General features: G+C 46.9%; 6 protein-coding genes and 1 long non-coding RNA gene across 19 annotated transcripts; 4 read left to right on the plus strand and 3 right to left on the minus strand.

Moving 5' to 3' along the window:
• The first annotated feature begins 11263 nt into the window (after positions 1-11263).
• CDK4 (cyclin dependent kinase 4) lies at positions 11264-15286 on the plus strand. Of its 4 annotated transcripts, none has more exons than XM_060195025.1 (9): positions 11264-11411; positions 11526-11657; positions 11870-12194; positions 12346-12481; positions 12600-12767; positions 12913-13022; positions 14179-14229; positions 14368-14503; positions 14841-15286. In XM_060195025.1, exons 3-9 carry the CDS (start codon positions 11977-11979, stop codon positions 14931-14933), a joined length of 912 nt encoding a protein of 303 aa, XP_060051008.1. In that variant the 5' UTR covers positions 11264-11411; positions 11526-11657; positions 11870-11976; the 3' UTR covers positions 14934-15286. The 4 variants fall into 4 exon arrangements, with proteins under 4 accessions (XP_060051008.1, XP_016040857.1, XP_060051007.1 ...); XM_016185371.2 differs by having other exon boundaries at positions 11891-12194; XM_060195024.1 differs by lacking the exon at positions 11526-11657 and having other exon boundaries at positions 11280-11474.
• A 155-nt stretch (positions 15287-15441) lies between these two features.
• TSPAN31 (tetraspanin 31) lies at positions 15442-18397 on the minus strand. 3 transcript variants are annotated; one of them, XM_060195026.1, is made up of 7 exons: positions 18078-18303; positions 17434-17601; positions 17094-17174; positions 16919-16990; positions 16644-16775; positions 16271-16381; positions 15442-16174 (listed from the first exon to the last, which is right to left on the minus strand). In XM_060195026.1, exons 1-7 carry the CDS (start codon positions 18138-18140, stop codon positions 16100-16102), a joined length of 702 nt encoding a protein of 233 aa, XP_060051009.1. In that variant the 5' UTR covers positions 18141-18303; the 3' UTR covers positions 15442-16099. The 3 variants fall into 3 exon arrangements, with proteins under 3 accessions (XP_060051009.1, XP_007516726.1, XP_060051010.1); XM_007516664.3 differs by lacking the exon at positions 16919-16990 and having other exon boundaries at positions 18078-18397; XM_060195027.1 differs by lacking the exons at positions 16919-16990; positions 17094-17174; positions 17434-17601.
• A 9866-nt stretch (positions 18398-28263) lies between these two features.
• Positions 28264-55030, plus strand: AGAP2 (ArfGAP with GTPase domain, ankyrin repeat and PH domain 2). Of its 4 annotated transcripts, none has more exons than XM_060195028.1 (19): positions 28285-28515; positions 36578-36636; positions 37631-37718; positions 37890-37975; positions 38098-38245; positions 43517-43651; positions 45175-45284; positions 45697-45855; positions 46016-46102; positions 46394-46498; positions 47070-47232; positions 48244-48363; positions 51040-51168; positions 52030-52089; positions 52332-52480; positions 52588-52678; positions 52785-53007; positions 53105-53360; positions 53486-55030. In XM_060195028.1, the coding sequence occupies exons 1-19, from the start codon at positions 28356-28358 to the stop codon at positions 53726-53728; spliced, it is 2571 nt and encodes an 856-aa protein (XP_060051011.1). In that variant the 5' UTR covers positions 28285-28355; the 3' UTR covers positions 53729-55030. The 4 variants fall into 4 exon arrangements, with proteins under 4 accessions (XP_007516732.1, XP_060051011.1, XP_007516729.1 ...); XM_007516667.3 differs by lacking the exon at positions 28285-28515 and adding an exon at positions 33151-34962; XM_007516670.3 differs by lacking the exon at positions 52030-52089 and having other exon boundaries at positions 28264-28515.
• On the minus strand, positions 50756-52968 carry LOC132539482 (uncharacterized). The gene is made up of 2 exons (XR_009550800.1): positions 52865-52968; positions 50756-50857 (listed from the first exon to the last, which is right to left on the minus strand). It is a non-coding gene; the product is annotated as an uncharacterized LOC132539482 (long non-coding RNA).
• Positions 55031-60769: 5739 nt separating the features above from the next.
• On the minus strand, positions 60770-98483 carry OS9 (OS9 endoplasmic reticulum lectin). Of its 5 annotated transcripts, none has more exons than XM_060195030.1 (15): positions 98292-98483; positions 97700-97876; positions 96809-96872; positions 96602-96678; positions 96359-96457; positions 68778-68988; positions 68578-68682; positions 68299-68387; positions 68103-68154; positions 67174-67262; positions 66694-66972; positions 65139-65325; positions 62396-62560; positions 61871-61983; positions 60770-61421 (listed from the first exon to the last, which is right to left on the minus strand). In XM_060195030.1, the coding sequence occupies exons 1-15, from the start codon at positions 98451-98453 to the stop codon at positions 61296-61298; spliced, it is 1995 nt and encodes a 664-aa protein (XP_060051013.1). In that variant the 5' UTR covers positions 98454-98483; the 3' UTR covers positions 60770-61295. The 5 variants fall into 5 exon arrangements, with proteins under 5 accessions (XP_060051013.1, XP_007516733.1, XP_016040861.1 ...); XM_007516671.3 differs by having other exon boundaries at positions 68287-68387; positions 68578-68679; positions 98292-98482; XM_016185375.2 differs by having other exon boundaries at positions 68287-68387; positions 98292-98482.
• A 31550-nt stretch (positions 98484-130033) lies between these two features.
• On the plus strand, positions 130034-137906 carry LOC132539350 (endogenous retrovirus group S71 member 1 Env polyprotein-like). The gene is made up of 2 exons (XM_060193523.1): positions 130034-130133; positions 136009-137906. Exon 2 carries the CDS (start codon positions 136293-136295, stop codon positions 137904-137906), a length of 1614 nt encoding a protein of 537 aa, XP_060049506.1. The 5' UTR covers positions 130034-130133; positions 136009-136292.
• On the plus strand, positions 130575-136249 carry LOC132539349 (uncharacterized). The gene is made up of 6 exons (XM_060193522.1): positions 130575-130586; positions 131042-131109; positions 131265-132729; positions 132772-135387; positions 135916-136160; positions 136210-136249. Exons 1-6 carry the CDS (start codon positions 130575-130577, stop codon positions 136247-136249), a joined length of 4446 nt encoding a protein of 1481 aa, XP_060049505.1.
• Positions 137907-140094: the final 2188 nt, after the last annotated feature.

A 140094-nucleotide genomic window follows, 5' to 3' on the forward strand; every position in this document is an offset into this window, starting at 1 on the left:
GGTCCATGCTCCCAGAGGGATAGAGAATGGGAAAGCTATCAGGGGAGGGGATGGGATATGGAGATTGGGTGGTGGGAATTGTGTGGAGTTGTACCCCTCCTATCCTACGGTTTTGTTAATGTCTCCTTTCTTAAATAAAAAATAAATTTAAAAAAAATCTATGTTAGGAGGGCCTGCGGTAGCGCAGCAGGTTAAGTGCACATGGCACAAGGCTAAAGGACATGTTAAAGGATCCTGGTTCGAGCCCTCGGCTTCTTGCAGGAGGGTTGGTTCAAAAGCAGTGAAGTGGGTCTGCAGGTGTCTATCTTTCTCTTCCCCTCCCTGTCTTCCTCTCCTTCTCGATTTCTCTCTGTCCTATCCAACAACAACAGCAACTGCAACAAGGTCAACAGATTGGGAGAAAATGGCCTCCAGGAGCAGTGGATTTGTAGTGCAGCCACTGAGTCCCAGTCATAACCCTGGAGGCAAAAAATAAAGGAAAGAAAAATCTATGTTAGAACTAAAAAAATTTGTTAAAAACAAACAAACAAACAAGCAAAAACAGCTGGCATAGGGGAAAGCAAGGAAGAACAATGATCCCAAATAAAGAGTTTGAAAATAATGGAGGCTGGACAGTAGCGCAGTGGGTTAAGTGCACATGGTGTGAAGCTCAAGGACTGCTGTAAGGATCTCGGTTCAAGCCCCAGCTCCCCATCTTTGGACAATGAAGCAGGTCTGCAGGTGTCTATCTTTCTCTCCTCCTCTCGATTTCTTCTATCCTATCCGGCAGCAATAACAACAACAAGGGTAACAAAAGGGTAAAAATGGCCTACAGGACCAGTGGATTCGTAGTGCAGGCACCTAGCCCCAGTGATAACCCTGGAGGCAAAACAAAAAAAAAAGATTTGCAAAAGGGCACAAATATATTCTGATGCAATGTGGTTGTTTGGGGGTGGTGGTGGAGATAGTTTCCTTGGACATGTTTATTTCTACATTTACTCATTTCTCTACCAATTATGTAATTAACATCACACATGTAGACAATATTATACAGATACCATAGCATCTTCTTTTGTGTTTATTAGTTAATTTGATGGGACAGAGAGAAATTGAGAGGGAAAGGGGAGAGACATCTACAGCTCTGCTTCACCATTCATTAAGCTTCCCCCCTATAGGTAGGGGCTAGGGCCTTGAACCCATGTCCTTGTGTGTGGCAATCTGTGTGTTCAACTGAGTGCACTACAGCCTAGACCCCATACCATAGCATCTTACTGCTGAGGAAAACCAACAAGCCCAAGTATTTTTTTTTAATTAAAAATTTTTTTGATATATTTATTTATTTTCCCTTTTTGCCGCCCTTGTTGTTTTTTATTGTTGTTGTAGTAGAGTTGTAGTTGATATCATCATTGTTAGATAGGACAGAGAGGAATAGAGAAAGAGGAGGAAGACAGAGATGGGGAGAGAAAGACACCTACAGACCTGCTTCACTGCCTATGAAGCAACCCCCCTGCAGGTGGGGAGCCGGGGGCTCGAACCAGGATCCTTACACTGGTCCTCCTGTTTTGCACCATGTGTGCTTTTTTGTTGTTCTTTTTGCCTCCAGGGTTATTGCTGGAGCTCAGTGCCTGCATTAGGAATCCACTGCCCCTGGAGGCCTTCCCACCCCCCAATTATTTATTTATTTATTTTCTCTTTTGTTGTGCTTGTTTGTTTTTTGTTGTTTTTGTAGTTATTATTGTTGTTATTTTTATATTATTCTTTATACATTTATTTTATTTTATTGATTTCCTTTTGTTGCCCTTGTTTCATTGTTGTAGTTATTGTTGTTGTTGTTGTTATTGATGTTGTTGGATAGGACAGAGAGAAATGGAGAGAGGAGGGGAAGACAGAGAGGAGGAGAAAAAGATAGACACCTGCAGAATTGCTTCACCACTTGTGAAGTGACTCCCCTGCAGGTGGGGAGCCAGGGGCTTGAACCTGAATCCTTACTCCTGTCCTTGCCCTTTGCGCCATGTGCGCTTAACCCGCTGTGCTACCGCCTGACTCCCATTATTGTTGTTATTGATGTCATCATTGTTGGATAGGACAGAGAGAAATGGAGAGGAAGGGAAGACAGAGAGGAGCAGAGAAAGATAGACACTTGCAGACCTGCTGCACTGCTTATGAAGCGACTCCCCTGCAGGTAGGGAGCCGGGGTCTCAAACTGGTCTCCTTATGTCAGTCCTTGGGCTTTGCACCACGTGTGCTTAACCCACTGTGCTACCGCCCAACTCCCTCACCATGTGTGCTTACCCCTCTGCGCTGCAGCTCAACCCTCTAAAGTTTTTTTTAACTTTATTTATTTATTCCCTTTTGTAGCCCTTGTTTTATTGTGGTAGTTATTATTGTTGTTGTTGATGTCGTCTTTGTTAGATAGGACAGAGAGGAATGGAGAGAGGAGGGGAAGAGAGACGGGAAAGAAAGACACCTGCAGACCTGCTTCGCCGCCTGTGAAGCGACTCCCTGGAGGTGGGGAGCCAAGGGCTCAAACTGGGATCCTTTATTTTATTTCATTTTTAAAATTTTTTTATTTATGAGAAAGGAGGAGAGAGAAAGAACCAGAAATCACTCCGACACATGTGCTGCTGGGGATTGAACTCATGCTTGAGAGTCCAAAGCTTTAACACTGTGCCACCTCCAGGAACACTTGAACTGGGATCCTTTTTTTTTTTATTATTATTATTTTATTTAAGAAAGGATTAATTAACAAAACCATAGGGTAGGAGGGGTACAACTCCACACAATTCCCACCGCCCAATCTCCATATCCCACCCCCTCCCCCGATAGCTTTCCCATTCTCTATCCCTCTGGGAGCATGGACCCGGGGTCATTGAGGGTTGCAGATGGTAGAAGGTCTGGCTTCTGTAATTGCTTCCCCGCTGAACATGGGCGTTGACTGGTCGGTCCATACTCCCAGTCTGCCTCTCTCTTTCCCTAGTAGGATGGGTCTCTGGGGAAGCTGAGCTCCAGGACATATTGGTGGGGTCTTCAATCCAGGGAAGTCTGGCCGGCATCCTGATGACACCTGGAACCTGGTGAAAAGAGAGTTAACATACAAAGCCAAACAAATTGTTGAGCAATCATGGACGCAAAGCTTGGAAAAGTGGAGAGGAAGTATTAGGGAGGTACTCACTGCAAACTCTAGTGTACTTCTGCTTTCTTACTTTGGTGCCATACTCCAAACTCAGTCAATTTCTGCTTTGCGTTTCTACTTCTTTTTTTTTTTTTTTACATGCATAACATTCCCCAGATTCCATTTAACAATACATACCCACTATTTCATTCATCATTTTTCATGGACCTGTATTCTCCCCACCCACCCACCCCGGAGTCTTTTACTTTGGTGTAATACTCCAATTCCATTTCAGGTGTTTTCTTTTCTTGTGTTTTCTTTTCTAATCTTGTTTTTCAACTTTGGCCTGAGAGTGAGATCATCCCTTATTCATCCTTCTGTTTCTGACTTATTTCACTCAACATGATTTTTTCAAGGTCCATCCAAGATCGGCTGAAAACGGTGAAGTCACCATTTTTTACACCTGAGTAGTATTCCATTGTGTATATATACCACTCATCTGTTGTTGGACACCTGGGTTGCTTCCAGGTTTTGGCTATTACAAATTGTGCTGCCAAGAACATATGTGTACACAGATCTTTTTGGATGGATGTGTTGGGTTCCTTAGGATATATCCCCAGGAGGGGAATTGCAGGGTCATAGGGTAGGTCCATTTCTAGCCTTCTGAGAGTTCTCCAGACTGTTCTCCACAGAGGTTGGACCAATTGACATTCCCACCAGCAGTGCAGGAGGGTTCCTTTGACCCCACACCCTCTCCAGCATTTGCTGCTGTTACCTTTTCTGATGTGTGACATTCTCACAGGAGTGAAGTGATATCTCATTGTTGTCTTGATTTGCATTTCTCTGACAATCAGAGACTTGGAGCATTTTTTCATGTGTTTCTCAGCCTTTTGGATCTCTTCTGTGGTGAATATTCTGTCCAAGTCCTCCCCCCATTTTTGGATGGGGTTATTTGTTGTCTTGTTGTTGAGTCTGGCAAGCTCTTTATATATGTTGGTTATTAAACTCTTATCTGATGTATGGCATGTAAAGATCTTCTCCCATTCTGTGAGGGGTCTCTTGATTTGGGTAGTGGTTTCTTTTACTGTGAAGAAGCTTTTTAATTTGATGTAGTCCCATAGGTTTATACTTGCCTTAGTCTTCCTTGTAATTGGATTCGTTTCATTGAAAATGTCTTTAAAATTTATGCGGAAAAAAGTTCTTCCAATATTTTCCTCTAAGTATCTGATAGTTTCTGGTCTAACATCCAAGTCCTTGATCCACTTGGAATTTACTTTTGTATTTGGTGAAATACAGTGATTCAGTTTCATTCTTCTGCATGTTTCAACCCATTGTTTCCAACACCATTTGTTGAAGAGACTCTGCTTTCCCCATGTAATAGTCTGGGCCCCTTTGTCAAAGATTAGATGTCCATACGTGTGGGGCCTCATTTCTGGGCTCTCAATTCTATTCCACTGGTCAGTGTGTCTGTTCATGTTCCAGTACCAAGCAGTTTTGATGACAATGGCCCTATAATACAGTTTGAGATCTGGCAGTGTGATGCCTCCGGTTCTGTTCTTTTTTCTCAAGATTGTTTTGGCAATTCTAGGTCTTTTCTGGTTCCAGATAAACATTTGTAGCATTTTTTCTATTCTCCTAAAAAATGTGCTTGGGATCTTGATGGGGATACCATTAAATTTGTAGATGGCTCTGGGTAATATATTCATTTTGATGATATTAATTCTTCCAACCCATGAACATGGAATATCTTTCCACTTCTTTGTGTCTTTTTCAATTTCTTTGAGTAGTGACTCATAATTTTCAGTATACAAGTCTTTCACTTCTTTGGTTAGGTTTATTCCTAGATATTTTATTGTTTTTGTTGCTATAGAAAAAGAAACTGATTTCTGGATTTCAATTTCTTCTAACTTAGTGTTTGCATAGAGGAATGCCACTGACTTTTGAATGTTAATTTTATAGCCTGACACATTACTGTATTGCCTGATGATTTTCAAAAGCTTCTTGCTGGATTCCTTAGGTTTTTCCATGTATACTATCATGTCATCTGCAAATAAGGAGAGTTTGACTTCTTCTTTTCCAATCTGTATGCCTTTAATTCCTTGCTCCTGCCTGATTGCTATGGCAAGAACTTCCAACACTATGTTGAATAGTAATGGTGATAGTGGGCAGCCCTGTCTAGTACCTGATCTGAGGGGAAATGCTTCCAGTTTTTCACCATTGAGTATGATGTTGGCTGTAGGTTTGCTATATATAGACTCCACTATCTTCAGGAATTTTCCATCTATTCCTATTTTTTGTAGTGTTTTGATCATAAAGGGATGTTGTATTTTGTCAAAGGCTTTCTCTGCATCTATTGATATGACCATGTGGTTTTTGGTCTTGCTTTTGTTGATGTGGTGGATCACATTGATTGATTTACGTATATTAAACCAACCTTGCATGCCTGGGATAAACCCCACTTGGTCATGATGAACAATTTTTTTGATATACTTCTGTATCCGGTTGGCTAGAATTTTGTTCAATATTTTCGCATCTATGTTCATCAGAGATATTAGTCTGTAGTTTTCTTTTTTGGTTGTGTCCCTGTCTGCTTTTGGTATCAGGGTGATGTTGGCTTCATAGAAGCTGGCAGGGAGTATTCCAGTGTCTTCAATCTTCTGGAAGACTTTTAAAAGTAGAGGTATTAGTTCTTCTTTGAAAGTTTTGTAGAATTCATTTGTAAAACCATCTGGTCCAGGACTTTTATTTTTGGGAAAATTTTTGATAACTGTTTCAATTTCATTAGCTGTGATGGGCCTGTTCATGTTATCCACTTCCTCTTTACTTAGTTTTGGAAGTTGGTAGGTATCTAGGAAGTCATTCATTTCTTCCAGGTTCTCTAGCTTGGTGGCATATAGTTGTTCATAAAAGCCTCGCATGATATGTTGAATTTCTGCAGTGTCTGTTGTGATATCTCCTCTTTCATTTACTATCCGATTTATTTGGGTCTTCTCCCTTTTTTGTTTTGTGAATCTGGCTAAAGGTTTGTCGATTTTGTTTACTCTTTCAAAGAACCAACATTTACTTTCATTGATCTTTTGTATGGTTTTCCTATTCTAAATGTTATTTATTTCTGACCTAACTTTAGTAATTTCTGTCCTTCTGGTTGCTTTAGGATTCCTTTGTTGTTCTTCTTCTAGGTCTTTAAGATGTGCAAGCAGGCTGTTTATTTGTGCCTTTTCTTGTTTCCTAATGTGTGCTTGTATAGCTATGAACTTCCCTCTTAGGACTGCTTTAGCTGTGTCCCAAATATTTTGATAGCTTGTGTCTTCATTTTCATTGAACCGTCGAAACATTTTGATTTCTTCCTTGATTTCCTCTTTGACCCAGAAGTTGTTAAGAAGTGTACTGTTGAGCTTCCACATTTTGGCACTGTTACTAATCTTTTGTTGATTGTTAAGTGTTAGTTTAATTCCATTGTGGTCTGAGAAGATGCTTGGGATGATTTCAGTGCTCTTGAATAGGCTGATGCTGTCTTTGTGGCCTAACATATGGTCTATCCTTGAGAATGATCCATGTGGATTTGAGTAAAATGTGTATTCCAGTTTCTTGGGATGAATGACTCTGAAAATGTCCAATAGTTCTAGTTTATCTATCTCTTCATTTAGCTCCCTTATGTCTTTACTGATTTTCTGCCTGGATGATCTGTCAAGTTGAGATAGTGGGGTGTTGAAGTCCCCTACTATGATTGTGTTACTGTTAATATATTGCTGTAGCTCTTTCAGTAGAAGTTTGATGTATTTAGATGGCTTCTCATTGGGTGCATAGATATTAATAATTGTTAAGTCCTCTTGATTGACTGATCCTCTGAGCATTAAGTAGTGTGCATTCCTATCTTTTTTAATCTTATCTATTTTAAAGTCTATCATGTCAGATATGAGAATAGCTGTTCCTGCCCTTTTTTGTGGGCCATTGGCTTGAATGATAGTTTTCCATCCTTTCACTTTAAGTCTGTGTTTGTCTTGTTGCGTTAGGTGAGTTTCCTGTAGACAACATATTGTTGGGTTGTGTTTTCTGATCCATCTTCCTACTCTGTGTCTTTTAATAGGTGAATTCAGGCCATTGACATTTATTGATATCAAAGATTGAAGATATTTTAACGCCATTCTTGTAGAGTTTTAGAGTGTTTTGATATATGTCCTATTTGTGGTGGTCTGGTTGTTTATAGGAGACCTTTCAGAACTTCTTTCAGGGCAGGCTTGGTGATGGTTGCTTCCTTCAACTGTTGCTTTTCTGAGAAGGTTTTGATGCTTCCATCTAGTCTGAATGACAATCTAGCAGGATATAGTATTCTTGGGTGAAAGCCTTTCTCATTGAGCACTCAATAGATATCTTGCCATTCTCTTCTGGCCTGTAGTGTTTGTATGGAGAAGTCTGCTGCTAATCTTATGGTTTTCCTTTGTAGGTGACTCTTTGTTTTTCTCTTGCAGCCTTGAGGATCCTTTCTTTATCCTTATTCCTTTCCAATCTAAGTATGACATGTCTTGGTGTCTTTAGGTCTGGGTTAATTCTGTTTGGGACCCTCTGGGCTTCTTGAATCTTTATGTTTTTGGTGTTGTCTAGACTAGAGAAATTTTCAGCTATTATGGCCTGGAGAACGCTTTCTTCCTCCCCTTCTCTTTCTTCCTCTGGTAAGCCAATAATGCGTATATTGTTTCTTTTGAAGTCATCCCATAGGACTCTGTTGTTGTTTTCAGCATCTCTTAATCTCTTTTTGAGATCTCTTACTTCTTTTTTAGTTGTCTCTAATTCATCCTCAATCTTGCTAATTCTGTCTTCAGCCTCATAGATTCTATTCTCTCTGCCCTCTACTGTTTTCTGGAGTTCATCTATTTTGTTGCCCTGCTCTGATACTGTTTTAGCTTGTTCAGATAGTTGCCTTCTTAGCTCAGCGATTTCAGCTTTCAGCTCTCTAATAACCATGAGATTATTAGAATTTTCTTCCATATTCTCATTTGTTGTTCCTGCATTTCTGATTACAATTTTTTCAAATTCTTTACTCACTCCTGTTATTATTTCCTTAGCTAATGTTTGGATGTTGAACTCATTGTTTTGTGCTTCACCCTCTGGAGGACTTTTAGCTGGACTCTTGTCCTGGTTCGAGTCTCCAGTATTTTTTCTTGTTGTTTTTACCATTTTATATAAGTTAACAGTTTTTTCAATCCCTGAGTTGGAGTTCAGTGGTGTAAAAGCCTTTTTTTTTCCCCCTGTAGGCTATCAGAGCCTGAGGGCTTTTAAACTATCAATAGGCTTCTTAGCTTAATCACTGACTCCTGACCAAGAGATAAAGCAGGGTGTGGCAGAGATAATCCAGTGGTTATGCAAAGAGACTTTCACAGCCCCTCAGCTATGCCACCGAGGTATAGGTCTTCTCCTGAGTTTCCCGGTTAGATCTCTGTACCCTGGTGTACCCTGGTGTCCCTCCCTGTTGCTGCTCCAGATTCTGAGGGTAGTAGCAATGGAGACTCAGAGTTGCACTTGGTGAGTCTCTGGGGAGTCCTTTCCTCCCTTCAGCTGTCCCCTTGTTGGTGGAGCAGACTGGAGGTGGTGTCTCCACTGACAAACTGTCGAACTGTTAGCAGTCACTTAATCTCTCCTTAGGCCCCTCTCTCCTCTCTGTCACCAGCCATGCGTGTTTGTACTCACGGGTGATTTACTGGGTTTCTGTGGTCATTCTAGTCCTGTCTTGTTTCAGTCCGGGTGGTCTCCTTTGGTATTCCTAGTTGATCCGGGAGAGGAGAGGAGAGGAGAGAAAGCGATCTGCTGCTCGTAGCTCCGCCTCCGGAAGTCGAATCACCATCTAATTTTTAAAATTCTTTTTTATTTTTACAGATAGAGAGAAACTGAGAGGGGAAAGGGAAAATAGAGAGGGATAGAGACAGAGAGGCACATACAGGCAGCCCTGCTTCACCACTCATGAAGCTTTCACCTGCAGGTGGGGACTAGGGGCTTGAACATGGATCCTTATGCACTGTAATGTGTGCACTTAACTAGGTGCACCACCACCTGGCCCCAAACTGGGATCCTTATGCCAGTCCTTGCGCTTTTGCCACCTGCGCTTAACCCGCTGCGGTACCGCCCAACTCCCTAGGCCAAGTATTTTAATAATATTATTATTATTTTAATATTTATTCCCTTTTGTTGCCCCTGTTTTATTGTTGTAGTTATTATTGTTGTTGTTACTGATATCGTCGTTGTTGGATAGGACAGAGAAATCGAGAGAGGAGGGGAATACAGAGAGGGGGAGACAAAGATAGCAGACCTGTTTTACCACCTGTAAAGCGACTCCTCAGCATGTGGTGAGCCAGGGGCTTGAACCAGGATCCTAATGCCGGTCCTTGCGCTTTGCTTTGGGCCACGTTTGCTTAACCCGCTGCGCTACCACCCGACTACCTACAAGGCCAAGTATTACCGTTTCTGATTCATTAATAATTCCTCTATTAGATGGCCTATGGCCTCTGTTTTGACCATCTCAGAAAGGGATGGAAGTTGGAAAGTCAGTCTAGTCACTCTTCCTGTTGTGTTACTATATTAATATGCCCTCGGGCAGTCATTTAATCTCAATTTTGTCCTTAGATGGATATAGTCTACTTCCTATTTTATTTATTTAAAAAATTATTTTTTTATTAGAGAATGAGAAATTGAGGGGCGGGGGAGTTAAGAGAGAGGGAGAGAGGGAGTCGGGCGGTAGCACAGCGGGTTAAGCGCAGGTGGCGCAAAGCGCAAGGACTGACACAAGGATTCTGGTTCGAGCCCCTGGTTCCCCACCTGCGGGGGAGTCTCTTCACAGGCAGTGAAGCAGGTCTGCAGGTGTCTTTCTGTCTCCTTCTCTGTCTTCTCCTCCTCTCTCCATTACTCTCTGTCCTATTCAGCAACAACGACATCAATAATAACTACAAAAATAAAACAACAAGGGCAACAAAAGGGAATAAATAAATATTTAAAAATAAAATAAAAGAGAGACAGAGAAAAGGGACTTTTAAAAATCTTTTTAAAATATTTATTTTTTTAATATTTATTTATTCCCTTTTGTTCCCCTTGTTTTATTTCTGTAGTTATTATTGTTGTTGTCTCGGACCCTCCTCCTTGAGCACTGTAACATGTGCGCTTAACCAGGTACACCACCAGGCGGCCCCCCTTCCTATTCTGTATGACTGCACTGTTGGCTTCATCTTTACAAATAGCCAATCACTACTTTAAAAAGCTCATGACTTAAGATATACACATCATGGGAATCGGGCAGTAGCACAGGGGGTTAAGCACACGTGGTGCAAAGCGCAAGGACCGGAGGCAGGATCCTGGTTCGAGCCCCTCGCTCCCCACCTGCAGGGTGAAGCAGGTCTGCAGGTGTCTCTCTTTCTCTCCTCCTCTCTGTCTTCCTCTCCTCTCTCAGTTTCTCTCTGTCCTATGCAACAACGACAACAATAACTATAACAAGAAAACAAGGGTAACAAAAGGGAATAAATAAATATTTTTTAAAAAAGATATACACATAACACCGATAGGCTCTGTAAATATTTGTTGAATGAATGAAACAAAGATACAAATAAGAATATGTTTTTTCTGTGGTCCGGCAGGTGGCGCAGTGTTAAAGCTTTGGACTCTCAAGCATGAGGTCCCGAGTTCAATCCCCGGCAGCACATGTGCCACAGTGATGTCTGGTTCTTTCTCTCTTTTCCTGTCTTTCTCATAAATAAATAAAATCTTAAAAAAAAAAGATTATATTTTTTCATGGCCGTGGAGCAGAAAGGCGGCAGCAGCATCTGTCATCCCCCAACGTTCCCCTCCCCCCATGTGTAAAAAGTGAGAAACGTGTTAGGAGACCTGGAAGATACACTTGGCTCAGCCTACAGCCCAGAGTTGGGATCTGGGTGGCCAAGGTTGTCATGGTACCGCTTTGGACTCCACCCTCTCTAGTCTGCCCCGCTCTCTGCCTGATAGTGGCAGCTAGTCACGTGGTCTGCTGCGTAACCACACCTCTGCTCCTTTGAGCAATGTCAAGTAGTCACGTGTGATAGCAACAAATCACGTGGGTGCAATTCTAGCCTTCTCGGCCTCCTTTACACTCGAAGCCACGCCCCGGCGTCCCTCTGCGCATGAGCAATTGTCACGTATCCCCAAGGTCCGGCGCTCGCCCCGCCCCCCCAATTTCCGCGCGCCTCTTTGGCAGCTGGTCACATGGTGAGGGTGGGGGTAAGGGGGCCGCTCTAGGTTGCGGCCTGTGTCTATGATCGAGCCGTGGCGGCCAGCTGCCCGGGACAGAGCTCGAGTGTATGGCTCGGTAGGGACCCGCCGCTAGGCCAGGATAACGGGCCGTCCCCGCAGCACCTGGCAGGGGGGTGAGGTGAGTGCAGCCCCCCCTTCCCAGCAATCGGGATCGTTTCTCGCCCTCCAGGGATTACAAGGCCGACACGTTGTAGAAGGGTCGCTCCTGCGCGGGAATTGAGACTGGGTGTCGTATGGCCCTTTGTGGTCGGAGGGTCGTGTCATTTTGGAGACTTGGGGTGTTGGGTCTTCGATGCTGGGGGTGCGTGTCGTGTGTCATCTCCTTTGTGGGGCACGATGGGTCCCCAAGCAGAAGACGTTTTATTTTATTTTATTTTTATTTTATTCAACCTGGAGTCCCGTTGGCAGGAGGGGTTGGGGTGGACTCATTGTGTAATTTGAGTGGCCGGCCTCGTGGACGATGGGGGTTGGGGACGGGAGGGTGGTGTGGTGTCTTTGTTAAGTCCCTTGCAGGAGTTTCTTTTGTTGCTGCAGGCGCAGATCATCGGAACTCCGGAAGGAAGGAAGGATATTTCCGCCGTCTAAGCCCGTACATTTGCAGGCTCTGCCTTGCTCTGAGAATGGCCACCTCTCGATATGAGCCAGTGGCTGAGATTGGTGTCGGTGCCTATGGGACCGTGTACAAGGCCCGCGATCCCCACAGTGGCCACTTTGTGGCCCTCAAGAGTGTGAGGGTCCCCAACGGAGAAGGCGCTGGAGGGGGCCTCCCCATCAGCACAGTTCGAGAGGTGGCATTACTGAGGCGGCTGGAGGCATTTGAACACCCAAATGTTGTCCGGTGAGAAGGTGGGGGAGTGGGTAGTAAAAGGGGAAAAATAAGCAAAAACATTTAGGTGAGGAATGGTGGTTAGGAAGGAGTGGGGGATTTGAGAAAATAGGAGAGGTTGTGTTGGGTCAGAGGTGACTGAGTGATCATTTGTTCTGGCCAGGCTGATGGACGTCTGTGCCACCTCACGAACAGACCGGGAGACCAAAGTGACCCTGGTATTTGAGCATGTGGACCAAGATCTAAGGACGTATCTGGATAAGGCACCCCCACCTGGCTTGCCAGTGGAAACTATCAAGGTGTGTGTGATGGGCATAAACTGAGAGGTAGTTTGGAACCTTTGTGATAGAACTTATTGGGATTTCAGGAATGATGCCTAGTTTCCAGTGGCTCTGTAATCTCCCCCTTTCAAACCAGGATCTGATGTGCCAGTTCCTAAGAGGTCTAGATTTCCTTCATGCCAACTGCATTGTTCACCGAGACCTGAAGCCGGAGAACATTCTGGTGACAAGCAATGGAACAGTCAAGCTGGCTGACTTTGGCCTGGCCAGAATCTACAGTTACCAGATGGCACTTACACCAGTGGTCAGTAGAATGATGGTAGCCAAAGCGGGTTCTAGTTATGGGTAGAGAGTGATCACCCGTGGCAGTTGAGTTGGTATTTTGTGACTGCAGCCTGGCAGCTGTGTTACCTGATGGTAACAGAACTTTTATCCCCTCTTCCTGCTAGGTTGTTACACTTTGGTATCGTGCTCCAGAGGTTCTTCTGCAGTCTACATATGCAACACCTGTGGACATGTGGAGTGTTGGCTGTATCTTTGCAGAGATGTTTCGTAGAAGGTATGGAACCAAAGTATCCTGAATTATTCTTGAGTTTCCCAAATGTCTTATTCATAAGCCGTCTGTCTGTCTGTTTGTCTGTGTCTCTCTCTCTTTCTACATACCATCCCTGTTCTTTCACTTGAGGACTGCCTTGTCTATAACCAGAAACTGAGTTTTTGTTTTGAAATTAGGGGTTTCCAGTGGGCTGGGTGGTAGCACAGCGGGTTAAGCACACATGGCATGAAGTGCAACTGGCTAAGGATTCTGGTTTGAGCTCCCGGCTCCCCATTTGCACGGGAAGTTGCTTTACAAATGGTGAAGCAGGTCTGTAGGTGTCTTTCTCTCCCCCTCTCTGCCTTCCCATCCTCTCAATTTCTCTCTGTCCCCCCAGCAATAGCCCTGGAGGAAAAATGAAGAAGGGATTTCAGTGGTCTGGGCACAGTATGAAACTATATTCCTGTGGTTGGGGAAATGGCACAATGAATAAAGCATTGAACTCTCAAGCATTAAGTTCTGAGTTCAGTCCCTGGCAGCACATGCACCAGAGTGATAACTGGTTCTCTGTCTCTCTCTTCCTATCTTTCTCATTAAAAAATTAAAAGAGAGAAGAAATTGGGCACTTCAGGCCCCTTACTCCCCCCATACCCTCTGCTTTCATTTTTATCTTTTTTTAAAAAAAAATTATTTTATTTACTTACTAATGAGGAAGATAGGAGGAGAAAGAACCAGACATCACTCTAGTACATGTGCTGCCAGGGATTGAACTCAGGACCTCCTGGCTTGAGAGTCCAATGCTTTATCCACTGCGCCACCTCCTGAACCACCTTTCATTTTTATCTTTTAGTGCTTTAATACTTAACACAAAAGCAGAAGATTTCAGGAATATAGGTTTTTTTTTTTTTAAGATTTTATTTATTAACAAGAAAGATAGGAGAGTAAGCACCTGGCTTCGCTCTGGTACATGTGCTGCTGGGGATTGAACTCTGTACTTAGGCTTGAGAGTTCAATGCTTTATCTGTGCCATCTCCCCGACCACAGGAATGTAATTTCAGGCTCTGCCCAACACTGAAGGTCTATGCACCTTCCACCCCCTTTGGAACAATTCAAGCAGTGATCATTCTGCTGCCCTATCTGTGAAAATGACAGCACTGTTTTATGTCTTTTCTCACCTTAGGCCTCTCTTCTGTGGAAACTCTGAAGCTGACCAGTTAGGCAAAATCTTTGAGTAAGTGGCCATGATGGGGGTTGGGATTTTCCATTCTGAGTACTTCCCTTTCTGCTGAGTTTTGGATGGCAACTGCCTCTGCCCCTGGGGTTGGAGGGTGGCGAACTCTCCTGACCATGGCTTTCCTGTTTCTCATAGTCTGATTGGGCTACCCCCAGAAGAAGACTGGCCCCGAGATGTGTCTCTACCCCGAGGAGCCTTTTCTCCCAGAGGGCCCCGTCCAGTGCAGTCAGTGGTGCCTGAAATGGAGGAATCTGGAGCACAGCTACTCCTGGTACTGGGCTCGGGCTTGGGCACAGCCATGGGGTGAGATTGAGGTGAAAATCAGAACCATAACTTGGTGGATGAAGTACTTTTGATCTAAAAAAAAAAAAAGGGATATTGAGAATAGTCATCTTAAGTATTGTTGAAGTTATTTTCTTTCTTTTTTTGTAAATTATTTATTTACCAGAGCACTGCTCAGCTGTGGCTTATGGGGGTGCAGGGGATTGAACCTGGGACCCTGGAGCCTCAGGCATGAGAATCTCTTTGCATAACCATTATGCTGTCTACCCCCACCCTTGTTGAAGTTATTTTCCACAGGATTTTCTGACCCTGATCTCTCTTCTCAGGAGATGCTGACTTTTAACCCCCACAAGCGGATCTCGGCTTTCCGAGCCCTGCAACACCCTTACCTGCGGACCGGAGAGGATCAGCTAGAGTGAGCAGTGGCGTGGCTGCAACAGGACCAGTAGCAGAGAAGCTGTCACTCTGGTCTGTAGACCAGCTGAGTGGAGAATCTCCCCCACCGAAGACCATCTCTGCTTCTATCTTTGAGGCTGTGGAGATTCCACCGCCACTTTTTTTTACACAGAATATTTTGCTGCCTTAATGACATTCCCTTCCTATTCCCCCTTTTGAGACTTCCCCTTTCCCTCCCTCCCCACTATTTCCTTATACCCAGAGGTGTGTCCTTTGTTTTCACCTTCCCTACCTTGATATTGGGGTCCTTTTTTATACAAGAAAACAAACCATGCTCTTTTTTCATATACACATATATATTATACATATAACTGTTTCTCTGTTTGACTTTGCCACTTGGGGATTTAGAAAAGGCACTTGAGAGATGGAACTGCAGAATCTTAAAGAGATTGCATTAGGTCACAAGGACAACAAAGTCAGTGGAGCCCCTCAATAGGCAAAGAAAGGCACTCAAAGTTTTTTCTTTGAATATGGAGTTAAAATGGCTTTTATTTTAAGTCACTGAACTTGTCCAAATAGGGTTCTGCTTATTACAAGTTCTCTGTAGTCTTCTTCCTGGAGCCACCTCTGATAAACACTTGGAGCCAGACCAAGATGTGTTGAGATGGTCCACGATACAAAAAGGAGAGATAGGGAAACAGCCAGGAGTGAGTGGCTCAGACCCCTCACCTCATCTCCAATCCCAGGACTGTGCCATATCCATTGGGGGCGGAAGGGAGGGAGTAAGTTTTCCTTTTTTCCTTGTGGTATTACTAAAACATGTCAAGGCATAAAGCCTAGTTACTCAATCATATTTTTAAGGTTTAAACCTTTATGTTTTATTTATTATTGGATGGAGACAGAAATTGAGAAGGGAGGGGAAGATAGATACCTGCAGCCTTGCTTCACCACTTGTGGAACTTTCCTCCTGCAGGTGGGGACCAGGGTCTTGAACCTGGGTCCTTGCACATTGTAATGTGAGCGCTTAACCAAGTGCAACACTGCCTAGCTCCCTGTTAACTCAGTCATCTTTAGGGGCGATAGCTAACGGCCTTTACTTTTTCTCAAACGAAAAGGGCTATAGACCCGTAGGTTTTCCCTAAGGGTGAGAGAAAGACAGGGTAGGAGAAAAGTCCTGAGATCTTAAGTCTCATAGAAAGGCACTGGGGTTGGCACGAGGATCCTTCTGGTTCCGGAATCTCATTGCTAGCCAAACACCAAGGATCTGTAGGAGGGAAAAAAAAAAAAGATAAAACACACAGTCTGGATTTCTGGGGCTCACACTTGAAGGTGTAGAGATGAGAAAACTAGCAAATATTACCTCTGTAAAGCTAAAGAAGAGTCCGACACCTCCCAGGATTTTCAGGGCTTCATCTGAATGCTTCAGAAATTTCTCTCCACACAACTGGCACGTTTTCCACTTTCTGCAGCTCTGAAGAGAAACAAGTGTGTGCTGGGATGGGGCAGAGTTGCTAAGTTACTTTATCCCACTGCCTATGGTAGAAAGTCCTGGGTGTGATTTACTACTTTTCGATCAGTATCCTGCAAACATCCGACTTAGCTAGTTCTCTAGTCTCTACCCACCCCATCAGCACACACAAGAGAGCTGCTCTGAAGGTAATCACATTTAAAGTAAAACCTGTGGGTTGGGACATTGTCCTTATCCAGCCCTCCCCAACCCCTCCCTCACTCACTGCAGCACAGAAAGCATAATCTTGTTGATGCAGGGTTGTGAGGTTGAACAAGCCACAACAATCAAAACTTCTTTCCAGTTCATGCTGGGTTTTGTTGCTCATAACCCGCCAAGAAGCATTGATGACATCTGTCTGGAGGATACAAGCAGGGGGAAATCAGTTGATGTTTGCTAATAAACTTAAAAATCCTCCTGATTGACAAGTACACCAACTTCCCTATTTCAGATAAGTAGCACTCTGAAGCAAAGGTATATCACAGACATAGTGGTATTCACCTCAGGGTCTCCTAGATCATCTTCATGGAAACTTAGCCAGACATCCCAGAGGAAGCAACAGTCTGAAAGGAGCTGACCTATGATCTCTGAGACCAGACTGGGTGGAGGAAGTTAGAGGATATTCAAGAGGAAATAAAGAAAAAGGGCAAGAACCTGAGATGGCATATCCCCTTACCTGTGTGTTCTGGTTAATAGCCAGACATGAGCAAGAGATGCCAAACTGGAAAATAAAGACCAAACCGAGGATGATCATGTACTGAGAGGGAGAGTTAGGGAAGGAAAAAAAAAAAAAGAACTAGATTCCTTTGTGTCTTACCTTTAACAACCATCTAAGCTTTTCTATTTATGGAATGTATGTAACCCATATCCCTTAAAAATGAACATCAGCTTTTGTTTCATAGAATATGGTATAGGACAGAGGCATGTCCCCAAGGTTCTTGGGGTCCCAACCTCCTCTTACTAGACAACTCGTCCACCCTAGAACCTCTGGGTCCCCATCACTCAGGTCAGGATACAAAGAACAGCAGTACTTGGTGGTGGTTGACAGCACCCACCAGTCCAACCACTGCGATGAGGAGAAGGAAAACTCCTACGGCAATGACTCCTCCGATGATTCGGATGCTGGACACCAAGCCCAAGCCTGTACCCCAGGCAGCTACTCCAATGAGCAATAAGCCCACCAGCTATGGGAAACAGAACAGGATGCAAACAATTTTGGTTACGTATAGCACAAGCAAAGATCATAAGGGGGGCTTGAGCAACAAAGTGGTTGTATGTAAATGAGGAAGAGTAAAGTGCCAAGAGGAGCAGGAGCATCCTGGGCGGTCCTATCCATCGCCAGAAGAGAATGGCAGGAGTCATGGAGTCCATGAATATGAAAACAGGCTAAAGCTATGGGGGGAGGCGCGCGCGCGCACACACACACACACACACACACAAATTCACATGAGGAAGAAATAGGCCTTCATGCTCACAGCTTTCAATTCATTCATGCCCCCCCCCCCCCATCCTCTGATCACCGGAAGCCTCCCCTCTTCCCAAGGAAGTCCCTGGGAATCTTCCCAGAACCCTCGGTACACCCCCTCGCCACCGGAAGTCCCCTGGAGATTCTCCCCACTCCACGTTCGGCCTGGACAATCCCCCACCTCCAAAACCTCACCATGTAGACCACGTTGAGAGCACACAGCGCATTCTTGGAACAGGCAAAGCCGCCACAAACCATCTCTCCACCTTTGGGGACCCAAGTGGTCCCAAGGACGTTGGGGGAGGGTCTTGGGGACCGTCTTCTTGGGCCCCGACAGCTTCTGTCTCTTTAAATCGAGTCCAGCCAAACCCGGTCCTTTGCGCCTGCACCGACCCACCCCTGCCTCTCTCTAGATTGGCGAAACTCCCGGCTAATCCACGACGTCGACGGCTTCGATGCCAATCAATCTACATTACGTCATTAGCCCGCCTCCCGGGCCCTCCTTTAGGTTCTTTATTGGATGGATTTTTCTAGGGGCAGGGCTTCTGTAGAGTCTCATCCGAGCCATAGCCTTAACTTCAAAACCCCGGGTTGAAATCCTATTTCTCTATGGTCGGTAACTGGATTAGAGAGCTAACGATCAGGAGAAGGCTCTGGACAAATTCTAATGAAGAAAGAGAAATGTGGCTCCTAGAGGAGAGCGAATAGGGCTCCGCCCCTCCAGGGAGCACCCAACCCCGCCCCTTTCCCCTAATCCTGCAGTGACCTCATGATGACAGGATCCTTTGTAGGTATTGCATCACGCCCCAGAACCCTCAGAGAAGCAAAACATTAAGCAATTTAGTTAAGCCACAAAAGGCACAGCAATACCCAGAAAACTCCTGTGTTCTCAAGAATGAACGTCCAGTCATACTTTCTTTTTCTTTTTTTAATATTTATTTATTTATTCCCTTTTTGTTGTCCTTGTTTTATTGTTGTGGTTATTATTGTTGTCATGGTTGGATAGGACAGAGAGAAATGGAGAGAGGACAGGAAGACAGAGGGGGAGAGAAAGACAGACACCTGCAGACCTGCTTCACCGCTTGTGAAGCGACTCCCCTGCAGGTGGGGAGCCGGGGCTCGAACCGGGATCCTTACGCCAGTCCTTGAGCCGGTCTTTGCGCTTTGCGCCACCTGCGCTTAACCCGCTGCGCTACAGCCCGACTCCCTTTTTTTTTTTTTTTTTTTTTAAACCAGAGCACTGATCAGATGTGGTGGTTTATGGTGATATGGGGGACTGAACCTGGGATTTTGGAGCCTCAAGCTTGACGGTCTGTTTGCATAACCATTATATCTACCCCCGCACCTCTTTTTTCTTTTTAAAATAAGTTCAGAGCACTGTTGAGCTCTGGCTTGTGTTAATGCTGGGGACTCAGAACCTGTGACCTTGGAGCCACAGCAAGAACATCTTTTTGTTGAACCATTATGCTATCTTTTCGGACTCCATATCTCCTTTTAAAGGGGTGTGAATACACTAGAAATTCATTGTGGAGGACTTGGATGTTAGGCCAGAAACTATCAGATACTTAGAGGAAAATATTGGAAGAACTTTTTTCCGCATAAATTTTAAAGACATTTTCAATGAAACGAATCCAATTACAAGGAAGACTAAGTCAAGTATAAACCTATGGGACTACATCAAATTAAAAAGCTTCTTCACAGCAAAAGAAACCACTACCCAAACCAAGAGACCCCTCACAGAATGGGAGAAGATCTTTACATGCCATACATCAGATAAGAGTTTAATAACCAACATATATAAAGAGCTTGCCAGACTCAACAACAAGACAACAAATAACCCCATCCAAAAATGGGGGGAGGACTTGGACAGAATATTCACCACAGAAGAGATCCAAAAGGCTGAGAGACACATGAAAAAATGCTCCAAGTCTCTGATTGTCAGAGAAATGCAAATCAAGACAACAATGAGATATCACTTCACTCCTGTGAGAATGTCACACATCAGAAAAGGTAACAGCAGCAAATGCTGGAGAGGGTGTGGGGTCAAAGGAACCCTCCTGCACTGCTGGTGGGAATGTCAATTGGTCCAACCTCTGTGGAGAACAGTCTGGAGAACTCTCAGAAGGCTAGAAACGGACCTACCCTATGATCCTGCAATTCCCCTCCTGGGGATATATCCTAAGGAACCCAACACATCCATCCAAAAAGATCTGTGTACACATATGTTCTTGGCAGCACAATTTGTAATAGCCAAAACCTGGAAGCAACCCAGGTGTCCAACAACAGATGAGTAGCTGAGCAAGTTGTGGTATATATACACAATGGAATACTACTCAGCTGTAAAAAATGGTGACTTCACCGTTTTCAGCCGATCTTGGATGGACCTTGAAAAAATCATGTTGAGTGAAATAAGTCAGAAACAGAAGGATGAATACGGGATGATCTCACTCTCAGGCCAAAGTTGAAAAACAAGATTAGAAAAGAAAACACAAGTCGAACCTGAAATGGAATTGGAGTATTACACCCAAGTAAAAGACTCTGGGGTGGGTGGGTGGGTGGGGAGAATACAGGTCCATGAAAGATGATGAATGACATAGTGGGGGTTGTATTGTTAAATTGGAATCTGGGGAATGTTATGCATGTAAAAAAAAAAAAAGAAGTAGAAACGCAAAGCAGAAATTGACTGAGTTTGGAGTATGCCACCAAAGTAAGAAAGCAGAAGTACACTAGAGTTTGCAGTGAGTACTCTCCCTAACACTTCCTCTCCACTATTCCAAGCTTTGGGTCCATGATTGCTCAACAATTTGTTTGGCTTTGTATGTTAACTCTCTTTTCAGTCATCAGGTTCCAGATGCCACCAGGATGCCGGCCAGACTTCCCTGGATTGAAGACCCCACCAATGTGTCCTGGAGCTCAGCTTTCCCAGAGACCCACCCTACTAGGGAAAGAGAGAGGCAGACTGGGAGTATGGACCGACCAGTCAACGCCCATGTTCAGCGGGGAAGCAATTACAGAAGCCAGACCTTCTACCTTCTGCAACCCTCAATGACCCTGAGTCCATGCTCCCAGAGGGATAGAGAATGGGAAAGCTACTGGGGAGGGGGTGGGATATGGAGATTGGGTGGTGGGAATTGTGTGGAGTTGTACCCCTCCTACCCTATGGTTTTGTTAATTAATCCTTTCTTAAATAAAAAAATTTAAAAAATAAATTAATTAATTAAAAAAAAAAAGAAATTCATTGTGGAAAACAGCAATCCCCAGTCCATGCATTCCCGTATGTGACAAAGCCACAGGTACACTTGGGTGTGCTTGTATCTTCAGAGTGTATGGCTGACCCAGGGCTTACAAAACACGATGAAGAGAGGAGTCTGGAGCATGAGTGAATATGGAATGGAATCCTCTTCACATTTTCACTCTAGGTTGTGCATGATAGTTAATTTATATATTTGCCTCCAGGGTTTTTGCTGGGCCTCGGTGCCAGCACCACAAACCCACTGCTTCTGGAGACTATTTTCCCCCCTTTTTGTTGCCCTTGTTGTTTATTTTTTTGTTGTGGTGGTAGTTATTATTGTTGTTATTGATATTGTTGTTGTTGGACAGAACAGAGAAATGGAGAGGGGAGGGGAAGGCAGAGAGGGGGAGAGAAACATAGACACCTGCAGACCTGCTTCACCGCTTGTGAAGTAACCCCCCTGTAGATGGTGAGCCGAGGGCTGAACCGGGATCCCTACGCTGGTCCTTGCGCTTTCGCTATGTGCGCTTAACCCACTGCACTACCAGGCGATGCCCAATATATATTTATTAAGAGTTTTGACACACTGTCCTTTTCATGGGAATGGGTAAAGGCAAAATTCTTTTCTCTCAAGTGAAAGAAGTTCTAGTAGGGGGAGTCAGGCGGTAGTGCAGCGGGTTAAGCGCACGTGGCACAAAACGGAAGGACCAGCATAAGGATCCCGGTTCGAGCCCCCGGCTCCCCACCTGCAGGGGAGTCCCTTCACAGGCGGTGAAGCAGGTCTGCATGCAGTGTCTATTTCTCTCCCCCTTTCTGTCTTCCCCTCCTCTCTCGATTTCTTTCTGTCCTATTCAACAACAATGACATAAATAACAACAACAATAACTACAACAATAAAACAAGGGCAACAAAAGGAAATAAATAAACATAAAAAAAGGGAAAAAAAGTTCTAGTAGGAATTTCAAAATGAAAATCCTATTTTCTTTTTTAAACTTTTTAATTTTTAAATATTTTTTATTTATTTATTTTCCCTTTTGTTGCCCTTGTTTTTTATTGTTGTTGTAGTTATTGTTGTTGTTGTTGATGTCGTTTTGGATAGGACAGAAAGAAATGGAGAGAGGAGAGGGGACGACAGAGAGGGAAAGAAAGACACCTGCAGACCTGCTTCACCGCCTGTGAAGCAGCCCCCCTGCAAGTGCGGAGCTGGGAGCTCGAACCAGAATCTTTATGTCGGTCCTTGCACTTCGCGCCAGGTGCACTTAACCCACTGTGTTACCACCCGGCTCTCCTTAAACTTTTTTTTTAATTTGCTTTTTCCCCCTTTTGTTGCCCTTGTTGTTTTTTTATTGGTGTTGTAGTTATTGGTGTTGTTATTGATGTTGTCGTTGTTGGATAGGACAAAGAGAAATGGAGAGAGGAGGGGAAGACAGAAATGGAGAGAGAAAGATAGACACCTGCAGACCTGCTTCACTGCCTGTGAAGCGACTCTCCTGCAGGTGGGGAGCCGGGGGCTCGAACCAGAATCCTTATGCTGGTCCCTGCGCTTTGCGCCACGTGCACTTAACCTGCTGTGCTTACCGCCCACCCCCCGAAAATCCTACTTTCTAGCCTACAGCATATTTGTTTGTGTGTACTTGTATTTTTTAATATTTAAACTTTATTTATTTATTATTGGATAGAGAAATTGAGAGGGTGAGATAGAAAGAGGGAGACAGACACCTGCAGCCCTGCTTCACCGCTCATGAAGTTTTCCCCTGCAGGTGGGGACTGGGGGTTTGAACTTGGGTCCTTGCACACATGTGCGCTCAACCAGTTGCGCCACCACCCAGCCCCTGTACTTGGATTTTCTAAAAAAGTTATTAATAAATATTTTATTTGGGGGGGTCGGGCGGTAGCGCAGTTGGCACAAAGCGCAAGGACTGCCGTAAGAATCCCAGTTCGAGCCCCCGCCTCCCCACCTTCAGGTGAGTCACTTCACAGGCGACTTAACAGGTCTGCATGTGTATCTTTCTCTCCCCCACTCTGTCTCCCCTCCTATCTCCATTTCTTGCTGTCCTATCCAGCCACAATGACAGCAATGACAACAACAACAATAATATTAACAATGATAAACAACAAGGGCAACAAAAGGGAAAAATAGCCTCCAGGAACAGTGGACTTGTAGTGCAGGCACTAAGCCCCAGGATAGTCCTGGAGGCAAAAATAAAATAAATAAAATATTTTATTTGGTTATTATTTATTGGGGAGAAATCAAGAGGGAAGAGAGAGAGAGAGAGAGAGAGAGAGAGACCTGCAGCTCTGCTTCTCTGCTCATGTAGCTTTCCCCTTGTGCAAGTGAGGATTGGAGGCTTGAACCCAGATCCTTGTGAATTGTAACATGTGTGCTCAACTAGGTGTGCCACCAACTGGTCCCAGAATTATTTATTTTAAAGATTATTTATTTACTAATGAGAGAGCAAGAGGTATGTGTAGGTAGTGGAGGGAAAACCAAAGCATCACTCTGCCTCATGCTGTGCAAGACTTTGTGCGTTTGGATCCAATGCTTTATCCACTCCGATACCTCACAGGACACTGTCTTGAATTCTGTTTTATTATTATTTATTTTATGTATTTATTTTATTTTATTTTATTTGTCTCTAGGGTTATCACTGGGGCTCGGTGCCTGCACAATGAATCCACTGCTCCTGGGTGCTATTCCCCCCCCTTTTGTTGCCCTTGTTTATTGTTGCTATTATCATTATTGTTGTTAGTAGTATTGTTGTTATTGTTGGAGAGGACAGAGAAAAATGGAGAGAGGAGGGGAAGACAGAGAGGCAGAAAGAAAGATAGACACCTGCAGACCTGCTTCACAGCATGTGAAGTGACCCCCGGTAGGTGGGGGGTAGCTAGAACTGGGATCCTTATGCAGATCCTTGTGCTTGGTGCCACGTTCGCTTAACCCGCTGCACTGCCGCCGACTCCCCTCTCTTTCTTTTCTTTTAGGTTTTCTCTTTTTTATTAAAATTTTTTAATAATTTATTTATTTTCCCTTTTGTTGCCCTTATTTTTTATTGTTGTTGTGGCTGTTATTGTTGTTGTTATTGATGTCATCGTTGTTAGATAGGACAGAGAGAAATGGAGAGAGGAGGGGAAGACAGAGAGGGGGAGAGATAGACACCTGTAGACCTGCTTCACCACCCGTGAAGCGACTCCCCTGCAGGTGGGGAGCCGGGGGCTCCAACCGGGATCCTTACGCCGGTCCTTGGGCTTCATGCTACATGCGCTTAACCCACTGCGCTACTGCCCAACTCCTCTCTTTTCTTTTCTTTTTTTTTTTAAGAGAGAGGAGGAAAGAGAGAGTGGGAGAGAAGCACAGAACAAAAACTCCCTTCAATGGGAGCCGGGCGGTAGTGCAGTGGGTTAAGCGCAAGTGTTGCGAAGAGCAAGGACTGGTGTAACGATCCCGGTTCAAGCCTCTGGATCCCCATCTGCAAGGGGGTCGCTTCACAGACGGTGAAGCAGGTCCTATCTAACAACAACGATGACATCAACAACAATAATAACTACAACAATAAAAAACAACAAGGTCAACAAAAGGGGAAAAAAAAACACCTCCCTTCTCAGGCAGTAGCGCAGCGGGTTAAGCACACTCGACAACAAGCACAAGGACCAGAGTAAGTGTCCCGGTTCTAGCCCCCAACTCCCCACTTGTAGGGGAGTTGGTTTACAGGCAGTGAAGCAGGTTTCTCTCCCCCTCTCTGTCTTCCCCTCCTGTCTTCATTTCTCTCTGTCCTATCTAACAATGACATCAATAAGAACAACAATAATAGCTACAGCAACAATAAAAAACAAAGGCAACAAAAGGGAAAACAAATAAATATAAAAAAAAAACTCCCTTCAATAAAATGGGGGCCAGGCTCAAACTTGGATTTTGCATATGTCAAAGCAGCACACTATCCAAGTTCTCTAACTGCATATATGTTTTTGCCCTTCTTGTGTTACTCTTAGTGTCATTATTATTGTTGTCATTGCTGTTGTTGTTGTTGTTGGATAGGACAGAGAGAAATAGATAGAGGAGGGGAAGACAGAGAGGGGAGAGAGAGACACCTGCAGACCTGCTTCACTGCCCATGAAGCAACCTCCTTGCAGGTGGGGAGCCGGGGGCTTGAACCAGGATCCTTAAGCCAGTCCTTATGCTTCCCGCCATGTATGCTTAACCCGCTGTGCTATCCCCCCACCCTCCATGCATAGTTTTACTACTAGGTGATACTTTATGGTTTCCTATTTCAACACTTACTAGCTGTGTAACTTTTGGCTAGGAATGGCCTCTGTGCTTGTCTCCTCACCTTAAAATGGGGATAAACATACCTAACTGTTGGGTGTATGCCAGCTCCCCCCTTCCCCCCTTTAAAGCCTCTATCTCTAATCCTGCTTAACTAAACACCTCCATGCCTGCAGGACATTCGTTTAATCCCACTTAAAACTGCGGTCTATTTACATAAACCACTGTTAACTAAGCACCGCCCTGCCTCCGTGGCATTGGTTTAATCCCACTGGTTCATGTCTTTTTGCTCCGCCCCCTCTCGGTGTCACCCTGATTTCCACCAGTCTCTTTTCGCTCCACCCTCTCTACCTCACATCCTGTTTCCACCCTACTCAGTGAGTATATATACAGCTGCTCTTCTGTTTTAACACAGTTGGGATTGCCTTCCTGCTCTGAAAGTTCCAGAGTCTATCTCCTGCTACCATGCAGCAGCGTAGGTTGGTTCCAGTTGAGTTCTCTCCAACCCAGAGAGCACTTGCTCGGGAAGACGCATCCTCAGGCTCTCCTGGCACCTAACCTATTGAATTTTCGTGAGAGTTACCTGAGTTAATTAATATATGTAGAATGATCCAGCACATAATAATCACTTGCTGTCAGTTATGATTGTTCTGGATATTTTACATGGTCCAGTGGAAGGTGAGCCCAATCGTAATTCCCTTATCTCAAACTACACAAATACTTAGATAATTATAACACCTTTTCTCTGTAAGTTAATAGCAAGAAGGTAAGCAGAACAGACACTTGGCAAGCTCAGAAAAGGTTTAATCTCTGGAACAAAGTGATTAGATTAAATTACTCACTATTTTCTCCCTTGTCCCTCCCACATCTTCATTCATTCCATCCTTCAGTTCCTTATCTATCCTTCTCTCTTTTAGCTCCTAAATCAAGGTTAGACAATTGTGTTGAGGACAAAGAGAACTGAATGGCAAGCATCTTGGTCATGTAGCACAATGAAAGGTGTATCAGGTGTGGTCTGGGAGGTGGCACAATGGATAAAGCATTGGACTCTCAAGCATGAGGTCTTGAGTTCAGAGTGATAGCTGGTTCTTTCTCTCCTCCTATCTTTCTCATCAACAAATAAATAAAATATTTTTTTAAAAAGTGTATCAGAATCATACTCAGAAGTCTTAGATACATATCTTTTTATTTAATTTATTAATTTTAAATATTTATTTATTTATTAGATAGAGACAGAGAAATAAAGAGGCAAGGATGTTGAAAAGGAGAAAGAGGGGGGTCGGGCGGTGGCGCAGTGGGTTAAGCGCACGTGGTGCAAAGCGCAGGGACCGGTGTAAGGATCCCGGTTCGAGCCCCCAGCTCCCCACCTGCAGGGGAGTCGCTTCACGGGCGGTGAAGCAGGTCTGCAGGTGTCTATCTTTCTCTCCCCTCTCTCTGTCTTCCCCTCCTCTCTCCATTTCTCTCTGTCCTGTCCAACAACAAAGCAACGTCAACAATGGCAATAACTGCAACGAGGCTGCAACAACTAGGGCAACAAAAAGGGGGAAAAATGGCCTCCAGGAGCGGTGGATTCATGGTGCAGGCACCGAGCCCAGCAATAACCCTGGAGGAGAAAAAAAAAAGAAAAGAAAAGAAAAAGAAAAGAAAGGAGAAAGAGGGGCTGGGTGGTGGCACACCTGGTTGGCTGCGTATGTTACACAACAACCTGGATTTGAGAAGGTCCCCAAAATGCAGGTCCCCACTTGCATGGGAAAAGTTTTGCAAGTGGTGAAGCAGTGCTGCAGGTGTCTCTCTGTCTCTCTCCCTATCACCCCCTTCCCTCTCGATTTCTGACTGCCGCTATCCAATAATAAAGGTAATAAAGAAATTTTAAAAAATGGAAAAAGACACCAGTAACACTGCTACATTGCCCATGAAGCTTCAAGCCTCCCCCCTGCAGATAGGGACTGAGGGCTTGTACCGGGGTCCTTGCTTACGGCAATGTATTCATTTAACTGGGCGTGCCATTGTCTGGTGTGTGTGTGTGTGTGTGTGTGTGTGTGTATTTGGTTTTTTTTTTTCACCAGAGAAGTACTCAACCCTGGTTTATGGAGGTTCAGGGTATTGAACCTGGTACTTTGAAGTCTCGGGCATGAAAGCCTTTTTGCATAACCATTATGCTATTGCCCCCACCCAATCCATATCTTTCTCTTCTGTCTTACTGGCTTCTCTGAGATTTAGTTTCCTTTTCTGTAGAAAAGGGATAAGTAGGGGACTGGGCAGTGACACAGCGGGTTAAGTGCACATGGCGAGAAAAGGTAATCCTACCATTTGGGCTCTTTAAGAGGCTAACAGTTGTGAAAGTATGTCGTAAACTATTGTAATAATCAAGTTAATTATCATGACAGTAATTAAACATGGAACATAGTGGTTTTTGTCTGGCAGCAGGTTACTATCCTCCAAAGAAAGGTTATGTTGCAGGATGTAAAAACGCAAGCTCCTTGGGTGTATAGAGTGGATGGTAAGCACAACAATAGACTAGAATGCAGAATTATGAAGGTGGCAGGCCAAGTATAAATTACCATGTTTGAAATGGAACACAAAGCTGTAAGTCACCGAGAGTTTGGAATTGCACTGGGGACCTGACTTGCTGCATTCTCCTAGAACCAACGCCCAACATAATTAGCCTCCTCCCACTGGAGGCCCTGGGATGCTTGTTAAGATCTCTCCATGCACCTGACTGGGCATTCTGTTAGAAGGCAGCTGGCAGAACCCATGGACCAACGCTAGAGGGGGTGGAAGGTGCAGGAGGTAGTGCTGTCTCAGGCTGTGGGTTTGAAACTCACCAGTCAGGAAGTGAGGCCCGACAGACGGAAGGGCGGGTAGGGGCGGGAAGTTCTGGGGCACAGCAGAAGGGGCCTTCTGAGGTTTGTGGGCTGTGGGAGCCATGGACTTCAGCACTGGAGGTGGCCACTAGCCTAACAAGACAGGCCTGGGCAACATGCTTGCCCAGAGGCAGTTGGCTATAGCTGCAGTGAGAGCAGAAGTCAGACGACATGAGGTGGCCAAACAGGCTCTCAGCCGCCTCAGGAAGCTGACAGAAAGGGTGAGTGACCCTGAACTTCAGGACAGCATCCAGGCCTCACTGGACAGCATACGAGGTAAGAGAAAGGTTAGCTCCTAGCCTGTGTTTATCAGGAACTAGAAATGGCATAGAATGGTTTGCATGGCCATGACTCTCTTCCCTACCAACTACTTCCTGGTGTCCAACATGGAGCTGGGATTTAAGGGAAGGATGCATTTAGAAAGGATGGAACAAGACATGTGAGGTGTCACTCCTCCCATTTCCCCAACTCTTACCCTTCTCCTAGGGAATCAAAATGCAAGTCACTGCTGAGATGACCTTCTTGGCAGTGGAGAAGGGAGTGAATATGGGGATGGGGAGAGTCTGGCCTTGACAGGCCCACAGTAGACTGGAACCCTGCCTGGGTAGTCTTGGGCAGGAAGCAGTCTGGGGCAGGAGGTTCTGGGACTGAATGATGTGTCCATTCCCAGGACCCATGAAGGGTCAGTGACCTTTTGTTCTCCAGCTGTAGAGAAAACACACACACACACACACACACACACACACACACACACACACACACACACAAGTATGCCAGGTCAAGCCTCCCAGGCTCCCAGGCACAGACGCTAGCACTCATGCAGCATGCTCTGCTCTGCTGAAGAACAGAGACTCCCAGGGATGTATCTCTGTCCTCTCTCCTCCCCATGCGCCTGTTCCTGTCTTCTACCCCCCCCTTCCGCTCTACCTCCTTAGTGCCATTAGAGCAAGTGATGACAACACAGGGAGGAAGTGCTGCCATGGCAACACCATCCGCCACATCCTCCTGCCCACCCTGGTCTTCAATCTTGTGGCGGGGCCCTGGCAGAACAGAATTCACAGAGCTTCATAGCTAAGGAGCTGGTGGGACTGGAGGTTATCTCCGACCTGCTCTCACTAACCCTTGAGGTGGCAGAGTTAACCAAGTCTGTTACTTGGCTCATGAAAGATGACTGGGCTAAGCACATCCTCTGTCATCCCCCGGTCTCTTCCAACCTCTCCATTCACAGCTACCTACCTGCATGTGTACTTGTGTGTGTGTGTGTGGGGGGGGATAGAGGAAGAGAGAGCCCGAATGAGTACATATGTAGTTTGTAGTTATTTCTGTCAGGGGTCATTCCTGTCATACCTCTTATGGTAAAAGCTATCAGAACGTAACTTGCAAACATTTTTTGGGGGGGTTTCTAGGAGCAGTTTGATTCCCCCCTTTAAAAAATAAATAAATAAATAGAATATTTATTTATCCATTCCCTTTTGGTTGCCCTTGTTGTTTTTACTGTTGTAGTTATTGTTGTTGACATCACTGTTGTTGGATAGGACAGAGAGAAATGGAGAGAGGAGGGGAAGACAGAGAGGGGGAGAGAAAGATAGACACCTGCAGATCTGCTTCACCGCTTGTGAAGGGAGCCCCTGCAGGTGGGGAGCCGGGGCTCGAACTGGGATCCTTATGCCAGTCCTTGTGCTTTGTGCCATGTGCGCTTAACCCGCTGCGCTACCGCCCAACTCCCTGATTCCCCCCCTTTTTTAATATTTATTTTATTTATTTATTCCCTTTGTTGCCCTTGTTGTTTTATTGTTGTAGTTATTATTGTTGTCGTTGTTGGATAGGACAGAGAGAAATGGAGAGAGGAGGGGAAGACAGAGAGGAGGAGAGAAAGATAGACACCTGCAGACCTGCTTCACCGCCTGTGAAGCGATTCCCCTGCAGGTGGGGAGCCGGGGCTCGAACCGGGATCCTTATACCAGTCCTTGTGCTTTGCGCCACCTGCGCTTAACCCGCTGTGCTACAGCCCGACTCCCTTGATTCCCCTTTTTAAAAAATATTTTATTTATATATTTATTATTGGATAGAAATAGAGACAAATTGAGAGGGGAGACGGAAATATAGAGGAGAGAGACAGAGAAACACCTGCAGCCCTGCTTCACCACTCATGAAGTTTTCCCTCTCCAGGTGGGGGTCAGGAGCTTGAACCAGGGTCCTTGTGCACTGTAATGTGTGCACTTAACCAGGTATGCCACTGCCTGGTCCCTCTGATTCCCTTTCTATTGTCTTTCTGAGCAACTATTGATAACTCACCTGTTCTCTTTCCTTCCCCTTTGCTAAGAGCTACAGAGATGACACTTGCCTCCACAGCCTTAGAGGTTAGAAAGGCAGGCCTGGAGGGGAGTCGGGCAGTAGTACATCGGGTTAAGCACAGGTGGTGCAAAGCTCAAGGATGGGCACAAAGATCCTGGTTCAAGCCCCTGGCTCCCCACCTGTATGGGAATCACTTCACAGGTGGTAAAGCAGGTCTATAGGTGTCTGTCTTTCTTTCCCCCTCTCTGTATTCCCCTCCTGTCTCTATTTCTTTCTGTCATATCCAACAACAATGACAATAAGAATAATTACAAAAATAAAACAACAAGGGCAACAAAATGGAATAAATAAATATTAAAAATTTTTTTTTAAAGATTAAAAAAAGAAAGAAAGAAAGAAAGGCAGACCTGGGGACGTGGCCCAGGAGGCCTCCAAGGGAGGGATTCTTTTTTTCTTTAATATTTATTTTATTTATTCATTCCCTTTTGTTGCCCTTGTTTTTCTAAAATTTCTTTATTGGGGAATAAAGAAATTACTTTACATTCAACAGTAAATACAACAGTTTCTACATGCATAACATTTCCCAGTTTTCCATATAACAATACACCCCCCCCCACTAGGTCTTCTATCACCCTTTTTGGGCCCTTGTTGTTTTATTGCTGTAGTTATTGTTGTTGTTATTGGATAGGACAGAGAGAAATGGAGAGAGGAGGAGAAGACAGAGAGGGGGAGAGAAAGATAGACACCTGTAGACCAGCTTTAAGGTCGTGAAGCGACTCAAGGGAGGGATTGTAAGCCCCACCCCTGTAGCAATAAGAAAGGAAAGGAAAGGTTTAGACTAGGTAGAGGAAAGGTAGGTGAAAGGTAGAGGTTGAAAACTCTGATATGCCTGAATTTTTTTTAGACATTTAAAAAAAATTAACTGATTAATTAGATAGAGACAGAGAGTATTTGAGTAGGGGGGATATCGAGAGGGAAAGAGACAGAGAGACACCAGCAGACCTGCTTCAGGTGAGAACCAGGGACTTGAATCTCAGTCCTTGCACATTATCATGTGTGCACTCTTAACCATGTGAGCCACTGCCTGGCCCCCACCTGCACTCTTTTTAAGTACTTTGTTCCACTTCTCTCCTATGTGTTAGGACTCTTGTTACCGTCAAACCTAATGGAAGACTGAGGTCATCGTGGAAAGAAAGCATTAACAGATAGGCATTTCTGGATCCTGACTTGAGGGTGGGAAATGCTGACCTCCACATGAGATCTTGGGGAGCCTGGGGGCAGGTCTCCAAAGAACAAAGGGGCACTCAGCATCCTGACTTCACCCTCCCTCAACCCCTACCAGGCCGAGCATGCTGCTGGCTCCTGCCTCCAAGAGCCAGCCGCCCACGACAGCACTTATTATAGTCTGGCTGCGTCAGGAGGGTGGGATGCCAAATTAGGGGAACGCTGCTCAGACTCCCCAATTTTGGGGGGAGGGGTCTTCAAGGACTTAGAGAGAGGCCTTCTCCAATTCCCATCTCACCCCTGCTAGGTCTCAAGCTCCCCCCTCCCCCTAGTGGCCTCACTCTTTTATCCTTTTCTCTGGACTGGAGGATAATGAGCCTTCAGCTCCAGGGTTCTTAGAGGCCTGGAGGACACAGAGCAGACGTTCTCCATTCACTCTAGATGCTCTTTAACCTTCTAAGAGACCCCCACCTGACAACCTCAGAGACTGAACTAGAACCCCAAAGAGGCTGACTCCCACTGTCTCAACCAAATGAAGTCTTTGTATTGGGGGTGGGGTGGCTAAATATCTAAAATGTGGGTAATCAGAGATGAGATGATAGGGGTGCTTCCACTAATTCAGAACCTCCTGGTGCCCCCGCCCCAGGCGCACTGATTTCTCCTTTCACTCAACCCTGCTTCTCAGGCACTCTTGGAGCTTCAGTTGCTATGGAAACCAGATGCATTTTGGTATGGGGGTACACCACTCTGTACACCACTATTCCACCTAGAGCAAGAACCTTTGACTCATTTTTCTGCCAGAGTTCCTAGGGCCACCAGATTTCACTCCTGACCCCCCCCCCCCTTCAACTCTGCTAAGTTCCACTTTGGTCTCCATCTCAAGGGAACACTTTCCAAGTTCACTTTGGGACAGCCAGGCTCAGGTCGGGGACCCTTCCATATATATATTGCTTTGGGGGTTGAAGTGGGGCAAGAGGCTGGATCCTGGGGAGATGTTCACTTCCCAGTAACTGGGGAGGAGAGGGGTCCTGAGAAAGAGATTTCGGGGCTTCCCACGTCCTCACTTCAATATCCCCCAAACTGGCAGTATCCCCGAATCTGCCTCGTTCTCACCGCGGGCTATGCACCCAGAAACTGAGTTTCACCCTTGTTCTAAGTGCCACCCTCAGCAGTCGCGCTCCCTACCCACGACGAGCTAGGAGAAGGGGCTCAGCTGCTGGAGCAGGTGAATCCAAGCTCCGGGAAATCCAGCCCGGGCTTTGGGAGGGAAATCCAGTCCTGGATTTTGCGCCGCCCTCGCAGACAGCCGAGCTGGTGGAGAGAAGGTGGGGGGGGGGCATAGGGTGGTGGTTGGGGGGGGGGGCCGGGGGGCCGCCTCCGCCTCAATGTGAGGGGAGCGCCCGGACACTGCGCGCATCCGGACCCAGCCGAGCCCCGACGAGCCCCTAGGACCCTTCGCCCCGATCTCACGCCCCTCCCCTCCCCTCCCAGCCCCCAGCCCCGCGGGTTCCCACCCCCTTCGGCTTCCCTCCTTCCTCCCCCGCGGGCGCCCGCATCTCCATCCCCAGCATCCTCCCCGCGCCCCTGCGAATCCTCCGCACGACCAGCCCCTAGAGCTCCCCTCCCTTCTCCAGACCCCTCTCCGACCCCCCCACCAGCGGCTCCCAGCCCCCGAGTCTCCGTCCCCCGCCCCGGCTCTTCTCCCCCAGCCTCCAGTTCCCCTCTCCTGCTCCCCTTCCCTCGCTCTTCCCTCTCTGCCCCCCAGCCGCTGTCCTTCCCGCCGCCCCCGCCCACCTCAGCGCCCCCACCCAGACCGGGGCGCACGGCCCGCCGCGCCTCCGTGGAGCAGCACCAAGGTCCCGGGGTTCCTGCGGGGTGGGGGCGCAGGGCGGGGAGCATGGGGAGGGGGCGCCCCGTGTGATGGGAGGGGGGCGGCGGCGGAGGCGGCGGAGGCGGCGGCGACAGGGGAGCCGGGCCGGGGGCTCAGCGGGGGCCGGGGGCTGGGGGCGGCGAGCAGGGCAGCCCCATGGCCGGGCCCCCCTGAGGCAGTCCGGGGGCGTCCCCTGCGCTCCCCAGCTCGGGGGTCTCGGGGCCCCATGAGCCGGGGCGCGGGCGCGCTTCAGCGCCGGACAACGACCTACCTCATCTCGCTGACCCTCGTCAAGCTCGAGTCGGTGCCGCCGCCGCCGCCCTCCCCGTCGGGGACCAGGGGCGCGGAGCCGGGGGAGCCTGGCAGCCCCCGGGGCGCGGAGGAGCCGGGCAAGAAGCGGCACGAGCGGCTCTTCCACCGGCAGGATGCGTTGTGGATCAGCACGAGCAGCGCGGGCGCGGGGGGCGCGGAGCCCCCCGGCCTGTCCCCCGCGCCGGCCAGCCCGGCCCGCCCGGTGTCCCCCGCGCCCGGCCGCCGCCTGTCCCTCTGGGCCGCGCCTCCAGGACCCCCGCTCTCCGGGGGGCTGAGCCCCGACCCCAAGCCTGGGGGCGCCCACACCTCCCGGCGCCCCCTGCTCAGCAGCCCGAGCTGGGGGGGGCCGGAGCCCGAAGGCCGGGCGGGCGGCGGCGTCCCGGGCTCGTCGTCCCCGCATCCCGGCACCGGCAGCCGTAGGCTCAAGGTGGCGCCGCCCCCGCCGGCGCCCAAACCTTGCAAGACCGTGACCACGAGCGGCGCCAAGGCCGGGGCCAAGGGCGCGGGCAGCCGCCTGTCATGGCCCGAGAGCGAGGGCAAACCGAGGGTGAAGGGGTCAAAGAGCGGCGCCGGGACTGCAGCCGCCGCCGGCGGAGGAGGGGCGGCAGCCGCGACCTCTGGTGGGGTCGGGGCTGGATCCGGAAGCCGAGGGAAGCTGTCCCCTCGGAAAGGCAAGAGCAAGACCTTGGACAACAGTGACTTGCACCCGGGACCGCCTGCCGGCTCTCCTCCGCCGCTAACCATCCCAGTCACCACGGCTCCAGCCGCTGCTGTTACCACCGCCTCCGGGCAGCCCACAGGGCCTCCAATCACTCTGGAACCTCCAGCTCCCGGGCTGAAACGGGGCCGGGAGGGGGGCCGAGCGTCTACTCGAGATCGCAAGATGCTCAAGTTTATCAGCGGCATCTTCACCAAGAGCACAGGGGGGCCTCCTGGCTCCGGGCCCCCACCCGGACCCCAGGGCCTATCTTCTGGCAGCGGGTCCAGGGAGCTGCTGGGCGCAGAGCTCCGTGCTTCCCCTAGTGAGTAGGGCCGCTCGCGGCCCGAGACTAGGAAGGGGAGGGCACCCGGGATGTTCTGGTTGGGGTGGGTGAGTTGAATGAGGGATGGAAGTAGGGGGCTTCTCTGGTGGTGTACCAGGCTCTGCACAAGACTGGGGCAAAGAACTGGAGGTCTTGAAGGGAGCTGAGGAGCTCCGTTGTGCGACAGGAGTGGTGACTTGTTTTTAGATGCACCCAGAAAGCCTCAGAGCTTTCAAGGGAAATCATGGCCTTGCTCAGAGTAAGTGTAGGAAATTGCTCCCTAAGAGGCCCTATACCCCCACCTGAGTCTCTGCTGGACTCTGGGAGCAGGACACTGTGGAGGTGGAGGTGAAGTGCAGGAAGGAGTCTCAGTTGCCCCCTGAGCACCTGGGGCAGGGGGCAGGAGCCAGGAACAGGTCCTGTTGCCGCGGGCTGAGAGCAGCCTAGAGAGGCAGCAGGGATATTTTCCATCACCGAGGGCGGGCTGGCTGCAAGGGAGTGCGTGGGGCTGGGACGTGCTGAGCACTTGACTGAACAGAGGGGGCGGAGAGGCAGCCTCACTCCCCCGCCCCAGCAGCTTTGGAACCCCCAGGGGGCGAACCCGGAGTGACACGGGGGGGGGGAGCGTAACTGCTGCAAAGGCAATTCTTCCCCTTCTCCCTCTCCCCCCCCCCCCCCCGCCACCCCAGACTTGGGCAGGGGCGGGAGAGGTACAGAGACAGCAGTGTTCTTCCGAGGTGGGCCCTGAACGGCTGGGGAGCTTGGTTCGGCTCGCACTCCTGGCGGGGAGGCGGGTCCAGGAGCGGGGGCGGCCCCCGGGGTTTGGCTCTGGAGCGGGTGGGAGCAGATGGCTCCGGATCCCAGAGTTCCCGCCGCAGCTGCGGCGCCCCGGGAACGTCCGGCCAGTGTCAGGAGCGGGGGCTGGACCCGCGGGCGGAAGGAGCATCCTTCCCTCCCCAGCACCCCACCCTCGCCTGTGGCTGCTCTCGCTGCGGGACCGAGCCCTTCCCCAAGGTTCTTATAGAAGGTGCTAGTGTGGGGACGGGCAGGGGTGGAGGCTTGCACAGAAACCTTCAAACTCCTTTCCTTGGCCTTGGGAGAGTCTGGACCACCGGGCTGCCATTGACCTTGAAAAAGGGGAGGACAAACTCTCACCTCTGTTTCTGTCCAGTAAGATGGAGATTAAAGAAGGCCCATTCATTGCCTTCTTGGCCCCAACCTCTCCTCCTGGCATCTGCCCTGAGAACCCATCTTGTTGGGGACCCGCTTCTAATCTCAGCCCAGAGGGGGAAGCCCGCCTCTGTCAGAGCTCTGGTCCCCTGGTCTGGGGCAGGGAACTACGTTTGGGGATGTGCTTTAAGGGAGTTGCCAACTGAAGTATTTTTGTCTTGCTGGCTCTGTTGCTAAGCAACCACTGAGAGGCAGCAACAGCTGTGGGGAGAGCAGTTAGGATGGAAGGACTGGGGACCACTCTCAGACTTAGCTGCTCCACACTGCTCTCCAGCCCAGGTGGAATCCTGGGGGTTAAGGGAAGCTGCAAAAGGAGAAGGACTGGCTGAGGCTTGGAGTCCTCAGGCCTGGAGCACCCTCTCTTACCGTTACTCTTCCTTTACAGAGGCTGTGGTCAATAGCCAGGAATGGACTTTAAGCCGATCTATTCCTGAACTGCGCCTGGTAGGTAACCAGCTCGGTGCCCTTGACCATGTAAAGGTTGACTTCACACCCACTGTGTACCGCACCCTCCCCTCTGCCTCTCATCCTCTCTTCCTGAGAGAATGGAAACTAGTTCCAGTTCTGAGATTCCACCTTCTTACTTAGCACCATCCCGGTTGAGAATGTATCCTCACAAAACTTTTTCTTCTCTGGTCTCTGTTTTTCCTCTTTTCCATATCCTATTCCAGGTTGTTTGTTTATAGCATTTCCCCTTTCTTTTCATGCTTCATTTCCTAGGCCTGAGTAAAACATTCCACATAGTGCCCGGGGCTGTGACATCTCACACACACATACATTGTGCTTTCTAAATAACACACAAACAAAAGCTGGTAGTAGTTGTTGACATTTTTTTAGAAGATAAATCTTTTGCTTTTTAACTTATTTTTATTTGGTAAGACAGAAATTGAGTGAGAGTGGATATATAGAGAGAGACCTGCAGCACTGCTTCACCACTCATCGACTTTCCCCCTGAGGGTGGGGGCCTGGGGCTTGAACCTGGGTCCTTGTGTATGGTAATGGGTGCACTCAACTGGGTTGGCCACCATCCAGCCCCCTGTTGACATTCTTCAGTTTGTGGTCTTTGAGCTTGGGGGAGGGTCATTAAAAATTTGTTTTAATTACCTTTATTAGAGACAGCCAGAAATTGAGAGGAAGGGGGAGGTAGAGAAGAGGAAAGGCAGAGAGGCACCTACAGCCCTGCTTCACCACTCGTGAAGCTTTCCCCCTGCAGGTATGTACTGGGGGCTTGAACCCGGATCCTTGAGCACAGTAACGTGTGCTCAACCAGGTGCGCCACCACCTGCCCCCCCCTTTTTTTTTGCCACACTCATGGCTCAATCCTCCTGCATCTGTCTTCTGACTGTCACTCAGTCTGTAGGACCCTCCTTGGATGATTTAATGTTGTCATTCTCTGCATCCCACTCACTTTCTCTTATATCCCATAATCTCTCCTTAGGGTGTTCTGGGAGATACCAGGAGTGGGAAGTCGTCCCTCATTCACCGATTCCTGACTGGGTCATACCAGGTGCTGGAGAAGACAGAGAGTAAGTTCCCAGAGCCACAGCAAGTTAAGGAAGGGGATGGGGTTTCAAGATCAATGACTAGGTAGGTGTGGAGACCAGAGGAAAGGAGGAAGCCACCGAAACTACAGTTCAGGCCATGTGGGGAAGTTTGGTGACTTCTGACCCACTGTTGCTCCTGACCCTTCTGGATAGGTGAGCAGTACAAGAAAGAGATGTTGGTGGACGGACAGACTCATCTGGTGCTGATCCGAGAGGAAGCTGGAGCACCTGATGCCAAGGTGAGGTGGGAGGGCAAGGAGGGGGTAGGCTGGCTGGGGTACCCCTCCTCCCTATTTGGATGGCATCCTGAAGGGTGGGTGGTCTTGTCTGACCCTCCATCTTCTTTCTCACTTTCCGCAAGTTCTCAGGCTGGGCAGATGCTGTCATCTTGGTCTTCAGCCTAGAGGATGAGAGCAGTTTCCAGGCTGTGAGCCGTCTCCATGGGCAGCTGAGCTCCCTTCGGGGGGAGGGCCGAGGAGGCCTGGCACTGGCACTGGTGGGGACACAAGGTAAGGAGGGGCTGGGGAAACACTGCTTCAGGAGAATCCTTGAGATGGCCATGGGGACATTGCCCAACCAGGGTGACAGATCAGCAAGGCCACTTGGTCACTTGGGCCCTAGTAGCCTTCTAGACTTGCTCTTCAAACATAGCAGTGTTAAAGCAAGCACAGTGGTCCAGGAGGTAGCTCAGTGGATAGAGCATTGGACTTAGTTTTCTTTTTTTATTTTTTGGGGGATTCATGGTTTACAGTGGACAGTAAAATACAGTAGTTTGTACATGTGTAATATTTCTGAGTTTTCCACATATCAATTTAATCTTCACTTGGTCCTCCTCTGTTATCATGTTCCAGGAAACATGACTTACAAGCTTAAGGTCATAAGTACAATCCCCAGCAGCACATGCAAGTACCAGAGTGATGTCTGGTTTTCTTTTGCTTTCTCCTTTTTTTTTTCTTTTCTCCTCCCCCCCCTTTTTTTGAGACTTTATTTGTCAATGAGAAAGATAGGAGGAGAGAGAAAGAACTAGGCATCAGTCTGGAACATGTGCTGCCAAGGATTGGGACCTCATGCTTGAGAGTCTACTGTCCCATCTCCCAGACCATTCTTCCTTTTCTTTATTGGGGGGATTAATGATTTATAGTCAACAGTAAAATACAGTAGTTTGTACACGTGTAACGTTTCTTGGTTTTCCACATAACGATCTAACTCCCTTTAGGTCCTCCTCTGCCATCTTGTTCTAGGATCTATCTCTCTCATGAATAAACAGAGCAAGCACAAATTCCCTGTAGTGTGAGTGGAGGATGAGGACTCTGCAGGGAGGAAGGGACAGTAGGAACGGCAGCCTCCTTTTCTCTCTAGAGATGTCACCTGTCTGGAGTTCTCAGTCATTCCCCAATGCCACCAGCAAGGGCTACTAGGAACATCATGGGTTTTGGTGTGGATGGAGTTTTTCCCACCTTTCCCTTGCTATAGTTGGGTCAGGCTGACACATCTCTTTTAATTTTTTTTTTAAATTTTTTATTTAAGAAAGGATTAGTGAACAAAAGCATAAGGTAGGAGGGGTACAACTCCACACAATTCCCACCACCCAATCCCCATAACCCACCCCCTCCCATGGTAGCTTTCCCATTCTCTATCCCTCTGGGAGCATGGACCCAGGGTCGTTGAGGGTTGCAGAAGGTAGAAGGTCTGGCTTCTGTAATTGCTTCCCCTTAATTTTTTTTTAAAAGTATAAATTCATGATTCGAGGGAGGGATGGAGAAAACCAGAGTGTCACTCTAGAACATCTGATGCCAGGAACTGAACCCAGGACCTCATGCTTATGACTCCAATGCTTTATCCACATCACCACCAACTGGGCTACCCAACACATCTCTGAAGGGAACTTATCTAAAAGCAAAAGAGAAAACACAAAGGAAATGACAGGGAAACAGCCCAAAGCTTTTTAATTCTCTAAGAGATGATTCTGAGGCCTGCAGTCTCTCGAACAGGAGAAGTTTTCTCAGCTCCCACCTGAGTCCAGCTGGCAGGACTGCTTGTGGGTGCCTCTCCCGCAGGTGGTTGCCTTTACCTGTTGCTCCCCTCTTGGTCTCTCACTGTAGAGAGAACAGTCCACCTGTTACAGGGGCATTTCTCCACTCCAGCTGGTTCACACACCAGGTGTTCTTTCACTCAGCTCAGCGTTCAGAGCAGGGTGGTTGGTACTCATGAATCCCACTCATTCCAGATTCTGTTAGAAAACCCCACTCACCTCAGGATTATGCCTCTTTTTTCTTTTCTTTTCTTTTTCTTTTGGAGCTGGAACCTTACACTTGCATGATTTCACGACTCCAAGGCTGAGTACTTACTTTATTTAAATATTTATTTTGATTTAAATTTTTTAAAAAATTCCCCTTTTTGTTGCCCTTGTTGTTTATTGTTGTTGTTGTTTTTGTTGTTGCTGTTGTTGTTGTTGTTGGATAGGACAGAGAGAAACTGAAAGAGGAGGGGAAGACAGAAGGGGAGAGAAAGACAGACACCACAGATAGACCTGCTTCACCGCCTGTGAAGCGAACCCCCTGCAGATGGGGAGCCGGGGGCTTGAACTGGGATCCTTACCAGGTCCTTGCTTAACCCGCTGCGCCACCGCCCAGCTCCCCTTAAATATTTATTTATGAGAGCAAGAGAACTCCAGAGCATCACTCTGGTACATGCAATGTTAGGGATTGATCTCAGGAACGCATGTTTGAGAGTCCAATACCTTATCCACTGCACAGGCTTATCCTCCCAGGCTTTCAGGACTGCTCTTTTCCTTTTAAATATTAAACAAAACATTTGTTCATTTATTTGAGGGAGAGAACCTGAGCAACAGCACATGTGATCAAACTTGGACCAAACTTGGGATCAAACTTGGGGCCTCTGACTTGACAGTCTAATGCTTTACCTACTACACTACCTCCTGGACCATCAGGACTGCTTTTTAATGTTCTTTTATTCATTTTTTTAAACATCTGATAGTGATCGGTATTACACAGGGGATTATAGAGTGGTCTTTTAATTTTTTTCTATTTTATTTATTATTGTATAGATATAGAGAGAAATTGAGAGGGAAGGGGGAGATAGAAAGGGAGAGAGACAGAGACACCTACAGCCCTGCTTCACCACTTTTGAAGCTTCCCCCCTGCAGGTGGGGACCAGGGACTTGAACCTGGGTTCTTGTGCACTGTGGTGTGTGCACTTAACCAGATGCACCACCACCTGCCCCCTGCTTCTATTTTTATTTTTTAGTTTTATTAATTTTTTAAAAATTCTTTCTTTCTTTATTCCCATTGTTGCCCTTGTTGTTATTATTGTTGTTGATGTCGTTGTTGGATAGGACAGAGAGAAATGGAGAGAGGAGGGGAAGACAGAGAGGGGAAGAGAAAGATAGACACCTGCAAACCCACTTCACCGCTTGCAGAGTGACTCCCCTGCAAGTGGGGAGCCGGGGGCTCAAACCAGGATCCTTAAGCCGGTCCTTGCACTTTGCAAGGACCTGTGCTTAACCCACTGCGCTATCGCCCGACTCCTCATTTTTTTTTCCCTCCAGGGTTATTGCTGGGGCTCGGTGCCTGCAGTACAAATTCACTGCTCCTGGAGGCCATTTTTCCCATTTTGTTGCCCTTGTTACCCTTGTTGTTGTCGTCATTATTGTTGTTGTCGTTGTAGGATAGGACAGAGAGAAATGGGGAAAGGAGGGGAAGACAGAGAGTGGGAAAGAAAGACACCTGCAGACCTGCTTCACCACTTGTTGCCTGTGAGGTGACCCTCCTACAGGTGGAAAGTGGGGGGCTCGAACCAGGATCCCTGCACAGATTCCTGCACCTTGTGCCATGTGTGCTTAACCTGCTGTGCTACCACCCGACCCCTTGCTATTTTATTTTATTTTATTTTATTTATAAAAAGGAAACATTGACACAACTATAGGATAAGAGGGGTACAACTCCATACAATTCCCACTACCAGAATTCCCAACCCCGCCCCTGATAGCTTTTCTATTCTGTAACCCTCTGGGAATATGGACCCAAGGTCATTGTAGGATGCAGAAGGTGGAAGGTCTGGCTTCTGTAATTGCTTCCCTGCTGAACATGGGCATTGACAGGTCGATCCATACTCCCAGCCTGTCTCTCTCTTTCCCTAGTAGGGTGGGGCTGTGGGGAAGCAGAGCTCCAGGACACATTGGTGGGGTTGTCTGTCTAGGGAAGTCTGGTGGACATCATGCTAGCATCTGGCACCTGGTGGCTGAAAAGAGAATTAACATACAAAGCCAAACAAATTGTTGACCAATCATGAACCTAAAGGCTGGAATAGTGCAGATGAAGAGTTGGGGGGGTCCTCCATTTTGTAGATAGCTAGTAGGCCTAGTTTAGTTATATTCCAAAGGGCCTGTAGATATACTAGTTTTTTTGTTTGTTTGATTTCTTTCTTTTTTTTCTTCCCTGAGCCTGAAATCTGATATGCAGGTAGATCCAAGTTATTGTCTGGGGAGATGATGTCATGGCTGGGAAAAGAATCAGAAAGCTGCATCAGGGAAGAGAGTAGTTCCCTAATATGGGAAAGGGGTATAAATATTGTTGACTGTAAATCCCATTGATTTGATGTGATCTGGGGCCCATATTCAGCTTAGGAGCCTATGTGACCTCTGCATCCCTGTAGATCTGAGCTCACATTCTGTGGTCATGAGTAGGAACATTCCAAGCTGCCCCAATATCAGGACCCATCTTCCTCAGGTGTAGCATAGAGTAAGTATGTTGTCCATCCTCCCTTTGGAGGATGGAACGTTCTCTACCGTTGTTGATCCAGGTTGTGGGTAAGGTCCTATGGGGAGCCCACAAAGGGGTCTATTGTGTTGTTCCTAATAGATATGACCAGTAACAACGGAGAGAGGGATTTATTTGAGGTCTAGGCCCATCATGTCTGTTTGGGAATCTCAGGACTCCCTGAATAGGGCCTCAGCTGATGGGGTGGCCTGATAGTGACTAAAGAATCATCATTAAAGTATGCCAGTCTCTTGCCCTTATTCAACTTTTTCAGTCCTTGCTTTGCTAAGGTTAGATTTGGAGTGAGTGAGAGAACTGTAATAGGAAGTAGGTGAGGAGGGTATCAGAGTCTAATTAGATACTCTTTCATTAGAAACTGTATACTGACTCACTGCAGACTGTTGTGTGCTTTTGCTTTCAGGTATGTATTTTGCCCTAGTTTATGGATACACGTGGACATATGCTCTGCTCAACTCTGTTTTATGGTGGTACTAGGGGTTGAGTTTGAGAATTCGAAAATTTTTTTTTTTTTTTTTTTGCGTAACCATTATGCTATCTCCCCTGGCCAGGACAGCTTTTTGTGTTCCCACAGGGAGACAGAAAGAGGGACAGACACTACCGCACTGGTGCATCCCCTGGTTCCATGGCACTCCCATACAGTGCTAGTGTTCAAACCTGGGTTGTACAAATGACAAAGCACATCCCCTGCTTTAGGCTATTCTTTGAACACACACACACACACACGCACACACACACACACACACACACACACACACACACACGAGTGCACACATGCCCCTACACTTCACTCAGCTAATCATTCTGCAGCTGGGCAGAGGAGCTGGGCCCAGCAGCCCAGGAAATGCTTATCCACAGAGGACTGTTCTCTCACCTTTGTTGCTCAGTAGGCCCTGCCTAGAACAGGAACACAAGGGAAAGGAAAGCCAATAAAGTAAGGAAAGATTCCTTATTCGATCCTGTGCCTTTCCTGCGCCCCCCCAGACAGGATCAGTGCTTCCTCCCCCCGGGTGGTAGGCGATGCGCGTGCCCGGGCTCTGTGTGCAGATATGAAGCGCTGCAGCTACTATGAGACTTGTGCAACCTATGGGCTCAACGTGGACCGGGTCTTCCAGGAGGGTGAGTGTCAGCCCTGCCTGGCATGTGTGGGGAAGAGGGAGCTCAGGGCCTGGGATTTCCTTTGAGGCCAGGCAGTCAGGCCTCTCTGGGAGTGATGGGAAATGAGCCTCTCTGGAAGGGAGAATTCACCTGGTGGGCCACACACTTTACCATGCACAAGGACCTGGGTTCGAGCTCCTGGCTGCAACAGGAAAGCTCCATAACAAAGGGGAAGTTTCATGAATAGTGGAACAGTACTGTGGTGTCTCCTGCTCTCTTTCACCGTCTACCTGAAAAAATAAATAAACGGCTCACCAGAGGTAGTGGAATTACTTAGGTGGGCAGTTTCCACAAAACCATGATGATATAATAATAACATAAATGAATAAATGAAAAAAAAAACATGGTGAAAAGGAAAAAGGAAAAGAGGAAGGAAAAGAGAAAGGAAGGAAGCAAGCAAGCTACTAAAGGCATCAAGTCTTTCGGGGCTGGGAGAGCTGGCAAGATTGCAGGTTACACAAAGGCCACAGTGGTGAGGAAACTGGGGCCTGTGTTACCTCCTGGGTCTTTCTCTCTTTCTTAAAGTTTTTTAATTTTTTTAATATTTATTTACTTATTTATTCCCTTTTGTTGCCCTTGTTGTTTTATTGTTGTAGTTGTTGTTGATCTCGTTGTTGTTGGATAGGACAGAGAGAAATGGAGAGAGGAGGGGAAGACAAAGAAGGGAAGAGAAAGATAAGACACCTGCAGTCCTGTTTCACCGCTTGTGAAGCGATTCCCCTGCAGGTGGGGAGCCAGGGGCTCGAACCAGGATCCTTACACTGGTCCTTGTGCTTAGTGCCACCTGTGCTTAACCCGCTGTGCTACCGCCTGACTCCCAAGTTTTTTTTTTTTAAAGATTTTATTTATTTATTCATGAAGATAGAAGGAGAGAGAGAGAAAGAAAGAACCAGACATCACTCTGGTACATGTGATACCAGGGCTTGAACTCAGGACCTCATGCTTGAGAATCCAACACTTCATCCACTGAGCCACCTCCCGGACCACATCTTTTTTTCTTAAAGCTTTTACTTTATTTACTTATTTATTTTTCTAATTTTTTTTTTCACCAGAGCACTGCTCAGCTCTAGCTTATGGTGGTGCAGGGGATTGAACCTGGGACTTTGGAGCCTCAGGCATGACAGTCTGTTTAAGTAACCATTATGCTATCTACCCTCTGGCATATTTTAAAAATTTATTTATTGGATAGAGACAGTCAGGAACTGAGAAGGTAGGAGGAGACAGACAGAGGGAGAGGGAGAGGGAGAGAGAGAGAGAGAGAGAGAGAGACTCCTGCAGACCTGCTTCACTACTTGCAAAGCTTTCCCCCTGCAGGTGGGGGCTGGGGACTTGAACCTGGGTCCTTACAAACTGTAACATGTGTGGGCTCAACCAGTTGTGCCACCACCCAGCCCCCCTCCCAGTCCTTCTCAAAGTTGGGTACCTAAGGAAGGTCTGGAGCATCTGCCCTGCTCATTCCCTCTTCCCTCCCCTCCTCTCCTCAGTGGCCCAGAAGGTGGTGACTCTTCGCAAACAGCAACAACTCCTGGCTGCCTGCAAGTCCCTGCCAAGCTCTCCAAGCCACTCAGCTGCTTCCACACCTGTAGCTGGCCAAGTGAGTTGGTGTTTCAGGGCCCTCAGTGTGGCTGGGGCTATGCAAGGTGCTGCTGCTGAGCACAGGACAAGAGTACCCACGTGGTTGGGGGCAGGGCGTAGTAGATAGAAATGGCAGCCAGCCCCATATGTAACAAATGCACTGAGCGTTCAGCAGCCAGGAAATGCCACTTGTAGTGGCCTTGAGCAAGTAACCCAGTCTTCCCAAGGTTGTCAGGAAAATTGTATGGCACGACATCAGGGAAGTCAGTCTTCAAAACCCAAGTCACTATGGCAACGCTGACAGTGTTAGTAAAGAGATGTATCATTAACGATATACAAATACCTAGTGAGATCTGGGGCTTTCTCATAGCTAGCTTGGTGACAAGGTGGGAGCATCTCCACAGGTCCAGTGACTCCTCCATCTTCCCTAGACTAGTAACGGTGGCCACACTAGCGACTACTCCTCTTCCCTCCCGTCTTCACCCAATGTTGGTCACCGGGAGCTCCGAGCGGAGGCAGCAGCTGTAGCTGGACTGAGCACCCCGGGCTCTCTTCACCGAGTAGCCAAGCGCAGGACTAGTCTCTTTGCGGTACTGGACATGCTGACTCCCCACCTTCCATCCCCACTACCTGCCCATCTTTTCTGCTCCTTGTACTCCTGTTTGGTTCTTCTTCATCTGTTTTGCCTGTGCTTTCACCACTGTATTCCTAGAACCCCCCCCCCCCAACTGATGCAAATAACCATTTCAGAATCGTCGGGGCAGTGATTCTGAGAAGCGGAGTTTGGACAGTAGGGGAGAGACGACGGGGAGCGGGCGAGCCATCCCTATCAAGCAGGTGAACAAGCCGGGGCAGGCTGTGGGCAGCTGGTTTACCAGTGGGGCTCGGTGCCTGCACAATGAATCTACTGCTTGTGGGGAAGGTAGAGAGAGAAAGAAAGACGCCTACAGCACAGTTTCACTGCTTGTGAGCTCCCCCCCCCCAATCCCTGCAGATGGGGATAGGAGTGTGAACCTGGGTATCTCACATGGTAACGTGTGCTCGACTGGATGCACTACCTCCCAGTCCCATGTGCGGACAACCAGACTCAACTGGCCTGTCTTCCACATGTCTCTTCCCACACTTCAGAGCTTCTTACTAAAGCGCAGTGGCAACTCCTTGAACAAAGAATGGAAGAAGAAATACGTGACCCTGTCCAGCAATGGCTTCCTCCTCTACCACCCCAGCATCAATGTGAGTGGCAAAGACAGGCTGGGCTGCACTGGCTGCTTTTGGGGGCCCTCCCAGCTCTCCAGTTTGTGCCTTTGACAAATAGCACCATTTCTAGGAAGTCCTAGTCCCGTTCTTTTAAGGTTAAGCAAGCATGTACTGGCACTACTCACCCAGTGCCATGCTGGAGATGGACAGGAACCTGAAATCCAGTGGGGGCTGGGGAAAGAGCATAATGGTTATGCAAAAGACTTTCACATCTGAGGCTTCAAGGTCCCAGGTTCAATCTCCAGTTGGTACCACCATAAGCAAGAGCTGAACAGGGTTCTGGTATCAAAGGAAGGAAGGAAACAAGGAAGAAAAAGAAATCCAGTGGGAAGGCATGGAGGCTAGCCCTGTACCCAGCCTGGCATTCAGGGAGTGCTTTCTGGGGGAGGCAGTGCTGAATAAGGACTGGTGGTTCTATTTCCTGGAGGCTCATCCCAACCCAGTCAACTTCCAGAACTTGCTCGCCAGCCCCTCTAGCCCGAGTTCACTACTTCCCACTCCACCAAGGGGCCAGACCTCCCCATGACTCTAAACCCGTGTTCTTCAGGATTACATCCACAGTACCCACGGCAAAGAAATGGACTTGCTACGAACAACAGTTAAAGTCCCTGGCAAACGACCCCCACGAGCCATCTCTGCTTTTGGCCCCTCAGCCAGCATCAACGGACTGGTCAAGGACATGAGCACTGTCCAGATGGGGGAAGGCCCAGGTGAGTGGGCAGGCGGTAGGGGATCATGACAAAGAGGTAAGAGAGGGGCCAGGAGTGGGGAGAAGGAGAGGGGGTAGTAGAAGGGAACGGGGAAAGAGAGCTGGGATTGGATAAGCAGCAAGGCAAGTCATACAGAGACAGCATAAAAGTAATAGGATGGGGCCGAATGGTGGTGCACCTGGTTGAGCACACAGTTACAATGCACAGGATCTGGGTTCAAGTCCCCAGTTTCCACCTGCAGGGGAGAACTTCACAAATGGTGAAGCAGTGCTGCAGGTGTCTCTGTCTCTGTCTCCCTCTCTGTCTCTCCATACCTTCACGATTTCTGGCTATCTCTATCCAATAAGAAAAGATAATTTAAAAAAAAGGGGGGGGAAAGGAATGAGACCCAGAGACAAGTGGCTCACTGAGGTTTTATCTTCTTTTTTTAAATTTTTTGTATATTTATTTTTCCCTTGTTGCCCTTGTTTTTCATTGTTGTTGTAGTTATTGTTGTTGTTATTGATGTCATCATTGATGGATAGGACAGAGAGAAATGGAGAGAGGAGGGGAAGACAGCGAGGGGGAGAGAAAGATAGACACCTGCAGACCTGCTTCACCGCCTGTGAAGCGACTCCCCTGCAGGTGGGGAGCCGGGGGCTCGAACCGGGATTTTTGCACAGGTAGGTCCTTGCGCTTTGTGCCACATGCGCTTAACCTGCTGCGCTATCACCCGACTCCCTCTTCTTTTTAAAAAAATATTTATTTACTTTTCCTTTTGTTGCCTTTGTTGTTTTATTGTTGTAGTTATTAATGTCATCATTGTTGGATAAGACAGAGAGAAATGGAGAGAGGAGAGGAAGACAGAGAGGGGAGAGAAAGACAGATACCTGCAGACCTGCTTCACCACCTGTGAAGCGACTCCCCTGCAGGTGGGGAGCTGGGGGCTTGAACCGGGATCCTTACACTTTGCACTACATGCGCTTAACCTGCTGCACTACAGCCAAACTCCCTGGTTTTATCTTCTCACAGAAGCCACCACTCCCACCCCGAGTCCCAGCCCTAGCCCCAGCTCCCTGCAGCCACCACCGGATCAGACATCCAAGCACCTGCTGAAGCCAGACCGGAATTTGGCCCGAGCCCTCAGCACAGGTTAGTGAGGACCCACCATTCATTTTCAAATGGTTTCTTTCTCTGTTCTGCTGTCCATTCTGTCTCTGTCTCCTTTTGCTTTGGGACACCAGGTAAGTGCAACATGTGGGTGGACACCAGTCTCTTCTGTGTGCCAGGCACCAAGCTCTGCCACACAGTGGTCACGATGAGTGGCTTCTAAGGCTGAGCTGCCTGAACTTGTATCCTGACCTGTCACTTTGGAGAAGTCCCTTTACACCTCTGTGCTGAGGGCTGTCGTGTGTAAAGTGGATAAAATAATAATTTCCACCTCAAAGGTTGCTTCAGGGCTTAAAACTAGCTGAGAGGGCTGGTGAGATAGCACAATGGTTATGCAAAAGCCTTTCATGCCTGAGGCACCAAAGTTCCTAGGTTTAATCCCCAGCACCACCAGAAGTTCTGGTAAAAAGAAAAGGAAAACAGCAAAACAAAAAGTGGAGAGCACTGGCCAGCACATAGCCAACCATCTATTAATATTTTTGGAGTATACATATTAAAAATAGCAAAAAAAAAAAAAAAAGCTGGGGAGATAGCATGATGATTATGCAGAAAGATGTTAATGCCTGAAACTCTGAGGTCCCATGGTCAGTCCTGGGCACCACCATAAGTCAGAGCTGAGCAGGGCCAGGGCTCTGGTGAATAATAATAATAAAAAGCCAGTCAGCTGGTGAAATAGCTCACTTGGACAGTGAACTGCTCTGCCATGTGCATGACCCATGTTCACACTTGGCCCCCACCACACTGAAGAAAGCATTGGTGTGTGGTCTCTTTCACTCTCTTATTTTATTTATTATTAGCTAGAGGCAGAGAGAACTTGACAGGGAAGGGAGAGAGACGAGAAACACTTTCAGCCCTGCTTTACCAGGGGGACCAAGAGCTTGATCCCAGGTCCTTGCACACAGTAGTGTGTGTGCTTAACCAGGTGCACCACTGCCTGGCCCCTTCACCCTCTTTTTTTTTTTTGCTGGGGCTCAGTGCAGCACCATGAAGCCACTGCTCCTGGAGGCCTTTTTCCCTCCTTTTGTTGCCCTTGTTGTTGTAGCCTTGTGGTCATTATTGTTGTTGATGTCATTCGTTGTTGGACAGGACAGAGAGAAACCTAGAGAGGAGGGGAAGACAAGAGAGGGGAAGAGAAAGACACCTGCAGACCTACTTTACCGCCTGTGAAGCAACTACCCTGCAGCTGGGGAGCTTGGGGCTCGAACCGGGATCCTTATGCTGGTCTTTGCGCTTCACGCCACATGCACTTTAACCCACTGCGCTACTGCCCGACCCCCAACCCTCTTTTTTTTTAAATTTTTTTTTTTATTATTAATTTTATTTTTGAGAGAGATGCGGAGAGAGAGAGAGAAACACCAGAGCACTGCTCAGCTCAGGCTTATGGTGGTGTGGGGGATTGAACCTGGGACTTAGGAGCCTCAGGCATGAGAGTCTGTTTGCATAAATTATGCTGTCTCCCCCACCCCCACCCCTCTTTTTTATTAACATTTATTTATTTATTTATTCCCTTTTGTTGCCCTTGTTTTTATTGTTGTTGTAGTTATTATTGTTGATGTCGTCATTGTTGGATAGGACAGAGAGAAATGGAGAGAAAAGGGGAAGACAGAGGGGGAAAGACAGACACCTGCAGACCTGCTTTACCACCTGTGAAGTGGGGAGCCGGGGGCTCAAACCGGGATCCTTATGCTGGTCCTTGTGCTTGGCACCACGTGCACTTAACCCACTGCTCTACTGCCTGATTCCCTCTCTCTCTCTCTCTCTCTCTATATATATATATATATATATATATATATATATATATATATTAAAATTAAAAATTTTTTTTTTCCTTTTGTTGCCCTTGTTTTATTGTTGTAGCTGTTATTGTTGTTCTTGATGGCATCGTTGTTGGATAGGAAAGAGAGAAATGGAGAGAAAAGGGAAAGACAGAGAGGGAGAGAAAGACATCTGCAGAACTGCTTCACCGCCTGTGAAGCGACTCCCCTGCAGGTGGGGAGCCAGGGGCTCGAACTGGGATCCTGACGCAGGTCCTTGCGCTTTGCGCCACGTGCAGTTAACCTGCTGTGCTACTGCCTGACTCTCTCCCCTTTACTCTCTTATTGTCTGTACTGGGGGAAAAAAAACAATAGCAAGTACAGGGGTGGAGGATGGTTCAATATGTAGGGTGTGAACCTTTCCATGCCCCTGGTCCAGGTTCAAACTGTGGCACCACATGAGAGTGTCATGGCGCTAGGGGGCCTCTGGGACTCTGGTGTTTCTCCTTCTCTGTCTCTGCCTAAGGAGAAAATAATAATCAGTCCAGGAGTGGTGAGATCATAAGTGTGTGAGCTTCCCCCCCCCAAAAAAAAATGAGCGCATAACATTATAACAGCAGTCAGGTCAAGAATATCTTCATTTTGGTGGATAGGAAACCGAGGCTCAGAAGATTAAGTGATTTGCTCAAAATCTCCAGGTCAGTAAGTGGCAGGACCAGGACCTGAGTGCAAGTGAATTTAAGTCACTTACCTGCCTGCCTCCCAGGAATGATCCAGGGACACCTCCTGGAGATAAACAGCTGAGGGCGAGAGGCCTAAAATGCCGAGAGCAGGACATAGCTAATGAGCAAGCAGGGAATGTGTTGAAGGGGTGTCTAAGGCAGTTGTGTCCCCTTTCCCTAAGATTGTACCCCGTCTGGAGACCTGAGCCCCCTGAGTCGGGAACCCCCTCCTTCTCCCATGGTGAAGAAGCAGAGGAGGAAAAAATTGACAACACCTTCTAAGACTGAAGGCTCAGCTGGACAAGCTGAAGGTGAGGCTCTGGGTGGGGAAACAGTTCTTTTTCCACTTTGTACCCTCACCCCCTACTCTAGGCCCCTGGCCTAGCTCCTGCACCAGGAGGAAAAGGCCTGAGCTGAGTACCCATAATTTAGTGAAACAGATCAGTGCCCACTCTTCCTCCCACTCCCCAGCCAATGTCTCTTATCCCAATAGTCTCCAGTCCCCATTAGTCAACAACCACCATCAGTCTGTAGCTCCTGCTTCCTCCCTAATGATCCTACAGTCTAGTTCCTGCCCTCAACCCTTGCATCCTGACATCTCCCCCAGTGACTCAAGTCTCTTGACTGGTCCCCCCCCCCCCCCCCCGAGTCCTCAGCAGCTGTGACCAGCTAGTCCTTCCTGGCTTGCAATGCCTTCCAGTGATAACAAAATCCCCAACAGCCCTTGATCACAGTGGTCTGCATGCCTACTGCCAGTGACCCTCCCCAGGTGCCCATGCCAAGCCCTGAACCTGGGGGCCCCACTTCCAGGTCCATGGCCCTGTTTCTGTCCCTGTGGCTCATGTTCACTGACCATGCCTTCTCCTCCCAGAGACCCAGCTCCTCATTGGTCACAATGAGCGGCTCCTGCTGGCCCTGCTGTCTGCTGGGCGGCACACCCAGGTTCCCCACCCGCCTATTCTCATAGCTCTTGGCTTCTGCTCTACTCTGCTCCGGGGCCACTGACTTTAGTTCTGCTTTCTCTCCCCATCTGTCTGTCCTGCTTTGTCTCTGGCACACTTTGTCACTATCTCTCCCCATCTCTCCATCTGTCTCTCCTTTTCTCCTCCTATCTTGGTCTCTTTCTCTGTTCTGTCCATTCTGTCTCTATCTCCTTCGCTTCGGGAAACCAGCCAAGCGCAAAATGTGGAAACTAAAATCCTTTGGTAGTTTAAGAAATATTTATAAAGCAGGTAACAAGCGGGGAGCCGGGAGGGGCGCTGAGCTGGGGTGCAGAGGGGTGGGGGTGTCCCTGCTTCCCCCTGCATGTGCTCGGGCTTCCTGCTCTCCTGCCCCCTGCTTCCCCACCCCGTCCGTCCACCCCACCCTCCTCCCTGGGCGGTTGGGAGGGCCATGAGGGAGGAAGGAAGGGTTTGTGGAAGGCAGTCTGCTTTGAACTTTGTCCCTCATGACCCCATCCCATCAACCCACCCAGAGGAAAACTTCGAGTTCCTAATTGTGTCCAGTACTGGCCAGACCTGGCACTTTGAGGCGGCCAGTTTTGAGGAGCGGGATGCCTGGGTCCAAGCCATTGAGAGCCAGATCCTAGCCAGTCTGCAGTGCTGTGAGAGCAGCAAGGTCAAGGTAATGGGTCAGGAGGGGGTGAGGTGGGGTAAGGAGAACTGTTTGTCTTAGGAGCCCAGAGGCGGACTGTGGGGGAGAGTCACCACTAACCCCAAGCCTTTCTACAGCTGCGCACAGACAGCCAAAGCGAAGCCGTGGCCATCCAGGCGATCCGGAACGCCAAGGGCAACTCCACCTGCGTGGACTGCGGGGCCCCCAGTGAGCGCTAGGGGGCAGCAGAGGGGCCTGGGCGGCAGGGTGGGTCCCGGGAGCTGGGTGCTCAGATTGCGGGCCCGGGGAACCGACTTTTCTCCTCCATCCCCAGACCCCACGTGGGCCAGCCTGAACCTGGGTGCGCTCATCTGCATCGAGTGTTCCGGCATTCACCGCAACCTGGGCACACACCTGTCCCGCGTTCGCTCGCTCGACTTGGACGACTGGCCGCGGGAGCTGACCCTGGTGCTGACGGCCATTGGCAACGACATGGCCAACCGCGTGTGGGAGAGTGACACGCGAGGCCGCGCCAAGCCCACGCGGGACTCTTCGCGGTGGGTGTGGGGGGACAGGTGCGGGGGAGGGCGAGGCTGCAGTCCCCACCCTGGGGTCGGCGGTGGTGCTCATTGCGGTGGCTCCCGGCCCTCGCAGGGAGGAGCGCGAGTCGTGGATCCGTGCCAAGTACGAGCAGCTGCTGTTCCTGGCCCCGCTGGGCGCCGCCGAGGAGCCGCTGGGTCTCCAGCTGTGGGCTGCGGTGCAGGCCCAGGACGTGGCCGCCGTCCTCCTCCTTCTGGCCCACGCGCGACACGGGCCGCTAGACACCAGCGTGGAGGACCCGCAGCTCCGCTCCCCGCTGCACCTGGCGGCCGAGCTCGCCCACGTCGTCATCACGCAGCTGCTGCTGTGGGTACGTGAGCGCGCGAGGGGGGAGGTTAGGGCTGGGGGCGTGGCCCGGAGGGCCGTGGCTTCGGTGGGCGCGGTCTCACGAGGGGCGTGGCCACGCGCTGACTGCCTTTTCTCCCTCGCGAGCAGAACGGCGCCGACGTGTCGGCTCGCGACGCGCAGGGCCGCACCGCGCTCTTCTACGCCCGCCAGGCGGGCAGCCAGCTGTGCGCCGACATCCTGCTGCAGCACGGCTGCCCGGGCGAGGGCGGCAGCGCGGCCACCACCCCCAGTGCCGCCACCACCCCCAGCATCGCCGCCACGCCCAGCCCCCGCCGCCGGAGCAGCGCCGCCAGCGTGGGCCGCGCCGACGCCCCCATCGCGCTGGTATAGTTGCCCAGCGGGGGCCACCCCCACACCCACACGGGCCGGGCACCACCACACCCGGCGGACCGCGGGACAGATGCACCCACTCACCTCTCCAGTCTACACCGCACCCCACCCCACGGGAGCACTCCTTCCCCCCTCCACGCCTCCCCGGAGACACAAACTCACCTCCCTCTCCCCGACGAGCATGGAGACCCCAGCTCTGCACGTCCAGTCCACTGTGCCCTCACGGATTGCGACCCGCGCTGGGCGACCCGCTGCTGTGTGCGGAGGGGCCAGGCTGCGGGCGCCCCCTGGCGGCGGGAGGAGGCCCCGCGCTCCGGCCGGCGGGGGCGCCCACCCAGGCTGGCTCCTGGGGCCACGCCGCGCGCGGGGAGGGGCGGGCACGGGGCAGGGCCAGCCTCGGACCCGGGGCCGGTCTGGGGGACCCAGCCCCTTCCACGTTCATCTCACTGCCAGGTGAAGGAGGAAGGGCAGCGAGGGGCAGGACCCCTGCTGCCCCTGGGGGCAGGGGGTCCCCAACCCTTTCCGTGAAAGGGACCATGAGGAGTGGAAATCAGGACTCGCCCACGCGCCCCCCACGGACTGAAGCCGAGAGGCCGGGGCAGCCAGAGCCTGGGTCCCTCCTGCACGCTATCTTGGGAGGGAAGGAAGGGTGGAGCAAGAGTGGGCTACGGGGACTGGGGAGGGGCCTTGTAATTTATTGCTTTGCTCCCCTTCGAGGGGGCAGGGGTGGGCAGGGGGCTTGGGGAGGGCGTGTCAGTGTAGGGGAAGCCGGGGGTGGGGTGGGGTGGGGTGGGGTGGGGGTGCTCTTGGGTTGTGTCTGTGACCGTGACTGCGTCCCTGTGACTGTGCAGTGCCCGTGGTGATGTGAGGTGGGGGCACCCCTGCCGTGGGACCCCTCTCCCGCTGTTCTCCCGTCCAGCCCCCCTCCCTCCTGGAGCAACTCCGGACCCCTCCCTCGACCCCATGACCCCTCCCAGCCAGGGCTACGGAGATGTGAGGTGGCTGGGAGGATTTCCAGGCCCCCTACCGCAACCCCCCCACAAAAGGGGCGAGGTGGAGTGGACCCGCCTGGCCCTGCCCCGCCTCCTCAATCCACCCAGCCCGTGGGCCGTCTGTGTCAGTGGTTTCCGGTCTTTTTATTTTATTTTATTTTTCTCTCTCGGCTAAACTATTTTGCAAAGGACCAGGTAATTGAGGAGGGGAGAGGGGTGGGGGGCAGAGGGGAAAGCCCCTTTCATCTCTTCCGAGGCAGGTGGTGTGAATCTTCTTCAACAGCAATTAAAGAGGAAGTGATTTTGTCTAGGGGTTGAGCTGCTGGTATTTTCTGGGAGAGGTGGTGAGGGCTTTGACCGAGGGGGGGGGGGAACCAGAAGGGGCTGGGCAGCAGAGGGTGCTCCCTCAGGCTGGTGGCAGGGGCGGTGGCAGGTCTGATTCTCCAGTGGCAGGTGGTGGAAGAAGACAGGTCAGATCAGTAGAGGGGACACAGATGGCACCCCCAAGATGACCCTTGTTCTGGGGAGGAGCTGGGATTTGGTGCTGGTGCAGGGAAGGGGCCACCTGGAGAGGTAGCTTCTTAGCAACTTGGGAGTCAGAATTGATTTTGAAAGCAGGGTTTTCACATCATTGTTGGGTGGCTTGGGCTGGTGACCTTGGTGGCATGGCATCGTCTCATGAGTGATATGAACAGAATCCATTCAGGAGGGGGAGCTGACCAGGCCTCCTGTGCTAGCACCCTGAGCACCTGGTACCTGAAGCAGAGCTAATGGTAGGGGACACCCTCCTGACAGGGAGGGAAGAAGTGGGCAGTCTCTTGGCAGCAGAGGATCTTTCTGTCTTAACTCCATGCTCAGCAGATGGGGTTACGCTGTGTCACTTTCAGGGCTCCTGAAGTATAGCGACCTGTCACTAGGAGCTGCAGTGCCTTTGGCTGAGCACTGCCCAGTCCCACTGTGCCTCATGTACAGCTGAGCTTTGATCTAGTGAAAGACCTGGGGGGGGGGTGGTGTTGGGCCCACAATACAGCTTGTCCTGAGGAGCCCACTGAAGCCCTTGGCACCCCTCTGCCCCACAGTTCAGCTGTAGGTGTGCCACCAAGCTGATAGGCTGGCTACGGCCTAGTTCTGCAGAGTCCTAATCTGGGAGACCAGCCAGCACCTCAGCCTCCCTCCAAGAGACAGTGGAGTGGTTTTCTGAGTGTGTGTGGTCTGGGCAGGCAACACCAGAGGAAGAGGGGCAAGTAACAAGGAAGACTGAGCTGGAAGATCTGGCAGAGCCCCTGGGCTCCCCCACTTCAAATCAGCTGCCCTCCTTGGTGCCAGTAGCCCCTGCCCTTCTTCAGAAGCTTGATTGTGGAAGAGCATGGGGAGGAAGCAGGGCCTGGTGAGAATGGCACTGCCTCGGGGAGCCATAGACCGGTGGGAAGTTCCTTTCATTTCGGGCAATGAAAGACACCCCCACAACGAATCCCAGTACAAAGTAATCTGCTGGAGAGGTGGAAAGGGTGGGGTGACATCCAGTTCTCTGGGTGGAAGTATAATAGGCTGCAGAAGGAGCCCCCGAGGACGGGGGCTGACAGAACTGTTGCAGTGTCCTCACCACCTGCCCAGCTCGCTGTGGTGTCCTCACCTGGGCACTTGCTACCCGGTGCTGTCCTCCCTCCCTGCTGCTTGCCATCATCTGCCTCCGCACAGCTGGGGCAAGCCAGCTCTCTTCAGAGGAGCAATGTAAAAGTCAAAGGTAAGTAATGAGGACTCTACAATTGAAAGTACAAAACGATCTAGTCTAGTGAGGTTTTCTGATGTTAAGATTCCATCCTCGGGCCAGATAACACCTAGTTAAGCAAACACATTACAGTGTACAAGGACCCAGGTTCAAGCCCCTGATCCTAGTGGCGAAGCAGGCAGGGCTATAGGTTGTGTCTGTCTCTTTCACTCTCTGTTCCCCCTCCCCTCTCAAATTCTGTCTCTATCCAATAATAAAAATAAATAAAAAAAAACAAAAAATAGGGAGTTGGGCAGTAGCACAGCGGGTTAAGCACACGTAGCACAAAGCACAAGGACCAGGCTTAAGGATCCCGGTTCGAGCCCCCGGCTCCCCACCTGCAGGAGGTCACTTCACAGGTGGTGAAGCAGGTCTGCAGGTGTCTGTCTTTCTCTCCCCCTCTCTGTCTTCCCCTCCTCTCTCCATTTCTCTCTGTCCTATCTAACAACAACATAAATAACAACAATAATACCTACAACAACAATAAAAAACAAGGGCAACAAAAGGGAAAATAAATACAAAAAATTTTTTAAAAAAAACAAACTCTCCTGTCCCTACCTCTCCCCACCATTCCACTTGAGAAGATTCCACATGTAGCTTCTGATAAGCTCTGGAATGCCATGTAATCTCTTCAGGACTCAGGAGCTGGTTTATGGTAAGTGACTGAGCACTTGTGGTGGACCAGTTGTGGTACTAAGAGCTCGACGTATACTCTGAAAAGTGCTTGTTAAGGAGCTGGGTAGTGGTGCACCCAGTTGAGCACACACATCACCATGCACAAGAACCCGGGTTTGAGCCCCCACTCCCCACCTGCAGGGGAAGACGCTTCAGGAGCAGTGATGTTGGTCTGTCTGCAGGTGTTGGTCTTCACCTTTCCCTCTCTCCCCCGTTTCCCCTCTCAATTTCTCTCTGTCCTATGAAATAAAATAGGAAAGGAAATTTTGGCCACCAGGAGTGGTGGGTCCACCTGCAGACCTACTTCACCCTAGTGGCAATTAAAAAAAGTGTGTGTGTGTGTGTGGTGTGTGTGTGTGTGTGTGTGTGTGTGTGTGTGTGTGTGGTGTGTGTGTGTATGTGTGTTTAATAGAGGAGAGGACCAGAGCATTGCTTCGCCTCCTACAGTGCTGAGGATCGAACTTGAAACCTCATGCTTACAAATGGGTATTTGTGTCACACTACTCATTATTGTGTGCACTTTTCTTTCTTTTTCTCTCCCCCATCCCAGAGACTATATATTTTTTCTCTTCTTACTATTATTTTTTGTAGCCCCAGAACTGATCAGCTCTGGTTTACAGTGCTGGGGATTAAATCTAGGACCTTGCAGACTGGGAGTATGGACCGACCAGTCAATGCCCATGTTCAGCGGGGAAGCAATTACAGAAGCCAGACCTTCTACCTTCTGCAACCCACAATGACCCTGGGTCCATGCTCCCAGAGGGATAGAGAATGGGAAAGCTATCGGGGGAGGGGGTGGGATATGGAGATTGGGCGGTGGGAATTGTGTGGAGTTGTACCCCTCCTACCCTATGGTTTTGTTAATTAATCCTTTCTTAAATAAAAAAAAGAAAAGAGAATCTGAAAAAAAAATTAAAAAAAAAATCTAGGACCTTGGAGCCTCAGGCATGAGTTTGTTTTGCATAACCACTTTCCTATCTTCCCACCTGGTATATGCTCTTAAAAAATATTTATTCTGGGGGTCGGGCGGTAGAGCAGCAGGTTAAGTGCATGTGGCGCCAAGCGCAAGGACCAGCAGAAGGATCCCAGTTCGAGCCCCCAGCTCCCCACCTGCAGGGGAGTCGCTTCACAGGCGGTGAAGCAGGTCTGCAGGTGTCTTATCTTTCTCTCCCCCTGTCTTCCCCTCCTCTTTATTTCTTTCTGTCCTACCCAAACAATGAATGACATTAACAATAATAATAATAACTACAAGGCTACAACAACAAGGGCAACAAAAGGGGGGAAATGGCCTCCAGGAGCAGTGGATTCATGGTGCAGGCACTGAGCCCCAGCAATAGCCCTGGAGGCAAAAAAAAATTATTTTGGATAGAGACAGAAATAGAGAAGGGAGGGGCTGGGTGGTGGCGCACAAGGACCCAAGTTCGAACCCTCCGGTCCCCACCTGTAGGGGTAAAGCCTTGCTAGTGGTGAAGTAGGGCCACAGGTGTCTCTGTCTGTCTCCCTCTCCGTCACCCCCTTCCCTCTCAACTTCTGACTGTCTCTGTCAAATAAAGATAATAGTAAAAAAGAAATAGAGACGGGGAAAAGAGGAGGAGAGAAACTATTAAACTGCTTCACTGCTCGCAAAGCTTCACCTCTGCGTGTGGGGCCAGGGGCTTGAACCCAGGTCCTTGCACACTGTAATGTGCACTCAACCAGGTGCACCTCCCCCATACCCTTTAATTCATGCCTCATAGCCACCCTGCCAGGCAGTATAATTATAATTTGCTTAAGAGGGAACAACACTTGGAAAGTTAAAGCTTAAGGTCTTACTCCAGTAAAGGGAGGAGTGAGGAATTTTTTTTTTTTTGGTGGAACACTGCTCAGCTCTGGCTTATGGTGGTGCTGGAGACTGAACCTGGGACCTCATAGTCTCAGGCAAGAAAGTCTTTTTGCAGAACCATTATGCTGTCTCCCTCGCCCTTGAACCAGCATTCTGACTATACCTGCACTCAAGGCCAATGTTTCAGATCCCACACAGGAATATGTGTGGGATCCACTTGGAATATGCAGGTGGCTCTGGGGGAGCAGTCTGCCCGTTCTAATTTCCAGTTAAAACAGTGCAAGCACCACACACACAATAACACTAGCCCACACTCAGTAGCAGCGCCAGGCTCACAGACTCACCATTCTCTGCTTCTAGAAATCTGTGTTCCTTTCTCTGTCCCTTTTCCTGCCTAGTGAGTCAGTGGAGGGTTTCTAGTGGGAAGGCTGTACAGAGAAGGGGAGCTGGGGAAGAAGGGGAGAGGAATGGGTCCACACCCACACTTGGCCAAGGAGAGGTCCAGACGGGACTCAGGCTCACCTGCCCTTGGCACACTAGGGAGCTGGCAGGTGTGGACCAGGCCCCTTTCTAGGCAGGGCTAAAGGGAGAGGTCTTCTTGAAAATGCTAGGTGGGTCTGGGTGTGGCAGCAAAGGAAGTCGGCCTGCTTTAGGGGGACTCTCATGGTGGGCTAGCCCTAGGGAGTGTTTTGATAGGGGAAACGAGGGGCCGGGCAGTGGTGCACCTGGTTGAACACACGTTTCAATGTGCAAGGACCCAGGTTCAAGCTCCGGTCCCTATCTTCAGGAGTTATGCTTCATAAATGGCGAAGCAGGGCTGCAGTTGTCTCTCTCTATCTCTTTCTCCTCAATTTCTCTGTCTCTATCCAATAAACAATAATAAACAATAACAACAACAACAACAACAAAAAAAACAGGAAAAAAAACCCCAAAGGGGTAGGGGTAAATAGTATAATGATTATGTAAAGAGACTCTCATGCCTGAAGCTCCAAAGTCTCAGGTTCAATCTCCTGCACCACCACAAACCTGAGCTTAGCAGTGCTCTGGTTAAAAACAAAGTGTGTGTGTGGGGGGGAGGGAGTCGGGTGGCAGCGCATCGGGTTAAGTGCAGTGCAGGACCCGCTTAAGCCCCACGGTTCGGTTCGATCCCCTGGCTCCCCATCTGCAGGGAAGTCCCTTCACAGGCGGTGAAGCAAGTCTGCAGGTGTCTTTCTCTCCCCCTCTGTCTTCCCCTCCTCTCTCCATTTCTCTCTGTCCTATCTAACAACGACATCAATAACAATAACTACAACAAAACAAGGGCAACAAAAGGGAATAAATATTAAAAAAAAAAACTTTAAAAGTTGGGGGGGTGGAACTGGGTGGTGTGACTGGCGCACCTGGTTAAGTGCACATTACAATCTCAAGGACCTAGGGTTCGAGGCTCCACCCCCACCCCCAGTCCCCACCTGCAGGGGGAAAACTTTGTAAATAGTGAAACAGTGTTGTAGGTGTCTGTCTTTCTCCTTCTGTCACTCCCTTCGCTCTCGATTTCTGGCTGTCTCTATCCAATAAAGATAATTACAAAAAAAAAATTAGAAAAAAAAGGGGAGGGTGAAGAGACGCAGCAGAAAGGGAGGTAGTGGTGGCGGTACTTCAAGTGTCTCAGCCCTTGCAAGCCAGCAGGGACTCTTCCTTTGTCGCCCAGCCCAGAGGTTAGAACTGCACCCCACCCAGAAGACAGCACTAAGCCTCCTGGCTATCAGACTCCCCACCCCCCTGGACGAAGTAAAAGGAGTGCTAGATGGATGGTCCAGTTCTTTATTTAGAAACCTGATTGTTCAAGGACAACGGGGCGGTTCTGTGCCCCCTCCCCTTTCACAGGAGCTGCTCAGAGGTAGGGGGTTTCCGCAGCAACAGAGGAAGGGGTCTCAGTTCAGAAGCAGACTCCAGGGAACAGTTAGGGGTGTAGGGTGGGGGAAGGAAGGAAGCCAGCCAACCCAAGAGGAGGGGTGAGGCGCCCAAACGTTGGTGCAGGGGGAGGGGGCCTGCTGGACAACCCACCCTCTGGCTCTCCGAGCTCTGACTTTGGGGGTGGATGGAGATCAACAACTTAGGGGGGGTCACAGAGGACGTGAGGGGGCGAGGGGAGGGACCTGGGGTGGGGGCGGCTGTCGGCGCCTATGCCCTCAACATCCCGGCGGCGGCCCCGCCCGGCTCAGCCCACAGCTGGCAGCAGCTGCGCCTTCAGAGCCCTGGGGCGGGGCCGGGGAAGAGGCAAGGCCGTCTGGGAGGGCTCTGGGCTGCTCCGAGACGGTGGCGGTGGCGGGCTCAGAAGTCAAACTCCTCCAGGTCTCCGGTGCCCTCCCCGCCTGGCGAGCCCCACACTCGCCGGTAATTGCTTTCCAGCTCCTTCTGCCTCCGCCGCTCCTTCTGTGCCTCTTCAGCTCCCTGCACCTGGTGGGAGAGTTGGGCTAAGCCGAAGGTGCTAGGGGTGAGCCCAGGGGAACACCAGGCGGCCTGAGATTGGCAGGACTGGCCACATACACATTTCTTTCCCCCCCTCCCCCATTTCACTGCTCTCTCGCTGCTTTTTCATTCAGGTATATAAAGACCACAGCACCGGAGCTTCCCTTGGTTCTGTGGCGTCTGCCATGTGGTGCACGGTTTCAACCGGGTTCCAGAGCAGACATGGCAAGTCCGTGCCCCACCTGGTGAGGAAACTTTCCGGCCCTGGACACAACCATCTTACAGGCTTTTGCTGAGAATTCAGCACCTGCTCGGAGCTCATAGGGGAGGGGATCCAAGCTCAGGAAATGGGGAGATCTGAGTGATTCTAAGTCACAGCACACTAGAGGAGGGGGAAACCTGGAGGCCAGGACTTGGGGTGGGAGCGCCCCTCTCACCAAGATATTGAAGAAAATCTCCTTGAGACTTTTCGTGTCCTCATCAGTCAACCAACGTGCCTCCTCTTCAGTTCCCTCGGCCCCTGGTCGGACAATTTTGATCTCAATTCTCCCTAGGAAGGAACAGGTGGACAGTAAGACAGGTGCTTGGATGCTGGTCCTCTGCCACCCAGGGCCCCGAGCGAGGTCCAAGTTGACCCAGCCCTTCCCCTGCCCCCCCCCCCCGGGTTTTCTGTCCACTGGGAATCCATTGCTCCTGGCGGCCATCTTTTCCTTTGTTGTTGGATAGGACAGAGAGAAACTTAAGGAGGGGAAGACAGGAAGGGGGCGAGGAAGATAGACACCTGTAGACCTGCTTCACTGCTTGCAAAGCAACTCCCCTGCAGGTAGGGAACCAGGGGCTCGAACCTGGATCCTTGCGTGGGTCCTTGCACATAGCCAGGTGCACTACCACCCGGCCTCCCCCCCAGCCCTTCCTTTGAGGCTTTCCATCATCTGGGGGTCCAGCCTGCCCCCAGGGCCCACCTTCAGCTGTGAGTCCCTCCCTCTCCAGCAGCTCTTTCACCAGCCCCTCGATCTGTTTCAGCTGAGGGTTTTCCCGTTTCATCTCGAGGACAGTCAGATCCCGATTGGGGCCTCTGTGATGGAGCTTGGTGACCCGGACCCGGACTCTGTGCTCAGGATCCTCCTCTTGGAGGGGGAGACACACAGGGAGACACATGTCAGAGCTGGGACTCCAGGGCGCAGGCTATGTGGTCACTGCTTTGTGAGGCCTTGGCAGTTAATCCACCTCAGACACCAGCCAGTCAGCCAGCCAGCCAGCCAGGGAGCGTCAAGACAAACCCACACCTCCTTCAAGTTCCAGCTGGCAAAACTCCTTCCTTCCACTGTAGCCTCACTTCTTCCCGCCCACCTGGTAATTCTGCCTCTCACCCAGAGGACACTGAGTGCTTTCTGAAGTGAAATGCAGGCCGCCACCTGGACCAGCAAAAAAGTTTTTTTAAAAAAATATTTTCTTTATTTATTAATGAGGGATAGGAGGAGAAAGAAACAGACATCACTCTGGTACATGTGCTGTTGGGGATTGAACTCAGGACCTCATGCTTGAGAGTCTAGTGCTTTATCCACTGTGCCACTTCCCGGACCACAAGTTTTTTTTTTTTAATTTAATATTTTATTTATTTATTAATGAGAAAGATAGGAGGAGAGAGAGAAAGAACCAGACATCACTCTGGCACTTGTGCTGCCAGGGATTGAACTTGGGACCTCCTGCTTGAGAGTCCAGTGCTTTAGCCACTGCGCCACCTCCTGGACCACAGAAGTTTGTTTTTTTAAGAAACAGGTGAGAGGGGTTAGGTGCACATATCACCATGCACAAGGACCCAGGTTCAAGGTCCCGGTCCTCACCTGCAGGGGTGCAGTTTCACAAACGATGAAGCAGTGAAGTTCTGTTTTTCTCTCTCTCTGTCCTCTTACCCTCTCACTTTTCCTCTGTCTTATTAAATAAAGAAAAAGCAGCAGCAGGCTGGAAAACTGATTTGGCAACCCATGTGTTGTTGGTGTTTGAAAAGCATCCTCCCCCCCCCAAAAAAAAAAAAGATAGTGAGGGCCAGATGGTGGCGCACTACTATGCACAAGGACCAGGTTCAAGCCCAGGTCCCCATCTACAAAAGGAAAGCTCCACAAGTGGTGGAACAGTGTTGCAGATATCTGTCTCCCCTTTCCTCTTAATTTGTCCCATAAAAGTTTCTTTTTCTTTAGATACTGCAGGGCCGACAAAGCGCTCACCTGAATAGTGAGAATGCTTTGCCATGTATGCAACCCGAAAGTTTAAGCCTGGTGCACACCAAACTGGAGGAGACTTTGGTGCTATGGTGGCTTTCTCTCTCTCATTGAAAAAATAAACTTGGGGAGTTGGTGGTAGCGCAGCGGGTTAAGTGCAGGTGGCAGAAAGCACAAGGCCTGGTGTAAGGATCCTGGTTCGAGCCCCTGGCTTCACAGGTGGTGAAGCAGGTCTGCAGGTGTCTTTCTCTCCCCCTCTGTCTTCCCCTCCTTTCTCCATTTCTCTCTGTCCTATCTAACAACAATGACATCAACAACAATAATAACTACAACAATAATACAAAACAACAAAGGCAACAAAAAGGGAAAAATAAATATAAATAAATGTAAAAAAATTAAAAGAAAACATAAGCCTGGAGGGGCAAAGCCCCAGTGAAGACAAAAAGTTTAAAATAAAAATGAGGGTGGGCGAGACAGCATAATGATCATGCAAAAGACTTCCATGCCTGAGGCTTTGAGATCCCAGATTCAATCCCCTGCACCACCATAAGCCAGAGATGAGCAGTGCTCCAGTAAAAATAAATAAATAAAAGTAAAAAAGGCACTACAGCACCAAGCCTTCCCACAGGGCCATAGTGCTCCCCCATAGTAGGCAGGGGGGGGGGGCTCATATCTAGGTTGTCTGCAGGGCAAAGCGGGAACCCTACCAGAAGAGCTATCTGGCCAGCCCCTCAGGTGACATTTTAATATTTGTAGATAAAAGGGTGAAAGGCTAGAACAGGAGCATTCCCATGGGAGTGTCTGATCTCCACACCCACAGGCTCCTGTGCAGGGGTCACAAGAAGAGAGAGAAGAGGGACTTCAAAGCCGTCCAGGCAGTTATCAGCTGGGCCCACCCACTCATACCCTGCCAGCTAGGGCCTAGCAAAGTCCTAACTGTCAACAGGCTGCATCAGTCATTACAACTAACAACCTGGGCAGTGGCAGGGAGTGGGGGGTGCAGATAGCATAAAGGTTATGTAAACAGACTCTCATGCCTGAGGCTGCAAAGTCCCAAGTTCAATCCCTTGCACCACCAGAAACCAGAGCTGAGCAGTGTAGTTGTCTCTCTCCTTTTCTATCTCCCCTCCCCATCTCAAATTCTCTTGTCTCTATCCAGAATAAGTAAATAAATAACAATACACTTAAAATAAAACAAAAAACAACTAGGAACATACTGATCACCTGCTCCATGCCTGGCCAAGTGCTGGGTAGACAGGGGCAAGCCAGAGGACCGAGCAGACGAGCTCTAAAAGCCACTTCCCAGAAAGATGAAGAGGAGCTAACCAGGCAAAGGGCCAGACGGAGGTAGTGGGAAGAAGGCAAGAGTGAGAACAGTGTTCAGGAAGCAGGATAGAGTAGGCATAAGCAGAAGGGACTCCTCTGGAGACTGAGCTGAGGGAGGGAGACTGTGAGCTGGCCGCTTTTCCTGCCTCATGGTTCTCACCTGCTGGCTGGGGTGATGGGGTAGGCTTTCTGCGGACGACCATCGGCTTCCTGTGCTTCTTCATCTCGGGACTCTGCTTCCCCTCCAGCCTCTTGATGAGCTTGTTGAGTGTGGAAGTGAGGACCAGCATCGCTCGATCACGCTCCGACTCCTTCTTCAGGCTGTCTGGCTCCAGCTCCTTCTCTGTCTGGAATACCCAACGGGTTGGGGTGGGTGTAGAGAGCTGACAATGCTACTGGTCCAAGCTCCAAGGAGAAGGTTTTTTTTTTTTAATTTTTAATCTTTATTTATTAGATATCCAGGAATCAAGAGGGTAGGGGGAAATAGAGAGGGAGAGAGAAAGACACCTGCACCCCTGCTTCACCACTTGTAAAGCTTTCACCCTGCAGGTGGGGACCAGGGGCTTGAACCTGGATCCTTGAGCGCTTAACCAGGTGTGCCACTGCCTGGCCCCCTTAAGCATCTTTTCTTTTCTTTTCCTTCCAGGGTTACTGCTGGGGCTTGGTGACTGCACCAGGAATCCATTGCTCCTGGAGGCTGTTTTTTCCCTTTTTGTTGCCCTGGCTGTTTTATCATTGTTGTGGCTATTATTGTTGTTATTGATGTTGTTGTTGTTGGATAGGACAGAGAGAAATCTAGAGAGGGCGGGAAGACAGAGAGAGGGAGAGAGAGATAGACACCTGCAGACCTGCTTCACTGCCTGTGAAGCGACTCCCCTGCAGGTGGGGAGCCGGGGGCTCGAACTGGGATCCTTACACCGGTCCTTGGGCTTTGCGCCACATTCGCTTAACCCGCTGCGCTACCGCCTGACTCCCTCTCTGTCTCTTTTTCTCTCTAGATCTTCCCCTCCCTTCTCAATTTCTCTCTGTCTCTATCTGATAATAAATATTTTTTAAAAAGAGGAAGAGTTGGGAGTCTGGCGGTAGTGCAGCGGGTTAAGAGCACGAGGCACAAAGCGCAAGGACTGGATGCCGGTTCGAGGCCCAGGCTCTCCACCTGCAGGGGAGTCGCTTCACAGGTGGTGAAGCAGGTCTGCAGGTGTCTATTTTTCTCTCCCCCTCTGTCTTCCCCTCCGCTCTTGATTTCTCTCTGTCCTATCCAATGACAGCAACAACAACAACAACAATAACTACAACTGATTGAACAACAAGGGCAACAAAAGGGGAAAAAATGGTCTCCAGGAGCAGTAGATTCATGGTGCAGGCACTGAGCCCCGGCAATAATCCTGGGGGCAAAAAAAAGAGGAAGAGTTAAAAAGAGAGGAGAGACAACACAGTACCACTCCACTGTTCATGAAACTCTCCCTGGTGTTGGTGGTGCTCCTATGTGAAGCCAGGGGAGTTGAAGCCCGGTCCTCATGTATGGTAAAGTGTGTGCTCTACCAGCTGAAATATCTCCTGGCCCCCATCTTCCCTCTTAATGAAGTAAACAACCATTTCCGAGTTCCCAGCCCCATGTCCTTGCTGTGCTAGGTGCTGCTGCTTTGTCTTTGGTGCCAGGCTGCCCTGTCCCTGGGGACAGACACAGGAGAGCAGCCGTGAAGAGCCTTGCTCACCTCCTGGATGATGTTCTCCAGCTCCCGCTCCATGCCAGCCTTCACCTCTGAGCGGAGCCGGTCTCGGTTTGATGGGAGCAGTATTCCTTCTAACTCCTTCTCAAATTCTCCCAGCAACCGCCGCTCATCCTCCTCTTCATCTTCATCCTCATGATCCTCCTCCTCTTCTTCCACCTCGCTCTGAGGCTCTGGGTCGCCCTTTTCCTTCTCCTCCTGTTCCCTGTGGGGGGCTTCTGCAGCATCATCTGCAGGCTGCTCCAGGCCTGCGCTTGGCTTCTCCTGGGCGGGTTGGGATGGAGGGGGGGAAAGGCAGCTACTGGGATCTCAGGAGAGACATGCGTGCACAAACACAGCGGTGGGTGCAGCGACAAGGGGCCCCACAGGAGTGAAGGCAGGGAGTGAGCCTCGTGGGGCCAGTTCAGGTGGTTCTCCGATGGCCCTCGAGGGGCAGTCCCAGCCTCCCTTGCACAGGACCCATACCTTTTTTGTTCCACCTTTCAGCTCCTCTATTAGTCGGATCAAGTCTGCAGGGCTCCGAATGACTTTGACCTGGACATTGTTCTGAAAATCTGAGATGAAAGGATAAGAATGGGCCCATAGTGAATTCTGTTTTGACATCCTCAGGAAAGGTGAGGAGACCACCATGGAGGAACTTGGCCCCTGCCTCCAGGAACCCACATACTCTTCTCAAGAGTGGGTCCTTAGTGAACCCCAGGGCAAATGGGAGGATGCTAGCTAGCCACCTAGTCCCCTGCTCTTCCAAGCACCAGAGGGGCCCTTCTGATCATTTTCAGGGTGACAGAGATTCTGGGGCAAGTGTTCCTCTTCCCTGGATCCTGTTCTTTGCTTTCCACAAATGTAAGTCATTTACTGTCTACTCAGTTTGAGGCATTCTGTTACCAAACTCTGTATCCTTTCCTGGTTAACCTCCCAATAACCCTCTAAAATACTGGGGCTCAGTGGAATCATCCAGGATTATAAAGTCCATGGGTGATGGAGCTTCTGTGCTCTATACGTCTCTAGGAAAGAAATTCTATCTACAAAGAGTATTAATTTGGTGGGGCTGGGTGGTGGCACACCTGGTTGAGCACACACATTACAAAGAGTATTAATTTGGGAGCCAGCGGTGGCACACCTGGTTGAGTACACACATTATCATGCTTAAGGACCCAGGTTCAAGCCCCTGCAGGGGGCACGCTTCACAAATGGTGAAGCAGGGCTACAGGTGTCTCTCTTTTCCTTCTATCTCCCCATTCCCTCTCAACTTCTCTCCCTCCTAGAAATGAAATAAATACTTTTTTAAAAAGTATTAAACAAATCTGCTACTGGCCTGGCTGCCCAGTGCCCCCCTTCCACCCCCCAGCTCCCGAATACATCCAGGCAGTGAAGGAGACTGAGGGTTCACTCACCCTCCGGAGAGCCTGGTGCAGAATCTGCTGCCTCAGGGTTGGGCTCCTGCTCCTGGGAGGAGAAAAGGTGCTTGTTATGCTCAAGGCACCTCCTGGTGTCTCTAGTGAGATGCAGCCCCCGTGCGCTCCACCCCAGAGCCCAGGTTGAGCCTTGTCACAAACGATGGGGGAAGCTACCTCTCACCTCAGCCTGCACCTCCTCCCCTCTGGGGGCCTGGTCTTCTGGCTCATGAAGCATCTTCCAGAAAGCGGTTTCCTTACTGTCATCCTTGCTTGGGCTGGTGCCTGGGATATAGAGAACAGGGAGGGATATAAAACGAGGGGAGAAATGAAGGGGAGCATATAGAACAGGGTACATTCCTCCCCTCTTTTACTAAGGGGTCAGGCTGCCAGAGTCCTCTCATCCCACCTTGATGGTCAGGACAGGGCACTAAGACTGGGGAAGGGAAGCAAAAAGACAAGTTCCAGGTTCTACCTGCTTTCTCCGGGGGTACCGCCTCAGCTTTGGTCTCACTCCACACGGGAGGGTCCACGTCTTGCAGGTCCTTGGCAGTCTTATCTCCATGTTGCTTTGAATCTACTAACAAGCAAAGCACATGGTCTCTGGGCTCTTCACTGCCTTTTCTGCTTGTCCCTCCTGTCTCTCTTTCCTTCCTTCCCCTGTTCATTACTCACCAGCTCGCCTCTGCAGATAGGCCCTGTACTCCTCAGGCTGCAGGGCTGGGTGGCAGCGAATGGCCTGGGGGGCAGCACTGGGTGGGGGCCGCAGGAGAGGGTGTGGGCAGAGCCGAGGTGTCCGCACGGTCAGCACATAAGAGCAGGACAGGGGCTCATCCACACGGTCAATGTAGTCCCCAGAAATAGCAGCACCCTCGTCACAGAGGAACTGCCAGGAAAGAGGGAGGGTCAGTGATCACTACCTGTAACACTAGCTGTGGTTCCTGTCTTTCCCTCAGCACTCAGTGTGGGCTGTAGCTGCATGAGGCATGTGGCATGTCGTGTACATTAGCTTGTTTAGTTACTTTTAGAGAGAAGTGGAGGGTGCAGTGAGATAGAGAGACAGACACCTGCAGCACCACTTCACCACCTGTGAAGCAGGGAAAAAGCTGAGCAGTGCTCTGGTAAAAAAAAAAAAAAAAGAAGAATCACAGGTGAGAGTTGTTAAATATTTTTTCCTCCCATCCCTGTATGCCTATATATTTTTAATATTTTATTTATTTATTGGATAGAGACAGGCTGAGGGAAATTGATAGAGAAAGAGACAGAGAGGAAGACAAACACTCTCATGAAGTTTTCCCCTGCAAGTGGGGATGGGGAACTAGAACCCAGGTCTCTGCGCATTGTAAACTTGCTAACCCAGCTGTACCCTTCTATATATTTTTTAAACTAAGTTATTTTTAATATTTATTTATTTATTTTCCCTTTTGTTGCCCTTGTTTAAATTGCTGTGGTTATTATTGTTATTGCTGTCATTGTTGTTGGATAGGACAGAGAGAAATGGAGAGAAGAGAGGAGGACAGAGGGGGAGAGAAAGATAGACACCTGCAGACCTGCTTCACCGCCTGTGAAGCGACTCCCCTGCAGGTGGGGAGCCAGGTGCTTGAATCAGGATTCTTAATGCCGGTTCTTACGCTTTGCGCCATGTGCGCTTAACCCACTGCGCCACCGCCTGGCTCCCTATACCCTTCTATTTATAAACACAGACATCTTAAAGGCAAGGAGAGGGAGTCAGGCAAAGCACAAAGACTGGCATAAGGATCTTGGTTCAAGCCCCTGGCTCCCCACCTGCAGGGGAGTCGCTTCACAGGCGGTGAAGCAGGTCTGCAGGTGTCTATCTTTTGCTCCCCCTCTCCGTCTTCCCCTCCTCTCTCCATTTCTCTCTGTCCTATCCAACAAGGATGACATCAATAACAATAACTACAACAATAAAAGAACAAGGACAACAAAAGAAATAAATATTTAAAAAATATACTAAAAAAAGGCAAAGAGAGGGAGAATACCTTACCTACCCTCATTCTCCCCAAGGTAAAGAGGGGGTTTCATGATGACCATACCCCAAAAGAAGGCCAGAGCTAGCACTTTATTATCTTATTTATTTATTTTCCCAAGCACTGCTCAGCTCTGGCATAAAGTGGTACCAGAGATTGAACTTGGGGTCTCTGGGGCCTCAGACATTCAAGTCAGTGCTCAACAGGCTGAGTTATCTCTTTAGCTCACCATTATAAGGTTTTTTTTTTTTTTTTGACTCCAGGCAGGGTTATCATTGGGGCTCAGTGCCTGTACCATGAATCCACTGCTCCTGGAGGCCATTTCCCCCCTTTTGTTGCCCTTGTTGTTGTAGCCTCGTTATGGTTATTGTTATTGCCATTGCTGATGTTCTTCGTTGTTGGATAGGACAGAGAGAAATGGAGAGAGGAGGGGAAGACAGAGAGGGGGAGAGAAAGCTAGACATCTGCAGACCTGCCTCACCGCCTGTGAAGTGACTCCTCTGCAGGTGGGGAGCCGGGGGCTTAAACACCATTATAAGTTCTAAAGTGGTGGGGCAGATAGTATAGTGGTTATACAAAGAGACTCTCGTACATGAGGCTCCAAAGTCCCAGGTTCAATCCCCTGTACTACCACAGACCACAGCTGAGCAGTGGGCTGGTAAAAAAAAAAAAAAAAATCTAAAGTGACTATTAGAGTGGCGCACCTGGTTAAGCACACACATTACAGTGCGCAAGGACACAGGTATAAGATCCTGGTCTCCACCCGTAGGGGGGGGAAGCTTTACAAGTGAAGTAAGGCTTCAGGTGTCTGTCTTTTCCTCCCCCTCCTCATTCAATTTCTGTCTGTCTCTATTCAATAATAAATTAATAAATAAATATAAAAATAAAATAAAAATAAAGTGACTATTAGAGTTCCCACTTCTGGAGTGGCAACTTGAGAAACTCTGCAGATCCACTCCTTAGTGAAATAGCTGACAACAAATACTTAAATCTGGGGGTCGGGTGGTAGCACACTGGGTTAAGCGCACATGGCCTGAAGCGCAATGATCAGTGCAAGAATCCGGTTTGAGCCCCCAGCTCCCCACTTGCAGGGGCGTCATTTCACAAGTGGTGAAGCAGGTCTGCAGGTGTCTATCTTTCTCGCTCCTTCTCTGTCTTCCCCTCCTCTCTCGATTTCTCTCTGTCCTATCCAACAACAACAGGAATAACAACAATGATAAACAGCAAGGGCAGCAAATGGGAAAAGTGGCCTCCAGGAGCAGTGGATTCATAGTGCAGGCACCAAGCCCCAGCAACAACCCTGGAGACAATAAATAAATAAACAAATAAAACTTAAATCTCTGGAAGATTTCCTAAGGACTTACAACAAATTCAGAAAGATCTATTCAATAAAACCCACCAAATCTTCAACAGTGAGAAAGTGTGTGGTGCTGGAGGCATCAGCTGCTTCCTCCATGACCCCACTCCCACTCCACAGCTCAAGGAGTCAGAAGGTCCTGTCAGATGAGTGTGATAAAAACAATGAAACAGACTCCATATTCCCTCAGCACCCAGTCAGGACATGTGGTTATTTCACCAGGAAGGGCAGGTGACCACTATTTCTCAACTCCTGCCCAGTTCCCAGCTGCAAAAATGTTAAGTTCATATGGGCTGGGGTTGATTTTATGTAAAGAGATTGATCCCACTCATGGAGGGCTGAGGCTCTTCCTTAAGAGAAGTGAGATAAGAATATTTGTGCCCAGGCAGAGGAGAGAGATAATGGTCATGCTAAGTGACTCTCATTCCTGAGGCTCCAAGGCCCCAGCATCAGTCACCCACATCACTATAAACCAAAGCTGAACAGTGCTCTGGTAAAATAAAATAAAAACTTGAATAAAAACCCCCTCATCCCAGCTCACTCACAGGGTGGAGGTTTCAGATGATGCAAACTGAGAGGATCGGGGTTGTCGCCCATGCCGGGCTCCCTGCTCACAAGACTGGAGTGACACCTAGAAGCAGGCAGTCACCGATCCTGACAGATCAGCCTCAGAGCAGAAGAAGAGGCAGAATTCTAAAGCTCTAGCCAAAGGAACTGTCTTTATGTGAACAGGGTATGGGGCAAGTCCAAGCCAAAGGGCTCGCAAAAAGGGGAAACTTGGTGAGAAGCAATCAAGTGGAGCCTTCTAGTTTTCTAAGAGCAATAAATTCTAAACCATAGGATTAATAGAGAAAACTGAAGACAGAGCAGCTAAGAGGTCTCCTGTAGGTCAGGACAAGCCTAAAATATTTTCATTAAAAACAGCCCCTGTAAGTATCTGGTGATGTAGCTCAGTGGCAGAGTGCATGCTTGGCCTGTAGAAAGCTTTGATCTCCTTCACTCAAAACAACAAAATAGGGGCTGAGAAAAAAGTTCAACTGATAAGAGCACATAACTCGCATGCCCAAGGCTTTTCTTTAATCTCTGGCACCATGTGTACTGATTGTAGTGCTCTGACTTTGCTTCCTTATGTGAAACTCTATCACATACAGAGTTTCATAATATAAATCTTCAAAAGAAAAATACTCCTGGGTTGGGGCAGATAGCATAATGGTTATGCAAACAGACTCTCATACCTGAGACTCCATAGTCCCAGGTTCAATCTCCTGCACTATCTATCATAAACCAGAGCTGAGCAGTGCTCTGGTAAGAAAAAAAAAAAAAAAAAAAGGAAAGAAAGATACTTCCTGGGGGTCAGGCGGTGGCGCAGTGGGTTAAGTGCACGTGGTGCATAGCCAAGGACCGGCATAAGGATCCCAGTTCGAGCCTCCAGCTCCCCACCTACAGGGGAGTCGCTTCACAGGCGGTGAAGCAGGTCTGCAGGTGTCTGTCTTTCTCTCCTCCTCTCTGTCTTCCCCTCCTTTCTCCATTTCTCTCTGTCCTATCCAACAACGAACAACATCAACAATGGTAATAATAATAACCACAACGAGGCTACAACAACAAGGGCAACAAAAGGGGGGAAAAATGGCCTCCAGGAGTGGGATTCATGGTGCAGGCACTGAGCCTAGCAATAACCCTGGAGGAAAAAAGAAAAAAAAAGAAAGATACTTATTGTAGGTTTGACAAAACAGCTCTCTTGGAGAGGGCACTACTCTGTCATGTGAGTGACCCAGGTTTGAACCTGGTTCCTTTCAACAATGGAGAAAGCTTCAGTGCTGGCTCTTTTACTCTCTCTCTCTCCCCCTCCCTGCTTCTTTGTCTATCCCTGTCTGAAAAAGTCATCCCAGAGGGGGCAAGGTGGTGGTGCAACAGGTTAAGTGCACATGGCACTAAGTGCAAGGACCAGACTAAGGAACTGAACTTGGGACATCGGAGCCTCAGGAATGAGAATCGCTTTGCATAACCATTATGCTATCTACCCCCATCCTGTTTTTTCCCCCCACTTGAGTTAACACGGGGGACTAAAGTACTGGAAAACTTAAGCTTCAAGATTCAGAACTGTGAAAAATAAAATCGGAGAGACCTTGACCCAAAAAGCTCACTAATATGTACAGCAAAAATAAAGATATGTCCTCTCTTAAGAGAGAACAGCATGTGACTGGGGCAGAAAAGAAATGAAGCAGCACGTGGCGCAAAGCGCAAGGACCGGCATAAGAGTCCCAGTTCGAGCCCCCGGCTCCCCACCTGCTGGGGAGTCACTTCACAAGCAGTGAAGCAGGTCTGCAGGTGTCTATCTTTCCCTCCCCCTCTCTGTCATTACCTCCTCTCTCCATTTCTCTCTGTCCTATCCAACAACAACAATAATTACAACAACAATAAACAACAAGGGCAACAAAAGAGGGAAAAAAAAAAGCATCCCAGAGTGATGAAGTCCCAGTGGTCCCAAAAACAAACAGACCCCAGTACACACATCCTGTACAGAGGCCCAGATTTAACTAGATTGACTCGAGTACTTTATGCTCCACATGTCAGAACTATGGAGCAATCAGCTGGCAATAGTGGAGCCTAACAGCTGGCTGGAGTCCCAGCAGAGGTAAACAGCAGCAAAAGAGAGACAGTGACTGCCCTGCTGAGACCACTGTCGTCCAGTGTGGCTGGTCCATGCCCAGGAATACTTTCAGAGGAGCAACAGCAGAAGTTTCACGCTAAGAGGGAAACAGACTTCACTAAAATAGTCCAGCCAAGTCACTAAGGAAATAAACATGCAAACAACAGATGCAATCCTTGTGGTGGAGGACGGAAGTCTGTTATCTTCAGTTGCTACCGTATGTTACCTAAAATGTCAAGTTTTCAACAAAAAAAATGATGAATTATGCAAAGAAACAGTTAAATGTGACCACTACACAGGGGAAAAAGCAGGCGGCAGAAAAAGCCTATGAAAGGGCACAGGTGTTCAATTTCATAGAAAAACTTTTTTAAGTAGAGACAGAAATTGAGAGTGCTGGGGCTGGGCACAGCCAGCTGAGCACACATGGTACCATATGCAAGAACCCGGGTTCAAGTCTCTGGTTCCTACCTACAAGGGAGAAACTTCTATCTCTCCTCCCCTTCTCAATTTCTTTCTGTCCTATCCAGCAATAAATTAAAAAGTAAAATCTAAAAAAAATTGAGAGGGAAAGGAGAGAGCAAGGTAGACAGTTGCAGCACTATTTCACCAGTTATGAAGGTTACCCCTACAGGTGGGGACAGGGACTTGAATCCATGGATAAACATTTTTTTTTAATTTAAAAAAAATTTTATTTATTTGCCTACAGAGGGTTATTGCTGGGGCTCGGTGCCTGCACCACGAATCCACTGCTCCTGGAAACTATTTTTTTCCCATTTTTGTTGCCCTTGTTTTATCATTGTTGTTTTTATTATATATATATATATATATATATATATATATATATATATACTAATTTTTAAAAATATTTATTTCCTTTTGTTGTCCTTGTATTATTGTTGTTGTTATTGATGTCATCATCGTTAGATAGGACAGAGAGAAATGGAGAGAGGAGGGGAGGGGAAGACAGAGGGGGAAAGAAACACAGACACCTGCAGACCTGCTTCACCACCTGTGAAGTGACCTCACTATAGGTGGGGAGCCAGGGGCTTGAACCTGGATCCCTGTGCCAGTCCTTGTGCTTCGCGCCATGTGTGCTTAACCCGCTGTGCTACCGCCTGACCCTCTCCCCCAATTTCTTTGTGTCCTATCAAATAAAAATTAGTAAGAGGAGGGGTAAGGAAAACAGAGCTGTTGGGAAGTGGTGGTAGATTCATAGAGCAGCCTCCAAACCCCAGTGATCACCCTGATGGCAAGGAAGGAAGGAAGGAAGGAAGGAAGGAAGGAAAGAAGGAAGGAAGGAAGGAGGAAGGAAAGAGGAAGAGAGTGAGAGAAAAGACAAGTAATACAATTTTAAATAGGGCAAGGGTAAAAGATTTGAACAGACATTTCCCCCAGGGAAGTCTGACAAAATTACTAAAAAGCACATCTATAGATGTTTGATTTGCGTTCAGAGTAATGCAAATCAAAATCACTGTGAGGGGGGTCCCACGGTAGCACAGTGGGTTAAGCACACATGGCGCAAAGTTCAAGGACTGGCACAAGGATCTGGGTTTGATCCCTGAGCTACCCACCTGCAGGGGAGTCGCTTTACAGGCGGTGAAGCAGGTCTGCAGGTGTCTTTCTCTCCCCCTCTCTGTCTCCCCCCCCCTCCATTTCTCTCTGTCCTATCCATCAACAACAACATCAATAATGATAATAATAACCACAACAATGGTAAAACAACCAGGGTAATAAGAAGGAAAAAAATGGCCTCCAGCAGCAGTGGATTCGTGGTGCAGGTACTGAGCCCCAGCAATAACCCTGGAGGCAAAAAAAAGACAAATGTTAGGGAATCAGGCAGTAGCGCAGCGGGTTAAGCACAGGTGGCGCAAAGCGCAAGGACCTGTGTAAAAATCCCGGTTTGAGCCCTCACTTCCCATCTGCAGTGAAGCAGGTCTGCAGTTGTCTATCTTTCTCTTCCCCTCCTCTCTCCATTTCTCTCTGCCCTATTCAACGACAACGACATCAATAACAACAGTAAAAAACAAGGGCAACAAAAGGGAATAAATAAATAAATATTTAAAAATGTTGATGAAGATGTAGAGAAATTGACTGAAATGATAGGATGTCTGTAATTCACTTCTAAATAATCCGAGGGGACATGGCAGTGCAGGGAGGTGAGCAAGGGAACAGATGATTCAAGACCAGCTATACTTACTGAAGCTAGGTGACACAGAGGGGATCATTACAGAAGTGTCTGATTTTATGTCTTCAATTTTTTATAATAAATGATTTTAAAAATACATATCTGTCTTATATAATTTTTTTTATTATCTTTATTTATTGGATATAAACAGCCAGAAATTGAGAGGGAAGGAGGAGACAGAGAGACACCTGCAGCCCTGCTTCACCACCCACAAAGCTTTCCCCCTCCAGGTGGGGGCCAGGGGCTTGAACCCGGGTCCTTTCACACTGTAACATGTCGCTCAACCAGGTGCGCCACCACCTGGTCCCTATATCTGTCTTATTTTAAAGATATAGGAAGTGACATACAGACAGATACAGATCAGGTCTGGCTTAGTGCTGGGTACTGAACCTGGAACCTCAAAGCCTCAAGTATAAAGGTCTTTTGCATAACCATTATGCTGTCCTCCCAGCTCTAATAAATGATTTTAAAAACAATCTTGACATTACACAATATATACAACTTGTGGCCTGCAGTTACACTTTTAAAGGTCTATTTACTTGTGTTCACCTGTATAACGTAATAATCACTATTAATAACAAAAATGCTGGGGAATTAATTTTAATCAGTAGTTGAAAATCATCCCACAAGGAAGCCTAAAATAAGATTATTTTATAGGTGGAGTCTAGCAAACATTCAAGGGGAAAAATTGCTATCATACATACTGTCTAACATATAGGAAAAGTGATAACATTTTAAAAACATTTTTAAAAATTTTTAAAAATTTATTTTCCCAGGGAGTCAGGTGGTATGGCACAAAGCTCAAGGACTGGAGTAAGGATCCCAGTTCGAGCCCCCGGCTCCCCACCTGCAGGGGAGTCGCTGCACAGGAGGTGAAGCAGGTCTGCAGGTGTCTAGCTTTCTTTCCCCCTCTGTCTTCCCCTCCTCTCTCCATTTCTCTCTGTCCTATGCAACAACAACGACATCAATAATAACTACAACAATAAAACAACAAGGACAACAAAATGGAATAAATAAATAAATATAAAAAAATTTTAAATTTATTTTCCTTTTTGTTGCCCTGGTTGTTTTTTATTGTTGTTGTAGTTATTATTTTGTTATTGATGTCGTCATTGTTAGACAAGACAGAGAGAAATGGAGAAAAGAGGGGAAGACAGAGAAAGGGAGACCTGTTTCACTGCCTGTGAGGTGACTCCCCTGCAGGTGGGGAGCCGGAGACTCAAAGTGGGATCCTTAAGCCGGTCCTTGCGCTTTGTGCCATGTGTGCTTAACCTGCTGCGCTACCGCCTGACTCCCTAAAAACATTTTTGAGACCAGCATAATTTAGTTATGAACAGTACTAAAGGAAAATACACAGCTTACTGTATCTCAGATATCCAAAAGTCCTTGAGAGCCGGAAAAATAGCACACTTGGATTGTGCACCTGCTTGTCATACCTGCTATCCAGGTTTAAGCCTGCCCCCGCATACTACACTGGAGGAAGCTTCCATGCTGTGCTCTGTCTTCTCCTCTCTCCCCTCTCCAACACACCCCTCTCTCTCTTTCTCTCCCCCCCCCATCATCCTGGAGCTGTGAAGTCCCAATAATGACTGATACACACATACATACACCCATGAAAAAGAGTAAACTGAATCCAGAAAGTCATAAAAAAGATTTAAAAAAAGGCAAGGATAATGCATGATGCTCGATTGGGTTAACCTCAAGAGTGCAAAACTGATTTAATATATAAAATTAATGAACTATTACTTTCATTTGAAAGTTTGGTTTAATACAAGAACATCAATTAGGTACATCACTTTATAAATAAGTTTCACACTCATAAATATTTGATAAGTTTAATATTCAGGAAACAGTGAAAAGCAAATTAAATTCATGAGTTACTAGTATATTCCCAATAAATTTGTAAACATTTAAGTCTGAAAATATCAAATATTGATCAGGCATGGAGTGCTGGAAGCATATACATTGCAATGAGAATGTCCATGGGAACAAAAACCTCAGCGAGGGGCTAGACAGTGGTGCATCAGGTAAAGCTCACTTGTTACCACATGCAAGCACCCTGGATCAAGCCCCCAGTCTCAACCTGCAGGGGGAAGCTATAGGAGCAATGGAGAAGTGCTGCTGATGTCTCTCTCTTTCCTCCTTTCTGTTTTTATTTCTGTCTCTATCGAAAAAGAAAAAAAGGGAGTCAGGCGGTAGTGCGGTGGCCTAAGCTTAAGTGGCGCGAAGCACAAGGACCAGCTTAAGGATCCCGGTCCAAGCCCCCGGCTCCCCACCTGCAGGGGAGTCGCTTCACAGGCGGTGAAGCAGGTCTCCAGGTGTCTATCTTCTTCTCCCCCTCTCTGTTTTCCCTTCCTCCCTCCATTTTTCTCTGTCCTATCTAACAATGATGACATCAATAACAACAACAATAGTTACTACAACAACAATAAAAAACAACAAGGGCAACAAAAGGGAAAATAAATAAATATAAAAAATTTAAAAAAAGAAAAAAGAAAAAGAAATGGTCACCAGGAATGGTGGGGTCAACATACAGGCACAAAGCACCAAATAACTTGGGTGGAAGTAAAAGGCACCAACTATTACTGCCAAATAAAGTGGAACATGGGCTGGCCTTCATATTCTATGACCCAGTAGTTCTGCGGCCAGCTGAAATGTTCCACAAAGAAGTTATTGCAGGGAGTCGGGCGGTAGTGCAGTGGTTAAGTGCAGGTGACGCACAGCACAAGGATCCCAGTTTCAGCCCCCGGCTCCCCACCTGTAGGGGCGTCGCTTCACAGGCAGTGAAGCAGGTCTGCAGGAGTCTGTCTTTCTCTCCCCCTCTCTGTCTTCCCCTCCTCTCTCCTTTTCTCTCTGTCCTATCCAACAATGAAGACATCAATAACAACAATAATAATTATAACAATAAAAAAAACAAGGACAACAAAAAGGGAAAATGAATAAATAAATATTAAAAAAAGAAGAAGTTATTGCAGGGATGAAGAGATGGTAACATAGGTAGTGCAACAGACTTCCATACCCAAGGCATTGGAGGTCCCAGGTTCAATCCCTGGTACTACCACTAGCCAGAACTGAACAATGGTCTGGTACAAAAATATTCTTGAGTGCTAGTGGTACTCACATAATAATGGTTGTATATAGCTCAGTGGTAGAGTATATACTTTGCATGTATGAAGCTTTGGGTTTGATCCCTAGAATTTAAAAAGAGAAGCTGTATTTAGTAACAATTTTTGCTAACAGAGGGAGAATCCAAATATTGAAAGGTGAGGGGACAGGTGGTGGCACAGCAGGTTAAGTGCATATATTACCATACACAAGGACTCAGTTCTAGCCCCTGCTCCCCACATTCAGTGGACACACTCCATGAGCAGTGAAGCATGTGTCTATCTTTTTCTTTCCTTCTCTATCTCTTCCACCCCTCTCAATTTCTCTGTCCTATCAAATAAAATTAAAAAAGGAAAAAAAAAGGGGGGGGTTGGGCGGTAGCACAGCGAGTTAAGCGCACATGGTGTGAAGCACAAGGACCGGCTCAAGGATCCCAGTTCCAGCCCCCGGATCCCCACCTGCAGGGGGCCGCTTCGCAAACAAACGGTGAAGCCAGTCTGCGGGTGTCTGCGGGTGTCTATCTTTCTCTGTCTTCCCCTTCCTTCTCAATTTTTCTCTGTCCTACCCAACAACAGCAGCAATAACAACAAGAGCAATAGGGGCAACAAAAATGGGGGAGAAACGCCTCCAGGAGCAGTGAATTCATAGTGCCGGCACTGAGCCCAGCAATAACCCTGGAGGCAAAAAGAAAAATGGCTGCTGGGAGCTGTGGGTGAGTAGTGCTGGCACTACACAAATCATGTACATCTTCCTGCAGACTTCAAATGGCCTCTAGCTTCCTCATACCACCTCATACAGTGTTTAAGCTCTTTTTTTTTGCCTTCAGGGTTATTGAACCCACTGCTCCTGGAGGCTTTTTTCCCCCTTTTGTTGCCCTTGTTTTCGAGTTGTTGTGGTTATTATTGTTGTTACTGATGCCACTGTTGTTGGATAGGACAGAGAGAAATGGAGAGAGGAGGGGGAAGACGGAGAGGGGGAGAGAAAGACACCTGCAGACCTGCTTCACTGCCTGTGAAGCTACTCCCCTGCAGGTGGGGAGCCGTGGGCTTGAATCCGGATCTTTTCACCGGTCCTAGTGCTTCACGTCATGTGCGGTTAACCCTCTGCACTACCACCTTATCTCCAGTGTTTAATTTCTATGTAAGTAATTGTTCTACTGTAGTGTTCAGGGAATAATAACAACCATAAAGTCTGTACAGCATTGGTACAGACACAGCTGTTACACTAACAGCACAGTGGGCATGTTCTACCTGCCTGTGGCTGAATCTGTGGCTGCTCAAAGGGCAGAGTGTATGGCTCGCTCACACTGCAGGCTTGTGTGTGAAGGCACAGCTGCCACTGGCATCAGCACCACAGAACCTCACAGTCACAACACTGAGCAAAAGCCACAAGTCCCCCAAAGATGTCTATATACATTTTGTATGTTTTCATAGGTTCTTACAATACTGCTGGCTATGTACAAAGCTCATGAATGAAGGCAGAATCAAAGGAGATGCATACACAGATGGCAAATCTCTAAAGAAAAGTTAAAAGAATTTTCCTCATGAAGTCAGTAACTGCTAGCAAAAGGAGAGAGGCTGAGGCAGACAGAGAGTGGCACAGAGGCACTGCCCGGCACTGCCCGTGCCCCTCCGCAACCTGAGGTGACGGTTCACACCTTCTCTATCACTCTTTACATAGTATGTGTCCTTTACAGCTTTAGGTATTGCATTCCATTTCTCCATAAAATGTTAACTGTAAAAATAGTTATAACATGAAAAAGAGGGCTGGGTTGGGGAGACAGCATAATGGTCATATGAAGGACTTATGCCTGAGGCTCCAAAGTCCCGAGTTCAATCCCCCACACCACCATAAGCCAGAGCTGATCAGTGCTCTGGTCTTTCTCTCTCTATCCCTTCTTAAAGCAAATCATTAAAAAGAAAAATAAGGCCAGTTTACCATAAAGATATCACAATCATGAATTTACACCTAAAACACTCTCAAATTTTTAAAAATAATTATTTATTTCTTACTGTTGAATGTAAAACATTAATTCCCCAATAAGGAAATACATTTAAAATAAATAAATAAAATTTAAAAAATTCTTTCTTTCTTCTCCTTTTTTTTCTCTCTTTTTAAAGTTTTTATTTATAAGATGCCTTTTTTTTTTTTTTTTTTATTGCTACCAGGGTTACTGCTGGAATCCACAGCTCCTGGTGGCCATATTTTCCTTTTAAATTTTTTTTCTAATTTTTTTTTTTTTATATTAGGACAAAGAAAAATTTAGAGAGGATGGGGAGACAAAGAGAGGGAGAGAAAGACACATCTTCAGACCTGCTTCACTGCTTATGAAGCAGAACTGGGCAGGAGGGGAACAGGGGCTTGAACCCAGGTCCTTGCACTTGGTAATATGTGCATTTAACCGGGTGCACCACCACCCAGCCCCCTCCCCCCAAAAAAAATTATTTCTTAGTAATACAGAGAGATAGGCCTGGGAGGTGGGCACTGAGTAGGGTGCTAAACTCAGAAGTATGAGGGTATATATATATTTTTTAATATTTATTTATTCCCTTTTGTCACCCTTGTTGCTTTATTGTAGTTATTATTGTTGTTATTGATGTCGTTGTTGCTGGATAAGATAGAGAGAAGTGGAGAGAGGAGGGGAAGACAGAGGGGGAGAGAAAGATAGACACTTGCAGACCTGCTTCACCGCCTGTGAAGAGACTCCCCTAGGTGGGGAGCCAGGGGCTCGAACTGGGATCCTTACCCCGGTTCTTGCACTTTGCGCCACCTGCACTTAACCCCCTGCGCTACCACCCGACTCCCACATGAGGGTATTTGATGACTAGCATCCTGTGTACTAGAATGATGCTATGGTTATTATTTTTTTAATGTTTATTTATTTATTCCCTTTTGTTGCCATTGTTGTTTTATTGTTATAGTTATTGTTGTTGTTATTGACATCATCATTGTTGGATAAGACAGAAAGAAATGGAGAGAGGACAGAAAGACAGAGAGAAAGACAGACACCTGCAGACCTGCTTCACCACCTGTGAAGTGACTCCCCTGCAGGTGGGGAGCCAGGGGCTAGAACCAGGATCTTTACACCGGTCCTTGCGCTTTGTGCTACCTGCACTTAACCCACTGCGCTATCGCCTGACTTCCTGGTGCTCTGGTTCTATTGCTCCTTCTCTATTTTTTTCCCTCTCTATTGTTAATAAATAAAATCTTGTAAAAATTGTAGAAAAAAAAGAACCAGAGTATCACTGTAGCACACATGATACTGGGGATTGAACCAAGGACCGTATGTCTTCAAGTCCAGTGCTCCAGCCACTGTGCCATCTCTGAGGCTGCACAGCTTCAAAATCTATGAAGGAAAATGGCCAAATTCACCCAAGGACAGGACTCCTCAAGATGTGCTTCTCAGCCAGGTAGGTCAATGCAGATACTAATGCTTACCACTCCCTCAACTACCTAGCGAATGAGAACTAGGGGTATTACCCAGAATTAGGGATATTATCAGAAATAATCTTTCTTTGGAGAAGCCTATCTATATAGCAAGGCAAACATCTAATTACAGAGCATCTGGTCTTCATCACATGAGTCATCCTTTTTCTCTTTCTTTTTTTTGCCTCCAGGGTTATTGTTGGGACTCAGTGCCTGTACCATGAATTCACTGCTCCTGGAGGCAATTTTTTCCCGTTTTTTGTTGCCCTTGTTGTTCATCGTTGTTCTTATTATTGTTGTCATTGTTGTTGGATAGGATAGAGAGAAATCAAGAGAGGAGGGGAGAGGAAGAGACAGAGAGGGGGAGAGAAAGATAGATACCTGCAGACCTGCTTCACCACTTGTGAAGCAACCCCCCTGCAGGTGGGGATTCCAGGGCTCAAACTTACGCTGGTCTTTGTGCTTCGGACCATGTGCGCTTAACCCACTGTACTACTGCCCAGCCCCTCATTCTTCTTCTTTTATTTTTATTTTTTTTATTATCTTTATTTTATTTACTGGATAGAGACAGCCAGAAATCGAGAGAGAAGGGAGTGATAGAGAGGGAGAGACAGAGAGACACCTGCACACTGCTTCACCACTTGCAAAGCATTCCCCCTGCAGGTGGGGACTGGGGCTTGAACCTGTGTCCTTGTGCACTTAACATGTTGGCTCAACCAGGTGTGCCACCATTTGCCCCCTCCCCTTTTTTTTAAACCAGAGCACTGCTCAACTCTGGCTGATGGAGGTGCAGGGACTGAACCTGGGACTTTGGAGCCTCAGGCTTGAAAGTCTCTTTGCATAACCATTATACTATATACCTTCTACCCGAGGCATCCTTTTCTTACCATGTAACCCCCCCTCCTCTCTCCTTAAAGCTCCATTTAATTTCATACTTTCTTTATTTTTAAATTTTTTAAAAAGTTTCTTAAACATTTCTTTTTTAAATTTTTTAAAAATTTTATTTATTTTCCCTTTTGTTGCCCTTGTTGTCTTTTTATTGTTGTTGTAGTTATTATTGTTGTTATTGACGTCATTGTTGTTAGATAGGACAGAGAGAAATGGAGAGCGGAGGGGAAGACAGAGAGGGGGAGAGAAAGATAGACACCTGCAGACCTGCTTCACTGCCTGTGAAGGGACTCCCCTGCAGGTGGGGAGCCGGGGGTCGAACCAGGATCCTTCCACCAGTCCTTGTGCTTTCTGCCACGTGCACTTAACCCGCTGCGCAACCGCCCGCCTCCCTTTTTTAATATTACTTATTTATTTTCCCTTTTATTGCCCTTGTTTTTTTATTGTTGTTGTAGTTATTATTGTTGTTATTGATGTCATTGTTGTTAGATAGGACAGAGAGAAATGGAGAGAGGAGGGGAAGACAGAGAGGGGGAGAGAAAGATAGACACCTGCAGACTTGCTTCACGGCTTATGAAGTGACTCCCCTGCAGGTGGGGAGCTGGGGGCTTGAACCGGGATTTTTAAGCTGGTCCTTGTGCTTTGCACCATGTGCACTTAACCGGCTGCGCTGCCTCCCAACTCCCATTTTATTTTTATTTATTTTTTATTAGATACAGACAGAGAGAAATTAAGAGGGGAAGAAGAGACAGAGAGGGAGAGAGACAGACACCTGCAATATTTCATCACCACTTGTGAAGCTTTCCCTTTGCAGGTGTGGACCAGGGTCATGATAAGAAAGGGAAAAAGTAAGGTAAGCATATCAAACTAGAAGTGAGAACAGTGGATTCGACTTCCGGAGGCAGAGCTACGAGCAGCAGATCACTTTCTCTCCTCTCCTCTCCTCTCCTCTCCTCTCCTCTCCTCTCCTCTCCTCTCCTCTCCTCTCCTCTCCTCTCCTCTCCTTTCCCGGATCAACTAGGAATACCAAAGGAGACCACCCGGGACTGAAACAAGACAGGACTAGAATGACCACAGGAACCCAATAAATCACCCGTGAGTACAAACACATGTGGCTGGTGACAGAGAGGAGAGAGGGGCCTAAGGAGAGATTAAGTGACTGCTAACAGTTCAGCAGTTTATCAGTGGAGACACCACCTCCAGTCTGATCCACCAACAAGGGGACAGCTGAAGGGAGGAAAGGACTCCCCAGAGACTCACCAAGTGCAACTCTGAGTCTCCATTGCTACTACCCTCAGAATCTGGAGCAGTGGCAGGAAGGGACACCAGGGGACAGAGATCTAACTGGGAAACTCAAGAGAAGACCTATACCTTGGTGGCATAGCTGAGGGGCTGTGAAAGTCTCTTTGCATAACCACTGGATTATATCTGCCACACCCTGCTTTATCTCTTGGTCAGGAGTCAGTGATTAAGCTAAGAAGCCTATTGACAGTTTAAAAGCCCTCAGACTCCAATAGCCTACAGGGAAGAAAAAAAAAAAAAAAGAGGCTTTTAAACCACTGAGCTCCAACTCAGGGATTGAAAAAACTGTTAACTTCCACAACTGTAAACCCTTTAATTAACTTAGACACAAGTCAATCCAGGCAATAGTGATCAATAATTTGAAAAGTACTGATAAAGGGAACTCATAACATAATATATAAAATGGTAAAAACAACAAGAAAAAATATTGGAGACTCGAACCAGGACAAGAGTCCAGCTAAAAGTCCTCCAGAGGGTGAAGCACAAAACAACGAGTTCAACATCCAAACATTAGCTAAGGAAATAATAACAGGAGTGAGTAAAGAATTTGAAAAAAATTGTAATCAGAAATGCAGGAACAACAAATGAGAATATGGAAGAAAATTCTAATTATCTCATGGTTATTAGAGAGGTGAAAGCTGAAATTGCTGAGCTAAGAATGCAACTAGCTGAACAAGCTAAAACAGTATCAGAGCAGGGCAACAAAATAGATGAACTCCAGAAAGCAGTAGAGGGCAGAGAGAATAGAATCTATGAGGCTGAAGACAGAATTAGCAAGATTGAGGATGAATTAGAGACAACTAAAAAAGAAGTAAGAGATCTCAAAAAGAGATTAAGAGATGCTGAAAACAACAACAGAGTCCTATGGGATGACTTCAAAAGACACAATATATGCATTATTGGCTTACCAGAGGAAGAAAGAGAAGGAGACGAAGAAAGCATTTTTCCAGGCCATAATAGCTGAAAATTTCTCTAGTCTAGACAACATCAAAGACATAAAGATTCAAGAAGCCCAGAGGGTCCCAAACAGAATTAACCCAGACCTAAAGACACCAAGACATGTCATACTTAGATTGGAAAGGAATAAGGATAAAGAAAGGATCCTCAAGGCTGCAAGAGAAAAACAAAGAGTCACCTACAAAGGAAAACCCATAAGATTAGCAGCAGACTTCTCCATACAAACACTACAGGCCAGAAGAGAATGGCAAGATATCTATCGAGTGCTCAATGAGAAAGGCTTTCACCCAAGAATACTATATCCTGCTAGACTGTCATTCAGACTAGATGGAGGCATCAAAACCTTCTCAGACAAGCAACAGTTGAAGGAATCAACCATCACCAAGCCTGCCCTGAAAGAAGTTCTGAAAGGTCTCCTATAAACAACCAGACCACCACAAATAGGACATATATCAAAACACTCTAAAACTCTACAAGAATGGCGTTAAAATATCTTCAATCTTTGATATCAATAAATGTCAATGGCCTGAATTCACCTATTAAAAGACACAGAGTAGGAAGATGGATCAGAAAACACAACCCAACAATATGTTGTCTACAGGAAACTCACCTAACGCAACAAGACAAACACAGACTTAAAGTGAAAGGATGGAAAACTATCATTCAAGCCAATGGCCCACAAAAAAGGGCAGGAACAGCTATTCTCATATCTGACATGATAGACTTTAAAATAGATAAGATTAAAAAAGATAGGAATGGACACTACTTAATGCTCAGAGGATCAGTCAATCAAGAGGACTTAACAATTATTAACATCTATGCACTCAATGAGAAGCCATCTAAATACATCAAACTTCTACTGAAAGAGCTACAGCAATATATTAACAGTAACACAATCATAGTAGGGGACTTCAACACCCCACTCTCTCAACTTGACAGATCATCCAGGCAGAAAATCAGTAAAGACATAAGGGAGCTAAATGAAGAGATAGATAAACTAGAACTATTGGACATTTTCAGAGTCATTCATCCCAAGAAACTGGAATACACATTTTACTCAAATCCACATGGGTCATTCTCAAGGATAGACCATATGTTAGGCCACAAAAACAGCATCAGCCAATTCAAGAGCACTGAAATAATCCCAAGCATCTTCTCAGACCACAGTGGAATTAAACTAACACTTAACAATCAACAAAAGATTAGTAACAGTCCCAAAATGTGGAAGCTCAACAGTACACTTCTTAACAACTTCTGGGTCAAAGAGGAAATCAAGGAAGAAATCAAAATGTTTTGAGACTTCAATGAAAATGAAGACACAAGCTATCAAAATATTTGGGACACAGCTAAAGCAGTCCTAAGAGGGAAGTTCATAGCTATACAAGCACACATTAGGAAACAAGAAAAAGCACAAATAAACAGCCTGATTGCACATCTTAAAGACCTAGAAGAAGAACAACAAAGGAATCCTAAAGCAACCAGAAGGACAGAAATCACTAAAGTTAGGGCAGAATTAAATAACATTGAGAATAGGAAAACCATACAAAAGATCAATGAAAGTAAATGTTGGTTCTTCGAAAGAGTAAACAAAATCGACAAACCTTTAGCGAGACTCACAAAACAAAAAAGAGAGAAGACCCAAATAAATTGGATAGTAAATGAAAGAGGAGATATCACAACAGACACCGCAGAAATTCAACATATCATGCGAGGCTTCTATGAACAACTATATGCCACCAAGCTAGAGAACCTGGAAGAAATGGATGATTTCCTAGATACCTACCAACTTCCAAAACTAAGTAAAGAGGAAGTGGATAACATGAACAGGCCCATCACAGCTAATGAAATTGAAACAGTTATCAAAAATCTCCCCAAAAATAAAAGTCCTGGACTAGATGGTTTTACAAATGAATTCTACATAACCTTCAAAGAAGAACTAATACCTCTACTTTTAAAAGTCTTCCAGAAGATTGAAGACACTGGAATACTCCCTGCCAGCTTCTATGAAGCCAACATCACCCTGATACCAAAAGCAGACAGGGACACAACCAAAAAAAGAAAAATACAGACCAGTATCTCTGATGAACATAGATGCGAAAATATTGAACAAAATTCTAGCCAACCAGATACAGCAGTATATCAAAAAGAATGTTCATCATGACCAAGTGGGGTTTATCCCAGGCATGCAAGTTTGGTTTAATATACGTAAATCAATCAATGTGATCCACCACATCAACAAAAGCAAGACCAAAAAACCACATGGTCATATCAATAGATGCAGAGAAAGCCTTTGACAAAATACAACATCCCTTTATGATCAATACACTACAAAAAAATGGGAATAGATGGAAAATTCCTGAAGATAGTGGAGTCTATATATAGCAAACCTACAGCCAACATCATAATCAATGGTGAAAAACTGGAAGCATTTCCACTCAGATCAGGTACTAGATAGGGCTGCCCACTATCACCATTACTATTCAACATAGTGTTGGAAGTTCTTGCCATAGCAATCAGGCAGGAGCAAGGAATTAAAGGCATACAGATTGGAAGAGAAGAAGTCAAACTCTCCCTGTTTGCAGATGACATGATAGTATACATGGAAAAACCTAAGGAATCCAGCAAGAAGCTTTTGGAAATCATCAGGCAATACAGTAAGGTGTCAGGCTATAAAATTAACATTCAAAAGTTAGTGGCATTCCTCTATGCAAACACTAAGTTAGAAGAAATTGAAATCCAGAAATCAGTTCCTTTTACTATAGCAACAAAAACAATAAAATATCTAGGAGTAAACCTACCCAAAGAAGTGAAAGACTTGTATACTGAAAATTATGAGTCACTACTCAAAGAAACTGAAAAAGACACAAAGAAGTGGAAAGATATTTCATGTTCATGGGTTAGAAGAATTAACATCATCAAAATGAATATATTACCCAGAGCCATCTATAAATTTAATGCTATCCCCATCAAGATCCCAAGCACATTTTTTAGGAGAATAGAAAAAATGCTACAAATGTTTATCTGGAACCAGAAAAGACCTAGAATTGCCAAAACAATCTTGAGAAAAAAGAACAGAACTGGAGGCATCACACTCCCAGATCTCAAACTGTATTATAGGGCCATTGTCATCAAAACTGCTTGGTACTGGAACATGAACAGACACACTGACCAGTGGAATAGAATTGAGAGCCCAGAAATGAGGCCCCACACCTATGGACATCTAATCTTTGACAAAGGGGCCCAGACTATTACATGGGAAAAGCAGAGTCTCTTCAACAAATGGTGTTGGAAACAGTGGGTTAAAACATGCAGAAGAATAAAACTGAATCACTGTATTTCACCAAATACAAAAGTAAATTCCAAGTGGATCAAGGACTTGGATGTTAGATCACAAACTATCAAATACTTAGAGGAAAATATTGGCAGAACTTTTTTCTGCATAAATTTTAAAGACATTTTCAATGAAACGAATCTAATTACAAAGAAGACTAAGGCAAGTATAAACCTATGGGACTACATCAAATTAAAAAGCTTCTTCACAGCAAAAGAAACAACTACCCAAACCAAGAGACCCCTCACAGAATGGGAGAAGATCTTTACATGCCATACATAAGAGTTTAATAACCAACATATATATATATAAAGAGCTTGCCAGACTCAACAACAAGACAACAAATAACCCCATCCAAAAATGGGGGGAGGGCTTGGACAGAATATTCACCACAGAAGAGATCCAAAAGGCTGAGAAACACATGAAAAAATGCTCCAAGTCTCTGATTGTCAGAGAAATGCAAATCAAGACAACAATGAGATATCATTTCACTCCTGTGAGAATGTCACACATCAGAAAAGGTAACAGCAGCAAATGCTGGAGAGGGTGTGGGGTCAAAGGAACCCTCCTGCACTGCTGGTGGGAATGTCAATTGGTCCAACCTCTGTGGAGAACAGTCTGGAGAACTCTCAGAAGGATAGAAATGGACCTACCCTATGGCCCTGCAATCCCTCTCCTGGGGATATATCCTAAGGAACCCAACACATCCATCCAAAAAGATCTGTGTACACATATGTTCTTGGCAGCACAATTTGTAATAGCCAAAACCTGGAAGCAACCCAGGTGTCCAACAACAGATGAGTGGCTGAGCAAGTTGTGGTATATATACACAATGGAATACTACTCAGCTGTAAAAAATGGTGACTTCACCGTTTTCAGCCGATCTTGGATGGACCTTGAAAAAATCATGTTGAGTGAAATAAGTCAGAAACAGAAGGATGAATATGGGATGATCTCACTCTCAGGCCGAAGTTGAAAAACAAGCTTAGAAAAGAAAACACAAGTAGAACCTGAAATGGAATTGGCGTATTGCACCAAAGTAAAAGACTCTGGGGTGGGTGGGTGGGTGGGGAGAATACAGGTCCATGAAAGATGATGAATGACATAGTGGGGGTTGTATTGTTAAATGGGAATCTGGTGAATGTTATGCATGTACAAACTATTGTATTTACTGTTGAGTGTAAAACATTAATTCCCCAATAAAGAAAGAAATTATTAAAAAAAAAAGAAGTGAGAACAGTTACAATTCCTATCACAGATAATGGCGTAATCTCTATAAATCTAGTAGAAATTGAACAGTAAAAGATCAAAAGTCCCTTAGGAAAAAGAGCAAAGAATTTGGATAGTTGAAAGAAGAAAGTCAAACAGCTCTTCCAGTGGTATGGGAGGTGGTGAAGTGGATAAGACTTTGGACTCTCAAACATGAGGTCCCAAGTTCAATCCCCAGTAGCACATGTACCAGAGTGATGTCTGGTTCTTTCTCTCTCTCTCTCCCCTAATATTTATCATGAATAAATAATAATAATAATAAACCCAGCTCTTTCATATAAATAAGATCACACATTTTTCTTAAGAGATATGCAAGTTAGACCTTAACAAATCATTCTTCATCTGATACCTGTCTGAAGACTGGCCAAAAATCCAAAGATACACTGAGTTGGCATTCTTGTGAGGAAACCAGAAATCTTATACATTGCTGTCGGGAGAGTAGCTGACTTAAGCAGGGTCATTTGGCAGAACATATCAAAATGACACAAGCCTACTGCCAGGAATTCAATCTATATATACTCTGCTGGTATAAAATTATTTATTACAGGGCTGGAAGACAGCGTAATGGTCATACAAAAAAAAAAAAAAAAAAAAAAGACTCTCAGGCCTGAGGCTCCAAGGTCCTAGATTCAATCCGCACCACCACCATAAGCCAGAACTGAGCAGTGCTATGGTCTATGAAAAAAAAATTTACTACAGCTCTTTTGTGTTAATAAAACCTAGATGTCTAGTGGTCCAGGAGATGGTGTAGTTGGTAAGGCATTGGACTCTCAAGCTGGAGGTCCCAAGTTCAATCTCCAGCAGCACGGGTGCCAGAGTTATGTCTGGTTCTTTCTCTCTCCTCCTATCTCATTAATAAATAAATGAAATATTTTTTAAAAATTATATTTATTTATTTTCCCTTTTCTTGCCCTTGTTCTTTATTGTTGTTGCAGTTATTATTGTTGTTATTGATGTCATTGTTCTTAGATAGGACAGAGAGAAATGGAGAGAGGAGGGGAAGACAGAGAGGGGGAAAGAAAGATAGACACCTGCAGACCTGCTTCACTGCCTGTGAAGTGACTTGCCTGCAGGTGGGGAGCCGGGGGCTTGAACCAGGATTCTTAAACCAGTCCTTGTGCTTTGTGCCACATATGGTTAACCTGTTGCCCGACTCCCTAATGAAAAAAAAATTTTTTTTTAATATTTTACTTTATTTATTTATTCCCTTTTGTTGCCCTTGTTGTTTTATTGTTGTTGTCGTCGTTGTTGGATAGGACAGAGAGAAATGGAGAGAGGAGGAGAAGACAGAGAGGGGGAAAGAAAGATAGACAACTGCAGACCTGCTTCACCGCCTGTGAAGTGACTTGCCTGCAGGTGGGGAGCTGGGGGCTTGAACCAGGATTCTTAAACCAGTCCTTGTGCTTTGTGCCACATATGGTTAACCTGTTGCCCGACTCCCTAATGAAAAAAAAATTTTTTTAAATATTTTATTTTATTTATTCCCTTTTGTTGCCCTTGTTTTATTGTTGTAGTTATTATTGTTGTTGTCATCATTGTTGGATAGGACAGAGAGAAATGGAGAGAGGAGGGGAAGACAGAGAGGAGGAGAGAAGATAGACACCTGCAGACCTGCTTCACCATCTGTGAAGCGACTCCCCTGCAGGTGGGGAGCCGGGGTTCGAACCGGGATCCTTACGCCGGTCCTTGTGCTTTGCGCCACCTGCGTTTAACCCGCTGCGCTACAGCCCGACTCCCCCTAATGAAAAATTTTTTAAAGATTATTTATTTATTTATTCATGAGAAAGATAGGAGGAGAGAGAGAATCAGACATCACTCTGGTACATGTGCTACCGGGGATTGAACTCAGGACCTCATACCTGAGAGTCCAATTTGTTATTCACTGTGCCACCTCCTGGACCACATGAAATACATATATTTTCAAATGAGGTACAGGGTCAGGTTGACAGCGTAATGATTATGCAAAGGGATTTTATGCTTGAGGCTCCAAAGTCCTAGGTTCAATCCATTGCAACACCATAAGAGAGCTGAGTAGTAATTCTGGACTTTCTCTCTGTATCTCCCTCTCTCTTTTTTTTTAAAGGTATGCCTAGAAAGAAAATGAGGTACAGGTCTGTCTGAGAAAGCTCAACAAATGAAATAACTGCTGTCTAAATGAAACCCCATGAGGTACAGGATCAAGAGGACTGAGTAGGACCTGTGTCTACCTCCTCCAGGAAGCAAAGACAATCTACATCAGTGGGACCGAGCAGTAGCTCACACAGTAGAGTGCACATGTTACTATACATGAGGACCTGGGTTCAAGCCCTTGGTCCCCACCTGTAGAGGGGAAGCTGAATGAGTGGTGGAACAGTACAGCATGTGTTCCTCTTCTCTCTCTGAATTTATCAAAAAATGGCTACCAAGAATTATGGAGTCATGCAGGTAACAAGTCCTAGTGATAACCGAGAAGCAAGTCAGACAAACGTTGTTCTTGCCTTCCTGATTCTAGTGAGGACAGACACAGTGATATTAACATATAAGAACATTTCAGGTAAGAATAAAAATTTTGACTGTGGCCGGGTGGTGGTGCACCTGGTTGAGTACACATGTTACAATCCACAAGAACTTGGGTTCAAACCTCCAATCCCAACCTGTAGGGGGAAAGATTTGTGAGTGGTGTAGCAGTGCTGCAGATGTCTCTCTCTCCCCGCCTCTTTTTAAAATTTTTATTTGTTTATTTATCAGAGTAGAGACAGAGAGAAACTGAGGAGAGATAGAAAGGGAAAGAAACAGAGCAGCCCTATTTCACTCCTGAAGCTTTCCCCTGCTGGTGGGGACAAAGGGCTTTAATCTGGGTCCTTGTGCACTGTAATGTGTGCACTTAACCAGATGTGCCACCACTGAGCTCCTCTTAATCTCCCCACACCCTCTCAATTTCTGGCCGTCTCTATCCAATAAATAAAGATAATAAAAATTGTTTAAAGAGTAAAATTTTTGATGACTATATAATCTTTTAGGATGGGGAAAGTGTGTGTGTGTGTGTGTCAGAATGAATGTGTGCCTACATTAGGTCTCTTTGAAAAATGGGATGGAGTCTACCTTTCAACAATTTGTGGGAAGACAACTTCACTACTGCATGTACAAATCTGCATTACAAAAAGAAAATCCCTGTGGCTCTTTACAGGTGTGTATTGTATGGATGTACATTAAAATCACCTGAAGAACACCACACTTCTGTCTGCCTGCCTTGACTCAGGTAAGAATCAATCACTACATATCAGAAACATTAGTTAAGTGGTCCAAGAGGTGGTGTAGTGGAAAGCATTGGACTCTCAAGTATGAGGTCCTGAGTTCCATCCCCAGAGTGATATACCACATATACCAGAGTGATGTCTGGTTCTTTCTCTCTCTCCTCCTATATTTCTCATTAATATGTAAGTATTGAAAAAGAAAGAGGGGGTCAGGCAGTAGTGCAGTGGGTTAAGTGCACATGGCACAAAGCATAAGGACCAGCAGAGGGATGATCCTGGTTGGAGCCCCCAGATCCCCAGCTGCATAGGGGTCACTTCACAAGTGGTGAAGCAGGTCTGCAGGTGTCTATCTTTTTCTCCCCTTCTCTGTCTTCCCCCTCCTCTCTTGATTTCTGTCCTATCCAACAACAATGACAGCAACAATAATAATAATAACAACAACGATGATAAACAGCACAACAAAGGGTAAAAATAGCCTCCAGGAGTAGTGGATTCGTAGTGCAGGCACCAAGCCCCAGCAATGACCCAGAGGCAGAAAGAAAAAAAAAAAAGGTCCTGAGTTTGATCCCCAGCAGCATATGTACCAGAATGATGTCTGGTTCTTTCTCTCTCTCTCTCTCCCTACCCCCTCATTGATAAATAAATAAAATTAAATTTAAAAAAGCTGTTGGTAGTGACACAGGTAAAAAGTGAAGGCACCAAGCTCAGAAAAGAGAATATGGCTCAGGTGGTCCTGTGGATAGTCTTAGACTCTCAAGTACAAGGCCCTGAGTTTTATCCCCAGCATCACTTGCCAGAAATAACATTCTGGTTCTCTTTCTCTGAAATATTTTTAATTAATTTATTTATTTTTAATTAATTTATTTATTCCCTTTTAAATTAAAAATTAATTTATTTATTTCCTTTTTGTCCTTGTTGTTTTATTGTTGTAGTTATTACTGATGTAATTGTTGTTAGATAGGACAGAGAGAAATGGAGAGAGGCAGAGGGGGAGAGAAAGATAGACTCTGCAGACCTGCTTTACCGCTTGTGAAGCAACTCCCCTGCAGGTGGGGAGCTGGGGGTTCGAACCAGGATCCTTACACTAGTCCTTGCTCTGCGCCACCTGTGCTTAACCCTCTGTGCTACTGCCCAACTCCCCTGAAATATATATTTTTAAATTTTTTATTATCTCTATTTATTTATTGGATAGAGACAGCCAGAAATTGAGTGAAGGGGGTGATAGAGAAGGAGAGAGAGAGATACCTGCAGGACTGCTTCACCACTTGCAAAGCTTTCCCACTTTAGGTGAGAACCAGGGGCTTGAACCCAGGTCCTAGAGCATTGTAACATGTTCACTCAAGCAGGTGCATCACCACCCAGCCCCTCTGAAATCTTTTATAAACAGAAAAATCTAACAGAGAGAGAGAGAGAGAGTAACAAGAAAAATCTAGAATGAATGGGCTAGGTTGAAGGAGTAGCTTAATGGTTAAACAAAAGACAGGCTTGAGAAAGCCTGAGGCTCTGAGGTCCCAAGTTCAATCCCCAGCACCACTATAAGCCAGAGCTGAGCAGTGCCCTTCTCTCTCTCTCCCAAATAAAAAGTAAATGAAATCAAGTAAAATCAAAATGAATGGGCTCTGTTACTAACTCAGAGAACTCCTTTACATCTCTCTTCAACTTGATACTGCAGTGAACTCTGTCATTCTTTTTTTTTAATTTTTTAAAATTATTTTTATTTATTTATTGGATAGAGACAGCCAGAAATCTAGAGGGAAGGGGGTGATAGAGGGGGAGAGAGACAGAGAGACACCTGCAGCCTTCACCACTCGCAAAGCTTTCCCTCTACAGGTGGGGATCGGGGGCTTGAACCTGGGTCCATGTGCACTACAATATGTGCACTCAACCAGGTGCACCACAGCCTGGCCCCTCTGCCATTCTTTTAAAAATATTTTATTTATTTATTAGAGACAAACTGAGAGAGAAGAAGATAGAAAGATACCTGCAGCATTGCTTCACCACTCATGAAGCTTTCCCCCTACACTTGAGGAGTGGAGGTTTGTACCTGGGTCCCTGTGTGTTTTAACATGTGCCCTCTATCAGGTTATGCCTCCACTTGAGCTCCTAATCCTGTCGTTCTTTTGTTCACATCTTTCTTTCTACACTGTGAATTACAAGAGGACAAGACTTGCATAATTGTCACCACTGTACCCCTAGAACAGAGGCCAAAACCTATGCCACTACCCTGAAAGCTATCAGTGGAGAAAGGAGAACAAAATGGACAAAGAATAGTCACTAACACTAAGGTTTCTGGCTTAGGTGACAGAAAAGAGAAACAAGGGAAAAGGAGCTATGTGCAGTTGGGTGCTTCAAGAGAAGAATTTGGGAAATGCTGAACTGAAGTACCTTTGATTATCCTGGCAGTGACACCAATCAGAAGCTGGAAATAGGAACAGTAAACTTAGGGCATAGGATCTGGTAATAGATGCTCCTACCTGTAATATGCCACCTTCCCCTTAGAAGACAGATTCCTAAGAATCTCAACTGTCATCGAGGGAATATTAATATCCCTGTATTGAGACTCACCCGAACCTCAGCTTCCCGGGGTTTCCCATTAAGGTCACACTTGGACCCGTTGCCATAGGTCTGGCTGTGGTAGCGTTTCAGGCGATGCTGCTTGGAGGCCTGGGGAAGACATCAGGTAATAGGGCATGAGGAAGACAGCAAGGAGGAGAAATGACTCTTTGACCCAGAGGCACCAAACTCTGAATGAAAGACACATTTGCTAATTCTGACCCTTCCCTTCTCCCACCCCCACACTCCTGCCACCTTGGCTGTTTCGTCATTCCAGTCGAAGGCTGATTGGTAGTAACCAAGATAGAGGATTTCACCTTTGATTTCTGAATCTGCAAGAGAAACCACAGAGAAACACACTCAGACCATCCTAAGAGGACCAGGACAGAAGGAGACGAAGGATGCAGGCCGCCTTCCCTGACACATTGATGAGGGATTAGAGAAAATATAGGCATGACTCACCTTCCATGTGATACTGCTGTATGTGGCGTCCATAACAGAATTCATACGTCCACCAGTCTTTGGTCTGACAACAAATAAATAAAAATCAGAATCTTTTTCTAGATATAAGACACACATGGCTTATTTACTTCCTATCACCCTCTGCATCTACATTCAGTTCTCCAGATTCCCTGTGTGGTGTGTGTGTGTGTGTGTGTGTGTATGTGTGTGTGTTTTCCTTCTGAGTCAGTTACCGCTAACATGTATTTTCTTTTATATATATATATATATAATTTATTTATTTTAATGAGAGAGACCAGAGGCGATAGGGGGTGGTACACCTGGTTAAGCGCATACATTACAGTACACAAGGATCTGGGTTCAAGTCACTGGTCCCCACCTGCTGGGAGAAAACTTCATGAATGGTGAAGTAGGGCTGCAAGTGTGTCTCTGTCTCCCTGTCTGTCTCTCCTTCACCTCTCAATTTCTCTCTGTCTCTAATAATAAGTAAGTAGTTCTCAATTGTACTTCTACAATATTCTTTCTGTTTTTCTAAGCACTGGGGATACAGTGACTACGAACAAGAGAAACTCTCTGATGTCATGAATTTACATTCCAACGCTGAGACTAAATGTAACTAAAGTAATAAGATGATTGCAGATCATGGGAAGGAGCAAAATGAAAATAAAATAGGATGCAGAAGCAGACAGTATAGGGCTGTCCTCTCTCTTCTAGAATACATTCAGTAAAGTGACATCAGCGGTTGCTAGAATCATTGCTGCTTTTCCATATGTACACCGGCTACTCTTCTAGTGGCCTATCTTGTTACTCCTGCAGATCCTTCCAACTCCTCCTTCCGTGCAGATACTCTAGTTCCTGTGCCCTCATTCCATACATCCCAGTTCCTTTCACCTTCAGGAGGCAGGGAGCATCTTCCATTGGGCCCAACAACTCAGGGATCCCAGGTCCTTGGTAAGCAGGTGACTCCTCTTCCCTTTCACGTTGGAAGTGAATAGCGCCGGCAGGCAGGCGACACTCATAACGCTGTTTATATTTCGAGGAGACAATCACCACGTCCGAGGCTTGACTCTGAGAAAGAATGGAGGGTCGGAGATCAGGGAAGCAGAGAGAGACTGGAATCAGTGAGAACAAGGAAACCCCTCTTCGGATTCTGGGCAGGAGTCGCGTCACGACAGCCACCAGTCCCCCATCAGTGCGGGGCCGCAGAGGAGAGAGAACACGCCCACTTCTCCCCGGGGGCGGAGCCTGGCTGCTCGCAGCAGGAACTGGCGCTGTAGCTGACAGCGGGAAGCCCCACCCCGCGCAGTCCCCGGCCGCCAGGGAACGGGTCTCGTTCTGCGAGCCTCAGAAGTCATCGTAAAGACCCTACCCACTCTGCCCGATTCTCCTCAGCTTTCCGCCTCAGACTCCACAGCTGCCCATTTTCTACCCTTTCCCTTCTCTCTTTCTGCCCTGGACCCTTGTCCCCTCTGTGCCTCCTCACCTGCCCTCCCATGACAGGTAACGGCAGAATCTCAATCCCATAACGCATCTCACTCAGCTCCTCCAGGTTCAGGCTCCCGACACCTCCAGTCAGATTTGCGGGTAACAGGAGCCCCAAAAGCAGCAGCCTCAATAGACTGGACAGCAGCGTTTCCGCCGCCATCTTTCGCTTCCCTTCTTAACCAGAACTGCTTCCGCCCTCATCCTGGCAGTGGCCTCAGCGCGCCTGTCAACGTCCCAAGACCTCATTGGCTAGCCGTCCTGTCCTTCTCACGTACTCCATTCCTATTTGCAAACGTGACTTCAGTGCAACGGGGAGGTAGAACAGGACGAATAGCAAAATGACTCTGTGCTTGTGATTGGCTGTAGAGTTAACCAATCATCGATGAGATCAGACCCCTCCCACGTCTCCCAGTAACAGAGGCGTTTCAAAGGGGCGTGGTCGCTGAGTTACGCCTTTTAAACCAATGTTTAATCTTTTTTCAAAGTGTGCATCTTTGCCTGCTAAATTTTAGTCCTCTCGTGCATTCTTTCTGGCTCCCGCCAGGCGGCGACTTGAGATCAATGCGTGGGTGAACGATACTGAGGCTCATACTTGGTAAAATAATTATACAAAACAATTCTTTTCATATGTACGTACAAATTTAGGGCTATCCGGTAGATTGTGTGAAAACATTTCTGCACAACCATCCTGCCACTGTATTCCAATGCAATTATCCTGGAGAAATAATTGGGGCTTACAGTTAAAATGGGGCGAGAAGATAACACTCTTTATTGGGGGATTAATGGTTTACAGTCAACAGTAAAATACGGTAGTTTGCACCTGTGTAACATTTCTCAGTTTTCCACATACACAATTCACTCCCCACTCGGTCTTCATCTGCCATCATGTTCCAGGACCTGAACAGCCCCCTCCCTCCACACACACCCCGGTCTTTTACCTTGGTGCACCAACTCCGGTCCAAGTTCTGCTTTGTGTTTTCCCTTCTGTTCTTTTTTTTTTTTTCTTTATTGGGGGGGGGGTGATGTTTTACAGTTGACAGTAAATACAATAGTTTGTACATGTATAACATTTCCTAGTTTTCCACATAACAACACAACCCCCCCTAGGGCCTTTGCCATCATGTTCCAGGACCTGAACCCTGCCCCCCACAACCCACCCCAGAGTCTTTTACTTGGTGCAATAAACCAACTCCAGTCCAGGTTATGCTTAGTGTTTTCCCTTCTGATCTTTTCAGTTTCTGTCTATGAGTGAGATCATCCCATATTCATCCTTCTGTTTCTGAATTATCTCAGATTCCTTCAAGCTCCATCTAAGATGACCTGAAAGTGAATTCACCATTTTTATTTTATTATTATTATTTTTTTTAATTTCTTTATTGGGGAACTAATGTTTTACATTCAACAGTAAATACAATAGTTTGTACATGCATAACATTCCCCAGTTTCCCACATAACAATACAACCCACACTAGGTCCTCTGTCATCCTTGGATCTGTATTCTCCCCATCCACCCACCCCAGAGTCTTTTACTTTGGTGCAATATGCCAATTCAGTTCAGATTCTACTTGTGTTTTCTTTTCTGATCTTGTTTTTCAACTTCTGCCTGAGTGAGATCATCCCATATTCATCCTCCTGTTTCTGACTTATTTCACTCAACATGAGTTTTTTAAGGTCCATCCTAGATCAGCTGAAAACAGTGAAGTCACCATTTTTTATAGCTGAGTAGTATTCCATTGTATATATCTACCACAACTTGCTCAGCCACTCATCTGTTGTTGGACACCTGGGGGACTTCCAGGTTTTGGCTATTACAAATTGTGCTGCCAAGAACATATGTGTACACAGGTCTTTTTGGATGGGTGTGTTGGGTTCCTTAGGATATATCCCCAGGAGAGGAATTGCAGGATCATAGGGTAAGTCCATTTCTATCCTTCTGAGAGTTCTCCAGACTGTTCTCAACAGAGGTTGCACCAATTGACATTCTCATTAGTAATGTAGGAGGGTTCCTTTGACCCCACAACTTCTTCAGCATTTGCTGCTGTTACCTTTTCTGATGTATGACATTCTCACAGGAGTGAAGTGGTATCTCATTGTTGTCTTTATTTGCATTTCTCTGACAATCAAAGGCTTGGAGCAGTTTTTTCATGTGTTTCTTGGCAAATTCACCATTTTTAATAGCTGAGTTGTATTCCATTGTGTATATAGACCACAACTTACTCAGCCACTTATCTGTTGTTGGAACCTGGGTTGCTTCCAGGTTTTGGCTATTACAAATTGTGCTGCTATGAACATAGGTATACGCAAATCTTTTTTAGATGGGTATGTTTGGTTCCTTAGGGTATATCCCCACAAGAGGAACTGCAGGGTCATAGGATTTCTAGCCTTCTGAGAGTTCACCAGACTGCTCTCCACAGGGGTTGGACCAATTTACATTCCCACCAGCAGTGCAGGAGGGTTCCTTTGTTTGCACAACCTCTTCAGCATTTGTTGCTGCTACCTTTACTGGTGTATGACTTTCTCAGAGGAGTGAAGGGGTATCTTATTGCTGTCTTTATTTGCATTTCTCTGACAATGACATGGAAAATTTTTTCATATGTTTGTTGGCCTTTTGGATCTCTTCTTTGGTGAATATTCTGTTCATATCCTCTCCTCATTTTTGAAGGGAAGATGACACTCATTTTTCAGGTCATATAAGAACAAAGAGAAAGGGGGTCAGGTAGTAGCACAGCAGTTAAGTGCACATGGAGTGAAGTGCAAGGACTGGCACAAGGATCCTGGCTCCAGCCCCCAGGTTCCCACCTGCAGGGGGATTACTTCACAGGCAGTGAAGCAGGTCTGCAGGAGAGAGGAGGGAAAGACAGAGAGGGGAAGAAAGATAGACACCTGCAGCCCTGCTTCACCACTTGTGAAGTGACCCCCTGCAGGTGGGGAGCTGGGGGCTCCAACCTGGATCCTTGTGTGAGTCCTAGTGCTTCGCACTATGGGCGCTTAACCCGTTGTGCCACCGCCCAACCCCCTTCTTTTGTTTCCTTTCTTTTGTCTCTCTCTCTCTCTCTCTTTTTTTTTTTTAACCAGAGCACTGCTCAACTCTGGTTTATGGTGGTGCAGGGGATTGAACCTGAGACTTCAGAGCCTCAGGCATCATAGTTCCTTTGTATAACCATTATACTGTCTATCCCGCCTATTTTTTTTTCCTTTCTTTTCTTTCTCTTTTGGTCATCACTGGGACTCTAAGGTTCCAGTATATTTTTTCAGGTAGAGAGAGAAATAGAGGGAAAGAGAGAGTGTACACATGGTGCAGCAACTTCTCCCAGTCCAGTGGGGCCTGGGCTCAAATCTGGGTGCTGTGCATGACAAAACAGGTGTCGGGCTGAGCTTCACTGATGGGAGACAGACGACCCAGGACTCATGGTTGAGCTGTAGGCAGTATCTCTTTATTCATGCAGAATGCAGCACAATCTAAGCCGAGCTAAGCTAAGCTAAAACTAAACTAAAAACTAACAATGCTGTCTTTATATATACTTGCCAAGTAGGGTGTAAACAGGATGTGATGTAGAGAGGGTGGAGAGAAAAGTGACTGGTGAAAATCAGGGTGTGACAAGGAGAGGGGGCGGAGCAGGTGAGAATTCTACCACTGAACCACCAATGCCCTGGAGGGAGGGTGGTGCTTTATGTAAATGTAAAAGTGATTTATGTAAATAGACCGCAGCTTTGAGTGGGATCAAACCAATCCCATACAGGCATGCTGGTGCTTAGTTATGTAAATAGAATGCAGTGTTAAGCAGGGGGGATTAAACCAAATGAAACAGAAGGGGTTTTTAGAAGCAGAATTAGAAGCATACCAACAAACAGGCATCTCCCAGGTAAACTCTGCCAAGGTCCCAGGCAATTTTCTTAATAATCTGTTGTTATTCCCCTTACCTGGGCTTCACTACTCTAGCCCACTTTTTCAGATAGGGAGAGTCAGAGAGACAGAGGGAGAGAGGGAGGGAAACAAACAAACCAGCAAGGAAACCTCCTCCAGTGCTGTGGCGGCTGGGGGTAGTGCACCCAGTTGAATGTTATGCGGAAGCACCTGGGTTCAAACCCTAGGTCTCCACATGCAGTGGGACAGTTTCATGTGCATGACCTCTGCCCCCCCCATGAAACTCTTTAATATACAAGAAAGAAAGGAGAGAAATAGAAATCACAAGAACAACAACAACAACAAACACTTTGAGAATTAAAAACAAAACTCCAGGATTCATATGCTCAGGGAGAAAAATATATATTGCATCCATAAAATAGCAGTGAGCTATTTAAGAAAATAATTTGTTACTGTTCATATGAGTAAAAAAACTCTTGAAGATAAAAACTAAGGTAACAGAAATAAAAATGAAACTGTTGTACAGGCCTGGGAGACAAAGGTATTGTTAAATGATCCCATCTCCAAGTTTTACAAACCACTAGGCTCCAATGGTTCACGCCTCTTCCAGCTGGACAAACCACCTCATAAAAGAACTCCTTCCAAGCTTGGAGAAACAACCTTGTGATGAGACCCCGCTCCAGCCAGATAAACAGCATCGTGACAGGACCCTTACCATCGACCTATGGGTCTGTGACTGGAACCCCTTCTCCCCCTCTAGCCCACTGCCCTTTAGAAGCCCTCAACCCCAGCTAGGATGCTTCTTGGACACATAAGTCTGCCATCTCCCAGGTCCCACTAGCAATCTGAAATCAATACTCTTTCCTTGCCCTAGTCCTTGCTCTTGACTAATGGGCACTGTGAGCAACAAGCAATGAACCTCTGAGTCAGTAACGGCTTTTCCCCTGAAGCTAGCCAGGAGCTTTATGTACCCTGAGCAGTGGAGCCGTCTTGTTCCTGTCATTAGGAGGGGCAACACTGTCCACTGGGCACCAGATGCTCGAGGCAGCTGATCCATCCCACAGAGGGAATTTTGGGGAGTTCCAACACCTGCTGAGAACTCCTTCTCTCACAGGTTTCCCCTTCTTTTCCCTTTATGTGCCAGCTGCCTTAAGTGCTTTGTTGGTAAAGGAAAACAGTTTCTGGCCAGGGAGTTGACAGGCTTCTTGGCTTTTGTAAGTCAGTGGATTCCAAGATTGCCAAAGTCCCTGGTGCAAAGCCAGACATTCTTTGCTCTTGCTGTTTGGGAGAGGGGTGCCTTTGGAGACCTCTGGGGTACATGCAATACCACAGGTGAAATTTATTTATTTATTTTTTAGAAAGCATCAAATAGGGGCAGAGGTAGATAGCATAATGGTTATGCAAACTGACTCTCATGACTGAGGCTCCAAAGTCTCAAGTTCAATCCCCTACACCACCACAAGCCAGAGCTGAGCAGTGCTCTGGTAAAAAGAAAAAAGAAAAAAGAAAACAAAACCTAGAAACCATCAAATATTCAGAAAACTTTATTTTTAAATTTTTATTGGTCATTTAATATTAACAAAATTATAAGGTAATAGAAGTATAATTCCATACAGTTCCCACCACCAGAGTTCTGTGTCCCATCCTCTCCACTGGGAACTGCAGTTCTCCCACACTGTGTGTGTGTGTGTGTGTGTGTGTGTGTATCCCTCCCATTTTTTAAATGATTCTGCCTTCACTTCCACTTCCTTTATAGTTCACCCCTATCCCCTGTACCTATTACTACTTCCACATATCTTTCCTCTTTTTTTTTTTTTTTTTTGCCTCCAAGGTTATGGCTGGGGCCCAGTGCCTGCAATACAAATCCACTGTTCCTGGAGGCCATTTTTTCCCATTTTATTGCCCTTTTGTTATTATTTTGCCATTGCTGTTATTGTTGGATAGGACAGAGAGAAATGGAGGGAGGAGGGGAAGAAAGAGAGGGAGAGAGAAAGGTAGACACTTGCAGACCTGCTTCACCACTTGTGAAGCGACTCCCCTGCAGGTGGGGAGCCCGGACTCTGAACAGGGATCCTTAGGCTGGTCCTTGCGCTTGGCACCATTTGCACTTAACCTACCGGGCTACCGCCTCTCCCCCCAGTCTCTTCTTATCTGATGAGCTTAGACTTTCTCCCAGTTGTTGAAGTGTTGAGTGTCCTTTACTGTATCCAAATCTGTATTAGGTTTATTGAATCTGGCCTCAAGTTAGGGAGAAACCCAGGATTTCAGTTGGGTCTTAGCTTCAAGTTTTTCTGCACTTACTTGTTTGATGATTCTAATAAAGGTTGTCATAAGGACAATAATTGTCCTTTACTTAATATAAAGTTTTTGCCAGTATATCTCTTGGTGGGAACTTTATTTTTAAAGGATTAAATCAAATAAGACACAGCTTTTATTGATCCAAATATACATAATTCATTCGTTCATTTTTTTTTTTCTTCCCCAGAACACTGCTCAGCCCTGGCTTATGGTATGGGGCGGTTGAACCTGGAACCCTGGAGCCTCAGGCATGAGGATCTGTTTTCATAACCACTATGTTATCTCCCCTGCCCCTAGAATTCATTCTTAATATAAAATGCATTCAGTTGGGACAAAATAGCTGGAACTGGAGGTGATTATGCTTAGCGAAAAAAGTGAGAGATAAAAGGCAACTACTAGGTCGTTTCACTCATATGTGAGATCTAGAGATCTCATTTACATGAACTTGCCAAAAACAAAAAAATTCAGGGAGTCGGTGGTAGCGCAGCAGGTTAAGCGCACGTGAGGCAAAGCACAAGGACCAGCATAAGGATCCGGTTAGAGCTCCGGCTCCCTATCTGCAGGGGAGTCGCTGCACAAGCATTGAAGCAGGTATGCAGGGTTCTATCTTTCTCTCCCTCTCTGTCTTCCCCTCCTCTCTCCATTTCTCTCTGTCCTATCCAACAACGAGGACATCAATAATAACTACAACAATAAAACAACAAGAGCAACAAAAGGGAATAAAATAAATGTTAAAAAATTCAAACAAAACAGAAGCAAGCAAACTGTAAGACTTGGGAGAACTCTGGTGGTTCTGTTTGGGTGGTGGGAGGGTAAGGACACAGAACTTTGGTGGTGGGTGTGGTGTGGAGCTATACATTGTAGTCTTATAATCTTGTAACAAACTATTAATTACAAACAAAAATATCAAAATGTACTTAACTGGTATATCACTCATGAGACTGTAAAGAGAATGGGACTTTATGTTTCAAATGTAAGATGATTTCTAACTATGGAGATTTCAGATTGTGGGACCCCTGGCTCCTCCAATGAGGAATTTGGAAAATCTTTGGTTTTGCTCGCTTTTCTTCTTTTTGTTACATATATGGGGAACTCACCTTAGAGGCCCTCTAAAAGCTCCCCTGGGCGTATCCTCACCAGCTGAATCACCCACTTCCTTTATTTATTTATTATTTATTTTAAATTTTATTTATTTTCCCTTTTCTTGCCCTTGTTTATTATTATTGTTGTTGTTGTTGTTATTACTGATGTCGTCATTGTTAGATAGGACAGAGAGAAATGGAGAGAGGAGGGGAAGACAAAGAGGGGAGAGAAAGATAGACACCTGCAGAGCTGCTTCACCGCCTGTGAAGCGACTCCCCTGCAGGTGGGGAGGCCGGGCTCGAACCTTGATCCTTACGCCTGTCCTTGTGCTTCACACCATGTGCGTTTCACCTGCAGCGCTATCGCTGGACTCCCATTTATTTACTTATTTATTTATTCATTCATTCCCTTTTGTTGCCCTTGTTGTGGTTATTGGAGGGGAATACAGAGGGGGGGAGCGAAAGACAGACACCTGCAGACCTGCTTCACCACCTGTGAAGCGACTCCCCTGCGGGTGGGGAGCCGGGGCTGGAACCGAGATCCTTATGCCGGTCCTTGCGCTTTGCACCACGTGCACTTAACTCGCTGCTCTACCGCCCAACTTCCCCTTTAATTTTTTTTTAAGTTAATTAATTTTACCAGAGCACTGCTCAGCTCTGGTTTATGGTGGTGCGGGGGATTGAGCCTGGGACTTCGGAGCCTCGGGCATGAAAGTCCTCTTGTATAATCACTATATTATCTACTCCTGCACCTTTATCTTCTACATATGAATGAAACCATCAGGCACTTGTCTTTCTCTTACTTCACTTAGCAGAATACCCTCTAGACTCACACCTGCACTTGTAAGCAGCAAGATTTCATCTCTTTTTGTCGCTGAGAAGCATTCTTTTAGTACATGTCACAGCTTATTCACTCATTTGTCAGTGGGGACATAGGTTGCTTTCCCGTATCAGCTGTTCATCAATAATGCTACGATAAGCAAAGTGAACGTACCATTCTGTATTTGCATTTTTGTGTATTTATATTTTTATTTTTCAGATAAATACCTAGACATGGAATAGCTGGAACGTATGGCATTTCTTTTAAAAGTAGCTACCTGTTGATTTCAATAAGAGAGAATCAGAGTAGCACTCTGGCACATACTGTTCAGGGATCACACCTAGAACCTCACTCCTGCAAGTCCTGTATTCAATCACCGAGTAACCTCCCCAGGCAGATGTTATTTCTACCCTCCTCCCATTTTCAAAAAATCTACATGCCATAGCACTATGATAATGATTACCACCAGAATGTGAAGGCTCCCTTTTCTCCACTTATTGCTTCTTGTCATTTTGATAATAGTCCTACTAACAGTCGAGAGGTGATAACTCACTGTGAGAAAGTAAAAAAGATGGGGGGGGGGCTGGGGGATGGCGCACGGGGTTAAACACACATTGTTCAAAGCGCCAGGGACCCGGTGCAAGGATCCGGGTTTGAGCCCCAAGCTCCCCACCTGCTGGCAGGGGTGGGGGGGTGGCACTTCAAGTGGTGAATCAGGTCTGCAGGTGACTCAAGGGTTATTGCTGATGATCAGTGCCTGCACTGCAAAGCCACTGCTCCTGGTGGCCATTTCCCCCCAATTTATTGGACTGGACAGAACGGAGGGGAAGAGAGGGGGGAGAGAAAGACAGACACCTGCAGACCTGTTTCACTGCTTGTGAAGCAACATCCCTGCAGGTGCTCGGGAGCCAGGGGCTTGAACCGGGATTCTTGCACAGATCCTTGTGCTTTGTGACTATGTGCGCTTAACCCAATGTGCCACCGCTTGATGCCCCTCCCATCTTTTTTTTTTAAGAGATTTTATTTTATGGGCTAGGCGGTAGCACACCTGGTTAAATGCACACACTACAGTGCACAAGGACCCGGGTTCAAGCCCCTGGTCCCCACCTGCAGGGGCAAACCTTCACGAGTGGTGAAGCAGGGCTGCAGGTGTCTCTCTGTCTCTCTCCCTCTCTATCTCCCCTCCCGTCTCAATTTCTCTCTGTCTCTATCCAATAATAAAATCAATAAAAGAGATTTTATTTTATTTTTTTAATCAAGACAGAGAGAAATTGAGAGAAAGAAGGGGAGAGAAAGAGGGAGAGAGAAAGAAACACACACAGCAATATTTCATTGCTCTTAAAGCTTCTGCCCTGCCGGTGGGGAACAGGGGCCTGAGCCTGGGTCCTTGCACATGGTAACGTGTGCGCTCCATTGGGAGTGCCACTGCCTCAATCCCAGCACTGGGTTTCAAAGATCCCACCTGAACCCTGTGTATTGTAAGGAACCACGGTCACTCCAAGTCTCTTCCTAAACTAGTCACTACAATGGTTTTGAAAACTTCTGCTTCTCTTCTCCTCTCCTTGCCTCTGAGAACAAAGATAGAAGCAGAGGTGGCCCAAAGCAAGAGGCCAGCAGACCTGGTGTCTGTGGAGACCTGTGACTCCTTCACAGAGGCCCATCACCTGCTGTGTTGAGAACAAGACTGTTTTCTTTTCTTTTTAAAAATCTTATTTATTTATTTTTTCATGAGAAATGACAGGAAAGAGAGAAAGAATCAGACATCACTCTGTTACATGTGCTGCCGGGGATTGAACTTAGGACCTCATGCTTGAGAGTCCAAAGCCTTATCCACTTTACCACCTCCCGGACCATGAGAACAGGACTCTTTTCTCCACTCTCTTGCCATGAACTTGGTGTATGCTAGAAGTCTTATTTTATTGTATTGCCACCAGTGTTATCACTGGGGTTTGGTGCCAGCACTATGAATCCAATGGTAGCCATTTCCCCCCCTTCTTTCATTTTATTAGATAGGACAGAGATTAACTGAATGGGAAGATCTGTTTCACCCCTTGTGAAGCTTCCTCTCCGCAGACAGGGAGGCAGGGAAGGCAGCCTGAGCCTGAGTTCTTGCACAGTGTGATGTGTGTTTAGCGGGGTGCACTCCTGGCCCCCAAAGCTTCATTCTTTTTTTCTTCACCACAAGCATTGTTTACCTATAGAAATCGCTGAGAGGGAGTTGGGTGGTAGCGCAAAGTGTTAATTAAGCGCAGGTGGCGCAAAGTGCAAGGACCAGAGTAAGGTGCAGCCCCCAGATGGTGCAGTAAAGTGCAGTAAAGTGCAGTAAGGTGCAGTAAAGTGCAGCCCCCAGATGGAGCCCCGCCTCCCCACCTGCAAGGGAGTTGATTCACAAGCGGTGAAGCAGGTCTGTAGGTGTCTATCTTTCTCTCCTCGTCTCTGTCTTCCCCATCTCTCTCAGTTTCTCTTAGGCCTATCCAACAACAACAATGACTAAAACAATAAAACAACAAGGGCAACAAAAGGGAATAAATAAATAAATATATAAAAAAAGAAATCGCTGAGAAATGGACACTGCACAGACAGCATGGTGTCTTATACATAGTATCTATGATACTGGGGAAAAGATATTCATAAAAAAAAGACATTCATTTACTGATGGCATAATTAAGGCGCGGACACAGTGGAGAGGAAGGTTCGTTTAAGGTTTTGTGGGGAAACCACACTTTGCTCACTGTAGTGAGCACTCTTTTTTTTTTGTTTCCAGAGTTTTTGCTGGGGGTTGGTGCTGGCACTAAAAATCCACTGCTCCTTGAAGCCTCCCCTCACACCCACCCCCATTTTATTGAGAGAGGGGAGGGAGATAGAGAAGGTAGCATCCCCCCCTTCAGGTGGGGAGCCTGGGGCTCAAATGTGGATACTTGCAAGGGTATTTGCGCTTAGTGTGCTTACCCAGGTATGCCACCACTTGACCCCCAATACTGAGTACTCTCCAAGGCAAGCTCTGTCCTTCAGACCAGCCAAATCCCATCAAATCCCAACATTCATGAGAGGGAACTAAATTCCCATTTTATTCTGCTCCCCCAATTAAGGGCACGGTGGGGGAGGGGCTGTTATTCAGCAGGTGTCTATAATCCACCTTCATGACAGACCAAAGATGTTTCTTGAAACTCTCAATCAGCTAGATCAAGGCTGGTTGAGAGGGGCTGGGGGTGTGAAGCATTCATCTTTCAACAGTGTCTTCCCAGCTTGGGTGCAGGCACTTCCAGGCAATTTCTGCATCTAACTCTCTCCTGTCTCTGCACCTGACAGCTGCTTGCACAACACAAAGGACAAAGACAGCAGCTTCACAGGAGTAAGGGAAAGAGGGAAGGTGGAGGCCCCAGTCAGCACCAGTGGAGCTTTGAGACCTCCAGCCCTCCAGTCCAACAATATGCCCTACTGTTCAGTGCCTCCTTAGAGAAAGGAAATCCTGAAGTGATCTGAAAGACTTCCTGATCAGAAAGAGCTTGAACAGGAGAGCGCCCATTTCACCCTGTGACTTCTGCACGGGAATCTAGATCCAGTCCGCACAGAAGAGCACCTCCACAAGAGCTGGAGAGTTTCTCCTTCTGCCTCGTCTCCCTCTCACCCCTCTGCATCTCGATTAAAGGGAAAAACTATTTTATTAAGGTTACTGGAATCCTGCAGTCAGCTAATTCTGTATATACATTTGTGGGAACGTGAATAAATGAATTAGTTAACTAGCCAATACTTTCTGAATGCCAAATAGTTGAAGGCATCATAGAAAGAAGAGTTTCCAGAAGAATCTGTGCAACTCACCTAGAAAATCCACTCTGCTCAAAGCCCCTACATGCGAGATTACAAAAATACATACAAAAGGACTGAATCGCAGTGTTTTGCTGCCGTCTTGTGGAAAAGACGCAGAATGCACCTGAAGAGGGGAGAAATTTCTTTACATTTTTTTATTACTATTATCTTTATTTATTGGATAGAGACAGCCAGACATCGAGAGGAAAGGGGGTATATAAAGAGGGAGAGAGAAAGAGAAAGATACCTGCAGCACTGCTTCCCCACTCGCAAAGCTTTCCTCCTGCAGGTGGGGACCGGGGGCTCAAACCTGTGTTCTTGCTCATTATAATGTGTGTGCTCAATCAAGTGCACCACCCTGCGGCCCCGAGGGGAGAAATTTCTCAAATACCCAAGTTTCTATACATATTACTAAATGCAGCTACATCATGATGCAAAAAACCCCAGATCTACCGGGGACGTGGCACTTTGGGGCAGATCATGACATATCTTTAATATTCAAAATCCCAACTTTTGATGGAAGAGGTCAAAGGGTCCAAAATCACTCCGCTTCACCTGCCAAGGACCTGATCAGGGGAGAAGCCAGGAGAATGCCCTCCCAGCCGCTACTGTATTCATTGTTACTCTGAAGCAGATGTAGGGTGCCCTTGAGGGTGGGAGGTGGGGCCTGGGGCTTGGAGCTGCTCATCTTTTCAACTGTGTCTTCTCAGTTTGGTTGCAAGAAACTCCCAGGAAGATTTCTGCTCACCTTTTAATTTATATCTGTGAGCTGCTAGCACCCTTCAAAGGACAAAGACAGTAATTTCACAGGAGTCAGATGAGAGGGAAGCCAGAGTCCTCAGTCAGCACCAGTGGGGCCTCGGGACCTTGAGCTTTGTACTCTGCAAGGCCAACACTGTCCCCCCACCGCTCACTAGCTTCTCACAGAAAGGAAATGCTGACATGTTCTGAAAGCCCCCTGGTGAGAGATAGCTTGACCCAGACAGTGCCAATTCAGCCTGCCAGCTGGCGTGTACACCAGGTTCCAGCACCCAGCCCATGCAGGAAGCCATGATTAGTGGAATCCTGAAGGCGTCTAATTCCACACTTAAAATAGTGTGTACCTGAATATATATATATATATATATATATATATATATATATATATATAAATTTTACCAAAGCACTGCTCAGCTCTGGCTTATGGTGGTGTAGGGGATTGAACCTGGAACCTTGTAGCCCCAGGTATGAGAGCCTGTTTTGCATAACCACTATGCTATCTACCCCTGCCTTCAATGCGTATTTTCTAAGGACAACTCATTGAAGGCATCATAGGGTTAAGAATCTTTTTGAGAATAATCTGCAAATGACTTGTGAAATTCCACCAGGCTTAAAACCTTTGCTTTAGGTTGTCCACAAACATAAAGAAACAGCCTGGATCTCTGTGTTAAAATTCGGCGGCTCTTGCCAGGCGGGTAGCTTCACGGGTGGGTAACAGAGACGTGGAGACAATGGCTGGGCAGGGAAGCTGTATTTTTTTATTCAGAAACAACGATTTATAAGCTAAGACAAACTAATCACCAAACAGAACTCTGCTGTCTCTTTGCGGCGGCGCAAGCACTCTCTCACTCTGCAGCTCTCCAACTCTCAAACTCCGGAACCCTCTTGAACTCTGCAATTCTGGCGGGGTTCCTAGGGGCGGGGCCAAGTGGGCCCACGAAACTAACAGGACTGATCCAATTCTCTTGGCAGGGGAGAACTAGAACCCAATGTAAAGCATACAACAATTCCCCCTTTTATTTTTAACTAAATGACTACAGTATCAAGGGTGTGGGGTGAACAGAAACATATATCGTACAGGCATTTTTAAAAAAGAAACTGGCACAAACATGGAGAAACATGTAAGCAAGTAACAAGAACCAGTGTGCTGCCAAGGGAAGGCCTGAGGCGGCCATTTCTGCCTCTGTGGGCTAAACTTTATCAGCTTAAAAAAAAACATTTTTTGCCTCTGGGGGGCTACTTGCCTCGATGGGCATTTGTATGGGGGCAGGGAACGGCCTAGAGTCTCAAAGGCAGCTGGCTGCAATTTACTTATTATGAAACAAAACTTGTTATTAGCATATTTCTAATAGAGAAGGAATTTGAAACTTTTACATATCAACAACGTCTTTTAACCTTTTGTTACACCCATTTAAGATGGAGTCAGGAAAGGAAACCTCAGGCATGAGAATAATTAGCATAGCCATTGTGTGATCTACCATTTCTAATAGAGAAGGTAATCGAGAGTTTTACATATCAACAAGTCTATTTAACCTTTTGTTTAGACCAACGTAATTAAAATATATTGATTGTTAACTAATTTTTACCTCAGACTCTAAATGTAAGTTAATTTTATCTTTATGAGAATTACGTTGAAAACCTTTTTCATTTAACTTTGTCTAGTAAGAATTTAGCCTTAAAGTTACTGTTTACCAAACTTTAAACATACACATAAACATGGTCATTAATACACAAGGAGAGAAACCTTTGTTATGAAGACATGTCATTTTAAACATGAATTTAAATCTGTACTGTCTTAGTTGTTAGGGGGGGTTCACCATCCAGAGGTGGCTTCCCGCGCAGCTTCACTTCTAGGAATTGCAGGTTGCGATCTCTGTACAAATCTCTACGTACTCCAGCTTGTCTGCCTTCAGACCGGACCGGCAGCTGGAGATCTCATGTGCCCAGTTTCGGCAGGGAGCCCTGGGGTCCAGGAGGTCCGGGATTGTTCCAGAATTCATAGCAAGAGGGCAGGCGGGCCAGTTTTGTAGAAGGCGTGGGCCTAGGTGCCCAGGGGTGGCAGCCATGATAGGCTGCCATGGCCCTGCTCCATGGCCCTGCCATGTCTGCTGCCCTGCTCGCAGTGGCCGAGCAGTGTGGAGGGATCACGCATCCAGTGCCCTGTGCCACGCAGTGGAGAGCCGGCTCCTGTGGGCTGGCCTGCGTACTGGCATTGGGCTCCTGCGTGTTGGCATCGGGCTCCTGCGTGTTGGCATCAGGCTCCAGCGTGCTGGCATCGGGCTCTTGTGTGGTGGCATCGGGCTCCTGTGTGGTGGCATCGGGCTCCTGCGTGGTGGCATCGGGCTCTTGCGTGGTGGCATCAGGCTCCTGTGTGTTGGCATCGGGCTCCTGCGTGGTGGCATCGGGCTCCTGCGTGTTGGCGTCAGCCTCCTGCGTGCTGGCGTCGGGCTCTTGGGGCTCTTGTGTGCTGGCGTCGGCCTCCTGCGGGCTGCGGGGCTGCAGGGCTGTGGGGCTGCGGGGCTGAGGGCGCGGTGCGCGGGGTTGTCTGGGCGCAGCCGGCTGGCTGGCTGTTTAACCAGGTGGAAACAGCAGCTCCGTGCCTTGCCTCCCGCCCGCCGGCTATTCCCGCTGGCTGTTCTGAGTTCACCCGAGTGAGTGGAAACCACAGAGTGGTCCAGAGATAAATGTTCCAGAAACAGCAAAACAGTCTCGTGAAGAAAGAGCAGAGGCCTTTGGAGATCTCTTCACAAGCAGAAGAGAAGGCCATAGTGCATAGGTAGCCAAATTGCCTTTACTTATCTGAGAGATGCGCAGGTCAGCCCCACGTTGGGCGCCATTTGTTGTTAAAATTCGGCGGCTCTTGCCAGGCGGGTAGCTTCACGGGCGGGTAACAGAGACGTGGAGACAACGGCTGGGCAGGGAAGCTGTATTTTTTTTATTCAGAAACAACGATTTATAAGCTAAGACAAACTAATCACCAAACAGAACTCTGCTGTCTCTTTGCGGCGGCACAAGCACTCTTTCACTCTGCAGCTCTCCAACTCTCGAACTCCAGAACCCTCTTGAACTCTGCAACTCTGGCGGGGTTCCTAGGGGCGAGGCCAAGCGGGCCCACGAAACTAACAGGACTGATCCAATTCTCTTGGCGGGGGAGAACTGGAACCCAATGTAAAGCATACAACAGTGTTTTGTGTCTGCCTGGTAGCTGCACTGCAGAATGTACTGGAATGAAGAGAAAATCCTCAAAGCCCAGAGTCATCTTCCATATTCATAAAAGACTCTGTAGAACTAAAGGAATTCACCACCAATCCTGCCTGGTAAGAATACTGAAAGGAGGCGGTCGGGCAATGGCACAGCGGGTTAAGTGCACATGGCACAAAGCGCCAGGACCGGCGTGAGAGCCCCTGGTTTGAGCCCCCGGCTCCCCACCTGCAGGGGGGGTCGCTTCACAGGCAGTGAAGCAGGTCTACATGTGTCTGTCTTCCTCTCCCCCTCTCTGTCTTCCCCTCCTCTCTCCATTTCTCTCTGTCCTATCCAACAATGAACTATATCAGTAACAACAACAATAATAACCACAACAAGGTCAACAAAAGGGGGAAAAAAGGCCTCCAGGAGCAGTGGGTTCATGGTGTAGGCACTGAGCCCCAGCAATAACCCTGAAGGCAAAAAAATTTAAAAAGAATACTGAAAGGAGTCCTACATGAAAACACTAAGTGAAGCGATCAAGGGTAGAACTGACCTCGGTGCAGCAACAAAAGAAGCGAAAGCACAATAAAAGGGAGGGCAAAATGGACAGAGGGATAAGATCAATGTTGGTGAAACAAGGCCAACGATCAGAGACCTAGATATTAGATCAGAAACTGTAAGACCTTACCTTAGTTGTAAGCTGAAGGAAAAGTGTTGGGTGGGATGAATCAGGAAAGAGGGATGAATACCAGATGGCTTCACAGCTCTGTGGAACATGGAAAGCAGGGTCTGAAAGGGAGAACACAGGGTGAAACTTGGACTGGAGGTGGCACTGAAACAGAGCAAGGGACTCTGGGAAGGGATGGGAGAGGGGGCTGCAAAAATGGGGCTGGGGGTGAGAGTATTCTGCAGACACCCATGAGCTCAGAAATGGTGCCTGTGTGTATACAACTGTGTTGTAAGCCATTAATCTCACAATGAAATATAAATTATATCTATGTTTTTTAAGAAAAATTAAATAACTTTCTCTGTAACATAATGCAAAAGATAACAGAGCTAGCAGGCTATCAACTGTCTGGGAGTCCCAGTTCATCCTTTTTTAAAATATTTAAAATTTTTCTTTCTTTATTTATCAAATAGAAACAGCCAGAAATTGGGAGTCGGCGGTAGCACAGCGGGTTAAGCGCACGTGGAGTAAAACGCAAGGACCAGCCTAAGAGTCCCAGTTTGAGCCCCTAGCTCCCCACCTGCAGGGAGTCGCTTCATAGGCGGTAAAGCAAGTCTGCAAGTGTCTATCTTTCTCTCCCCCCTCTGTCTTCCCCTCCTCTCTCCATTTCTCTCTGTCTTATCCAACAACGATGACCTCAACAACAATAATAATAATAACTACAACAATAAAAAACAAGGACAACAAAAGGGAAAATAAATAAGTAAAAACATATAAAAAAGAAACAGCCCAAAATTGAAAGGAAGGGGGTAGATAGAGAAGCAGAGAGACACCTGCAGCACCACTTCACCACTTGTGAAGCTTTGCCCCTGCAGGTGGGGACCAAGGGCATGAACCCAGGTCTTTGCGCATTGTAACATGTGTGCTCAGCCAGGTCCATTCCCCCTAACCCCCAGTTCATCCTTTGCCTCTCCTGTGCTCAGCTAGTTTCTGGGAAGCCCAGTCCTTTCAAGCTAATGTGCAGAATTTGGAATGAATGAATACAGGTCCAAAGTAGAGACCATACATAGACTGCTCAGAAAATAAGAAGTGTTCCCATAATGGGCTGATAGAAAAAGGCATCAGGGAGCAATTTTCCGAGGCTACATATGACAAGTGTGGTTGATAAGGGAGGAAGAAACCTGCATTATTTGAAGAAATGTTTTCTTTTCTTTTTTTAATATTTATTTATTCCCTTTTGTTGCCCTTGTGGCTTTATTGTTGTAGTTATTATTGTTGTGGTTATTGTTGTCATCGTCGTTGGATAGGACAGAGAGAAATGGAGAGAGGAGGGGAAGACAGGGGTATGTGTGAGAAAGACAGACACCTGAAGACCTGCTTCACTGCCTGTGAAGCGACTCCCCTGCAGGTTGGGAGGCAGGGGCTTGAACCAGATTCCTTACACCAGTCCTTGTGCTTTGTGCCATGTGTGCTTAACCCGCTGCACTATCGCCCGACTCCTGAGGAAATGTTTTCAAGTAACTAGCATGCTAGTTAAAAAAAAAAAAAAACCTGTCAGAACTGTCCCTCTCTTGCTCCCCTCAGCAATTCTAGGGTTTTTCATAGCTAACATGGTATTATGTAGAAACACTCACAATAGCCAAAGGATAGAAACAGCTTAAACACTTATCTACAGATGTGGGATATATACTCCATGGAATACTACACTGCAATAAAAAATATCAAATCATGTCCCTTAGGACAAAATGGGTGGAATTGGATGGAGGTGATGTGCTTAGCTAAATAAGACATGAAAGACAATTACCAGATTGTTTCATTCATATGTGGAAGTCAAAGAACTGATACACATGAGGTCAGGTGGTAGCATAGCTGGTTAAACACATGTGTTACAATGCACAAGGATCCAGGTTCAAGCCTCTGGTCCCCACTTGCAGGGGGAAGCTTCATGAGCAGTAAAGCAGTGCTGTAGGTGTCTTTCTGTCTTTCTCCTTCTCCATCCCCTTTCATCTCAATTTATCTCTGTCCTATCAAATTAAATAAATAAAGTTAAAAATATTTTACTAAAAAAGAACTGATACACATGAACTTGAAGGAAAAAAAAATAGAAGTAAAAACCACTACTGGTCGCAAATTGAAAAATGCCTTCTTCTTCTAGCGTTTGCCCTTCTTCCGTAGCCAGTCAACAGCGTCAGGTTGAGCCTGATGTAAAGTTTCAAGACCTCCTTTGAATCTGGAGAGGTGGCAGTCATTGACTATGTGGGTCATAGTCTGTCTGGAGCCGCAGGGGCAGTTCGCATCATCTCTGGCTCCCCAGCGATGGAACATAGCGACGCACCGGCCATGGCCTGTTCCATAGCGATTGAGGAGGGCCCAATCATAACGTGCTAGGTCAAAGCTGGGTTGACGCTTGCAGGGGTCTGTGATGAGGTCTTTGTTCTTTACCTCAGCTGACTGCCAACTCTGTTTCCAAGAGTCTGGAACAGAGAAGTTCAGTGTAGGCGTAGGGGACCAGATTGGATGACGAGACGTCAAGCGTTGGACAGGCTGGGCGAAGATATCCGCGTATATTGGCAGGTCCGGTCGAGCGTAGACGTGGGAAATGAACTTAGATGATGCCGCATCCCGACGAATATCTGGCGGGGCGATGTTGCTAAGAACTGGCAGCCATGGAACCGGGGTGGAACGGATGGTTCAAGAAATTAACCATACTGTGCCCCAGTATGGTTCCGTAGCCCCCATGTCCACTTGGTGGATTCCAAATTATATTCCTCCATGAGGATAATTTCTGGAACCATCCATTCCACCCCGGTTCCATGGCTGCCAGTTCTTAGCAACATCGCCCCGCCAGATATTCGTCGGGATGCGGCATCATCTAAGTTCATTTCCCACGTCTACGCTCGACCGGACCTGCCAATATACGCGGATATCTTCACCCACCCTGTCCAACGCTTGACGTCTCGTCACCCAATCTGGTCCCCTATGCCTACACTGATCTTCTCTGTTCCAGTCTCTTGGCAGCCATGCCTTAAAAAAAAAAAAGAAGAAGAAGAAGTAGCAATACTAAGGAAGATTGAAAAACCACAAAAGGCTATGAAGAATTAATTAGGAAGGAATGTGAAGACTGTCACAAATAAGACGTACAGTGCTTCTTACACCATCAGTAGCCGACTGCTTTATCTTTATTTCCCACCAGAGCTGTTTCCACTTGGTACCTGCACAACTCCACTGCTCCCAGAGACTATTTTACCCCTTATCTTTTCTGATGAAGAGAGAGAGAGAGAGACTAACCTGCAGCATTGCTCCACTGCTGGTGAAGCCTCCTGCCTGCACCTAGGGACCAGGAACTTGAAGGCGGATCTTCACTCTGGCAATGGCCCTATATGGGCATGCCGCCACCCAGCCTCTCCAAGACTAGTTTTCTTTTCTTTTCTTCCCTTTTCTTTTCTTTTCTTTCTTTCTTTTAATTGGATAGAGACAGAGAGAAATTGAGAGGAGATAGGGATAGAGACAGAGGTTCACCACTCATGCAGGTAGGGACCAGAAGCTTGAACTTGGGTAATTAATGTACAATTCAATAATAAAGAGATCACTAGCATGAAATATTGGTAATGATCCCAGTGCCTTGTGCACATCCAATGCTGGATCCAACTTTTTATTCCATCTTTTGAGAGAGAAAGATGCTAAAGCATATTTCTACTGTCCATGGAGTTTTTGTCTGGCCCTGGCCATGATGTTCCCATGTGGTGCCAGGGATCAAATCCAGGGCCCCTCACACTGTGAGACAAGCACTGTACCCACTACCTCTCAGACCCCAGGGGATATTATCCTTGACCTTACAGATATTCAAAAGGATTGGGTGCCACGGCGCGAAGCACAAGGACCGGCATAAGGACCTTGGTTCGAGACCCCCGGCTCCCCATCTGCAAGAGGGTTGCCTCACAAGCAGTGAAGCAGGTCTGCAGGTGTCTGTCTTTCTCTCCTCCTCTCTGTCTTCCCCTCCTCTCTCCATTTCTCTCTGTCCTATCCAACAACAATAATACTAACAACAATAAACAACAAGGGAAGAAAGATTTAAAAATTGTAAAAAAAAACTTAACGGGGGAGTCGGGCTATAGTGCAGCGGGTTAAGCGCAGGTGGCGCAAAGCACAAGGACCGGCATAAGGATCCCGGTTCGAACCCGGCTCCCCACCTGCAGGGGAGTCGCTTCACAGGCGGTGAAGCAGGTCTGCAGGTGTCTATCTTTCTCTCCTCCTCTCTGTCTTCCCCTCCTCTCTCCATTTCTCTCTGTCCTATCCAACAACAACAACAACAATAATAACTACAACAATAAAACAACAAGGGCAACAAAAGGGAATAAATAAATACAATAAATATTTAAAAAAAAAAAAAACTTAACGGGGGTCGGGCAGTAGAGCAGTGGGTTAAGTGCATGTGGCATGAAGCGCACAAGGACCAGTGTAAGGATCCGGGTTCAAGCCCTTGGCTCCCCACCTGCAGGGTAGTTGCTTCACAGGCAGTGAAGCAGGTCTGCAGTTGTCTATCTCTCTCTCTCTGTCTTCCCTTCCTACCTTCATTTCTCTCTGTCCTGTTCAACAACAACAACATCAACAATAACTACAACAATAAAACAACAAGGGCAACAAAAGGAAATAAATTAATTTTTTAAAAATCTAAAAAAAAACTTTAAAAAAAGAAACTCAAAAGGATCATAAACACTATGATCACTGCATGCAATAAATTGGGTAAGCTCAAACGACAGAATGAAAATTGACAGACTGAAAACAGTGTGTCAATGGCAGCCAATAATAGGCTGCATGGTCTTAAAAAAGCACGGAGAAATTTCACAGTAAATTGAAAGGCTTCAAATCAACTGGAACAATTTCTTGACCACAATGCAATTAATCTACAATTCAATAGTACAGAGATCACTAGCATAAAAGCAAACATTTAGAAAGGACGAAAGTTCAAAAAGCCCCATAGTTCGAGGCAGAAATCATCTCATTTATGTAATGAAAATATTATTATATAGAAATACGTGAGATAAAAAAAGAAATCCACACTGATCAAAATGTAATCACCAATTTACTGGGTACATGGGCCATCTTTGGATTATAAATCACATAAAGCAAACACAATCTTCCCATAGAAATTATCAGACCTGGCCAGCAGTAGTGCAGCAGATTGAGCGCACATGGAGTGAAGCGCAAGGACCAGCTAATGAACACAGTTCGAGTTCCTGGCTCTCCATAGCAAGGGGACTCACCTGACCAGCAGTGAAGCAGGTCTGCAGGTGTCTGTCTTTCTCTCCCCATCTGTCTTCCCCTCTTCTCTCCATTCCTCTCTCTCCTATCCAACAACAACAACAACAATAGAAATGGCAACAATAACAAGGGCAACAAAAATTTTTTTTTCCTTTTTTATTTAAGAAAGGATTAATTAACAAAAACATATGGTAGGAGGGGTACAATTCCACACAATTCCCACCACCCAATCTCCATATCCCACCCCCTCCCCTGATAGCTTTCTCATTCTCTATCCCTCTGGGAGCATGGACCCAGGGTCATTGTGGGTTGCAGAAGGTAGAAGGTCTGGCTTCTGTAATTGCTTCCCCGCTGAACATGGGCGTTGACTGGTCAGTCCATACTCCCAGTCTGCCTCTCTCTTTCCCCAGTAGGGTGGGTCTCTGGGGAAACAGAGCTCCAGGACACCTTGGTGGGGTCTTCAGTCTAGGGAAGCCTGGCCGGCATCCTGATGACATCTGGAACCTGGTGACTGAAAAGAGAGTTAACATACGAAGCCAAACAAATTGTTGAGCAGTCATGGACCCAAAGCTTGGAATAGTGAAGAGGAAGTGTTAGGGGGATACTCACTGCAAACTCTAGTGTACTTCTGCTTTCAGGTATATATTTTGCAGTAGTTTACGGATATGTGTGAACATATGCTCTCACAGAAACTGGTGTATATCTAGGTTTTGGGACTGTTAGAAAGTGAACCACCTAAGATGGAATTAGAGTATACTATGAAAGGAAAAGTCTCACCCGAGTAATGAAGCTGAAGGGTTGTCATTCCACACGTGAAGTCTCTGGACACAGTCTGAAGTGAAGCACTCTGAGGCGGCAATCGTTGTGTTGGTTAGGTTGTGATCGGCAGATGCAATATTATTTGATATGGATTGGGAGAGGCATACGGGCAAGTGGGCCCTATCCAATGGTTCCAGGACTGGGGGAAGTAGAGGCTCTATAGTGGAGATGTGAGGTTCCTGCTGTCTTAGGGTTCAAAAAGACAATCGATATTAATATTATCATCACATTATTTGGTAACTGGGTTAACTTTGAAAAGTCCTTTTGTTAGGGCTTACTTGTATATAGCTGTGCTATTGGTTGCTTCTGATCTACTTGGTCTAGGCTTTTGAGAGAGTCTGCATATCAATTAATGATTTATAATGGTGTTGATACATGGGTAGTTTCTCATCTTCTTGTGAATGTTCTTTTCAGAGCACTCTCACCCATAACTTAGGTTCCTTTATACCATCATGCAATAGGACCCCAAGGTTCTCTTCACCTCTTCCCCCTCCTTTCCCAGAACCCTTTGCTTTGGCACAATACACCACACCCAGTCCAAGTTTCACTCTGTGTTTTTTCCTTTCTGTTCCTATTTCTGGTAACTTGTGTGCTCAGCCAGGTGCACCACCACCCAGGCCCCCCTATTTCTGTTCCACTTATAAGATTATTCAGTATCTGTCTTTTTTTTTTTGGCTTATCTCACTTAACATGTCTTCAAATTCCATCCAGGATAAGGCAAAGGAGATGACTTCATAATTTTTAAAAGCTGATATATATCACAACACACACACACATCTTGGGGCTGGATGCACCTGGTTAAGTGCACACACTACAATGTGCAAGGACTCAGGTTCAAGCTTCTGCCCCACCTCTGCAGGGGAGGAAGCTTCACAAGCAGTGAAGCAGGGCTGCAGGTGTCATTGTGTCTCTCTTCCTCTCTATCACATCCTTCCCTCTCAGTTTCTGGCTGTTTCTATCCAATAAATAAATAAAGATAAAAAAAAATATATATATATATATCTCACATTTTGTTATCCACTCATTTGCCATTGGATGAAGCCATTGCTTCCAAGTTTTGACTATTATGAATTATGCTGCCATAAACATAGTTGTACGTAGATATCTTCTGATAGGTGTTTTGTTTCCTTTGGGTATATCCTCAGGAGAGAAATTACTGGGTCACAGGGTAGGTACATTTCTAGAGCCCTGGGAAATTTCTCACCTGTTTTTCACAAAGGTTGAAGCAATTTGGGAATTGTACTTTTTTATTTCTTTATTGGGGGATTAATATTTTACATTTGACAGTATATACTTGTTGTGTTGTGGTATTTTTTTCTTCTTTCTAATATGAATGTGAAGCTGTCTATTGTCTCTAAGCTCTGTGTTAGTGATATCCACAAAATTTGAAGTTAATTTATTCTTATTATTTATTTGTTCATGAGAAAGAGAAGAGAAGAGAGAGAGAAAGAACCAGACATCACTTTGGTACATGTGCTGCTGGACCACAGTGTTATATGATTTTTGTGGGGCTTAACAATTGCCTTAGATTCCCAGAGTGGCCTATGACATCCTGAAGGGTAAAAACACAGCTTGCCTAGAGGAACTTCTCATAGGGTTAAGAGGTGGAGTCATGGGAGTCGGGTGGTAGTGCAGCAGGTTAGGTGCAGGTGGCGCAAAGCACAAGGACCGGAATAAAGATCCTGGTTCAAGTCCCTGGCTCCCCATCTGCAGGGGAGTCGCTTCACAGGTGGTGAAGCAGGTCTGTAGGTGTCTATCTTTCTCTCCCCCTCTCTGTCTTCCCCTCCTCCCTCGATTTCTCTCTGTCCTATGCAACAACAATGACAGCAATAACAGCAACAGTAATAACAACAATAATGATAAACAAGGGCAACAACAGAGAATAAATAAATAAATAAATAAAGTAAATAAATATTTTTTTAAAAAAGAGGTGGAGTCATTATGGGATGATCTCACTCATAGACAGAAGTTGAAAAAATAAGAACAGTGCAGCTATCAAGAACAATGAACCCACCTTCTCTGACCCATCTTGGACAGAGCTAGAAGGAATTATGTTAAGTGAGCTAAGTCAGAAAGATAAAGATGAGTATGGGATGATCCCACTCATCAACAGAAGTTGAGTAAGAAGATCTGAAAGGGAAACTAAAAGCAGGTCCTGACCAAATTGTAAGTAGAGCACCAAAGTAAAAACCCTGTGGTGAGCGGTAGACATGCAGCTTCCTGGGACAGTGGGGGGTAGGACTGGGTGGGAGGGGTGGGTCACAGTCTTTTGGTGGTGGGAATGGTGTGTATGTACACTCCTAGTAAAATGTAGTCATATAAATCACTAGTTAATTAATACGAGAGGGGGAAAATTAATTGTATGTCTCGAAGGGCAACAAAATTATGAGATCATTAGGAAATTTTGAAAATAATGGTTATTTAATTATGTTAAATAATTACTGTCTATAACTTTTGTGTAGGTATGTTATGTATTTTTTTTATTCCCACCATGATTATCACAGAGACTTGGTGACTGGAGCATGAATTCATCACTCCCATAAGCCATTTTTATCTTTTCTTTTATTAGATAGAACAGAGAAATTAAGAGAGAGAAAGAGAGAGAGAGAGAGAGAGAGAGAGAGAGAGAGAGAGACCTATAGCACTGCTCCACAGCTATTGAAGCTTCCCCCTGCAGGTGGAGTTGGGGAGCTTGAACCAGGTTCCTTAAGCATAATAACATATGTATTGTACCAGTTGCACCACTGCCTGGGATGGCCCTGTGCTGTATTTTTTAAACAGGCTTTATCTTTTAGAGATAAGTATGCAGACATATGTGGATAAAATTATACTATAGCTGGGATGGCTTCACAGTGACTGTGAGTGGCAGTACAGAGCAGTGGGCAGGGCATCATGGAGTGAGTCTGCTCACGGGTGTGGATGCTGGGTGACACGAGGGAGTTATTATTCTATTTCTAATTTTACATGTTTTGAATTGTCTATAATAAAGCATTTTTAAAAGACAGCCTTTAAATAAAAATACCTTCTGCCCTGCAATTATACTTCTTTTTTTTTTTTTTTTTTTTTAAGACAGAGAGAAATGGAGAGGAGGGGAAGACAGAGAGGAGGAGAGAAAGATAGACACCTGCAGACCTGCTTCACCACCTGTGAAGCGACTCCCCTGCAGGTGGGGAGCCGGGGTTTGAACCGGGATCCTTATGCCGGTCCTTGTGCTTTGCGCCACCTGCGCTTAACCCGCTGCGCTACAGCCCGACTCCTGCAATTATACTTCTATGGGTATACTTACACATGTTTCTTGTAATAAAAGATTTGGAGGGCAAACAACTTTAATCAGACTAGTAATAGTGACAAAATGATTCAACGATCATGAAGAAAATAATATACAACCATGAAAACAAAGTTTCAGAACTGGTGGCGGGTGGCACAACCAGTTGAGTGCACACATTATGATGCACAAGGACCTGGGTTTGAGCCCCAACTCCCCATTCGCTGGGAGGATGCTTCACAAGCAGTGATGCAGGGCTGCAGGTCTCTCTCTCCCTCTCTCTCTTTCTCCCTCTTCCCTCTCAATTTCTCTCTGTCCTATCAAATAAAGTAGGATAAAAAAGGGTGGTGCTGGAATGGCTGCCAAGAGCAGTGGCTTCATCATGCTGGCACTAAGCCCCAACGATAACCCTGGTGGTAATTAAATAAATAAATAAGAGAATAAAGTTCAGGAAGGTAGTTGGATTATGAGGCACCTTAAGGAAACAGAATTGTCCCATAGAAATTATGAGACCACTAGGAAAATTTGAAAATAGTAGTTATTAAGTTATGTTAAATAATTACTGTTTTTACAATTTGTGTGTAGCTATGCTATTTTTTTAAAATAATTTATTTCTTTATTGGGGAATTAATATTTTACATTCAACAGTAAATACAATAGTTTGTACATGCATAACATTCCCCAGATTCCCATTTAACAATACAACCCCCACTATGTCATTCATCATCTTTCATGGACCTGTATTCTCCCCACCCACCCACCCACCCCAGAGTCTTTTACTTTGGTGTAATACTCCAATTCCATTTCAGGTTCGACTTGTATTTTCTTTTCTAATCTTGTTTTTCAACTTCGACCTGAGAGTGAGATCATCCCATATTCATCCTTCAGTTTCTGACTTATTTCACTCAACATGATTTTTTCAAGGTCCATCCAAGATCGGCTGAAAATGGTGAAGTCACCATTTTATTTATTTTTTTTTAATAGGCTGTAGTTTCACAAAGTCTTTTTAAAGTATTTTATTTATTTGTTTTTTTTTTCTTTGCCTCCAGGGTTATTACTGGGGCTCAGTGCCTGCACCATGAACCCACTGCTCCTGGAGGCCATTTTTCCCCCTTTTTGTTGCCCTTGTTGTTGTAGTTATTATTGTTGATGTCGTTCATTGTTGGATAGGACAGAGAGAAATAGAGAGAGGAGGGGAAGACAGAGAGGAGGAGAGAAAGATAGACACCTGCAGACCTGCTTCACTGCCTGTGAAGCGGACTCCCCTGCAGGTGGGGAGCCAGGGACTCAAACTGGGATCCTTAAGCCGGTCCTTGTGCTTGGCGCCACATGCACTTAATCCGATACGCTACCCCCAACCCCCTTATTTTATTTTTTTGAGAGATGCATAGAGAGAAAGACACAGAGAGAAATACCAGATCACTGCTCAGCTCTGGCTTATGGTGGTACGGGGGATTGAACCTGGGACATCGGAGCCTCAGGAATGAGAATCGCTTTGCATAACCATTATGCTATCAACCCCCATCCTGTTTTTTTCCCCACTTGAGTCAACACGGGGGACTAAAGTACTGGAAAACTTAAGCTTCAAGATTCAGAACTGTGAAAAATAAAATCGGAGAGACCTGGACTCAAAAAGCTCACTAATATGTACAGCGAAAATAAAGATATGTCCTCTCTTAAGAGACAACAGCATGTGACTGGGGCAGAAAAGAAATGAAGCAGCACGTGGACCGGCATAAGGATCCCAGTTCAAGCCCCTGCTCCCCACCTGCAGGGGAGTCGCTTCACAGGTGGTGAAGCAGGTCTGCAGGTGTCTATCTTTCTCTGTCCGTCTCTGTCTTCCCCTCTTCTCTCCATTTCTCTCTGTCCTATCCAACAACAATGACATCAACAACAATAAAAACAAGGGCAACAAAAAGGAAATAAATAAATAAATAAATATTTTTTAAAAAAAAGAAGAAGAAGAAAAAGAATGAACCCAGGGCCAGGCAGTGGCGCACCAGGTTAAATGCTCACATTACAATGCACAAGGACCCAGGTTCAAGCTCCAGGTCCCCACTTGCAGGGGGGAAGTTTCACAAGTGGTGAAGCAGGCCTACAGGTGTTTCTCTGCCTCTCTCCCTCTCCTCTCTCAATTTCTCTCTGTCTTGTCCAATAATAAATAAATAAAATATATATTTTTAAAAAGAACAATAAACATATCTTCTCTGACCCATCTTGGATGGAGCTAGAAGGAATTATGTTAAGTGAGCTAAGTTAGAAAGACAAAGATGGGTGGGGGAGACAGCATAATGGTTATGCAAATAGACTCTCATGCCTGAGGCTCCTAAGTCCCAGGTTCAATTCCCCGCCCTACCATAAGCCAGAGCTGAGCAGTGTTCTGGTGTGTGTGTGTGTGTGTGTGTGTGTGTCTTCATCTCCCTCAAAAATAAAATTAATAAAAAATTTTTTTGAAAAAAAAAGAAAGACAAAGATAAGTATGGCATGATCCCACTCATCAACAGAAGTTAAGAAAGAAGAACAGAAAGGGAAACTCAAAGCAGGATCTGCCTGAGTTTGGAGTAGGGCACCAAAGTAAAAATCTCTGGGTGGAGGGTGAGGGTAGATGTTCAGCTTCACTGGGGGAAGAGGAATCGGGACACAGTCCTTTGGTGGTGGTAATGGTGTTGATGTACACTCCTATTAACTTGTAGTCTCATGAATCACTATTTAATATGAGAAGGAGAAAAACTGATTGAATGTCTCAAACCTTTTAATGCACAGATCATAGGCTGAGTATATGTTCCTTCAATCTAAGCACTTAAGACTTCAAACGTGTAATCAGACTGAATTTTAACAGCGCTCTCAAATTGTTAATACATTTCTAATAATGACTAGTTCTTTGAAATGTTAACTCTCCTAAAAGCTTAGATCAGGGGGAGTCGGGAGGTAGCGCAGCAGGTTAAACGCAGGCGGTGCAAAGTTGAAGAACCAGCAGAAGAATCTTCGTTCGAGTGGTCCGGGAAGTAGTGCAGTGGATAAGGCTTTGGACTTTCAAGCATGAGGTCCCGAGTTCAGTCCCCGGCAGCACATGTACCAGAGTGATGTCTGGTTCTTTCTCTCTCTCCTATCATTTCCCATGAATAAGTACATAAAATGAAAGAAAGAAAGAAAGAAAGAAAGAAAGAAAGAAAGAAAGAAAGAAAGAAAGAATCCCTGTTCGAGGACCTGGCTCCCCACCTGCAGGGGAGTAGATTCACAAGCCGTGAAGCAGGTCTGCAGGTGTCTATTTTTCTCTCCTCTCTGTCTCCCTTCCTCTCTCTATTTCTCTCTGTCCTATCCAACAACAACATTAATAACTACAACAATAAAACAACAAGGACAACAAAAGGGAATAAATAAATATTAAAAAAAAAAAAAAAAAAGCTTAGACCAGGGAGAACAGAAGCAACTGGTGGCATTACTTTATAGGACACAGCTATATATAAATAATGTCAAAGGACATAAATTATGGTGAGGTCTTGTGTGATACAGCAAATCCTAACAATGGGATTTTCAAAGTTAACCCAATTGCCAAATAATGTGATTATAGCAATAACTATCTATTGCCTTCTTAAACCCTAAGACAGCAGGAACCTCCCACTTCCTCTATAAAGCCCAAATTTCCCCAGTCCTGGAACCTCTAGAGTGGGGCTCACTTTCCTGCATGTGTCTCTCAATTCATACCAAATGATACTGCATCTGCCAATCCCAACCTAATCAATGCAATGTGTACCACCTTGGCATGCTTCACTTCAGACTATGTCCAGAGACGTCAGGCATGGAATGTCAACCCTTCAGCCTCATTACTCAGTGAAACCTTTCCTTTATCATAGTATTCTCTAATTCCATCTTGGGTGGTTCACTTCCTAACAAAGTCCCAAAACCTAGATATAGACCAGGTCCCATGAGATAGGGTATTTGTATACATGTATCCATAAATTAGGGCAAAATATATACCTGAAAGCAAAAGTACACAATAGTCTGCAGTGAGTCAATAAATGAAGCAAGCAAGTAGAAAGACCTAAAAAGACATCATCAAGTACCAAATGAAATAGTTTCTACTTAGACCTAGATACCCTCCTCACCTATTTCCTATTATATTTCTCTCCTGCATAGCAAAAGGGACCAAGATAAAAAGGTACCCTATAGATGAGAAAAGCATTTTACACATCACACATTAAACAAGGAGCTAATAACCAAAATATGTAAATTGACAACAAAATAAAAAATTAAAAGATGGAGAGTAGATATATACAGAGTCTTCACCAAAGAAGAAACACAGATGGCCAAAAGACATATGAAAAGAAATTGTCAAAGTCATAGATTCTCAGAGAAAACCAAGTCAAGATAAGGAGACACCTGTGAGAATATCATACATTAAAGAGAGAGAGAGAGACGGAGGAAAACAGTGTTGAAAAAGATCTGGTAAAAAAGAAATTCTTCTATACTGGTGGTGAGAATGTAAACTGATGAAAACACTGAGCCTATCATACTGTATGGCAATTCCTCTCCTAGAGATCTACCTAAAACAAACAAAACAAAACACAGACCAACTAACAAACAAAAACAAAGACACTTATCCAAATAGATCTGTACAATAAATAAAGATTAAAAAAAAAACAAAAAACCGGGAGTCAGGCGGGTTAAGCGTAGTGGCGCGAAACGCAAGGACCAGCTTAAGGATCCCGGTTCAAGACCCCGGCTCCCCACCTGCAGGGGAGTCGGTTCACAGGCGGTGAAGCAGGTCTGCAGGTGTTTATCTTTCTCTCTCCCTCTCTGCCTTCCCCTCCTCTCTCCATTTCTCTCTGTCCTATCTAACAACGACAACATCAATAACAATAACTACAACAACAATGAAAAGCAACAAGGACAACAACAATGACATCAATAACAACAAAAAGGTCACTAGACATAAAATCAGCATACAAGAATCAGTTGTGCTTCTATATGTTAGCAAAAGTTACAAAATTAGGGGGCTGGGTGGTAGCACAGAGGGTTAAGCGCACATGGCGCGAAGCACAAGGACAGGCCTAAGGATCCAGGTTTGATCCCCTGGCTCCCCACCTGCAGGGGAGTCGCTTCACAAGCGGTGAAGCAGGTCTGCAGGTGTCTGTCTTTCTCTCCCCCTCTCTGTCTTCCCCTCCTCTCTCCATTTCTCTCTGTCCTATCCAAAAACAACAAGGGCAACAAAATGGGGAGGACTCCAGGAACAGTGGATTCATGGTGCAGGCACCAAGCCCCAGTAATAACCCTGAAAACAACAACAACAAAAAGTTATACAATTAATGTTAGAGGCAGTAACTCTAAAATAGTTATAGTTGCTTTTTAAGTTTGAGTTTTAAGAATAGTTTAAATATAGTTGCTTTTTGCCTTCCTGACCAGTGAGGTGGAAAATTCCTTGCCCCTTTCCCCTCGACAGAACCTGAGAGGCCATCAATTATTTTGACAGACCCTGCAGCGAGCAGGACTCATCATGACCTCTGCAACAGAATACTGTTACCAGACAGTTAAAAATGGCCTGACAAATGATGACCTGATAGATTGCAAACAGATGGTCGGTGGTCCCAATAAAGAACAAAAAAATGTGGTGACCCCCACTTTGGCAATGACCTATTGGTCTGGTGTGATGTTTAGAAATAGCCCATGCTTTGCTCTGAATGGATCAGGCTTTTGCTAAGTTTGAAATGATTGGATATAGGCAGATAAGGTGATGTGTTCCCCCTCCCTGAGTGTAGTCTGAATTCCTATAAATTGTATGGTTTGAGCTTTGTTCAGGGTCGAGCTTGGTAGACTGACACCAGTCACCATCTCGGCCCGGATTGCAATTCGTGAATAAACATATTTTGCTTCCTTGCAGTGGATGGTGGTTTGATTTCGCTCTTTAACATTTGGAGGCCCCAGCGAGATATCCTCAGACGGAGGCTCCTGAGGACACCCCATCCTGGGTCCGGATCCTAGGAAAAACCTTGGAAGCTTTTGCCCGGCGCCGGTAAGTCAGGCCTGATTTTTGTGCACGGTACCGTTTCATTTGTGTGCTTGTGTGTCCCCGCGGGGCCTGGGTCTGTGGATTGCGGGACGCCGCATTGAAATCCCAGACTGCAGCGCTGGGAAGTGACGACTTCCAGGCTGCTTGGGTTGGGTGATAACTGGATCTGAAACAGGGTCCGCACCCTAAGGATCTGAAACAGGGTCCGACAGCCCAGGGTTGGGTGATAACTGGATCTGAAACAGGGTCCACACCCTAAGGATCTGAAATAGGGTCCGACAGCCCAGGATATTAGTTCTGTCTTTTGTGGCCATTTGTTGTGTCTGTCTTCTCTCCTCTTTGGCGATTCGCGAAAAGGTTGACCTTGTTAGTGCAACTGACGGGTCTGGCCGGAGCTACTCTCTGGTGACTCCTGAAGGCCTAACCTGTGATGCCTTAGTAGCGATGGCCGGAAAGGTAATCGCCCTCCCTTGACTGGATGAATGGTTTGATGTGAATGCTAGTGTGCCTGTTGCATGCCTCACGGTCGAAAGACTACGGGGCTTGATTGGGCTCCAACCTGCGTGTCCATGGAGTCGTTTCAGCTAAGTGGAGATTCTCAGCCTGCTGAGACCGAGGCCGGGGTTTATACGGCTACTCCTAAGCTAAGACTCCTTAAGGTCCCGCGAGGGGCCCGGCCAGGCGAGCATAGTTGATTGTCTGGCATCCATCGGATGTCAGTTCTTTTTCCAACACCCACTGTTTGTCTCTTTCTGTGTCAGCTGTCTTTCTGTGTCCAGACACCAATAGGCTTCAAAAAATAATAATAATAAGGAACTCTTGGGTAGGAAAACTGGAGTCCTCATTTATAGAAGCTCCACGCAGTCTAGTTAAGGGAGAAAGTCCCAGGTGGACACCCTTTGGGTTAGCAGGAAAAACGGTTGAGAGTGAGAGAACGTGTGAGAGTGTATGGTGTGCTGGCCAGCAAGTACAAGGAAGAGTGAGAGGAATCTTTGGTCTAATTGCTGTGATTCTTGTTGCAGTGTTTGTCTCCCTTCTTTTCCACTTTGACGAGGAGATGGGACAGAGTCAGTCCAAAACCAGCTCGCTAACCCCCCTTGAATGCTTGACTAAAAATTTTTCAGATTTTTCTAGGAGAGCTGCTGGGTTTGGAGCCCAGGTGGACGCCTTCACATTGAGGAAGTTCTGTGAAAGGGAATGGCCAGCCTTTGAGGTTGGCTGGCCTGAGACGGGAAGTCTCGACCTGGGAAAGTGCACGGCAGTGCACGATGTGATCTTTGGGAATCCCGGGCACCCTGACCAAATGCCATATATTGAGATCTGGATGAGTATTGCTAATGATAAACCAAGGTATCTGCGGGAGTGTCAGGGCGACTCCAAAGGAAAAAAGAAGGTCAAAAGCAGGTCGAGAGTGTTGGTGATCAAGGGCACGAAGGGGGATAGATTCCCTAGGAGGCCTACAGCTCCTCCTGTCCTCCCCACTAAGCCCGAATCCCCCATACGACTGAAAAAGAGGAGGGATGAGAACCCTCCACCGTATGCTGGCACTTCAGGGGCTACCACTCCTGAACCCGGTTCCACTTCTGGGTTGCCATCAGGAGTCCTGAGCCCACCTCATACCAGAGCAGGAACTATGTTTGGGTCAGAGTCCACACCAGTCGGGACTTTTCCTTTACGGGAGGTGGGGGAATTAGATATGTCAGGACGGCCCCTCCGAACTTATGTCCCGTTTAGCACTTCTGACTTGTATAATTGGAAGAATCAAAACCCTCCTTTCTCTGTAGACCCAGAAGGGGTGGCAACTCTACTTGAGTCAGTTTTTTACACTCATCAACCTACTTGGGATGATTGTCAGCAGCTGCTGAGTACCCTATTCACTCTAGAAGAAAGGGAGAGAATTAAAATCGAGGGAAAGAAGCAGGTCCGGGATAAAAAGGGAGAGCCTCCCACTGACCAGGACGTGGTGGAGGAGGTGTTCCCCCAATCCCGACCTAAGTGGGACCCCAACACAAGCACCGGGTATGAGGCCCTCACCAGGTACCGCCAGACTCTATTAAGGGGTATCCGGGCTGCGGGTCGGAAACCCACCAATCTGTCTAAGGTGACTGAGTGTAAGCAGGGTGCAGACGAGAGTCCGACTGCCTTCTTGGAGAGGTTGTACCAGGTATATCGAACCTGGACGCCCATAGATCCCAAAGCCCCTGAGAATGTGCAGGCAGTCGCCCTCCAGTTTGTGGCCCAATCCGCCCCAGATATTAGGAAGAAGTTGCAGAAGTTAGAGGGTTTTGAGGGGAAATCTCTCTCGGAGCTGTTGGCTGTAGCACAGAAGGTTTTTGATAATAGAGAGGACCCCGCGAAAGCCACTCTGGAACTGAATAAGAAGATGGCACAGGTCCTTTTGGCTAGGGAAATAGGAAATAGAGAGGAAAGAGGGAGGTATGTGAGAGAAAAAGGGCAGATGAAGGGAAAAGATAAACCCCTGAGAGGACTGAGAAAGACTCAGTGTGCCCTATGCAAGGAAGAAGGGCACTGGAGGAAAGAATGTCCAAAAAGAAAAGAAGAGGAAGGAAAGAGAATGGGGAAGGAAGCCCCCCTCTTAGTTTTAGATTGAGGAAGTCAGGGCTCCTCCAGCCCCCGGGAGCCTAGGGTAAAACTCGCGGTAGAGGGGAAAGTAATTAATTTTTTGGTGGATACCGGGGCCACCCACTCAGTACTTCAACAACCAATTGGACCCACCGGAAGAGATAAGGTTAAGATTATAGGAGCCACTGGGGAAGCAAGGAGTTATCCAAAGTCCATAGGAAGAGTCGCTGGCCCTGGCCTGAAGACTATTACTCACTCTTTCCTGGTGATACCCGAGTGCCCTGAGCCACTATTAGGTAGGGATCTCCTTCATAAGCTACAGGCCACCATTTCCTTTGAGACAAATGAAGGACCAATAGTACAAGCAGGTGGCCGAATTTTGCTCACCATGCCGGTAAGGGAGGAATATCGTCTCTATGAAGCACCACAGAATGTAGGCAACCCGGACTTATTAACAAGGTGGAAGCGGGAGATTCCAAGAGTTTGGGCCGAGACCAACCCCCCAGGGTTGGCTAAACATGTGACCCCCATAATAGTCCAATTGGTCAGCACTGCCACCCCAGTCCGAGTCCGGCAGTATCCCATGAGTCGGGAAGCCCAGCATGGTATCAGGAACCATATTAGACGCCTAAAAGAGGCTGGTATCTTGGTGCCCTGCAAGTCAGCCTGGAATACACCCCTTCTCCCGGTCCGAAAGCCTGGAACGAACGACTTCAGACCAGTGCAAGATCTGCGAGAGGTAAATAAGAGGGTAGAGACCATTCATCCCACAGTTCCCAACCCTTATACTCTCCTCAGTCTACTGTCGCCTGATCGAACCTGGTATAGCGTCCTAGATTTGAAAGATGCCTTTTTCAGCCTCCCCTTGGCCCCACAGAGCCAACCTATCTTTGCCTTTGAATGGACAGACCCCGAGGAAGGTGAGTCAGGACAACTAACTTGGACCCGACTTCCCCAAGGTTTTAAAAACTCTCCGACCTTGTTTGATGAAGCCCTAAGCAAGGACCTACTGACCTTCCGAAGTGAGCACCCTGAGTGCAGCCTCCTACAATATGTGGACGATCTGCTGATCGCTGCCTTATCTCGAGAGGATTGCGAAATGGCAACCAGAGACCTACTCGAGGTACTGGGGAACTTGGGGTACCGGGTATCGGCCAAAAAGGTTCAGCTGTGTACCCAAGAAGTAACCTACCTGGGCTACCAAATTAAAGAAGGACGAAGGGCCCTGTCTGAGGGAAGAGTCCAGGCTATCCTAAAGATCCCGACCCCCACTACCAAGAGACAGGTCCGGGAATTCCTGGGAGCGGTAGGCTACTGTAGGCTATGGATCCCAGGGTTCGCTGAACTAGCAAAGCCCCTCTACACCGCCACTGGAGGGGGCGACACTCCTTTGAAATGGACTGAGATGGAGGAAAGGGCTTTCCAGGCACTGAAGGAGTCCCTGGTAAGTGCCCCAGCTCTAGGTCTCCCAGACCTGAACAAACCGTTCCAGCTGTTTGTAGCAGAAAGTGCTGGTGTGGCTAAGGGAGTACTCACTCAAACCCTGGGGCCCTGGAAGAAGCCTGTCGCCTACCTGTCTAAACGACTGGACCCAGTAGCGGCCGGATGGCCTGGATGTCTGAGGACAGTGGCAGCAGCCGCCCTACTGGTGAAAGAGACTACCAAACTAACTTTTGGGCAGACCCTAGAAATCACCACAGCCCACAATCTTGCCAGCTTACTTCGCTCCCCTCCGGACCGATGGATGACCAATTCTCGGGTCACCCATTATCAGGTACTGTTGTTGGACCCACCCCGCATTACTTTCAAACAGACTGCAGCCTTAAATCCAGCTACCTTGCTCCCCAACCCAGAGGAAGACGCCACCCATGACTGTGGAGAAATCTTGGAAGCCCTGACCTCATTGAGAGCTGACCTGACGGACGTCCCGCTACCAGACGCACAGGAAACCCTCTACACGGATGGGAGCAGCTTTGTGGAAGACGGCGTACGGTATGCAGGTGCCGCGGTGGTCACCAGCCGGGAGGTCTTGTGGGCTGCATCCTTGCCACAAGGGACATCAGCCCAAAAGGCGGAGCTGATAGCACTCATTCAAGCACTCAAGTGGGGAGCAGGGAAAAAGATAAATGTGTACACCGACAGCAGGTATGCTTTTGCCACCGTCCATGTCCATGGGGCACTATATCAAGAGAGAGGACTGCTGACGGCTGGGGGAAAAGCTATCAAGCATGCTCAGGAGATACTGGCCCTGCTAGCAGCTGTTTGGGGGCCAGAGAGGGTTGCTGTCATCCACTGTAAGGGACACCAGAAGGATGACTCAGAAGTCTCGCGAGGCAATCGGTTGGCAGACCAGACAGCTAGGGAAGCGGCCCAAAGACTAGTGGGGACCACGGCCCAACTGGTGGTGGCTACCCCTATACCAGGAGAAGTGACAAAAGGACAGAAACCAGTGTACTCGAAACAGGAAGAGGAGATGAGCCAGAGACTGGGGGGGAGATTAAATGAGGAAGGATGGATCGTCCTCCCGGATGATAGGATTCTATTACCCCAGCCACTGGGAAGACAGGTGGTCTCTCAAACGCACCAAGGTACCCATTTTGGGGGAAACAAATTAGCTGAACTGATCAGTAAATTTTATTTGATAATTGGTTTGCACAGGATCTCCCAGAGTGTGGCAAGTCGCTGTGCAACGTGTGCCAGAGTCAACGCTAACCCAGTACAAGTGAAAGGACCAGGAACCAGGTGGCGGGGGGGGGAACCTGGAGAACACTGGGAATTGGACTTCACTGAGATGCCTGTGGCTCAAGGAGGATATAAGTATCTCTTAGTCATGGTAGATACCTTTTCAGGGTGGACTGAAGCCTTCCCCACTAAGAAAGAGACTTCCCAGGTAGTAGTGAAACAACTGGTCTTTGAAATTATCCCCAGGTTTGGGCTCCCTTATTCACTGGGGTCGGATAATGGCCCGGCATTCATTGCCAAGGTCACCCAACAATTGGCAGAAATTTTAAAAATTAAATGGAAATTACATTGCATTTACCGCCCCCAGAGTTCGGGGCAAGTAGAAAGAATGAATAGGACTATTAAGGAAAGCTTAACCAAGTTAAAAATAGAGACTGGCGGGGACTGGATTTCCCTTTTACCCTTTGCTTTGCTTAAAAGCAGGAATACCCCATACGTGTCTGGATTTACTCCATTTGAGATTGTGTATGGTAAACTGCCAACCTTGGTGCCCCGGGTTGAGACTGAAAAATTGGCCGAAGTGTCACGGGGCAGACTCCTCAAGTCCCTACAGGCCTTGCAGGTGGTGCGAGGAAAAGCCAGAGCCGCCGTCCGGGACGAAAAGCCTGGGACCCGGAGGGAGGAAAGCCGAGGCCAAGTCCCCTTGTTCGAGCCTGGTGATTCCGTACTGGTGAAGAAGCTGCATCCTGACCATCTCGAAGCCCGGTGGGAAGGACCATACACCGTGATTCTGAGTACGCCAACTGCTGCTAAGGTTGCCGGGAAACGACACTGGATTCATCATACTCGCCTGAAGAAATTTGTGGCGGACCCCCCGGAAATAGAGAATCTGAGGAAATGGTGTGCCGTAGCCACCCCAGACCCAATGAAGGTCCGCTTGGTCTCCTGCTAACTTGTGTGTGTGTTTTGCCTGGTGCACTTCTGTTTTACCTCTGCCACTGCCCAAGCTCACATGCCTCCCACCCCCGAGTGTCCTCTCTGTATGTATGGGAGCTGAAAAACAAAGAGGGAAAGATGGTCGCCAATCAACTAACTGCCGGGCAGCCTATATTCACTCTTGATCTGTGTGATCTATTTGATGCCAACTGGACCAGGGTAATCTATGCCGGCCAGACTGCAACCGGAGGGACTACTATAGATGGGGGGTGTGGCTCCATTGACCTGGAGGCTCGCCTTTGGGACAGACCCTATTATGTATGTCCCAAAGAAGACAGCCCCACCAACTGCAGAGGAGAACCATATTTTTTCTGTGGGTTGTGGGGGGAATGTCTGACAGCATCTCCAGGGAGGGATGGTGATAAGCACCTGAAAGTCACAAGAGTGATTCGACCAGGTGGCCCGACCGAACCAGGTACTTGCTATATTGGAGACTGTAACCCTGTGGAGGTGACGGTCAAAACTTGGAATGAGACTGATTCATGGATGAGAGGGAGAATGTGGGGCATTAAGATTCCTTTTTCTGAAAAGGACTTTGGGACATTATTCACTATTCAACTGCGGATGCTGCCATGGACTCAGAATCCTATTGGGCCCTTGAGACCCATCATTTTAGGAGAAGACCCCCGACCTACTCTCTCCCCCTCTCTACGGATGGGTGAAGAGAATGAGACTAATGGGGATCAGACTGACATTGCACCAAGTGGCACTAAACTGACTGACACAGAACCTTTGCATCCCAGGGTGAAGCCACTAGTGAAAACTGTAGAATTAATGTATTACCTTTTGAATGAGTCTGACCCTAACATAACCAGAAACTGCTGGCTGTGTTTACACCCTGAGCCTCCTTATTACATAGGTGTGGCTGCCTCTGCAGGAATAGGTAGCCAGAAGGGAGACATAAGGAAGCTGGCTCTATCCTCTAGCAACTCTAAGGGCCCAGAATGTAAGTGGGGAGTACAGCCCCACATGACACTGGGAGATATCCAGGGAACAGGAACTTGTATTATCACAGCCAACTATAAATTGGAATCCTCCCCGTACAGGGGAAATTGCAACCTAACCATTAAAGTTAGTAAGACTCAAGAGTGGGCGACCCTCCTCAAAGCCCCTGAGGGGACTTGGTGGGCCTGTACTTCGGGCATGACCCCCTGCATCACCCCCTACGGAATGACCAAAGAGGACCTCTGTGTTTTGGCCCATATCCTGCCCCATGTATACTATTCCCATGGCGAAGAAGGTTGGGCTCACCTTGAACGGCAAGGAACAGACTACCTCGGACCAATAAGACGGAAACGTGTCGCGATAGTAGTTCCTATACTCGTGGGGACAGCCATAGCAGGGACAGCGGCAATGGGAGCTGCAGCCCTAGCTAAGGAGACTACTCTAGTACAGTTAGATCAGCAGATCAATCAAGATATGGCCACACTAGAGGGCACTATTGAATCTCTCGAAGGGTCCCTATCTTCGTTGGCCGAGGTGGTCCTGCAAAATCGTAGGGGACTTGATTTGTGATTCATGAAACAGGGTGGGTTATGTGTGGCCCTGAATGAGGCCTGTTGCTTTTATGCCAACCACTCCGGAATGGTGAAGAAAACTTTAAGTGAGGTCAAGAAAAGAATAGAAGATAGAGATAACCGTCTAAGGGACCTGAGCGAGGACAGCTGGTTCGCAAATCTATTTTCTTGGCCCTCTTGGTTAAAAACACTAATTAGTACCCTGGCAGGGCCTCTGATCACCCTACTTCTACTTCTTACCCTGGGGCCTTGTCTATGGAGGTCTTTGATCTCCTTGATTAAAAGGAGAACTGAGAAGGTTATGCTCCTGGAGTCTCAGTATGTCGAGGAGCAATATAGCTCAGAAGAAGAAGAAGAAGAAGAAGAAGAAGATGAATCAAGGATTTGATTCCCAGCTAAGACTAGTGGGGAATGTTAGAGGCAGTAACTCTAAAATAGTTATAGTTGCTTTTTAAGTTTGAGTTTTAAGAATAGTTTAAATATAGTTGCTTTTTGCCTTCCTGACCAGTGAGGTGGAAAATTCCTTGCCCCTTTCCCCTCGACAGAACCTGAGAGGCCATCAATTATTTTGACAGACCCTGCAGCGAGCAGGACTCATCATGACCTCTGCAACAGAATACTGTTACCAGACAGTTAAAAATGGCCTGACAAATGATGACCTGATAGATTGCAAACAGATGGTCGGTGGTCCCAATAAAGAACAAAAAAATGTGGTGACCCCCACTTTGGCAATGACCTATTGGTCTGGTGTGATGTTTAGAAATAGCCCATGCTTTGCTCTGAATGGATCAGGCTTTTGCTAAGTTTGAAATGATTGGATATAGGCAGATAAGGTGATGTGTTCCCCCTCCCTGAGTGTAGTCTGAATTCCTATAAATTGTATGGTTTGAGCTTTGTTCAGGGTCGAGCTTGGTAGACTGACACCAGTCACCATCTCGGCCCGGATTGCAATTCGTGAATAAACATATTTTGCTTCCTTGCAGTGGATGGTGGTTTGATTTCGCTCTTTAACAATTAAATGTCTAAAAAGACGTTATTTAAATAGTAGTGAGGGGTAGATAGCATAATGGTTATGCAGACTCTCATGCCTGAGGCTCCAAAGTCCTAGGTTCAATCCCCTACACCACCATAAACTAGAGCTGAGCAGTGCTCTGGTAAACAAAATAAAATAAATATGGGGGTCGGGTGGTGGCGCAGTGGGTTAAGCGCATGTGGCACAAAGCGCAAGGACCAGCGTAAGGATCCCGGTTCGAGCCCCCGGCTCCCCACCTGCAGGGGAGTCGCTTCACGGGCGGTGAAGCAGGTCTGCAGGTGTCTATCTTTCTCTCCCCTTCTCTGTCTTCCCCTCCTCTCTCCATTTCTCTCTGTCCTATCCAACAACGAATTGCGTCAACAAGGGCAATAATAATAGCCACAACGAAGCTACAACAAGGGCAACAAAAGGGGGAAAAAAATGGCCTCCAGGAGGGGTGGATTCATGGTGCAGGCACCGAGCCCAGCAATAACCCTGGAGGAAAAAATAAATAAATAAATATAAGAAGTATGAAAATATAAAGTGCCGGGAATCAGGCGGTGAAGCAGCGGGTTAAGTGCACGTGGTGCAAAGTGCAAGGACTGGCGTATGGATCCCGGTTTGAGCCCCCAGCTCCCCACCCACAGGGGAGTCGCTTCACAAGTGGTGAAGCAGGTCTGCAGGTGTCTGTCTTTCTCTCCCCCTCTGTCTTCCCCTCCTCTCTCCATTTCTCTCTGTCCTATCCAACAACAATGACATCAATAACCACAACAATGTTAAACAACAAGGGCAACAAAAAGGGAAAATAAATAAATAAATATTTTTAAAATGCTTAAAAAAGAAAATATAAAGTGCCTAGTGAAAGACCTCTGGAGAGGAGATTATAAAACTTCGTTTACAGCCATTAACAATTTCTAATAAGAGAGAAAAGATAGAGCCCATAAGAAAGTTCATGTGAGTAGGGTGCCTACTTTGTCACAGTACTGTGGTGTCTTTCTGTGTGTGCGTGTGCGTATGCGTGTGTGTTTCTATCTTTAAAAAGTCAGCCTGGAGAAGTGAAGGCCCAGTGTCAACAAAAGAGAGAGAGAGAGAGAGAGAGAGAAAGAGATAGAGAGAGAGAGAAGAGAAGGAGGGAGATGGTAAATTCTTTCCTTGGCATCTGAGTTACTAAGAG

This window comes from Erinaceus europaeus, chromosome 7 (genome assembly GCF_950295315.1).
Source record: "Erinaceus europaeus chromosome 7, mEriEur2.1, whole genome shotgun sequence".
Classification (NCBI taxonomy): Eukaryota; Metazoa; Chordata; class Mammalia; order Eulipotyphla; family Erinaceidae; genus Erinaceus; species Erinaceus europaeus.

What these genes read in the sequence shown, in the direction of transcription:
- LOC132539350 (XM_060193523.1), top strand. Translation starts at nt 136,293, where the DNA reads ATGGTGTGCCGTAGCCACCCCAGACCCAATGAAGGTCCGCTTGGTCTC.
- LOC132539349 (XM_060193522.1), top strand. An exon ending in GGAAGGAAGCCCCCCTCTTA is followed by an intron (nt 132,730 to 132,771) that starts GTTTTAGATTGA and finishes AGCCCCCGGGAG; the next exon opens with CCTAGGGTAAAACTCGCGGT. An exon ending in CCTGACCATCTCGAAGCCCG is followed by an intron (nt 136,161 to 136,209) that starts GTGGGAAGGACC and finishes ACTGCTGCTAAG; the next exon opens with GTTGCCGGGAAACGACACTG.
- OS9 (XM_016185375.2), bottom strand. Translation starts at nt 98,453, where the DNA reads ATGGCGGCGGAAACGCTGCTGTCCAGTCTATTGAGGCTGCTGCTTTTG. An exon ending in GGAATGACGAAACAGCCAAG is followed by an intron (nt 96,458 to 96,601) that starts GTGGCAGGAGTG and finishes TGTCTTCCCCAG; the next exon opens with GCCTCCAAGCAGCATCGCCT. An exon ending in CCCATCACCCCAGCCAGCAG is followed by an intron (nt 62,561 to 65,138) that starts GTGAGAACCATG and finishes TCCCCCTCCAAG; the next exon opens with AGGAGGATCCTGAGCACAGA.
- AGAP2 (XM_007516667.3), top strand. Translation starts at nt 33,855, where the DNA reads ATGAGCCGGGGCGCGGGCGCGCTTCAGCGCCGGACAACGACCTACCTC. An exon ending in CTATTCCTGAACTGCGCCTG is followed by an intron (nt 36,637 to 37,630) that starts GTAGGTAACCAG and finishes ATCTCTCCTTAG; the next exon opens with GGTGTTCTGGGAGATACCAG. An exon ending in GGCCCGAGCCCTCAGCACAG is followed by an intron (nt 48,364 to 51,039) that starts GTTAGTGAGGAC and finishes CCTTTCCCTAAG; the next exon opens with ATTGTACCCCGTCTGGAGAC.
- TSPAN31 (XM_060195026.1), bottom strand. Translation starts at nt 18,140, where the DNA reads ATGGTTTGTGGCGGCTTTGCCTGTTCCAAGAATGCGCTGTGTGCTCTC. An exon ending in ATTATGCTTTCTGTGCTGCA is followed by an intron (nt 16,382 to 16,643) that starts GTGAGTGAGGGA and finishes GTTTCTCTTCAG; the next exon opens with AGCTGCAGAAAGTGGAAAAC. An exon ending in TCTTCTTTAGCTTTACAGAG is followed by an intron (nt 16,175 to 16,270) that starts GTAATATTTGCT and finishes TCCCTCCTACAG; the next exon opens with ATCCTTGGTGTTTGGCTAGC.
- CDK4 (XM_060195025.1), top strand. Translation starts at nt 11,977, where the DNA reads ATGGCCACCTCTCGATATGAGCCAGTGGCTGAGATTGGTGTCGGTGCC. An exon ending in GCAGAGATGTTTCGTAGAAG is followed by an intron (nt 13,023 to 14,178) that starts GTATGGAACCAA and finishes TTCTCACCTTAG; the next exon opens with GCCTCTCTTCTGTGGAAACT. An exon ending in CTGGAGCACAGCTACTCCTG is followed by an intron (nt 14,504 to 14,840) that starts GTACTGGGCTCG and finishes CTCTCTTCTCAG; the next exon opens with GAGATGCTGACTTTTAACCC.